Here is a 101,869-nt window from a genome sequence, read left to right on the forward strand (position 1 = left end):
TAAATCGAGAAAATAGTAAAATAACTTTCAAAAACAAATGCAGAAATGTATGTGTGGGTCATAACAATATTACAGAATAACTACTTTTGGCTTTGAAAATGAGTTAATAGTAATTAAGTGGTCAAAGGCTTGATCCGTCAGAGTGGGCTTGAGACTTTAAACATTGTGCATACATTCCGAGTCTAAAGATCACGTCATTAGAATGTTAACATTGACGTCATGCCACATGTTCTTCACATTCAGGGACGTCAACATAAGCGTAACAAGTAACCATGCTGACGATAATTATCTTGTTCAATAAAATGAACATTTTACATATTATTTTTCAGAATAATCATATTAGTTAAATTAATTTACTTACAAGTATCACAGAAATTTATAAATTTAATATAATATTTTAATATAATATAAGTATAAACTTAGTTACATTCTCTCTCTCTTTGGATTGGTTGTACGCAGTTCTCGCGAAACTATGGCTACGGTAGTTGTAGCGACAACACACTCAAAGTACTGTGGCAACGCCACCTTAAAGCCAGTTCTAAATGGATGTCTTCGACTTACCATCACGGGAGCATGGTTGAAAACAAATCGTCGCTGATTGGAGCAGTCAAATACTATTTTACTTTCTTTACAAAAGAAAGTCGTGTGATGGCAACGTACAGCCATGGCAACCAGATCTGACGTTGCCTAGGGATGGTTGTCTGCACTTCCACCCTGTGGCTGGGCTTCTCCAGATTATAAAAAGGAATCACTCACGCTAGTCGCAGCATATGGTGCCTCGTCCGAGTGGAGCTGGTCGTCTCTGAAACCACAAGCGGGATGCGGATGCAGAACGGCAAGGCTACTCGGACCGTCTGCGCCCGAAGTCCGAAGCCCAAGGCCGGGGTATCAACCAAGCTGACGGTGAAGACGATCACTTCAGTCCTTGCACGGCTGCGGGACCGCGGTGGATCACGCTACACGGACATCAAGAATGCCATCGCCCAAGAGACGGGCGTGGAGCCCAGCTTCTTCGAGCTGAAGGCGCTCATATTGCGGGGCATGAAGGAAGGAGTCATCCGGCAAAATAGCGACGGTCGCTTTCTTCTGCGCCTGACCAAGATGTTAAATCGCAAATCGCGCATGAGCAGCAGCGCCATCACCAACGGCGGCGGTCGACAGGGCTGCGGAAGACGGCGGCGGAGTCGACGGAGAAGCGGGAGACGGCGGCGTCGTCGTCGTCGTCGACGAAGCAGAAGACGACGACGGCGAAGCCGACGCAGACGACGTAGCAGAAGGAGGAGGAGAAGAAGGAGAAGGCGATAATAGATCAAAATTCTCACTCTTCTTAAAAACAGTTTTCTAAAATAGCCCAAAAATAATTTTTGTCACGGTCCTTTTCAGGACCAAAATTTTGCCAGAGAATTGGATCAGAATGTTTTACGGTATTAAGTGACTTATTAATAATATTAATATTAATTATTATTATAGTTAATATTATAATAATAAGGTAAATTATGACGAGATGGATACGTATAGATCGTCGACATAGGACAATTTTAGAGAATGAGATTTAAATTTTTTTTTTTAATTTAACATTTTATTTCCGTGACATAACAGCTGATATTGGCTGTTGATATGCTTAGCGTTCTTTAACTATGTCGGTTCAAAAAATAACAAAAGAAAAAAAAAATCATCGACATTTCTGTGTAAATTAGTGTACAGTTCATGTGTCCAACTTTATGCTCTGATGGATTTCTAAAGCAAATGAAAAGGCTGTATTGCATACGCTTTGGATGGGGCATTCCTCTGCTTCTATTAATTAATAAAAGTGGAAAAAATAAATGGGATGTCTGATGATAACGAATCGGGGGCGGGTGCCAGTAGGTAATCTCAAATTATGCTCAGACTCTCCCGGAGATTGCAAAAATAGATAGGTTAAAACTTAATCATCTTTACGAAAAACATATAAATACTCTTTTGGAAACGGGCAGTTGAAATTAGTAAGTGGATTCTGTGATTCAGAAGTTGCACACTTTTGGTAGATCAACCTTTGGCAAGTTCTAGGAGGTTCCTGACTGAACACATGCTGACGAGTTATATGCAGTTGTGATTTAATGAAATAATTATTTTTAATTTGTCATTATATGGTAGTGTGTGGGGGAGGGAACATTTACAACAGCTGCTGGACAGTGGGATTATTAGACCATCACATTCACCCTGGTCATCGAATGTTGTATGGGTTAAAAAGAATGACGGTAGCCTAAGGAAATGTGTGGACTATGGACAGCTCAATGCACGGACAATCAAAGACTCATACGCGCTGCCGAGGATAGAGGAATTGCTCGACGCCTTAGCGGGGTCAAAGTATTTCACTGTCCTCGACTTAAAGAGTGGTTACCATCAGGTAGAGATAACCGAGGAGCACAAAGAGCGTACAGTATTCTCAGTTGCGCCCCTTGGATTCTATGAATACAATCGCATGGCGATGGGGCTGGCGAATGCACCGGCCACATATTAACGCCTCATGGAAGAGTGTTTGGGGGACCTACATCTCTCTCAATGTATATGCCTGGTGTTTCTCGATGACATCATTGTGTTTTCCAGTACGTTTGATGAGCATCTGGAAAGAGTGGAGAGAGTGCTAGACAGACTGCGGGATTGTGGCTTGAAATTGAACCCCAAGAAGTGCACATTCGCACAGGATCGGGTTAAATATGTGGGACATATCTTGTCAGCGGCTGGTGTCGAGACAGATCCTGAAAAATGTGAGAAAGTGAAAAACTGGCCAGTGCCCAGGACACCTGAGGATGTACGACAGTTTCTGAGATTCGCAGAGATAGAAACCTCAGTCTTATCAGAGATCTCTTCTTTTGGCCTGGCATGACAGCCGACGTGGAGGACTGGATCAAGAAATGTCCCCGCTGTGTGCGCTGGAAAACACTGGGCACCGATCAGGCACCGCTGGTCTCCATAGTTACCACGGAACCATTGGAGCTGGTGTGTATGGATTATCTGTCCCTCGAAACATCAAAAGGAGGATACCATCATATTCTAGTCATCACAAACCATTTCACGCGCCTAGCTCAAGCCATCCCGACTCGGAACATGACGGCAAAAACAACAGCCGACGCCCTCGTTAATAATTTCATCGTTCATTACGGGGTGCCAAAGCGACTACATTCTGACCAGGGAGCCAACTTTGAGAGCCGCATCATAAGGGAGCTGTGCCAGATCATCGGGTGCAGTAAATCGCGCACCACCCCCTACCACCCCATGGGGAATGGAATGTGCGAAAGATTCAATCGCACGTTGCTGGACATGCTTGGGACGCTGGAGCCGCGTCAGAAAGAAGACTGGAAAAGTCACGTGGCCAGTCTTGTGCACGAATACAACTGCACTCGCCACGAGTCGACCGGCTTCTCCCCTTATTCCTTGATGTTTGGTCGTGACCCGCGTCTCCCTGTCCATCTTTTATTTGGCGTCGATAGCAACGATCAAGGGCGACAACCCCTTACTAAGTATGTCGACAGTCTGAAGAAACGACTGACAGAGTCTTTCCATCTGGCAGCTGCACCCTCCAACAAGGCAAGCGAGCGACAGAAAAGTGGCTACGATTCCAAGGCAAGGGCAGCCACTATAGAAGTGGGAGACCGTGTGCTGGTGAAAGCCGTTGCCTTTGACGGCAAACACAAACTGGCGGACCGCTGGGAGAAAGAGGTGTACAGTGTGCTGAGCCACCCTAACAGCGCCATACCCTTGTACGTTGTACGCAGAGAGGACGGCGCAGGAAGAAAACGGACTCTTCACCGCAACATGTTACTACCAGTGGGCGGATTAGTATAAGATGCGCATCAACAAGAAGGTGCGAGGGTTCACTCGGCTTATCGGGGGCAACGAAAGCTACGCCATCCGTTCAGAAAGGACGACACACCTAGTGCACTGTCGCTCTCATTTTCATCCGCCGGTGAAAATGAGAGCGACAGTGACACGTCTAGCTCTGTGGTCGTACATACACGGCCGCCAGCCACCAGATCAAGAGGGCAGCCGCCGTCGATTGATCTCTTATTATTAGTTTCAATTTTTTTTTCTATCTCTTACAGTTATTTTTTATGATTTTTTGAAATTGGTCAATTCCCATGCGAGGGGAACAAGCGTGACCTAGTTAAAGCCTGACAGCGCGAAAGAAATGTATTGAAACTGACATGTGTATGTCGTCTTGGTGAAATTAAGTTTGCAGTTTTGGAAACTGCGCGGTCTCAATTTCGAAGTATTGACTGCAGGGCTTCTGCTTACGCAAAAAATTGCGTACAATGCTCATTAAAAGTTCGGAGGACCCCTTCAAATTTGGGCGAAGAACAGATACAAAATTGGGTAAGTGTAGTGTCTGACATCGTAGCCCAATCTATTGTTGTCGTCTGCTACAATGTGAGAATAACTTCCCTTGAAGTGAGGTTTTTTTTCCCCTTTCCGAAAAGAGTTCATTAACATGTTTCCAAGATGTCGTTGACAGCGTGGTTAACTCAGAAACGGAAAGAAAGTGACAAACAGCAAGATAATGAAGATGGTTAACCCACATCATCAAGCGCTGTTCCTAGTACCTGTGATGACAACCCACCCAAAAAGGAAAAAGTGAGAGCCTACAATACTGTGTGGGAGAAAGAGTTTTCGTGGCTCGAGTTTGATGAATCGTCCTAAGTCATGAAATGTTCCGTGTGTGTAAAGACTCAGCAGAGAAATGCTTTCGTCACTGGATGCACTAATTTTCAACGAAACGCATTAACAAGACACGATCGAGTCGACTGCCGACCACAGAGCTGCCAATGCTACTGAAAGGAGGCAAGCTGACATGGTCCAATCAATGAAAAAATCCTATGAGAAGACATCGCACGTGTTGTTTGCTCAGATGGGAGCAGATCTGATCCTGGCGACAGATGACCTGCCAGATACCAAGTTCAGCTCTCTACTCCATGCTCAGGTATGAAACAGCTTGAATTAAATTGCATCTCTCTCTCTGAGTCTTTCTAGTTTCTTACTTTTTTCCCTGTCATCAAATTACCCATTATCTTCCTTTCCCTCTCCCATTGTTTAGCCTCTAGCTTGTCAGCTTGGGTATGCCCATATGCCTTGCACTGACCTGTGTGAACTGGCACACTAAACCCAACCTCATAAATACATAGTCTTGCATAGTTGTTTAGTGGTAATGAATCTTAAAAGTAAAAACCTAGTAGCTCTCCAACTGTACTAGAGCTTGGCAGTATATGGTCTTGATATTACAAGTCCTCTGCACGAGTTTACTTTTAACAGAATTTTTAGTGGTAAACTATTACTGACAGGAAATATCAGGACAGTAATAAAAACTTATCTATTCCAGGCCTTGCTGGTGAGGACACAAGAGCAGCCGGACGACCACCAGCCAACCTACACAGACCACAACAAAGCAGCAGAACTTCAAGCCTCTCTGGGCAATGTGTGCAGACAGCAGATCTTCGCGAGGATCAAAGAAAGCATAGGCATCATGTTGGACGAATCTCTGGATGTGGCAGTTCAGAAGAAGCTTGTGATCTTTTGTAGAGTCATTGATGAAGGGGTTGGGCAAACTGAATTCGCTGCAAACATTGAGGTGAAAGATGGAAAAGCCGACACAATCACGCAGGCCATCATGGACTTTCTGCATGATGTTGATGTTCCTCTAGAAAGGGTGTCAGGAATAGGCACAGATGGAGCTGCTGTCATGGTGGGCAGGTTGAATGGTGTGGTGGTCAAACTCCAGAAGCAGAACCCCAAGCTTGTTGGAACCTGGTGTGTGGCTCACAGGCTGGCCCTTGTGTGTCAGTGGGCTTCAAAGAGTGTCCCCTACCTGGAGACTGTGCAGACAACCCTGGCCAACATCTTTGACTTCTTCCATTACTCAGCCTGCAGGTACAACAAACTCAGAGAGCTCAAGGAGTTGATGAAAACACAGGTCAGAAAATTCAAGAAACCCACCAATGTCAGGTGGCTGTCACTGCATGAGAGTGTGAAAGCTGTCTACTCTGCTTGGGGGTGTCTGTGCTTGGCACTGGAACGTGAGGCTGCAAGCAAAAACACTGGAGGGGCAAAGGCTAGGGAGATACTGAAGGCTGTCAAAAGCTACAAATTCATCGGTGTCATCTGCCTCCTGTGTGACATTCTATCCACCTTGACCAGATGTAGCAAGGTGTTCCAGAAGGACAGCATTGACATTCGACAAGTTGAAGACATGCTGGCTGCAACATCTGCAACTCTGAAAGACCTGGCTGAGCACCCTGGGTCTGTTCTTCAGGACTTCTTCACCCAGGTGGCAGACAGTGGACATTTCCAGGGCATCACAGTGACTGGTAGTGAAGACATTGTGAGGAGAATAAGGACAGACTTTGTGAGAGAGATCCATCAAGAAATGGACAAGCGATTTCCAGCAAATGACATGGCTGTTCTGAAAGACCTGGCAACAGTCCTGGACCCCTCTCACCTGCCACACACCCAGGAAGAAATCAGGGAGCATGGAAAGGAGGCACTTGAGAGGCTGCTGACCAGATATGAGGAGATCGATGGGGAAGCTGCTAGGGACTCCTTCAGACTGTTCAAAGCATTGCTGGGCAAACACAGAGAAAAAGGTTTGCAGGCCATGTATCAGCATATGTTGCTGCAGTGTACAGAGACATTCCCCGAGTTTGTTACTCTGGCTGAGATCTCAACAACCATCCCAGTCACCTCAGTACCATGTGAAAGGGGCTTCTCCTCACAGAACCTCATCCACACATCCCTCAGGAGTTGCCTCAACATCAAGCCAGTGGAGAACAAAATGTTCATTAAGAATGCTGCCAAGCACCCCAAGTACAGTGAGCATAAGCTCATCACAGATGCCTATCACACTTCATGGAACAGAAATGTCACCGTTTCTGAGTGACTCAACCTTATAGTGCTTTGTGTGTTGAATAAAGTATGTTGATTGTTGATTTTTTTCCACATTGTAAATGGACCCCTTAGAGTTGGCCTGGGACCCCTTAGAAATCTGAGGAAGGGGTCCCTGGGACCCCAAAAAATTTAGTCTTAGCAGAAGCCCTGATTGACGTATTGTAGGTTTACGACTTATGTCTTATGATAAGAGATAACTTGTTGCTGTATGGTTTAAACGGATTTGTTTGGAATGCGCAAGTCCGACTGCCGGTCGTGACAATAGTACCTGACTTAATAAATAATAAAGATAAAAAAACAGACCAATTTTCAAGTTTTTTTCCCCCAACATTTACGCGAAAACACACAAGTATAAAAAGCAAAACAAAATCAGCTAACATATATGATTTTAATTCTGCTGAATTGACTATTTCACGATATTGACCGGTTGTGCAATGTCACTCAGCAATGTCACTGTCCGGGGCGTTGACGCTTTCATCTTGTTCATCAGCAACAGACATCGCCATCGCCTCACTGTGCGAGACGCGATCAGGCGTCGCGGGGCTTACTCTCTCTCTCAGACACACTCGCACACACACAGACAAACTTCCACGCGCCCGATGCGAGCAACGAAACCAATCACTTCTCAGTGGACATAAAACACACACACGAAGTTGCAATACAAAACTGAAATGTATTGGCGGTCACAGAGCGCGACCTCAAAAGATATGAGAAAAAAAACCAGATTGCAGAGAAAAGAGAAGAACACTTTTCACGCAGTACAGATGATCTCCCCTCCCAGGCCACTGCCTGAGACAACTCGCTGTTCACTGTCACGCACACACAGTTCGTCCTCAGGATGACTCGTCTGATGCCAGGCGATGTTGACGTCGCCGCACCCAGTGACCCGTCACACTCTCGCCTGTTGCTCGGCGGCTTGGTGATTGCACAGTCAGTCCATACGACGACTTGTCTGATGGCCGCTGGTCGATGGTCCAAGCGTATATCTTTCTGAGCCTGTTTAGAGCGAGTCTCTCGTAACGTTTAATCATTACACAAATAAAAATTCCCTAAGATATAAACTCAACACATAAAGTTTCCCCCGCCTCATATACAGCTATTCAGAGATCTCTCAGCCACAGTCACTCGCGCATCCAGCAATTCTGCGTACTGATCAGCCAGCTAACGGCGACATTTTTGAACATTTTTTGAACATATTTTTATTTAATGGCTATAAGCCCGGGGGCATTTTTAGCCATAACATCACAGTTATAAAAAGCACAATGACAATTTTATCTCAGTAACAAGCTCACAACAGGTGGTGACAATATAGCAAATATATGTAAATAGATACATGGCACTATGTATGTATATAAATATATATAGATTATTTAAACAATGAAAATACTGTTTGAATAAATTTGCTTAAGTTAATAAGTATACGCCTGGATTTAACATTCATTAGCTGCTGAAATTTAAATTCATTTAGATGATATACAAAATATACCGGAAGTAGCGCTTTCTGTGAAACAGTTAAAAAAATTAAGGGTGGATACACACAAACAAATAATGAAATTCATCGCCTACCTCATCTAGATTATACAATGGACATTTTCTTAAATATCTCGGTATACCGCTAGGAAAAGCTTTATTTACTCACCCAATTCGGCCCGTGACGCGTTGATTCTGTCACACACAGAAAACGCAGGAGAAAACTGATCCGTTGCTCGCACCCGTCCCACGTGCACCACAGCAAATCCCGAGCACAACAGCTTTTGATGATGATGATGGCGATTTGTAATGCGCAGGTATCCATTCCGAGGAATGCTCATTGCGCAGAAAAAAACAAAAGAAGAAAAAATAAAGTGAAAAATATATAAAACGCCAGGAAAAGTAAAAAAATATAGACAGAAGTGTTCCTTGGTAGTTTAAGACGGGTTTGAAAGAAACAGATGGGTTTTCAATTTTTTTGCGAAATGTGGTTGGTGAGGTGATGGTGGAGAGTGACTTTTCATTCTCTGCCGACCCGATCCCAAGCCTTCAATACCTCGTCCCTGTCTCTCTCTGGATTACCCTCTCTTCTTACGTAATAGCCATATTTTACGTCAGCACCAGTGACGACAAACCTTCCAAGGAGCAAGCGTTGCTAAACACGGGCCGTTGACACTTTCATCTTGTTCATCAGCACCAGACATCGCCATCGCCTCACTGTGCGGGCCGTTGACGCTTTCATCTTGTACATCAGCACCAGACATCGCCATCGCCTCACTGTGCGGTATGTTAGCTTCGTCTACATCGATGACGTTCTCGGCAGGCTGCTGATTGTCGCTGATTGTTGCCACCAGAAGGCTGGTTGGTAGGTAGCTCACTCGTCGGCAACAAGCGGGAACAAGAAGGACTGCTGGCACCAACACATCAGGTACCAACACTTTTCTCTATTATAGTTGCGTTCGTGTGTGTGTGTGTGTGGATTGGGGGCGGGGACTGCATGTGTGTGTGTGTTATACATCGCCTCACTGTGTGTCACGGACCAGTCTGTCAGGGGCGGGAGGTTGTTGCCCCTGTCTTTTGTTTTCTTAGAGATTGTTGCCCTTGCCTTGCATTTAAGAGAGTGTTGATTGCGTCGTGGTTTCGCGTCACAACCCGACGTCATTTTATGACGCAAATTGTAGAGAGACGCAAGATGAAAAATATTTGGAAGAGAGCAGACGGCTGTGAGCAGGGAAGAAAGGCGGACGTAAAGTGTGTGTGGTGTTCGCTTGGGATATTGTGTGTGTGACGATCCCTGCAAGTTTATCTGTGGTGCCAGCCTTGGATCATGTGTTGATCCCCCGGAGTATATTTGTAGTGCCGGGAGTATATGTGTGGTGCCGGGAGTTTATGTGTGGTGCCGGGAGTATATTTGTGGTGCCGGGAGTATATTTGTGGTGCCAGCTTTGGTTCATTTGTTGAACCCCTAAATTCGTGCAGTGGAGTGTCGAGAACACCATAAGACGGTACACGGACTGTGTGTATGTGTGTTTTGAACGTTAATGAGCACACGAACAGTGCAGATTGAAACGGACTTTGTATATATTTCGTTAATATGCGTTAAAGTTTTTGTTGTCCTCGACAAATCTTTGTGTTATATGGTTGAAAGAACACGCAAGGGGACGCGTGCGTGTTGTGAGAGAAAGAGATTTAAAACTAGCGTTCCTGACACTGTGCTGGCTGTTGACGCTTTCATCTTGTTCATCAGCACCAGACATCGCCATCGCCTCACTGTGCATATGTTGGCTTCGTCTACATCGATGACGTTCTCGGCAGGCTGCTGATTGTCGCTGATTGTTGCCACCAGAAGGCTGGTAACTCACTCGTCGGCAACAAGCGGGAACAAGAAGGACGGCTGGCACCAACACATCAGGTACCAACACTTTTCTCTATTATAGTTGCGTTCGTGTGTGTGTGTGGATTGGGGGCGGGGACTGCATGTGTGTGTGTGTTATACATCGCCTTACTGTGCGGGCCGTTGACGCTTTCATCTTGTTCATCAGCACCAGACATCGCCATCGCCTCACTGTGCGGGCCGTTGACGCTTTCATCTTGTTCATCAGCACCAGACATCGCCATCGCCTCACTGTGCTGGCCGTTGACGCTTTCATCTTGTTCATCAGCACCAGACATCGCCATCGCCTCACTCTGCGGGCCGTTGACGCTTTCATCTTGTTCATCAGCACCAGACATCGCCATCGCCTCACTGTGCATATGTTGGCTTCGTCTACATCGATGACGTTCTCGGCAGGCTGCTCCTCGCTTTTCCTCCGATTGCTGCCACCAGAAGGCTGGTTGGTAGGTAGCTCACTCGTCGGCAACAAGCGGGAACAAGAAGGACGGCTGTCATTCTCTCTACTCGATGATGCGAATAAATCTGGTAACTCCCAGGACTTGTACCAGAGGCCTCGTGCTCACTGGTCTGCAACGACCGGGAAGATGAAGGACGGCTGGTACTGTCGCTGCTGGATAATGCAATCATGGATTCGCTGTAAGAGGCCGCTTGATTTAAATGTGCCTTTAGGCGGTATCGCTTGTTTGCTTCTTCGACCGTTCCACGCTGGATGGCTCTAAACATTGTTTCCTGGATGGTCGGCAGAGAATATCGCTTCCCATCGAGGAGGAATCTCTTCCACTATAGCAAGATAGGACCTCTCCTCAAGAATCGAACTCCCATCAAGGTGTTGTAAGGACAGAACCGAGCTCTCAGCGAGAACCAATGGTCTGTGCATACTACAAAATTAAATTTAACAGATTTATTTAGCGCATACCTCCACTGTACTGTAGATTCAATGCGCTTTACAAGCATTTTCAGAACACAAAACACTGAAACCACACATTCAAACCGACACAAACTGTATACAACACACATAAACATGTAAACCAGAACATATCATCAAGCAGCCGGCTAAAGACAGAACACATAAAAGACGGGAAAATATGCGCATGAGACATGTCAGGGATTGGGCAAAAGAATGGACCAGTAGACCGCGAGTGGGAAAAGATGAATTTGAGAAGAGATCCGACGAGGCAGCTAAAAAAACCCGGCACATAGAATATACTTCCGTATACAATAACGTAAAAACGGAGAAAATTTGAATGCTCGTTCTGACCATAACATCTGGAAAAGTGAGTGGTCCTGTAAAGGACCTAGAGGAATAATTTTTTTTAAAGCTTTTTTTTATGGTTTTCTTTGGCGACGTTTCAATCACGGCTAGTCGATGGTGTTGGCATATCGCCGCCTTTGGTGCTGTCGTCGTTGGCTGCAGCTTTTTCGGTGGTGTCATCTGCAGGGGGCCGATTGTTGGCTGCATGTGGCTGGCCAGGCGGTTGGCTGGTATCTACCGACGGCCGATTGTTGGCTGTAAGCTGCTGCTTATCCCCTGCCAAATTCCGTAGTCTGAAGCGACTATTGTCCACTTCAGCTCGCCCCTGGTGTACTAGACTGTATGCTGTTGATATTATCGTCGCCGCGATGTGTCTTCTTCCTTCTTGACGTAGCTGCCTCTGAATTGCGGTTACTGAAAAGTAACTTTCCTTTTTCATCCTTTTCAGGCAGCCCTCAAGGTAAGCTGGCGTCAGCTTTCGCTTCATTCTGAATCTCAGCTGTCACCTCAGGACGAAGATGGTCCGGTATTCAACAGATCCCTTTATATAGCAAAGATCTATGCAACATTTGCGTAAGCGTTGCCGAGTGTCACTTGCACTCTACAGCGCCTTTCAGACGAGGAACATACGTAAAATCAAAACACAGACAACAATTTAAAATTAAAAAAATATAATATAATTTAAAAATCAAAATGAGAAACACAACACAAAACAATTCCTAATTTCCCAACCCCACAATTCAAACACACGTTTCTTCCAACAATTTCAAAAGTATTCACTCTTCTTGCACAGTTCCTCTCAAAGTCTCACTTGAACCAGCCCAATGTTTCCGCTTCTAAGATACACCATATATCCACATGAAAAGTACATGATGATGTAGTTTTATAGCGCGCCAGTATCCGCATCACAAAGATGCGCTCAATGCGCGGAGTACACAAAGTTTCCACTTCTTCTTGAAGTTATATCCACAAGAAAATCCACAAGAAAATCTAAAAGTAAAATCCAAAAACAAATCCACAAGAAAATCCAAAAGTAAAATCCAAAAGTAAATCCACAAGAAAACCTCACAAGAAAACCTGGAGAGCAAAAACAAAACCATTATTTAGATAAATGTAAATTCACTCTCAACTATTTCAAACCATATTCATGAAGTATACACAAATAGATCACACTCATCCAATACAGAAATACACATTCACCGAAAAAATCAACAAAGATTCACACTCACCTCAACAGGTTCAATGCTAACAAACATACAAACAAGTCTGGTACTTCAAGTCGGTTCAGGACTTGTACCACACAATACAAATCTGGTCAGGATTTGTACAACAACACATAGTCCGTCAAGACTGCTTACAAACAAAAACCGTCCGCTCCGGACGCACTGACAACACCAAAGAGACTGTCCCTTCTCCCCGCTCCCGTCAAGGAAAAACCCCAATCACACCACACACATCCAACACACTACCACACTCTTTCCTTTGTTCAAAGTAACCACCAAACAACCTATCAACAGAACTTAATTACACAAAGACCGGCCGGCCATCCCCGTATGGCGCGGCACGCCTCAGACTGTTGACACTAACAGCCCCAGTGATAGCTGTCTTTACCACTTCACCCGAACAATTACTTTTACTAATTAAAAAAAAACATTAAAAAAAATACATCTCAGCAGGTTTGTGACAGTAGAGACTATGGCAACACCGTAAGCAATACACGGGGTTGTCATGGTGTGTGACACAGCAGGAGAACGTGGTTGCTATGGTACACTAATTCTAGGTCTTTGTCTACGTAGATCAAATGACGTACACATCATGACGCCAAGTTCTTAATGTTGCTAAAGCTTACGTCAAGCTATTGAGGTTGGACTGAAGGGAGGAAAACTAATGGCTTTCAAATGGTCTAACTCTAACCAATTCATTTGCATCCTATTTAGAGGAGGTTATGATTTGCATGCGTACAAAATCTGTCGTAGTGTACTTCAGCACTATTGTTTTCTGAATCTCTTGAGTAAAGGGACGCCCAACGTTTCCGCTTTCGATCGCATTATTCAAATTTGACCTCTTATAAGGCGAGATAATTCACCTCTCCCTGCAATTCAAATATTTTTTTTTTTAAAAGGGAGAAAGCGGCAGTCTCTAAGAGCATTTTCCACTCTGAATTAAGTTACTGCTGAAGGGAAAAGTAAATCATTTAAATAAAAAGTCTAGATGTAATTTTGTTCACCATGTCAAGGAGCTCGACTCTCTCATTCTGATAAATCTTGTAGCCATATTCTGTAAAGCGATGATGATGATGATGATGATGATGATTGATCTCATTCTGCTCAAATTTCTGAAGAACGGGTTAGCCCTGAAAAAGGCTTAGAAAAATTTCCGGGTCTTTTTGCAGCACGAGAGGTGCTGAACCTGCTAAAAAAAATCTTTAGTTGCTTCCACCATGTAAAATACTACAATACAAATGCAAAATAAATTAATTCACTGGATTGGGTAAGTTTAAGATATAATGCTGAACCCTACTCCACTGATGAGGGATCAATGGTTGCATGATTTCCACTTCTTTCTTGAAGTTATATCCACAAGAAAATCCAAAAGTAAAATCCAAAAACAAATCCACAAGAAAATCCAAAAGTAAAATCCACAAGAAAATCCAAAAGTAAAATCCAAAAGTAAATCCACAAGAAAACCTCACAAGAAAACCTGGAGAGCAAAAACAAAACCATTATTTAGATAAATGTAAATTCACTCTCAACTATTTCAAACCATATTCATGAAGTATACACAAATAGATCACACTCATCCAATACAGAAATACACATTCACCGAAAAAATCAACAAAGATTCACACTCACCTCAACAGGTTCAATGCTAACAAACATACAAACAAGTCTGGTACTTCAAGTCGGTTCAGGACTTGTACCACACAATACAAATCTGGTCAGGATTTGTACAACAACACATAGTCCGTCAAGACTGCTTACAAACAAAAACCGTCCGCTCCGGACGCACTGACAACACCAAAGAGACTGTCCCTTCTCCCCGCTCCCGTCAAGGAAAAACCCAATCACACCACACACATCCAACACACTACCACACTCTTTCCTTTGTTCAAAGTAACCACCAAACAACCTATCAACAGAACTTAATTACACAAAGACCGGCCGGCCATCCCCGTATGGCGCGGCACGCCTCAGACTGTTGACACTAACAGCCCCAGTGATAGCTGTCTTTACCACCTCACCCGAACAATTACTTTTACTAATTAAAAAAAAACATAAAAAAAATACATCTCAGCAGGTTTGTGACAGTAGAGACTATGGCAACACCGTAAGCAATACACGGGGTGAATGAGGGGGGGGGGGGTTGTCATGGTGTGTGACACAGCAGGAGAACGTGGTTGCTATGGTACACTAATTCTAGGTCTTTGTCTACGTAGATCAAATGACGTACACATCATGACGCCAAGTTCTTAATGTTGCTAAAGCTTACGTCAAGCTATTGAGGTTGGACTGAAGGGAGGAAAACTAATGGCTTTCAAATGGTCTAACTCTAACCAATTCATTTGCATCCTATTTAGAGGAGGTTATGATTTGCATGCGTACAAAATCTGTCGTAGTGTACTTCAGCACTATTGTTTTCTGAATCTCTTGAGTAAAGGGACGCCCAACGTTTCCGCTTTCGATCGCATTATTCAAATTTGACCTCTTATAAGGCGAGATAATTCACCTCTCCCTGCAATTCAAATATTTTTTTTTTAAAAGGGAGAAAGCGGCAGTCTCTAAGAGCATTTTCCACTCTGAATTAAGTTACTGCTGAAGGGAAAAGTAAATCATTTAAATAAAAAGTCTAGATGTAATTTTGTTCACCATGTCAAGGAGCTCGACTCTCTCATTCTGATAAATCTTGTAGCCATATTCTGTAAAGCGATGATGATGATGATGATGATGATGATGATTGATCTCATTCTGCTCAAATTTCTGAAGAACGGGTTAGCCCTGAAAAGGGCTTAGAAAAATTTCCGGGTCTTTTTGCAGCACGAGAGGTGCTGAACCTGCTAAAAAAAATCTTTAGTTGCTTCCACCATGTAAAATACTACAATACAAATGCAAAATAAATTAATTCACTGGATTGGGTAAGTTTAAGATATAATGCTGAACCCTACTCCACTGATGAGGGATCAATGGTTGCATGATGAATATAGCTACAAACCAGACCCAGTCTCTTAAATAAACCCTAGTGGGACTTCAGAGAAAATAATGGCATTAAGTGACTCAAATCACCGTTAATCAAAGAGTTTAATCAAAGCTATTCTTTATGAAAGTAAAACAATTTTAGCGGTCATAGTTAATAGACACACACAGACTGCTCATTTTGACACCATGAAAAGCAAGTGACAGAATTATTTTATAAATAAAATCTATGCATATAAAATACATTATTTTGTACTTCATAAAATGTGTATTATTTGTTAATACAAATATTACACTGACCACACATTCTTGTCAGGAGAGTTAACCTGTAAGCCGATGCTATGCCTGCCTGTTTGTTAAATGGTTTATCAAGACTGTAAAGAATAACATACATATTAGCTGATATATTAGCTAAAGCTAAAGGTAACATTTAAAAAAGGTGTCTAGTACTTAAACATTATACTTAAATGACATACCACTTTTGTTCTAATTCCTTTCTTCATCAGCTCCTCTTTCCCCATATTTTGAAGAAGCAGGGTGACCTGATTCAGTTTGTGAATTACATTCTGTAGTGCTTTGCTCTGCTCATCAACTTTGCTGAGAACTCTGTTCAAAAATGTATTTGAAATCAAAATATTACTTTTAGTCTTTAAAGTAATGACAAAACAAAACTATGGATGTAAGTCTATTGACAATTTTTTTAATTAACAGAAAATGTTTAGATGGATATAATAAGGATGTGCATGTAGACCATTAAAAACACAAAACCTGTGCTTGTATAGTGATCCTCATGAAATCATAGAGGGAGACAAAATAAACTTACTGGTAAAATTCACTGAGCCAGACCTACAGTCAGTGTGATCTGCAATTAAAGATTGTTATAATTAGTTCTTTTTGTAAATCATGTAAAATAAAATGAAAAAAATGGCATGCAGCATTTTAAGAGAATAGAAAATATGTGATCAGATAAGTGATTGTTAGAAAAATGACAGACTTTGACAAAGTTCATTGCATAGCTTTGGATTTCATACATTTTGTTTTAATTTCAAAGTGTATAAGTATAAAAATAAAATTCTTTCTTTTGCTTTGCATTAATTTTCCAAAATTTTAGTTGTTCAGAAAGCAATGTGATTGTCTTGTTGCTTTCCCCTAGAATGCACCAAGACGGAGACAAACGTTTGGTAATCGCAGCACCGCTGTTATTGAGAAAGCAGACGACGAATTTCAAGCATGACTCAATGAGTTCATGTCATAGATTTCAACTTCGAAGTTAATCATCAATAATACGAGAGATTGTGTGTGCAGTGTGCTTTACCTCTTGACTAGTTGATTTGAACCCATCATGCACTGTCATCTTGCTTCCGCCAATCGTATTCGCGCTCAACATTTCATTTCTGTAATTAGTAAATACGTGCAATTAGTAGGCAAGAGATACGATTAAGGAATTTGATTATTTACAACAAGAAGGATATGGTTAAACCATTTAAATTATCTACAGCACATATAGAAGACAGCATCATGTAAAAGCGAGTTGCTATAAGCCAGTGGTTCTCAAAGTTTTTCTGACCGCGGACCACTTTACTTAAGTAAAAGCTATGGCGGACCACCAAGGCCTAAGTAAAAAAAATATGGCGGACCACCAAGGCCTTAAAATCAGTCTCTACTATGAATTTCAAATTTAAATTGCCGCATTTGTTTCATTTTAATTCAAAACTAAATGTCCTTTTGTAAAAGTAATATAGTAATAAGTTGACATAAAACTACGTATACCTCGTTCTTTGTAATTAAAATGTTAATGCGAGGAATACATCACCTTAAACATCACTTTGCTGACATATGACGACTGTCAGCCGCGGACCACCTGACATATGCCCGCGGACCACACTTTGAGAACCACTGCTATAAGCGATGTATATGTGTGAGACCTGCCGGGTACAACACGTGAGACATTTCACAAAAAGCACTACAATACTTATATATGATCATAAATTATTCATGACTGTCCACTGTTATAAAGTACAGTTGTTTTAATGGCATCTTTCACTTAACTTTATTAAGACTTACTTCAGAAATCGGCGGTGTTTCACTTGAAGATGGACGTACAGTTCAAAATGTCCGCGCGCAGGTCAAAGCGAGGCCGGCCGGTGTGACGTCGCACTACACGCGGCCGGGAAGGGGAACAGAGGGGGGATGGAAACAGCGGGTGGAGTGATGCGACACGATCACGTGGCTACCAAATCGAGCGCGGCTGAAGAAAAAAAGCGCGATGGACGCGTCAGTTTAGGATCGAATTACACGCTTCCCTCCCCAAAGTCTCACTTCCCTATAGGGGCCGTTCAAACACCCAACGCCCTTGCAGGCTGGGTATCTGGTAATATAGACAGCGTTGTTTTAATTAATGTATATGTTTAATACGATGAATTAGATTTTAATTAATTTTGACTGCGGGTAGTCAAAAAATTCGGACCAATTTCAAAAGCGGATAATACAGACAGCGTTGTTTTAATTAATATATCAAGGATCCAACGACAAAACATACGATTTTTAATTGTTTTTAAAAATGCAGCAGACGTTTTACAAAAGCAGAATTAATCAGCAAAAGATTAAACACATCGGCAAACACAAAATTGACAGAATTCCTATACATGCTTGCATGGTTTAACAAAGGATCAACAACACAGGCTATATATAGCCTATAGCACTGGGAAAAGTGTTTATATTTATAATAAAAAGAAAAATAATTGTCTAAAGAGCTTTGTGGAGTTTTTTAATATGTGAAACTCTGTGTTGTTATCGTTTTGATGAGGAGTAGGGGTGGGGGGACGTCAGTCAGTGTCATTTGTTTTCCCTTTCCAAAGAGTTCCACCCATCTTAGCCTGTCTGCCCTTTGGAGTGCTGCTGTTTCGTTGCTTGCGGTTGTCGTCCATGTTTTCTGCGCACCCGTCGCCGCTGCGCCGCTTCTGACCTCCCGACGACTTTCTACCTTTGCTTGTACTGCCCAGCAAACATTCGTGGATCAGCTTGAAGTAGGCTTCACACTTCTTATCTCGTGGCGACGAGTCAGACGCTTTGATGTATCCCGATTTGCACGCCTTGTCGATCACCTTGCGAAGCTGTGAGCGCATCTGCCTCGAGTCCTTGTCTTGGGACAGGAAGCGGTCGACGATCGAGGAGACGATGGAGCCATTTAGCTCGCCCAAAGATGCTATGGCCGACATCAAAAGGGCTAGCAGCAGCTGGCGTCGCTTCTTGGAGTTCATGGTGCCACGGGCTGACTGGCAGCTTTGCTCGGGTTGTTGGCTTTCTCGGGCAGGTAAGACCAGTTCCACAGCAGGCCGTCTGTTTTATACTGTCACAATTTACCAGCCAATCAATTCTACGACTTTTGTAAATACGCAATTTCCAGGGTAACGGGATCTGTCTAAAGATGCTGTAGTGTGTTGTCTGGGACACGAAACAACCATGGTGACAGAGAGAATTCTCGAACTTTCTTTAATTGTTATTGTATTATATCGCGAGTCAGCTTTTAACTTTGTCATATTGGGGGAAAAAAAAACTGTTTCTAGTGAAAAACTCATGTGGAATGACTTGGAAACAGTGACCGTGACTACGTTGCTAGGCGCCCAGACCAGGTCACGGGAATATGTGTGACGACAGTGTAACTAAGACGTGCGCACACGCCAGAACTACGTCACGTGTGACGACAGTGTAACTATGACGTTCACACGCCACAAGATTGGGGAGGGGAGGGAACTGCACATCAAGTACATGTATATGAGTCGTACGTTTATTTCCTCATAATTATGGGGGAGCATTTAAAGGGATATCCCAGCCATAGCCAGGCTCTCTGCGCATTACAGACACAAGCACAAGACAAACAAAATTCCTGTGGCTCTGTAAAGTTAATGGGAATGTCGGGTCGTTCTTCTACCAGATGACATTCAGAGATCAAGACGTCAATGAGACACATCGACAGTCAATGGGCTGGAGCAGAAAAGAGCAATAATAATAATAATAATAATCATCATAATCATCATAATAATCATCATCATGAATCTTGTTCCTTGATCTTCTGTCTTAGTAATTCTTGGTGTTGTCATTCTTGTTGTTAATGCTAATTCTCACGGGATCCAGCGTTGCTCAAACTTAGTGGTAGTCACAATAAAGTCGGTTGAAGGGAACAGAAAACAAAATAAGCTTTTATTTACAGTTCAGTGTTGCTGAACACACACACGCGCGTAACAAGGCAGCCATCACAATATCAGGCACACATTACGATAAAAGAACAAGAAAGCATATTATATATTATATGGGAGATACATTCAAAGCTTGATATTCTCTGCAGAAACTTGCAAAGACTGAAGTTCAAAGCTCAACTAGTCATCAAAGGTTTCGAATAAAGATGCGTCCTCCATTCTGGCACCATTGCTGTCAACAAAAAACGGCAATGACAGATCGGGTAATTAAATACTTTTTATCATTTGCCAACCTCCGGGTCCATGTCTATTTGTCAACACTTCGCTTTCAGATTATAGCGAGGGTTTGTTTATTATGGCATATCGGACGAACCTTAAACCTGTTGACCGAACTGTCACAGATTTCTTCCCGAAGGTGCTGCGGACTTTGTGTGGTGACTGATGCACCTTGGAAAGCGCGACTAGAGTGCTGCGGACTGCCATTGTCCGGATTGAGCTGCTGTGGATAACCGAGGAAGAACAAACACGTCGTGAATCGAAGCAGCGGCCCTCCATGGACCTCAAATATGAATGCGACGAAGGTTCTGAAGTTCTCTCGCTTGGTGAGGGTGTTCATCAGAGCTTGGTGCCTCGTTGCCTCAACTCCTTGGCAGACATGAACAGTTCCTCCACCTGTTCTAAACTCTTCTCTTTTGTCTCGGGCAGGCACACGATAAAAAACACCAGCCCCAGAACAGAGAAGCCAGTGAACATCCAGAAGGTTCCTTTAAAGGACAGAACAACATCACAACTTGAGGTTATTGACTTCGATCTCCCAGAATCTTATATGGCGATGATTAAAATAAAATTTGCACAAAATAATTCGTGAGAAAAAGAGAGAAATTACTCTGTTTCTACTCGTTATTTCCCTTGCAGCTATAATTTTGTTACTGCTATCATTTCCTGTTTACTGAATTGCAATCTCGGCTGTAAAGGTTCCTTGTCTAGAATGTCAACAAGATTTAACACAATAGTTCAACGTGCAACATAATTAATTGCACAATAGTTCAACATGTAACAAAACTTACAACTACTTACAGTATATGCAACAGCCAACGGCCTCCCCTCCCCCCACAAACATTATCTGGGTAATACAGAAGAACAGTAAGCTCACCGTAGGTAGTAATGGTCTCAGTGAGGCTGAGGAAGGCGGAGGAGATAATAAGGTTGCTGACCCAGGCGGTGGCGGCTGCCAAGGAGGAGCAGGTGCCACGGGCCCACAATGGGTAGATCTCGGCGTTGATGGTCCAGGGCATGGGGGCCATACCTAGGGGGTTTCATTACCATGGCAACAGAAAAAAGGAGATACTTGAACATGTCTTGTTAATGAAATTAGTGGTGTTGATGACGGCGTGAGAAGAAGGGTGCGGTCATTTATTCAAGAACACACACACACACTATTATCGTTAGTAATTTGTTTCTATCCCTACCCACACCCACATGCAAACTCACATACAACACACACACGAATGCACGCACCAGGTGAGAACAAGAAAACGAAGAGTGCCATGCCGACGACAGTGATCCAGTTATACTGGCTGGGACAGTAGCCATAGGCGAAGCTCAGGCCAGCCTCCCCCATGGTGGAGCTGTTACATCTCCCATATAGGGACAGCTCTTCCCGGCCGTGGGCAGGCAGTTGCCGGATGACGTCATGCTGCTGTAGCAAAAGCCGCAGCCGCTGTCTTTGATGCAGCTGTCGCACGTGCTGACATAAGAAAACAGTCTCATATAACAGAGCCTCTGTACGCCTGCTGTACGTTTTGACATTATTTGACATATGTCGACAGTATTTTACTGACCTGTTCAATTACTGATGAGGAAACCCGGGTGGACGGATATTTGCGGTGGGTAGTGTGGAGAGAGAGAGACATTAAGCAATGCCAAGGCGCTGAGATGATGTCTGTGGAGGTGAGAGCATTGTTTTTTTTTCCCTGAAACATCCACAACTTACCTGTATTCCAGCTGGCAACGATGTATTTCCGTTCCGTTGGCCATCGTCTCCACGAGTGTGGTGTTGACAGCGGGGCTGTTCAAGGCCGACAGCTGGAATCCAATAGCGATGATGACTATGCCGATGATCGTCCCTTAACACATGGCATGATAATGACGACGACGTTAGTCACTTTATCTGACAGTGATGGCAACATTCCCAATGACGACGTCCCTTAGAAAGACATTTTCCCAACATGGCGATAAATCTTCTTGCTCAAGAGATCAAAGCCACCTCCTCATTAACCCTGCTGCTGACGACATGCGACATCTCATTACTAGCCTTGCTGTTGCTGCTAAGCATCTGACATTACATCCTTACCAATCATGCTGCCGATGAGGAGCGGGCGGCGGCCCATCCTGTCCACGACGAAGACAGCGATGAAGCCGGCGATGAAGAGCAGGGCGTTGGGGAGAACAACGAGCCAGACGGCCGACTTGGCCGGAAATCCCGCCATCTTGAGCACCGTGCCGCTGTAGTATCTGTCGGTACCAAACAGAAAGGTAGGAGTCACGTGGTTTTTTTTCCTTATGACGTTAATGACCGACAAGGAATGCATTAAAAAAACAACAACATGGAATTCATCCCAAACCTACTCTAATTTGCACGGGAATAGTGTAGACATTTGTGTGCAGAACAGTTCGGGTTTTCCCCTGGCACTACAACAACAACTGTAACTTTAGAACGCCTTATATAGTGTCCTCTTCTCTGGTCTGGTCCAAACACATTCCATTCGTACAAGTGACCACTGTGACGTAACGAAATCGTACCCAAATCAAATATTAGGTGTGGAAAGAAAGCAACCAAATCCTGTCATACATGAATTAACTGTTGACCATGCAACTCTCCTTCGCCTAAACGTTTCACTGGGTATTAGTTTTGATTTAATCGTCACATATACAGTGTTGGTTAGGACTAAAGAACTAACAACTAAGTAGTCTCAATAAATAAATAAACCAAAGATGCTGACATGACTGTGTTGATGCCACACCACTGCTGGAAGAATAGCAGCCCCATTCCGACCAGAACAGCGCGCCGAACGTGTTTCGTTCTCCAGATGCGAACCAGCTGCTGACATCCTCCTGATCACGACAAAGGTCCATCAATCAATCAATCAATCAATCAATCAATCAATCAATCAATCAATCAATCAATCAATCAATCAATCAATCAATGCCTTTTTGACATTAGTCAAGGCAAAGAATAAAGTCACCAACCGAGGTCCAGTTTCCTGGCCTCCTCCACGCTCTTCTGGATGTCGCTGATCTCCTCTGTGACGTCATCGTAGCCCCGGATGCGCGCGAGGACCTCACGTGCCTGGTCGAGTCGTCCTTTGTCCACCAGCCACCGCGGACTTTCAGGCATGAAGAGGAAGCCGATAAATTGTACGACCCCTGGCACAGCTGACAGGCCCAGCATGTATCTGCAGGTTTCACAATAAATGAACAAATACACAGTAAATAAAAAGAATTATGTTATTACGATAGAGAACCCCACCTTTGGGTCAGGACAGAGGTTAACGTGCAGTGATGCCATTGCGAGGTAAATATCCCAGAATGAATAGTTTGTGATTCGTAGACAAGGAATAAAAACACAAATAAAGGAACCCTCCATGTTTTATTTAATCCTGCGGGCGCGGGAATTAATATCAATCTCTTAAGTGAGGTAATCGAACCATGTTATTTCACGATCCTTGCCCTGTAAGGTTACGTACCTCCATCCGTTTTCATGCACATAACTGAAGCTTCCGGCGATGATGCTGGACACCATGACACCGAAGTTGATGAGGATCTGCCACATGAGAGTCAGGCGACCCCGCTGGTGCGCCGGTGAGGCCTCCGCCACATAGATGGGCACCACGACCGAGGCAATGCCTGCAGTAGACATGGATAACCTATCATACAATTCGCGTCATTATATAAAATCTTTATTCATAGTTAAATACAAAATGGAGGAAGTCTGTTTCCTGTGACAGATAAAAAATGAAAGAGGATCCGAAAATGTGAGTAAACTGCGTTGGCATGCTGATATTTTGTCAAAGAAGACAGGACAACTAGTGCATGACAACAAAGATCACACAAGCACAAGTAAGGCGTTTACATTCTAATAGGTACAACAAATAACAAGTTGTTGTTGTCGTCATTGTTGTTGTTGTTTGAAGTCTGAGAGGAATCTGTTTGTAAGGGTAGCTGATTTTGTCGCCACCTCCTCATCATTTACCGATTCCCATCCCGCACACCATGCGTCCCACCAGCAACACTTCCTTCATGTCAGCAACCCCCATCACTATTCCTCCCACACTAAAGACGATGCTGCCTCCCAGGAGACAGTAGCGCCTCCCAATCACATCTGCCAGCCAGCCGCCGAGAAGGGCTGTAACCTGACGAAAAAAAAAAAGAAGCAGGTCTTCAGACAATAATGGGAATCACGCCCAGGAAAACAACTTGAACACAAAATACGAAAACTACATCACCATCTACATCGCCCACATATTTTCTGCCGCTTCGAGGTGAAGTGACATGGAAGGCTGTTCTACGATGTAAAATTGAGGTTAGTACCCTAAAATTTGTAAAAAAAATTATTACCAGAAAGCGCCAAAATATATGAAAAATGACCAATATCAAAATAGCTTAATGTTTGTATGTGCGCACCTGTGAGAGAGAGAGAGAAAGAGGGAGTGAGGAAAACGACTACAAAGACGAAAGGAATGGTGTTGACAGATTGTTTGGATGGCAGAAGATTTACCGCAGCTGCCCCCAGAGCCCCGCTGACAATGGCCTCAGTCCACGCCGTGTCGAGGTCAAAGTGCGGCTGCACGTACAGCATGGAGCCCGACACGATGCCGATGTCGTAGCCCAGCAGGAAGCCGCCCAGCGCTGCGAACAACGTCAGCACGAAGACAAACACCGGGGTCTTGGGGGGCGCGACTGGAACACAGACCCCACCGGAGGGCGATAACATCGAGTGATGAATAACTCTACAGCAAGGTAACAACGATCACGTGACTGTCAAGGTGCTAGTAAGGATGAGGCTTTATTGCGTCAGCATCATGGATGTAAAGGAAAATAGATATAACCGCCAGGTATAAACAGACCAGAATTCATGTCCAACTCACATGAAGACACATGCGTGTGCTCTCTCTCTCTCACGCACGCCCAAACATGATTCCTTGTGAAGTTTTTGTGATTGTGTGACGTTTTATAATGTCATTTTTAAAAGATATCTTATCTTTTCTGTGTTGGTTGAATCTGCGAAACATTCAAGATACGAAATATATTACCTGACAAAGAGAGATGTTACCTTTACAAAGCGAATGATTGAAGAGGAGGATGGGCTCTCACCTGCCTTCTTAGAGACCTTGAAACCAGTTCCCTTCTGCTGCATCTCGATGACTTCCGGGGTTGCGTCATCAGGACGTGTGACGACTTGAGCGTGCTCCTTGACCTTTGCCCTCTCATCGTTGTGACAGTCCTTGTCGGCTGCTGCAGCGTCCTGCACATCCAGGCTCGACGTTTCCATGGTTACTGAGGGGCCGGGAAGTCTCACGCATATAGTCGTCACTCCAGAAACCAAGGGAGCGAGAAGCAGACGATCGGGGAACTACTGGATGACACGATGCTGTCTCACGTTAGGTAGACCTCCATTACTGACCTTTTTCTTTGACGTAACTGACCTCCTCGATAACCTTTGACAGGCCTGAATACAAAATCTTCTACAGCTGACAAGAACTGCGCACAAACATGGCACCTGTTATCTATAAAAATAGTGTTCTCCTTCCTCCGTATCTTTGTTTCTAAGTGTTTCCTTGTGATAATAGTTACCCCTGGTGTTCAGGCCTTGAACGAGCGTTCATGAGGCACATCGTTGTTTTTGCTGTTTAAGGGCCGTGGCTACAGTCTTTTTTTTTTTGGAGGTAACGCTGTTCCCGGATATAAATGTAGGGTTTATTAATACAGATACATACTTCGGAAGTCAACAGAAAACTTAAACAGCCACTTCTTGTGTTTGTTCCCTGACTTTGCTCCTTAAGGATGTAAGTCATGGATCAGTGATAAAGAACCTCGAGAGGAGAGGAGGGGTAATATCATGCTTATTTTTGGTTCACTGGAGTTGAGGACGATCTGAGGTGATTAGGTTGTCCGACCGTTCGCGAATAAGCACTAAAAAAATAATGTAATTAATGAATATGAAGTGAGTATTGTAATTTGCAGTGGTGAAGAAAAGCAACGGTTGTCAGCGCACAAAGATGAGAGGAAAGAAGAAGACATTTATAAAGGAGATTTTAGGCTGGTCACGTGGTTGACAGTAAAGTATGTATGCTGGCAGAATAAAAACATATTCTCTATAAACTAGCGCTGGAGCACGCAGTCACCGCCCTCATCATACCTGTTTGTTGTGTGCGAGATGTTTTGGTGCTCGCTTACAGGTGGCAGTTCCGGTTCGGGCTTTGCAAGGTCAGGACGCGTCACTCAGGGTGTGTCTGATTTTGCATTTTCCATGCAAGATAAAATGGGGAAGGGGTGTCAAGACTGAAGGTCAGAGGCGATTCAGAAACCACACATAGAAAGTGGCATACATGAAAGTAATTACAACAGGTCAAATTACGAACAAAACACGCACAGACCCTCCCACACCCCACTAACACACTCTCTCTCTAGGGGTACGAACCCCAATACGAAACCTGAAGTCTGGTAAAGCATGTGACACGGATAATGTGCTAGCAGAAATCAGCTAAGGAACAGATAGTTGACTTTTGAACTAAATATTTTAATTCAATTTTTGCTAGCGGGCAATGTCCAGGAACGAAGGTAGACTTGCGCCCGTTTATACGGAAGGCGATCGCGACTGCCTCAATAACTACATAGGTATCTTCCTTCTAACGTGGTGGGGAAAATGCTACCCATCAATATTAAATACAAGATTATATCATAGGCTTGAAGAAAACAAACTTTTACCAGAAATCCTAGCAGGCTTTGGAAAGGACTGCTCAATAACAGACCTTATATATTTACTGTCTGCTGTTAATAGAAATATGTATTCGGACAAATAGCGAACTCGATGATTTTTTTTTTTCCAGTACCCTTGAAGCCCTCCGACAAGGGTGTCTAGCTAGTCCAACATTATTTTCACACTTATCACGAAGGAAATATCTGAGAAAATATCTGTCGATGGTAAACACGGTGTTCAGCTGTGTCTGAACCTGGTTTATCCTCATGTTTGCTGATGATCTAGTTCTATTTTCAAATACACCAACCGGCCTCCAAAACCAGATAAACTGCCTTGTGAAGTTAAGTCAACAGCTTGGACTACAAATTAGCTGTGATAAAACTAAAGTGATGGTGTTTAGAAAGGGTGTTTTTTTTAGGGCGAAGGGGAATATAGTCTCTTGTGGAGAAACTGCTGGAGGTGGTTAATAGTTATGTTCACTTGGGATTCACCTTCACTACAAGGACAAAGGTTATCATCACAAATACGAAAGCTAGTGAAGAAATTTAAGAAACAAGTAAGTCTTTGTTTAATTTTTGTATAGAAGCTGATTAAATGGGAATGGACTTCTTTGTTTTGTTGCAGCATAAAAAAGGCAAAGCATTTAGAACTTATTACAAGTTGACCTCCATCTTCTCTGGCCGGCTCCCTCTCTCTTGGCCATTTTGTTTGGCAGATTTCGTGATTCAAACATATATCCCGCGTACCTTCCTTCTAAGAGTTTTTTTAAAAGACATTATAGTTTTTCTTGGCACTAACGACCCTCTAATTGTCGAACTGTTTGTTATGTTTTCCAGGGTGTCCGCCAACAGTTTTTATTTTGGCATTACTATTCAAAACTACACCACCCGCTGAAATTTTATCATATTTATGAGTTGTGGGTGTGCATGCCAGAGTTTAAGTTTATACAAAGTCTTCAAGTACAGTGTTAAAAAGCTGTCTTTCACCTGGAATGCTTTCTACCGCGCCTTTCTCAAACACACGCTATTCATTTCCATATTTTAAAAATTTGTTTGCAATTTTCTTGGTTCCTTAATAACTTTTCTTATTTCTTAACAGAGCCTTCGATTTTCATTTTATAATCTCTCAATTATGTCAGCAGTTTGACCATTTTTCGCCATGCACGGTTTTTTCGTCTGACTGATCCAAAAATCACTGCTTCACTTTGCGATTTTAAGCTCAAGCCCTTCCCCTCTCCTTTTGTGAGTGCTATGAATGAGACTTTAGAGTGTGATATGCCCTGCCCGACATTTGTAGAATCCGTCCTGCAGCATCTGTGTGGCATCTGATGCGATTGCTGCAAGTGATTTCGCCTTTTTACACCGAATTCCACAGGAGTCCACGACCCTGAGTTCGTAATACCGGGGAATGCCTCTTTGCGTGCACTTTGTAATAACAGATTTTATCCTTAATATTCTGTGCAAAATATAACTGATCTGTCTTTGTGCAAAATACACCGGTTCTGTATTTTCTATACCAAAATCCGACAGTTATATATATATACAAGTATGTGCAAAATGTGGCTGTTCTGTACTTTCCTATGAGAAACGCGGCTGTTCTCTGTTTGTCAGTATTTAGTGTGAAAAACAGAAAGGAAAAATAGTGCCAGTACTCACCACAAGCTGATGTGCCTCAAGCCCGAATGTTTGTTATCATTGTTAAGTGCTGGGCTTGAGGTGGTCCCCTTCCGTCGTGTAACTGTTAACACACTTCCAAGAGGAGAAACAGCAGTGTGTATGGGTAGAGGGGTGGGGAGATAAGATGTTGGGGGGTGCTGAGACACACATTATCACAAAGCCGCATACTGTACCAAGCAGGGGGTAACACGCAGGTCAGAGAGAAGAACACTACTCTACAACGTGCTTAAGAATAAATTATACAAAATTCATTCCAGAACAGGCATGGCTGAAACTAGGTCAAAAGTTCTGAGAGGATTTTGGTGCGGTTTTTTTTTTTTAATTTCTTGTATGGCCCCGGTTGTGCTTGTTTCTGTGAGTGGAGGCTGTCGCTGTCGCTGCGAAGTCAGGGTTAGCACAAATGCTGTGGGACTCAGCGTACGATAGCAGAAACAAAAATTGGTTTGTAGGCTCCGACAGATGTTGAACAACGGTTGCATCACGTGGAACATGCGTCGCAGGGCGTCATGTTGCAGAACACTTGCACAGCATAATGTCATTATCAAACACTCACACGCAAGGCTTAGCACACGTCACTTGTACTTTATGTATCAAAACATACATGAAAAGTAGTAGTAGTAATCATAATAATAAAAACAGGATTTATAAAGCGCATTGCCCCCATACAAGGAGGCGAGCTTAATATGCTTTACAAGCTGTAAAGGGCAGTAGACAGTGATGCCATGTGACAGAAGAGCATCACAATCAGACAATCATACAAACACACATGCGCAGTGAGCATTGCCAGGAACATGAACAAAGAGAGAAGAAGGCGAAAAAAAGGAACAGACAGGGTAAACATAAACTTAAACCTGATGCGTCATCTACACATAACATAAACATAAACCTGATGAGTCATCTGCACATAACATAAACCCCATGAGTCATCTACACATAACAAGTGGAGTAAGCATACACACAAGTTGTGGCATGTTCTTGTTTTCCATTGAGCCTCAGCTCCACCGACTCAGACAGGAGACGGGGGCAAAACCGCTTGGTTCCTGTTCGGAAGAAAGCATTACTTATTAAAAGTACTGAAATAAAAATGTAATTGAAAGACACAAGGCGCAGAGAGAGAGAGAGACAAATGACAAATCTTTATTTAAGAGGGTAACAGATAAGCAAAAGTTATGCTTTATTTTTTACATCAAATACTTATTTTAAGTAAAAGAAACTGAAACACTGCTTTATTACAAAACAAAAGCATTAAAATCATAAAAGAGAAAAATAAGGATAAGTACAAAGATGGGGGTCGATGTCTGACTGAGAAGAATTTTTTTTACTAATACATAAATAACATGTGTTACATGTTCATTTGGTCAGTATTATGTGTTAACAATAGGTGTATAAGTTGGGTGGGAATTAAGCCTCTCTAAGCAATCAAAGGTGAGAGAGAGAATAAAGACCAGTCAGGCAGGAATACATGCAGATAGTTAATCATAAAGAGACACAGAAAGACTGAAGGACAAAGTTGGCAGGAAATGTTGAATCACATGCCAAACGTGGAGGGATTAGGGACGCAACATCCACTTTACCGATAGTCCGCTGTGTGACATTCGTCCTGATGTCCTGACGAAGGAGACCACCTTGAAGTTAGCGAAGATGAAGCTGACGGCGACGAAGACTGGCTTGACGAAATTCTCGATGAAGATGAGGTGACAGTCGCCACAATAACCACAAACAATCTGGGCCCAGCGCATGAATGGACGACAACACCACACGGTGCAGAAGGCAAGGAGGGCAAAGTGCACTCCCCATACACAGGCAGCGGGCACAGCCAGGATGAGTGAGAGAACTCGGTAACACCACAGCCTGGTGATATTGAATACCTGTCGAGGCCAATACAAGTGCTATACATTTCAGTTGAGGCTATTTACATGGATGTATGCATCTCTGGTAGGAACTTTGTATGTACACTTGGAGACAGACCCAGACAGTCCTCTAGACTCTCTAGAGACAAGCACGTCCTCTTAAACACAACTAAGATAAGAATAACAAGCCTCATACGGGTGCGCCACATATAAACATATAAACACACACACATGCACACAAATGCACGCACACATATGTAGAAAGAGGAACGTTCAAAGCATGCGCACGCGCGCGCACACACACACACACTCACACACACATAGAATACCTTGAAAGTCGTCTGCCAGATATCATCAAACGAAAATGCTGCTGGGTTGGGCTCCGCAAAAATGTCTTCGAACCTCACCTGCAACAAAGTATGAGACCGGAACCCAGTGTCGTGGCAAGTGTCATCAGGGTGTGTAGCGAGCAGACAATCTACCCTTACTGCTTTCCTTGCTCGCTACTGTTGTTTACTTTTTTCCGAATTGCATGCACACAACACGTACTCGCCTATTTCCACTGTTGATATGTTCAGTTTCTAGTCAAAGGTACACAACACAGGAATCTTCCATACTTTGTTGTTGGTGTTGCGGACCTACAGGTCTGAGATGCTGTCACGGATCAGTCCGTGCCTCCTTGTTTTAAAGTCAGTTTAAACTGCTTGTAAATATCATGTAAATAAACTGCTTGTAAATAGCATGTACTGATGAGTGAGTGTCAGGGAGGAAAGGGAGATCACTCTAGCGACATATAGAAAAGAAGCAGACGACATTGGCGGACATGAAAGAGGACGTTGTGTGTGCGTGTTTCAAGATAGAAAGGTTAGTAATAGTAAAGTAAAGACCAGTAATAATACCTTGCCTAGCTAAGGTTTTTTGTTCTGTGTGTACGGGCAATTGTGTTAGAGCCCTGCTGATCGAGGATTAGATCTAGACAAATCTTCGATCGCTTTATGTAAGTCACCCAGCTGTGTGTGGGCGGGTGTACCGTTGACTTCATCTCGCCAAGAAACTGTAAGTGTAGCACTCAACGTTTGCTGGTGCGATTATAATTGAGGTAATATAATTGGAACTTTGTGTTGAACAGAACTGCGAGAGCCGTGTGTTTCCTATACATAGACGACGAGAGTTGAGATTAAGATTAAGAGCTAAGTGTGATTGATCGGAGAAGTGCCCCAAAGATAAACATTGTATGTATCATTAGCTGTGTGTCGCCAATAGTCAATAGAGTATTGTGTAGAAGGGAGCTATTATTTTTGCATATGTGTTTTGTAATCTGTAAGTCCTGAGCCATTCAAGTATTTTAATAACATTACATGGACAGCCTCAAGCAATCGTTATTTTGTGTATTGAAAGAACATGTACGGACGTCGTGTATGTGTGTTGCCTGTGAGTGACAGCTGCTCTTAGAGAAAATCATTCAAATTTTTTCTTACGTTTTTGTGTTGAGTTTCTATCTATAGACGGCTTTGATTTGTTTAATATGAGTGCTTGGAATTACCGAGTGCAAGTAGAAATGATTGTTAACAGTTATATGTAGATAGAAAGTGAGGATGAAGTTGATTTTGTTCGTAGAAGATTTTCATCTAGAAATCAGTGTGTGACATGTAGCTTAGCAAGCATCGTACATGCGGATGTAAGAATAAATGATAACAGAAGAAAGTGACGGCATAAGAGAGGCAATGTGATGGATTAAATGTGATGTTTTCAGTGCAATTTCCAGCTGGTTGTTTCCAGATTAAATAAAGTAATCCTGAAAATATCAAACCCGACATTGCAGTATTTGACTGCGTCGGCCTTGACAAACTTCACAAAATGTAGTCTTTTCACTTTCAGACTGTAAAACATATCATGCGAGCAGTTAAAGGGGGGCCTTATTACTAGAAATATATTGCCTATTCTGCGATTAAACTTCAAAGATTTCCCAAGACAGTTATATTTAAAAAATAAATTGCCAAACATCGTCCCTAATGACATCATGCGTGCATCCAAGAAGTGACAAAGACCTCGAGGCTTTAGTTTCTGTATTTCGATTCAGACAGACAAGCGCTGTATCTGAACTCACTCTCGTTTCCAGATTTTGGCCAAAGACGACAGGCCCGGCGGTGTCTGGTAACACTGTGATGCCGGTTGATGAGATAAAGACTCAATGACAGCCGTTGTTTGCGCCTAATTAGCTCGGGATGTTGGCGAGGGACCGTGAGGAAAAAAATAACAGACTGATGTGAGCATGTTGCGCCCTCGTACAACCCAAGATGATTATCGACGGCATCGTCATGTCCACAAGCTATCATTAATTAGTGTTTGAATGCATGTGTAGGTGGTGTAGGTATGGTTCCGCGAGACAAAGGCCGAGCTGTGCTAAAAATTTCTGCAGGTCTCCTGACAGAAGATTCTATCCTGACATGAGTCCCTGAAATCGTCATTCGCCATTACCAGAATATTGTCCACACAAATTTCCACACAAGCGGGTCCGGGTTACAATCAGAAAGGGTACTCTAGGAATTTAACGATATTTTCGTTCAAACAGACTTCCATCCCTTTCAAAGGGAAGTAACTGTGTTCAGAAATGCCCAAGCTATCGTAACTAATCATGTTAATCTTTTTTTTACTAAAATAAGAGCTGTAAACGTCCAAAAAAAATTTTAAATGCAACGGTAATTAGGTACGCCCATTACAAGAAAGTTGCCTGTGCGCGGGAACGATCCACCGCGACCGCCACGTCCACCTAGAGTTATGAACATACAATAATCTTTATAAAAAAAATGGCAGACATGAACTACAGCGGATGGAGGTGGTGATGAGAATAAGGTTGTTACCTTAATGCTGTCATTCAAACGTTTGGGGTCCCTGTCTTTCAGGTCCAGGCCCATGGCGGTTGATGTTTCTTCCATTTTCTTCCCAAATGCTGCACCTGATGGCTGTGGCGACGAATCTCCGTTTCACTTCCAGTGAGCTCGAGATCTGTGATGCGTGAAAGTTTTCGACACAAATAGTTTGATCCAATCAAGGTTCGATTTCCCGGACAGCGATCAGCCAACTGTCTCCGCCAGTGCTACGGTTGATCTCTTGATGACTGTTACCCTGTGGTGCTTTTTCCCCCCCTGCTGGAGTTTGGACAGTTTGATGCAGGACAGACGGACGACCTTCTGCTCCTGCACGCGGCACCGCGTCTCCCCGCTTTGTGTGATAAGGATGTTGTTACAAGACCACGCATCACTCTCACACAACCACCCACACGCCAGGACCAATCCGTGTAGGGCGAGTTAGGACGTCATCATACCACACCATCCACTTTGTGGGAATGAGCGCTGTTTATGTCAACCCCTGTATATATGAGCCACCTGTGAAACGTCGTTGTCCATTCCATCCACACCAAGCGTGGTCAGTACAGCAGCCTCTACCTTTGTTTTCACCACCTGGAAAAATTATTTCTCTTTCCCATTACCAGACGACCTCAAAATGTTTATGCGTGAACCTTAACGATGTCACATGCTTCGGTGCTAGTTGAGCTCTGTGAAGTGACATCGGCGATGAATTAAATACAATGAAACAATCTGGAGATGATCAGAAAATGTCCTGTCCACGTCTTCGCTTAATGTGTGTGCTTGTGCTGCAGGTAATGACCATTCTTGGTTCGACACCGGACTAGGGTAAAAGTTTTACAGAACTCCATATTTGAACTCTCATATTTATACTTATTACAAAACTTTAAAAAAAAAACCCGAAAACAAGATAACATATCTGGAATGAAGTTTTACAGAGCTACAATAAACAGTTTTACATAACTCTAAATACAGTAGTACATAGCTAGAATAAGCATATTTGCAGAGCTCGAAAAAAAAAAGATTTTGTAGAGCTAACAGAGCCTTGTAGAACTTGAATAAGCAGATTTACGAAGAACTTTTTTTAAAAACAGGGTTAGGATAAGCAGTTTACGACCTCGTCCATTTGGATTGGTATGTCATACATTGAATCGTTTTATGCGTTATCGTCCAGTCTGTGTGATTTAAGGTCTGCAAACGATTAATGAAATAGTTTGAAAACATTTGTCAGTTCTCTGGCGAGAGAGATTCTTCCCCTTGTTACTCAAAGAAGATTAAGGTGAGAGCGGGAAGTTTTTGTTATCGTCTTTTGCACTTTTCCTCGTCTAAGTCGACACAGTTAAGCATTTGAGATGATCAGGTCATGTTATCAAACCTTCATTTCTTGACGAAGAATTAAGATTTTGAACATTTATTATGGCAAACGGTAAGGGTACGGAGGAATTTTGTTATCTTAATTTATAAGAAATTTATGTATCTAAGATAATTGTTTTGAAGGAATTGTTGGGATTTCTAGCTTTTATGTCTATGTACTATTGAATGTAATATTGTATGATTATTATTATTATTTGCTCCCCTTCTATGGGGCGATGACACTTTAATAATCAATCAATCTCTTAATTAAATGACTATTGTAATAAGTCATACAAACACTTGCTCCCTCATGCGTACGACGAATTGGCAAACACCTTCATGAGTCCTCTCAGACGAAGGGAATGGAAAGACAACCTTCAGTTGTAGTCAGACAGACAATGGAGACGATGTCACGGGGATGGAAAGTGAAGGTGGTTGATGTTCGACAGCGATCGGAAAGACAGAAGTCAGGAGAAAGTAAACCGTTTGAGAACCTGCAGGAAGATGACAGCGATAATGATAAACACGTGATTTATATATTACATATTCTCTGTCATAAGGAGCGAGCTCTTAGTGCTTGAGACACAACATACGAAGGAACGGAAGGATAAAGAACAGTACTGATGACTAATAAAAAGACAAATTTAGAAAACGCAAAGAGGAATCAGGTTACAAGAACTAAGCGTGTCATGATTCAGCAGAGGAAGACGAGTAGGAAAGAAGCAATAAGCGGAAAGGGGGAGGGTGTGACGAATGACTGGCATTGTGTGGACCGGTGTTGGGAGTGATGCTCAAGGAAGATCTTTTTTTAGCGCTCATTTGTCGGGTATGGAAGGGGAGAGAATTAATAATAATAGGATTTGTGTAGCACATTTCCACACACGGAGGCGAGCTAGATGCGCTTCACAAGAGACCTGGGCAGCGGGGAAAGAGGCCTTGTGATGTAGTCGTCACAATGGGGTACAAACACACACAACATATACAAACATGTTCTATTGTAATTTAAACTCCTGTGACCGTATGTTTTTGTTCTGGTGACAGGAATAGTAAGGAAAAAAACTTTAATTTCTTTTAAATGTCGTCCGAACGACGCAAACACTCAAAGCCGTGAGACAAAAGACACCATTCACACACGAAACATCAGACCTACAGCTCATCACAACTATTGTTTCGTTTATTTTGCTCCGGATAATCTCTTAATGTTGTTACCCATTGTAAAATGTTGCTCCAACAAAACAAATTTTGTCAAAGATCTCCCTGACAATATTATAGTCATTTCATAATGAACCTTAAGTGTGTGTGTGCGTGCGTATTTATAAGGGGGCAAAGAGCGAGGTACATTCACCCTGGTCTACACGTCGTCATCTGTTGAATACTGTGTTGTATAAAACAGTTATTTCATTTCCTTTGAGGATATAAAACGCTGTTTCTCCTCCCATTCGTTCCATGATGCAAAATTCTGAACTTGCCAATGTTTGGAAGTTAGCGCCAATGTGACAGGTAAGGGCGAATGCACACACACACAGAGAGACACGGAGACGCGCGCGTGCACACACACACACACACACGCACAGTGAGTTGTCTTTTAAGAAATGGAAAAGTTTAATGACTATTTTTTTTTAAAGAACACTATAAAGGTGAAAGTAAAACTTGTCTTCAGGCACAATTTCATTCAAATCCTTTAGGATAAATAGAGTAAGGAGCTAAAACTGGAGTTATGATTAAAGAATTATAAATATCAAATATTGACCTAAGAAGTGTAAACTCACCTGACTAGATGAGGTGAAAGCATTATACATTTAAGAAGGTCACATATGGTTTTGTAGCAATGTTTCCACAGCGCAATTTATTTTATTTTGTTGAATGTTCTCATGTTCTCTAGAGGTAAATGTAAATACCTCTTATTTCCACATAGTCTCTCACTCATTCTCTCTCGCACACTCTCTCTCACCACTAATTTCTTCAGTAATGGATTTTCAAGGATAACAGATGTGTTTTGCCAAAGAAAATTTCTTTCAACAAACTGATTTGTCCTTGCAGAAATGTGTGGCATGGCAGTTTTCTGCTGCATGACGATATCTTCCAACGTTGGCACATGAATCTAGAGTACTCTGCTACTGAGCGATGTTTCTCCTACACTCAGGCTGCCTTAAATAAAAAGAATTGCAAAGTCAAAACACATGTTCTTCTCTAGACAGACATGTTGGTGAGCTGCCCTGAAGTTGTTTATGCCATTTGCAAAATGAGGTGACGTTCAACAATCTGGAAAGGATGCAAATCAACCATTTGCTCCTGTGCACTTTCTGCTCAAAAAGACTTCTTGCACCAAACAACCACAAACCTCCTCTCCGAACAGTGGCTCACTTCTCTCTTGTGCCTACAATCTCCTTGCCTGAGATGAGCATAGATTTCTTTTGCAGACCATGCCTAGGCACTACCTAGCTTGTACAAACACAGTTTCCTGTGGGTGTAGTTTTGCATCTTTTATAGTCAGATCAGGGTTCAGAGAGGAGATTTGTCGACGAGGAAAATTGACAACCAGTTCAAATTTTTCTGGGTCGAATCCTTTGGCTGAGCAGAAGACAAACAAAGCCTATAATGCAGAGAAAAAGGTGGGATAAGTCTCAATAAACAATTATTTAAATCTTCTTTTATAGAGAAATGCCAATATCAAATTTCACACTTCTTCAATTCTTTAATCTTCAACTGAACAAAAAAAAACTTCTTTACAAAACCCATGCTCAGTCTACTTTAAAAAAAAAATCTGATCAACAAAAAGTAAAAAAAAAGTCATACTGATTGCAAATAGATGTAGTCATCTTATGCAATGCACACACGTAATTATCAGGGAGCAAGGTACAGGGTTATATATGTATCAGTTTATACAGGTTTGTACATGTAGTGGCTGTTATTCATCTTACCTTCAGCTTAGAAGAGCAAGGCAGTGTCAGGAGGTCTTTCTGGCCATCAGGAAATCGAACCACAAGGTTTGTTTCTGGATCTGAGTGCATCATGTAAGCAAAATTTAAGAATGTTTGGTTAGGCTTACAGCATAAAGGAATACCAAGATACAAACTTCAAGAAAGGTTATGCTGAGTTTTTCTAGCAGATGCACACAGGTTTACCCAAGGCCGTTTTACAAATATTTGCCTGCTGTCAAGTAAAATCTAGTTTTCTTGTAAGGGAACAGTTGAAATTAAAGAAGATATCTCAAACAAAAATATGTTCCTTCACACCAACAACCCCTCTCTCCCATCCACTCATCAGCTTCATAGTCAAGATGATAAAATCTGTGAGCTTTAGTGCATACTAAAAGAAGTATGTTCGAGGTGAATTTTTACCTTGTGCATCTCCAAAGTGCTGCTGCCACAGGGAAGGATTGAGTGCTCCTACAACATCAACATGGTCTGTCTCTTCCTCTTCAACACTTTCACTGTCCAATTCATCATCTACATTGACAATAGTGCTGCCAGCTAAGCTGCTGTTGGAAGAGGAGTCTACAGTGTGCACCTCTGAGGACCTGCCTCCCAGCATCTCCATAGAGTTTGGTGTGTTGGCATGAGATCCACGCCAGCCCTGTGAACTTTCATTTTCACTTTCGTCCATCAGCCGCAACCCTTGGCCCCTCCCTTGAGCACTGGAGGTGGAGGGCAGATCACCATTCTCCTCTCCAGTCCCTGTCTCTGCTCTCCCTGGAAGAACTTGTCTCACTAGAGGGATACCAGATGGTTCTCCAACTGACGGAGATGCACCACCAATGTGATTCCTGCTGCCATGGCTGCGCTGTCTTGTTGGGGAGTGAGATGACCCTGAAGGCACATTCCGATGGCAAGGAGACTGACCCCCCTGACTGCCTGTGATGCGTGCCCCACTCTGAGGCGTGGCATCACGGCTGCTGTTGTCGTCGGAATCTGAGAATGTCTCCAGCTCATCTGTGCCAGCTTCAGAACCTGAGTCTACTGTGATGAAACTGGAAGGGTGGGAGTTGGAAGCACCAGCTGAGGTGGAACCTGATGGCTTGGGTTCCAACTGCTGGTTGAGAGATGCTTTTATAGCTGCCTCCAACTGGGCTTCTTCACTAGCATCCACTATGCTGTTAGTCTAGTGAAGTAAAACAAAGATACAGTTAGAAAAGACAATTTTTCACTAGCATACACAATGCTGTCAGTCCAGTGAAGAAAGACTAGTTTATGCTGGTTCCCAGAACAACACAGTTAAAAAAAAGTACAAAGGTACAGAATATGGCATTAAATACATCAATACACAGCTTCTGAACCTTAGTACTCTTTTTTAAATCTTAATAGAATTTCTTTTCGTTTTTTTTTTCTTGCCAAGCAATCTCCACACCACTAGCTCCTGGAGTACAGTTTTACCTCTGAGGACCAAATACTTCCTACGTATAGATTTTTCTAAGCACTAGTGTCAAGTTACCAAAGCAAATAATTTTTGAAAATCAAGTGATCAAGGCAATGAAAGGCCATCTTAAAACGCTTACCCCCTTGTGTCGTTTTGTTGGTGGTATGCCGTTGGATGATTCTGGGTTAGGGTGATCTGATAGGAACATGTTCACTAAGGAGAAAAAAAAAAAAAAAATCATCAAGATTTCCTTTCTTTCATCATAAACAACTAATCAGTATGATGTGTGTACAGTCTTGGAAGGGAAGCACAGAGCAGGTTGGACAAATCCTGACCATGACCAGGGAGTAAAAGGCAGGGGAGATAGAAGACTCCAGATAGACACAACAGGATGTATTGTTTCTGCCTGCTGGTCCACAAATCAAATGCTGTCCATTTTATCTTTAAGTTATTGTAGATAATTTTGCAATGATTACTTATCAAAAAATAATAAATAATAGTACTTCTATAAAGCTTTTCAACTTTGTTCACCAGTACAACTGAGAGAGCATTATTGCTACTTACAGAGCTCAGTGAAAGATGACGGCTCAACCCTGTGCCACGTGACAAGATTTTCACCTATGAAGAAGACAATGTAGCCAGGATATTTGAGTATTAACTGTTACCTTTTGCTTGTTTCAGCACCAAAGAAGCTTTAACATAGTCAATCATGTCATTTATAAGTTACATCCTTAAAAACTGGTTTCCAAACAAGTATTCTTTGAGCTATAGACTATTCTTGGCACATCCTAACATCATAGTAAGATTCTTAAAAATACTCTTCTCAGCACTTGGATGATAACCAATGATCAACTGGTTGGACCGTAGACTAGATACAGAAACAGACAGACCAACACACATTACAGCCATGGCAGACCTGTTAAATAATAAACTTTATGCACAAGAATATATGCCAACAGCCTATTTTAATGGTGATTTGGTGAACACAGCCTAGGAAAATTTACCCTGAGCAGTGCATAAAAATGCTCATTCATGACACCAACACACGCAGAAGATGACACATGCTGGAAAATGCAGCAGAAAAAGCACAAAAACATAATCAGAATGTAAGAACAAGTTGGCAAAGCCATCCTGTTCTGTTAAGTCCGTTACAAAATGTTTAGATCTTTACAATTAAGAGTTTTTTCCCCACCTGTTATGGGGTCTAGTGCAGCTACATATGGCCATTGCTGGACTTGATAGAACTGCATGTATTTTTTCCCCTCTTCACTGTCATGGTACACCTGAACCAATGATATAAAATAACAACTTAAGAAAACTCTTCAAACTTTATTAATGCTAAAATAAGGCAATATTAAGTGTGAAAAATACAAAATGAACTTTTTTCTTCTCCTCTGCATGTATACATCTACATAGATATACTAGAGAGAGTGAGAGAGGAAGGAGGAAGAGAGAGAAAGGGTCTGAATAAAGGAAATGCAAATGCATATCAAATAATCCTGATTGTCTCCACACAGTTTATAGCTATAGACATAGAGGTATACAATAACAAATCACAAACATGGAGGATTTACATTCAAGTAATAAAGCAAAGATGAAAAAAACATGTGACAATTAATGAACCTTTCATCTAATCTCTCAACAAAACATCAAACAGTATTCAATGTGGCAGCAAAGAAATAAGAACATTTTCTCTAGTTATTTGCCAGCCAGGTGGCATCTAGAGTAAACAATGAAGTACCTGCCAGAAAACGAAATGTTCTCGAATCAAGGTCTTGACAGAACTGCTACTCCAGACATCACGATTAAGCACTTGACATGCAAATTCTTGGACATTCTGCACATTAATCAACAACCACTTGTTCTGCGAGGTCCCTGCATCTCGTGCCTGTACAGAATCCAGAACTGGTTTACAAAAAAATCAGATGCTTTATCAGGATTAACATGAAACAATAATCAAAAAAACTTTTTTTTAAAAAATCACAATTTAAATATTAAAATAACAAGATCAGACTATGAATTAACTTTTAAAGATGCATGAACAGACATATAACAAAAGCATCTATTTCTTACAAATCTAAAATCACTAACACTATGAAAGGTTCCTTTGAAAGTTATATCAATAGGAGGCCGAAACAAGTCCTCCAGTGTGTGTTTCTTTGCAAACTGGATGCCAGTCACGAGCATGTTTTCTTGCTGCCCTGGAAAGAAAGTGAAAACGACACAAGCATATTCATCAACTCTGAAAAAAAGTCAAGTTTAAAATTGGCATTATTGTCACAAAAACAGACAATAAGCTAATTAAAATATGATGTTTAACGAGAATAATATGACGTCGCTTTGCTTAACTGGCTTAAGGGCGACACATCTTCATTACCTTTCATCTTTGCTCATTTATCTGCATCAGGCTTTGTATGTACTAGTAATCTGTGACATCATTACCTATATTTCTGAATTGGTTTGTCTTCGCAACTTGTCTCAATTTTCTAGAGCATTTTTTATTCAACTATATCGTTTGCACCATCTTGCCATATTTTAGATCTGCACATCATTTGGATTACTTGTGCCTACTTTACTGAAACTTTTAACTTTTTGGGCCCTGCTGACCACAAAGTTTTCCATTTTCTTATCTGTGGGTCTGTGCTTTATGACTGCAATTTCTGCAGAATAGATCTTGGATCTCTACACCTCAATGATGTCGCTGACAATGTGATTTTATCATTGATTTGTGGCTTTGTGTTCTCCCATTCCATGCGCGTTTTGAGGCTACTATCACAGTTGCTTCATAAGTAAATGGATACTTAACTGTGTTGCCCTAAAATTTGAAATGAAGTATTCAGACAAATCTTTCTTCAACTTCCCTTTACTATGGGAGACCTGAAATGTTGCTCTGCATAACGCCATTGTTTTACTTGTTTAGTTTCTGTACAAGATATTGAGTTTGCCTATGGTGATATTGTGATGTGGAGTCTGTTCATCTACATTGATATTGCTGACGGATTGCTTATGTCAAAGCGTCAGCAGGGAAGTGTGCTGCAAAAGCACTACTACTATTATTATTATGTTTTGCTGTGGGTGCAAACTTACTTGCTTCTGCCTGAAAATCTCTGAAACCATCAAATACAGATCTAGCTGAGCGGCGACGACCTCGAAAGGCTGCAACACACAAAAAAAAACACAAAAAAACTTACAACAGTATTATACATGTGTTAAAAATTTAATTGAGAAAGTGGTTTGGGCCAATTACTGAATTAGTTATGGATATACTATGATGTCCATGAAACTAAGTAGGATCCATCCATTATTAAATATGAAGTGTTCTTTAAAAAATGAATCAATGAAAATGCTTTGTTATGACCCAAGTCATTGCAAGATCATGATATATAGTGTACTTCATGAGTGTGACCTGACAATATCTCATACCAAATTTTGAGGATGAATGCTTGCAATAGCTGATAAAAGTACTTACAAAATTTAGGTACCTCTTCCACAAGCACTTCATGCCGCTGAGGAATAGGGGCTCTCACACCACTGAAACAACCAAAGCAGCAAGCATGCAAGCTCAGATTACCAAAACCAATTTCATAAATATCAAGTGCAATTTTGTATGCAGCCAAACACCAAAAAAAAAAAACCACACACACAATTCTCGACATTTGCTTTAATGTATTATACTTCTAAAATATCACTGCATCCAGCATTCAAGCTAATATGCTACAAAAGGCAAGCAAATGTAGCATTAGTAAATCCACTGTCTCTGTTAGCTAAGTTAGCAGGTTTGCTGTGTTAACAACCACAGCACTGTACAGCAATTTCATAGTAATTTAGCATACTAATTTTATGCCCAAGGCTAAAGTGTTACATTTCATCTGCCAATAACTGATTTAATGATTTTGCTGCCAGATGGTAGCAGGAGCTCCTGTCCATCAGATAAGCTGGTATGCACACGCTGCTGACTTCAGATATCAGCAAATGCATAGAGTTGATAGGTGTCCCAGTTTTGGTGGTCTTCTGTCTATTTGAAGGTGGCACCACACATAGCAATGGCTTCTATTTTGCCATGTTTCTTGCATTTTCTTTGAACTAAATTGCTTTCACAAATTGGATGCTCCTGAAGTGCCACTGATATTTCATTATCAAAATATTCTTGCTTTCTAGGACTGATCAGTGAAAAAAATTCTATAATTCCATTCTGCCTTTTTAACACAGCTTGTTATATCCTTGACACTAGTAGATACACACACAATCTTACACTTACAGTTCATTTAGGTCTTCCTCTCCTGCAATAGCAGCTGCCCCAGCTTCAGGTTCCAGAGCCTCCCCTGCTCTTTCTGTCCTTTGAACCCGTCGTGATATTCTGGCCTGGGTTCTTGATCCTCCTGGCTGACTGATATCAACTGCGGGTGCCTCCTCTTGGTCCATATGCATGCCAATGGCCAGCTCCAAGTTACCATTGCAAGCTTCCAAAAGTCTTTCTGCCACATCCTGCCCAGCACCTGTCACAGATAAAACATGGTGGATATCATTAGCTATTTTTGAAAAAAACTTAGGCATGTAAATTATGTGTAATGATGGTGCATAATCATCATCATCTCATCATTTAGCATCAAATTCCTTGTGTCCTATCTGTTAAAATTTTAATGTAGAGAAAATGATAAACTGTATTATGTCTCTTCATCTTCATCTGCACTCCAACTTTCCAATGACCTGTTTGTGCATGACGAAAGACGATGTTATATGCAGTGCAGTTTATGATCTTGGTGCATTTACATTTTGAGGCAAAACTCAATAAAGCTGTGGAAATTAACTGCTTCCCTAATAAAAAAATGTGAACACCTCAATCTACATCTTTTTACAGCTAACACAAACACAATTTTAGTATAAGATTTGTTGAGTTTGTAGAGAACTAGTTTCCCAAAGACACAGCGTTCTTCGGACACTTTTACAGCAGCTGTGTAACTGCTGAAATCCTACATGAATCGGAGAGATAGGTTTTAAGTAAAACTTGAATGACTGGCGTAAACTTAATAAAGCTGGAATTTATTTCCAACAAACACAAAAAACACTTCACAAACTCTTAAAGCTCTTGTAAATTTGTTGTCAGATAAGATCATTATTTATTACATTATTACACATTCAAATGCGAAACAAGTAACTGTGACGCACAATCAAACCTACATTATCTGACATGAAGAGTTGGTTGTTTACAGTAAATTGTTCTGTGTAGTTTGGGCGTATGTAGCCACGATTGTTATTTTAGATCACTCTGACCGAGATGCACAATATCACTATCAAAGAATTTTTATTACGTTCGCTCAAACAGATGACAAACTTACCAGTTACAGCACAAAACTGTGCCACCATCTCCTCCATTCCTCCACCAGCCGCCATCTCTAATCGTTCGCTGAAAGCCGAACGGGAATAACGGTAATTCTAAGAGTGGTCTCCCTGAAAAAAGGTTGATTCATTTTTGTTACAATGTATTTTTTTAGCGTTTTATTACATGGAATGTATGTTATTTAAATTTATTCTTAAATATTTGTGAAAAAACATAAAGTGTATATTTTCTCCTCGAGTTACGTAAGCGTCGAAACAAGGGAAAACACTCTAATGTTTTTGTCGTTCCTGGGCTAGAGTGGAGCATGTGCATTGTGCGGTCTAAGTCCACAGCATATTCATCCAAAACACTTGCACCGAGAGGCCTGCATCTTTTCGAAATTTAAAAAAAGGAGTTCATATGCAGTTTATTAATCAGCTTAACTATTTTACTTGCAAGTTTGATACTGACCATGGCTCACGAAACGTCGAAATCTGGTGTTTTGTGCAGGTATGGTGGTGCAATTACAAACGTAGTTGATTTCTAATATGGTCATCTGAGATAGACATTTAGAGGCACAAGGAGAGAGATTGGGACAGATATATGTTTACTGTGTTGGTAGCGAAGGCTTGTTTTTTCAAAATTGCTGTGGGATGTTTTGTCGTGTTGATTTTCTCTGGGACGTCGATGAGGGGATGGATAATGAAAGAATTTGTAAGAAACCAGGACATATTAATCGACATATGTGACATTTTGAAGCAGATGCATTACTCGGGTAACTGCGAGGTCTCATTTTAACTGATGCTAAGAAACTTAAATAGCCGGTGCATTAAAGGCAGTTCACTAACGAACGGCACACAATCTCACGCCTTATACTCCATTTTACCCGATACCTTTGTTCGATCACCTTAACAGGGTGTTGCTATTGCCATCAGAGTAACGCATTTTTTTTTACCAATATTTTGTTTTCAGATTTTACGTGAATGGAGTTTGCCGTCAAGGTAGTAGCTGTCAATTCTCACATGATCGTTCAGCTGTCTCTGACAATGTTTGCCGTTATTATCTTCAGGGATCTTGTTCATATGGAGACAGATGCAGGTAGTGCTATGCATATGCAACAAATTATTTGTAATAGTCTGTAAACTGTAGAAAATCTTGTATTTTGCATATTATTGGGTTGTCGGAAGAGCATTTTTGCAATATATATTTTGGGAAGTACTAGAGTCATGTGCATCTATTTTATTTCTGTCATTTAACAGATCTAGATTCGTTCTTTAAAAAAATTGAGAGATTGGGTTGAGTTTTGGAGATTTTACAACAAACTGAAAATCGAGGACCAAACTGCATTTTTTGTCATTTGGGACATCACACTGCTTACGTTACCACTGGTTAAATTTCATCAATTTTGCATTCTGGTGGAAATTGGTGTTTGAGATTATCCTTTTACAGTGACTGATATATTTTGTATTGATCTGTTTTTTTGCTATAAGTATTAATTTAGTTAATATCTTCCTTTCAAAATGCATTTAACTTAACAGTATTTTCAAGGCCAAAGGGTTATTATAGATCGCTGGCTGAAATCAGAGACCTTCAAGCATAAATCCCGTGATGCTGGTGACTATGACTGTTGTTGGACATAGCTTATGGTCCTGTAGTTCTGGCGCTGTTTGCTGTTTCGGTTTTTTTTTTTTTTTGTTTTGTTTTTTTTTGGGGGAGGGGGATGACTACTGACTGCATCCATTTTTTGCATTTCCATACTCTTTGGTGCAGGATAGTAAAAGCCTATGTAGTTTCTTCCCCACACTGTTCGAGCAGCTCAGTGCTGGCAACTTTTCTCCCTTCTCACTGTGTATAGTTCTTTTAACGTCTTCCCATAGCTTAGGTCTGGAGGTTCACTATCTCTAGTCTGATTGTTTTGGAGGATGTTGGCATCAGTCTTCACCTGGAAGTTGTACAGGTCCTTGCAGTACTCAGTCCATCGGTGAAGTACAGTTTTTCTTTCTGTGAGAAGGTAGCCTTTGTTGTCTTCAGTGACTGAGCTGATCTGTCTTACTGAGGGTCCTTAGTAGTTAGTAGACCTTTTTGCTGTCACCTCGTTCCATTCCATCCTATGTGTCCTGGCATTGGGTCTTGATCCAGTTATCCCTAGCCACTTCATCCCTTTTTTGATGGCATAGCTTACTTCTTTGTATTTGGAAGTTGTTTCGTGCTTGCTTTTCTTTTCTCTCTTCAGAGCCCTCTTTTGGTCACAGAGATCTGGGATGTTATTTGTGACCTGTGTTTGTTTTTTTATTCCTTTGTTGCTCTAGAACTTGTGACTTTCGATAGTAGCACCTGTTTGATGTTTCTAGTGAGGGTGTCTGCATCACAGTCCACCAGGTTCAGTGTGGCAGATTTTCATCTATAGCCTTGAAGATTTCTACAGTGTTGCCAAGCAGCCATTTTTGCTTTGTAAAATGATTGATTAACTTATTGGCCTGGCTCTGAGCTTTCTTGTCTATATTGTTTGAACATTTGGCTCTTTTCTAATATTTGATGTTAATAGCTGCTTGTGTCATCAGTGATCGATTGGTCTTTTGGGTCTGGGATGATTTGACTTTTCATTGTTGGGATGATTTGAGTCAGGCTGTGGGGTGAAATGACCTGGGAACAGTTTTACTGATAAATGTCTCTAGTGTGGAGTGGAAGTATTAGTCTTGAGTGAAATAGAGAAATTTATCAATATAGTAATGGTATTTTCATTACTGTTTTAGGACTTACTAATATTATAAGCTATAATTATTTTGTGCATAAGTGACATTTATTAGTGGAATTTTTTTTTATTCCCTTGCAGGTACGACCATGTGCGAAGAAATTCATCCAAAAAAGTGTTGTCTAAACAAGACCAAGTGCAGTCTGGGAGATCAGCTTGGGGGGCAGACACCAAAAAGACTTCACCAGCAAAATTATGTAGTAAAGAAAAAAGAAGTGGAATAGGGCCATTAGTGGCTGCCCCTATGCAAAGCAGAATGGTTTCACTAGGAAAAGACCGAGAACTGAAGCAAGATGCAGTGAAGCTTCCCACGGGGAAATCTCCAGAAGACTGGGTCAAAGCCAAAGAGTTTGTACCAGGCCAGGTGTATGGTGGTACAGGTAATGCCCATTCGTGCATTTTATTGAGTGCTGTTGGAGCTAAAATGTTGCAAGAAATATTCCTGAAGTTCATACTGTAACACATTGCAAAAGTGATTTTGTATGAGGTTCATACTGTAACACATTGCAAATGGGATATGTTTTTCTCTCCTCAGTATCTGTTGTGGAACATTTGCTGTAAAATGTATTTAATGCTGACCATACTCCTGTAGGCCCAGTCAGCTATGCCATGGCAGCAAAACCACAAAGCAGCAACGCAGAAGAGTTCTGTCTGGATGCAGAGGTGATGGGGGCCTGTGCTGAACTACCATATGATGCAGTTTCTGCCTCTGAAGCAAATGAAACTTCTAAGCTTCTTTGTCCATTTTTCGCTAATGGAATGTGTCGGTTCGGGGACCAGTGCGATTATGTGCATGGAGAAATCTGTGATATGTGTGGTATGGCTGTTCTTCACCCAACTGATAGTGCTCAGCGAGACCTTCACCAGAAAGTGAGTAAAAAAATATGTTCCAGCAGTTTTTCTTAAGATATGCCATGCTTCTTTTTGCCATTTTGGTACATTTATGGAAAGTATTCATTTTTTGCCTTTTAAATTTAAGGAAAATCATGTTCAGTGTAGTTTTGCCATTCTTTGTTCTCTCTGATAGTCAGCGTTTCAGATCAGCGAAGGACATTTTTTTTTTTTTTGTTTGTTATTCAGCTTTGTTCAGATTGTCCCAGATAAGTGGCTTCAGGTTTCTACTTTATTTCAAATACAGTACTGTTAGGCACCTTTGTTTTGTTGGTTGCTGTGTTATAAAGATGCTTATCACAGTGTTACACATGCAGGAGTGTGTACAAGAACATGAGCGGGACATGGAACTTTCATTTGCCATTGCACGAAGTCAAGATAAAAGCTGTGGTATATGCATGGAAACAGTTATGGAGAAAAACCCAGCAGCAGAACGTCGCTTTGGCATCCTTGAAAACTGCAACCATTGCTTCTGTTTGTCCTGCATTCGTACTTGGCGATGTGCCAAGCAGTTTGAGAAAGTTATTGTCAGGTAAGCATAGGCTGCCAAGTAGTAACGTAGGGCATCACTTTCAGTTGCATTTTCTGTAATTCTTTATCAGTCTTTCACCAACCAACCTTAAGGACATAAAGGGTATTATTTTATTTAGTACCATAGACAAGATGACTTAACTATAGAAGATAAAGGAGAACACTAGCTCTTAACTATGTGTGGTGCACCAGCAGCTCACCATGAGGCAATGAAGTCGTGCTTGTGTTTTTTCAGGGCATGTCCAGAGTGTCGAGTGAAATCCAATTTTGTGATACCCAGCCAGTTCTGGGTTGACACCAAGGAAGAAAAAACTCAGCTTATTGAGAGTTACAAGAAAGCACTTGAGTATGTTTTCTTTTTCTTCAGTAGTACAGTCCACACATTCAGTCATAGCTACATGATTTTTTTCCCTTGCTTCTGTAACCATCTGTCACCTATCAAACCTATAGTCACTTTATCGTCATTAGGTATGGACATGTGCTTACAAATACACTTTTTATTTTGTAGGGGCAAACCATGCCGTTACTTCGACCAGGGCAAGGGAGAGTGCCCTTTTAATGACAAGTGTTTCTATCGCCATGCTTTGCCTGATGGGACATTGGTGGAGAGGAAACCGCAAGTTCCACGAAGACGAGTTAATGCTGATGGAGAAGTGGAGATCACAGTGTTTCATCTGTGGGACTTTCTTGAGAGGGAGAGTTACCGGCGCACCATACTGCTGCAAAGTTCTGAAGATGAACTATACATGTTAATGAATATCTTTGCCGATTCAGATAGTGAAGAAACAAGTGACCAGGATTTAAGTGATGATGATTGGTAAGTCATAGTTTCCGGTTGTGTTTAGGTTAGTGCTTGTTCTATCTGTTGCTGATATTGACTGGCTCATTTAAGATTATTTGCTTGGACTGCCATTACAGTGGAATCGTGTCTTCTGCAGCTCCTGACTTTTTCTTTTGGTAAGTGAAGAGTACCAATAATCTGTGCCATAAGTACTGATAGAAATGCATGTCTGTAAATTCTGTGAAAGAATAGTGAACATTTGTAATGTCTGAATGAGTTGATTTGAATAAATAAATGTGATAAGTCTTCAGGTTATGAGTACACACTTTACCTGCTGTTTTAGCTTCAGTGATTAGTTCCAAGGCTGTTAGCTCCCTTGTTAAATCATGAAGTGTGTAATATGTTACCTCGCCAAGACTATTAAATTCTTTTGTTATAACATTTTGTGTTTGTTTTGATAACTGAGAATGCTGCCCAAAGCTGAAATAACCATGCATATAATGGAAACAAGCATGTGGAAGGATCTTTAATGTTGAGCAAATAAAGTTTCCAGTCTATATTGCCCTTATTGGGATCCCTTATGAAATGGCAAATTGTTGAATTAAAAATATATCCTGGAGAATCAGACCAAAATTTAAAAGGTCCATGTGTGTGCATGTGTACAAGTTTTCAAATCACAATATGCAAAAATTCATCTGAGAACTGTTTCTAATACATTTATTAGTTTCACATATTAAAATTTATAAGCATACATACTCAATCATCATGGACTCGCACGATTACATGTTTTTATGCTACATGTATTAAGTTCTTGCACTAAGTACTTCACCAACATTCATGATCAACATCTACACATGGGTTGTGTCCATGAACAGCTCTAGAAACCCTTTCATTCACACATACAAAAAAAAGTACCAATTCCGAGTCTATTGTGTTTGATGTTTCACAATATAGTGAAAATAAAATGATCACTGCAGTACTGTCCTAAAGATTGTCTCCACTGCATATGCTTTTAATTTTGATGTGCATGCAGAGCGCTAATGATAAGTGAGTCTTTAAGAGGCTGCAATACTTGCAAGTTTTGCAATAAATGTCAGGTCCAAGGCACATCTTTATTTCTTGCATTGTTACATGCTTCAAAAAAATGTTAATCTGGCAGCATTTTTTATTTCCAACTGAAAAAAAAGCATACACTACTTCATTCACGGTCATACAACAAAAAAGTATCTGCATTAGCATACTGAGATCAACATTAGGTGATGCAAAAGTCAGGTCTTCCTGAATGTTTCATCTGCAGCTGCAGGGTAAATTCTAATTACTATGACATAAATATATATGGAGTGAAGAGTCAAATCCTATTTATCTTAATTAACCAAGAGTTCCAGTAGAGTTTCTTCTAGGTTAAACTCATTACTGCATTCACTGGCCTGATTTCAGGTTTCAAGATCTTTTTGGTACACTCCCTGCACAAAGACACCAAGCAAATACATCCCATGACAAATATAACGAGGCTTTCTGTTTGGTTGGAAATGGTGCTTTCACATGGAAAGATTTTTATGATCATTTTGAGCTGTAGCTTTTAAAACATTTTATATATTGCATGGAGGATATTCAGCACAACAATTTGTCCACCTTTCATGCTTGTATTCCACGATGTACTATGTTATCTGCCCTAGATTAGTCCATTTGTGCTTTATTTTCATAAAAAATAAAATGTCCATTACTCTGCCTACACTTTTTTCTTCCTGTTAAAAACGAAGTCCTATTTCCTTTCAGACATTTTCTTTCTTTGAAGTTTAAATGTCAGTGTTCCAAGTCAGAGTTGACACTCTAATGATGTAATAGATGATGTTGGTAAACAGCAAACACATTGCAGGTCAAGGTTGCAAACAGAAGACAGATGTACTCCTTGATAAGCAATAACGGGTTTTGATTGTTTGAAGAAGCATCACATAGTATAACTGGTAAACTCTTTCTTTTTCAACAGTGAGTCATCTGTAAATTGCTGTTCTAGTCAAGTTGCACCATTCTATTAATTGCTCCTTACACAGAAGGGATAGAAGATCATTTAATTTCAACCAGCAAAATATTTTACTGAATCCTTCGACCATCTAGAGTTGTGAAGATTATGGGGTCACACACTTCCTGTTGGCTGTTGGGTTTACAGGTCATAATTACAATACAGTGCATTTCAGCCTGCTTCATATCAACACCATTATGCTGAAGTACACCCTGGCTTTGAAAGCCTTGCAGAGTTAGAAAAATTATATGCATTTGGAATAAACATCCACACCAGAACAAGTACTGCTGCAAATGTACAAAAACATGGTTTAGGTGCTCATCATCACAGCACTAATCACTAGCAACCTGATCTGCTCCAAGCTTATCAGATAAATATGCAGTTTAAAGACCAACCCAAATGGATCGGTTTTTTTTTGTGCAGATATCGATTGTTATAAGCAATATAAAACTAACACGTAAATTTCAGCCTACAAAACTCATCCATTAATTATCCGGTAACAAAGTACGTAGTTCACACCTGTGATCTATGAGCACAGTGAACAGTGAGCTATGTCAGAGTAGCACATCAATCACAACATTGCCAGCAATCAGCACCAGAGAGAATGAGCAGCATTTCGGATTATTTGGACACTGAAAGTCTGCATTTATTGTATTATAGTAGTGTTCAGAACCAGAGGAAACTGCACAAATAAAACCCTACATTAGAGTCCGAGGGATCTCTAGTCTCAAACACATCAGAGGCACATGGCAATGAAGAACCACTTCACACGACCTTATTGTAGGTAGAGTTTGTTTGTCTAAGCTGCAAGCAGATTGTTATCTGCCGGTAGATATTGGGTCCAAGTGTAAAAAAAAAAAGACTAACACCAAGACCGTTCACAGTACTCATTCACATCCTTTGTTACCAGATAATTAATCAAAGGATAGGCTTTGGAGGCTGAAATTTACAGGTTAGTTTTATATCTATCAATATCTGCAAAAAACGCAAACCATTTGTTTGGACTTAAAGGACTTCTTATGCTAAATCTGCTTATTGTTCAAAACAATAGAATTATTTTGATGATTGGACACGCTATTTCAAATAATGAATATTGATGGAACAAAATGCTACAATATTTTAAATGTAAATCTGAAAGGAAAACGGGATACTTCCTTCTGTTTTGTCTAATAGCAACAGAAAAAGGTTATCTTTCAGTTCTGGGTTTTCTACAATATTTATTTCGACTCCTTCTTTCAATCCAAACAGCCACAAAAAGAGTCCCGCATAAGTTTGGAGGATGCTGTGAAGTGCTAAGCAGGAAAACTAAATATTAAAAGGCCAGTTTTGTGCAGGGAGATGCTGTTAGTGGGATATTTTCAAGTTTCTGGACAAAGACCCACTGCTCTGCATCTGATGAGCATCTTCCTCCAGTCTGCAAGTAGAAAGAAACTGACTGTAAGCATCTGAGCACAAACATGGTCTTTCATAGAAAAATATTTAAGTTCATATGAGCTAGGACAATATATTTTAGACTTAAATAATAAATTTATTCATGCAAAAGTTCTGATGATAAGAATAATCTTTTAAACCTGCATTTATAAATTTATTCATTAAAAAGAACACCAAACTCTAATGCATTCTTATCACATTCTCATAATTTTACCAGATGCTAATAAAAAAAAAGTGCGATTCTTACCGCTTCACAATTTGAAGATTTCCTTCTAGTAACTCCCAGAGCTCTTGACTTTCTGCTTTTAGTGACTGGAACCTAGCATTGAAAAAAAGGAAAATAAAAACTATACTGCATTGTCTCCGCAACTGAAACTTCAGCATGCTGGACCAATCTGAGATGGGATGGTATAAGCCAGTAGTTTATTTTGTAAGTAGTAAGTAGGCTTACCTTGAAATTTATTCTATTTTAATCCACAAAAGAGATCTTTCATCTCTGATTAAAAATGGTCAAATGAATTATACAGAGGCTTACTCAGCTCTTAATGAGATGCTCTCTGGACCCAACTCATCGCCTGGTGATGAGACATCTACCACCTGCGATGAGGTCGACCCTGGTATATGATGGGAAGTACCAAGTCCTTCATCTTTTGACTCAGGCAAGCCCTCTGAGGTTTTCCCAGTGGGGATTTGCTTTTGCAGTTGATATACTTCTTCTTTGCATCTTGCTTGGATCTAACCAGCAAAACAAGCAACGTGTTCCCCTTTTTATGTGGCACAAATGAAATAAATCTTAAATGTAAATTTTACCTCTTGAAAAAAGATCTTTTTATGGCAATATTTTTTTCAGTTGACAAGAAATGTGTCAAAGATGCTTTCAAGATTTATCTCCATTAAGATTTCATGTCAGCTTTCTGTCTGTCTTTCCCTCCAATACCTTGTCAAGGCGAGAACTCAAAAGCTGCTGACAGTTGATAACACTCTCGATGTTCTTCTCTACTTTGATGACTCGACTCAGTGCCTTGAGAAGCATTCTGGGACATACAACATGATTCATGATTTTTTTAATCTGGCACCACTTTTAATAATAAATATTAGTAATTAGTAATGTAAAATATCATTAAAAAGTAGACTGAACAATTTTTTACAATTTCTTTCCATTTATGTTTACTGCTTTTATTCAAAACTGCTTCCTGCACATGCATTCCAAGGTAACTTTTAAGACTCATCCACACTATCATTGTGAATAAAAAGCTTTCTTTCTGACCACTCTTGGACAGTGGCAGATTTTTCTTTGATTAAAAAAATCACTCAAAATCACTGTACCCCACAAAACCAAAAGCTTGACCATGCAGACGGTCTCTGGTTGGTATACAGTGACCAGTCAAAATGGACAGCATTTGCATGCAGTGTTCTTGTAGTTTCTGCCTTTAAAATGAAAATCCAAGAATGGCATCAGGTAAGCAAAATGTTACAGTATGAAGTAGGTTTATGTACCAGCCATCTAGTTTAAAAGTTTGGTTTTGAAACTTTTGAAATGGAAGTAATGATGCCTTAATAACGCATGGCTCTTACGAAAGGTTTTCATTAGGAAATACCAAACTCTTAAAGTTTCTTTTTGAACTAGTTACCATGATTCTAGTTACAATGCTGAAAGTATCAAAATCAGTGTCACTAGAAGACAATCTTTTTCAAATAGTAACAAAGAGATAAGAGATAGGAGGCACCTTTCAAATCTGTGAATGTTTTCATCATGTGATGTCATCTGATTCTTAACACTTTTGTCCCGACGGAAACGGTTCTGGATGTTGCTTATGACTGACAAATGATGTTCAACCTTAGAAGTGCTGCAATGACACACATGCACATATATATGAATGAATGCACACACACACCACACTCCACACATAAACAAAACTAATTGTCAATTTCAGAAAATTATTGGATAAAATACACTGGTAAGAACAAAATGTTAAGAGAATAGAATTTGAAATAAAACTTAGTCCATAAAAAAAAGGTTTGTTGCTATTAGCAAGTCTCCTGAATCTTTTCCTTTTAACCAAAATAAGTATGTAGCATTATTCTTACAAACATTTGTGCACACTCTCTCTTTTGTTCATTTTCATATGTGTTTACCATGCGTGTTTGTTACACAGATCTCCCCAGCTGGAGGCATGGTGTCGGGCCTCATCAACCTTTCCTGCAGTCCACGACGGTAACGATGAATCTCATCGCTTCTCTCTTCGGCCTTCACATGCACCTAAACAAATAATGACACTGCTGATGACAGTCAACATTAAGAGACTGTAAAAGAGTAAAACAGTTATCAAAGGGTTCACCCAGGTCTTACCACACTGAAAATAAGGACCTTCTAAAGACATTTTAAACTGCACCTTGAACCCCCGGGGAACCTGCTGGTCCCAAGTCCAGATGGAGGAGGAGGGTTGGGCGGGGGCTAGCAACCCCACCATGTAAAACAACCATGCTACAGAAACTGCAAATACAACATAAATCTGTGGTGTAGTTGTGGCCCTATGCTCCACTGGTGAATAGGAACAAGAAGAAGAAGAATGACATTTTAAGGACCTAGAAACCTATTATAAGGACCAATCAAGGACATTTTCAAAGCGTGCAGAAAAAAAACCAACTACAGCTCATCTGTCATTCATATTTCACTGTATGACAGGTTATAGATTAAAGAAGGAAGGTATAACCTGGGGCACAGTTTTATTAGCCATTTTCTTATCGGGTTTAAAGAAGTAAGTTTCAGCTCTATAAGGCTTCTCATTATTCCTGTGGCTTTGTGTAGTCATGTGAACTTTAAACTAGCTTTGGCCATGGAAACAATATTCAAAGATTCATTGCAAAATTCAATGTGCTTTTGTCTTTTTTTCCCATGTTTTTTTTCCAATGTCCACCCTTTGTAATCTTTTTTCTTTTAATCATATGTTGGAAACTGTACGTTTCAACTTTACAGGATATATGACTTCCTTGGCACTTACATTAAAAAACTGCCCAAGTTTGTTCCCTTGAAAAGTCTTCTGTCCTATCACTACTGTCCATGCATGCAAATCAGACTTATTCCTTATGCACAGGTGGGTGCCAAAATGTTTTTGCGACTGAAGTATGGTCTAATCTACATCACACTGCTTTTTATTTTATAATATCTAAAGTTCCCAGCCCACTGGTTCAAAACTTGGACCAATGCAATTGTTTGAACTGTCTTCCTGTAGTTCTTCCTCCTTACCAGATTCAATTCATCTTTTACTTTTTTCACTGTTCGTCCCCTCCCATTCATTCAGAATTATATGTTCCCTCCCGGGTCCATCTTTTTGCTCATGATGGATTAATCGCATCTATGTTTATAGCAAAAAAGAAAGGTTTTACCTGGAGAAGGGAGATGGAGTGCATGCGGTGACGGTTACTCTATTCATTATGGTTTGCTAATCACTATAGTCTGGCCTGTCAAGTACCCTCTCCCTAAGTCTGACCCATTCTTTTATGTGAGACAGTAGTTTGGCCTTCAAAAACAATAACAAGTTATGTCCCCTAGATTCTCACAGGACTATGAGTTTTTTTGGAACCATGGAGCACAAGAAGAATAATGTAAACACTTTACACAAAGAACACTTAAAAAGAAAAGCCACTTATTTTGGCACTTATAAGGCCATCCCACAACCCCCAAAATGTACAAAATTCTAAGAACTTATAAGGAGTCTACCCAGTTTGTACCACCATAGGCATATTACATCATACATGCTTTAGAAATGTAGGATATTATTTATCTTTTCAATAATCTATCCTTAGGCATAGATATTTTGAAAACTAAAGGAAATCAAACTGACTTTGCGTAGTGTTTCGTCATTTAAGATGTCTCGAAAGTAGGAATCTGAGCGACTGAGGACGGTGCTTAATGTTTGCAGGGAGAAGACACAAGAGTAGAACATGTCAAAGCGTTTTTTGGATTCAGCAACCAATTGCTGCATCTGCTGCTGGGCATCAGCTGTTGCTCTAAGACGAGAGTCTATGTACATCCTGCACACAGAGAAAGTAATGGTGAACCATCCACTTAATCCAATAGTGAATCAGTCACTTAATCATGCAAATACAAAAAATTATTTGAGAGAAGACTAACAGCAGGAGAGCCTTTTCTTTAATTCTTTCAGTATTTTTTTTTGTTTTTTTTTTTGAGGAGAGGAGATGCAAGAATGTGACTCATACTTTCTTCCTAGAAATTTCATGAAAAAATGTAATAGGTGTTTTTAACATAACTTTTTTACACCTCCCTTGAACATGCTACAGAAGTAAATGCAAGCCTGTCAAATAAAATACATCAGAACTACTTACCTGAGGTTCAGCTGACCCTCTATCAAACAGTTTTGCTGCTGTGTAGTAGTCTGCGTGTGCAACTTAATCAAGTGACCTCGGGCCAGGCAGTTGAGGGCAAGTCGAGAATCCTTGTCTATGTCAATAATGTTGAGAAATTCAGGGAATGGAGCTGAAAGGCATAATAAAACACTTTTGTTATGCAAAGCCTGTAAACTAGCAGTACTGTGGCATACAAAGAAATGGAAAACTAACCACGTTGGAACTCATTTCCAAGCCAGGCTGTAACTTGCTTACTTTTTCACTGAACACATCTTATAAGGCAAGACACAGCAGAAATTATCACCAACAGCAGCAGTATCAGTAACAGTAGCAGCAAAAAGGCATGTTTTATGTGTTGTGTGCTGTGCGGTGTATATGTTGTGTTGTGTTTATGTTGTCTGCATCTCTGCAAAAATGCTTCATCTCCCCCCAGCCAACTTTCAGAATCAGTACACACCAGCCCTTCACCTGTTCCCACCCTACATGTATTTAAGCACAGCTACTTACGTATCTCTGGCTGTTGCAGGTGGGGAACTTCTGAAGTTACCATTTCACAAGGATAGAGGTAGATTATAGAGCTCTGGACATGCATCGGAAACTGAGCAATCTCAGTGGTAGCAAGAACAACTTCTTCCAGTGTATGACCTCCTACCAGAAGCAGCTGCTGAGCTGCATGCAAGTCCGTCATGGAAGCCAGAGAATCCTGCAGCCCTGATAAACTGGCAAACAGACAAAAGCATCAGAAAGATGACCCAATAACCAGAAGAATAATTTTTTTAACTTGCAGGCATTTATTACATTAAGGGTATATGCCCATAAATGGTATTATACTTGCTAAAAATATGCTACCTATTCATTAAAGTTCATGGAAGTTTAAAAAACCCATCCATAGCACTTTCCTGTATATGCAATTCTTCACATGATGTATTTCACAACATCATTGCTTAAACTTCATGTGTATGCAGAGAACTATATATATCTATGAAAATAGTCTGTTCAAGTAATTGATACAATTAATGTGAATGCAGGCTTAATGAGCTAGTCATTTGCGAAGAATGCAAAGTCAGGCCTACTAAGACTCACGTCCATTTGGGATCAACATAGAGGGTGAGAAGTGTAGCTGATGTGTAATGAAAGATGGTAAGCTTGGTGTGGGACCGCACTTTGTCAACGATGCCAAAGAACTGTTCATATGAAAGCATCCGAGAAGTGTCTGGTTCCATCAAGCCCGCAAGAAGAGGTGTAATTATGTGCCGCAAGCCACTGCAAAACAAATAATGATATCACATTTTGGGAGCAAGAATGATTAAGGAGGGTGGGTTAACAGCCAGGAACTGATGTGAGCATATTAAATATGATCTATATAAGCCTCATTAAGAATATTTAAAGGAACAAAGGTTATGGTTTATATTGTTTTTAAATTTATGGTTGAAACTTTTATAATTGTTCTGATGAGATTTGATTTTATCTCTGATTTTGTTTATAGTATGCATCAGTATATTTGAAACAAAGCTGAATGACAATAAACATTTGGAGGTCTTGTGTGACACAGTCAAAAACTCTTGACATATATAGGTGTACATCCCAATTACAGTCTCCTCAAAAAAAATCTATCGGAATTAAGAAGAGTAACTAGTCTTCTAACCTAGAGAGCTGACAGGTATTAGGCAATTCCCTGCTCCAGTGAATAGGACCCTCCTCAAAATGCTGCTGACCTGAGATAACACCGCTCTCTTTCTGTGTGATGATACGATACCTAAAACACAAGCACATGAGAACAATTTCTTTTCTTAAAATGCAAAGTCAGCAACATTATTGTAATATGGTCTGAGGCACTTGGATCCATTAGAGGAAGGTAAAGTCATTTAAAACTATTAACTACTTGTCCCACAGCAATCACATATGCATTTTTGGTGAGGTGACACATTTTTGGGTTGAAATCACTTTCTGAGCTTTCATGAGATGGCAAAATTTAGGACATAGGTTGTATGCTGAAAACTAATGGTCTGCAATCCTGAGTAGATGAGCATGTACTAATTACGATCAGCTTAAAAGTTCCAAATATCTGGAGTTATCCTTGAATAGAAAACAAAAGGAAGTGAAGATGAGAGAGAATCTCAGAAAAACACTTACATGGTCTCTCTGTTACTACGGCCACCGTATGGTTGGAATGGAGCTGTCCTGTTGCACATGATAGAAAGTGACGCCAAGGCTCCACAGATCCACCCGGGCATCAAACTGCTGACTTGTTGGCAGCCGCAGCACTGCCCTCTGATACATGCCTGGGTGCTGCACAAAGGATATCCCTACAAATTAACTTCAAATGTTGTGCAGGTGGGAAAATATCTCCTTGAAGATACCTGCCACAATTACATCAACAATCAAATGCAACTAAGAAACAACGAATTTTTACCAGATATTCCTCTGTGCCATACAGAGATGTGAAGTTTTCCTCATCACTAAGGTCACGGGCTGCTCCGAAGTCTGTGAGCTTGAAGATGGAACTGTAAAGACAATGAACAGTGAAAGTGTGAGACAATAGGAATCAGGAGTGAAAGAGTTGTAACAGGCTTCACAAAATTAACATTATCAGAACTCTAAGTCACTCAATGCGCTCTCTCTCTCTCTCTCTCACACACATACATTATTTTTATATTTAGTGGAAACAAATCTCCCATACATAAACCAATCTTCATTTATAAGTACAGTTTTGAGAGAGAAGTAAAAACACAATGACCAAGTGTTATATATCTACCACCGATAATATAGCCACATTTTAAAAAGTGATTATAAAAGCCCAGTGGTAAAGAATTCACAAATCTATACACTACACACTCAATTTACACACTAAAATCTTGATATAGTTTATCTTGCTTTAAATTTTACACTGAGAGGTGCCGGTGGTACAACGTACTTTCCATCATCTGTGAGGTAGCGCATGATATTACCCGGTTTAATGTCTCGATGGATGACACCAGATTTTCGCAAATATAGCATTCCCGCAGCTGCAAATTTATAAAGAAAATTAATTATGTCTCTGATATGTTCACAAATTAAGTTGTAAATACAAGAATAAAAATTATATAAGATATAATTATGAATGAAAATACACGCAGCATGATCTTGGACTATTAACTGTTGAGCTATGTGTGTAAGACGTGGAAGGGGGGGAATTGGAGTTTTATGCCAAGCCAGCAACTAAGGTTATATCATAGCAAGACAAACAGATGCCACACGTAGAAAAGAACAGCACGCCAAGACAAGAAATGAACCCAGGGCAGCCAACCTTTGCTGTATAGGTGCTAATGTGCCACCAGGGTGCCCGTAACAGGTGGAAGGTGATGACAATGTTTAGAAGGCACTTTATTACATCTGACTCTAGAGTCCTCTAAAAAATGCTAATGGTAAATGACAATATAAACCTGATATTAGGGAACAGTAAATGACATTATCAAAGACAGTGCTACATGGTAGAAGACCAAAGGTGGTGGTGGGGGGGTCAGTGGTTGAGAATCAAAGCCCTCTCCAAACAACTTCTTTGTTAACCTACCAACATGGAAAAGTACAAGGAGGAAGAGATCTTCAGGCAGCCCAAACTGGTATTGGGGCTGGTCAAGCATGTGGTAGAGTGATCCCCCTTCGCAGTACTCCATGACCAGCACGATACGCTTTGCCTGGAACTGCCAATGTATTACCATTTCAACACAACACATCCAAGCAAATGCAGTCAAAGTAAGATATAAACAAATCTTTTTCTGTATATATATTTTTAAATATTTTCTTAAAACATCATATTTTTCTTTCATTCTTCTCATTATATAGCAAAAATACATCAATTGCATGGCAATGCCTCACTTAGACAAAGGTCAGCTTCCAAACTGACTTTTTCAGCTGACACTATTGTCCCATATGAACTTTATATAAACCTGGCATTAGTTGAATTAACTTGTTTTCTACCATGTGAATACAATTTTAGTTTAACTTAACTGCTGTTGTAAAAGGTTTATTACATTCTTCCATGATGCGCAAATGCAAATACCCAGCAACCAACTGGTTTGCAAGCATGAGAAACCTCAAAATGGAACTCATACTAATTACAAAATAAAAGCATAAAATGACCTGATCTGAAATTAAACTGACTTGTGGCTTTCTTAAATGACATGACAAAGTAAGCTGTCTGTGATAAGGACTAAATGTAGAGTGTGGAACTTCTGCTGACCTCATGTTCGATGGCATGGAGGGTGATGATGTTTTCATGATTGAGGCGCCGCAGCAGTTCCAGTTCTCTCAGGTCTTCTCCACTCTGGCCTATACGTAAGTGCTCATGGAATACTTTGACTGCCACAACTTTTCCATTGCTCTGGTTTTAAAATTAAAAAAATAAAACAATATGAGTGATTTATCAATAAAAAATTCAGATAAATAATTTTCTCCCTCCTCATTCCAACAGCCAAGGACCACCTCACTACTAGCCAAGCTCTCTTTCCACACCCCTCCCTTAGTAAATGCCAGAAGTTAATTTTTGAAAATAAAAGAATATATCCACAGACTTGCATATCATAACTGTAACAGTCCCACAAAAGACAAACTATAGATAAAGTGTAGATTACTGAGACAGTCGTACTTAAAGCCAACAGCAGATAAAGTGTAAATTATCTGTGTATTGAGGAGGAAGGACAGGAGAAAATGGCCAAACACAAACACATGCTAAAACAAAATAATTTGACAGCATACTGGTGTGATTAACCAAACTTTCATGTCTTTTAGGTAGCATTTTGCTTTCATACATGTAAAAAGTTTAAAGCTAACCCTCGTTTACCACACATCACTAAAGGTAAACTGATTTTTTTTTTTCAAAACTGTCCCCATTGCTCATCTGGTCTCAGCTTAAAACTAGGGTCTCAGATTGTATGCCTGGCTTTTAGCTCAGTTTCAGATACTTCCTTCTAGTGTATAATTCTTGAACTGATTGAAGGAAGGAATTTTATCAATTCATCCTCTCTAGATCCCTTTGCTCAAACAAACCAAAATAAGACGTTTATTTATTAATTTGCTTTCTCTTCAACAAGTTTCAGGACAAATTGTCGCTGGCCCACATTATCCTGGACTTTCCTTCCATGTACCTAAAATGGTAGGAACTCTTGAAGCCATCAATTTTCTGAAATGCTGAATACAGGAAAAAGGCTAAAAAAAAAAAGGAGCTACTTTAAAAAGTGAGTTTGGGTTTTCCGCTCTCTTGTGCAATGCTGATAAAATATTCATCACTAAGCACACAAAAGTAAGAGCACTGAGCCATGTCCTTGCTTTCAGCTCTAATCACAACCAAGTGGGAATTGCGACACACATCTTGATGTGTAAGCTATGGATTAAAATAAATCATTGTGACACACTTTTCATACCAGGAGCGACTGCACCTTAATACTGACTTATAACGGGTCAGTTAGCAGGATAGGAATGCAATGCTTGTTGTTTCGGGAAAACCCAATGAATTCAACTGAATGAATGTGGCCTAGCCCACATCTGTCACAGCACAAAAAAATAAAATCCAAGCTGCCTGCACTTTGACCATGCAGTTATCTGTAAAGTATGCATCCTTGGGAAAATATTTCAAAGAAAAAAAACTGAAGGCAATTGTAGTCAATTTTTAAATATGGGTTTATAAAGAGAAATATCTTTCAAAATAAAAACAGGGAAGGTATGACTTCTATTAAGCTGGTTTACTAAAAAAAAAATGGTTTGTAAAATAAAATGAGTCCACCCACACCCCTTAAAGGAAAAGAAAATAAGCTCATTCTAGTTTTCTTACAATGTGTCATTGCAAATACTCATGATCTGTAATTTTCACATTTGAATACTATTTTGATTTTTACATCCCAATTTGGGTTGTGCTATCATCTGGTCAGATCCAGGTGACCTGTTGCTTCCTTCCTTCTTTGTGACCCATTCTTTCAACGTCTAAAAGAAAAACTTCAATAAGGACAATATCATGTGACTGGGATTCAGAACTAACACTGTAAAGCAGCCACTATATTATGATAATAGGATTACTTGTTTACACAACCTATTAACTGGAGGAAAACTACAGACTAACAAGGAATTACTCCCTTATTCTAAGGATTACTTATGGTCTGGAAGAGACTAATAAATTTATCACACTGAGGATGAAGAGGTTAGTTAAAGGGATGGGGGAGCAGGGCGCTGCCCAACTGAAATCTTTGCAATACAAATATTTCCTCAAGGAAACAAGCCTGCTGCATTCCACAACACTTTACACCTTAGACAGATGGTCCTTGTATTATTTGTAGGCAGCAGACACATAAAACCAGTAACATAAACAATATCATCTAATTTCCCCATCCTTCTCTAATTACCTCAACATTACAGGATGTAGCAGGGAGTAAAAGGCTGTGAAAGATGGGTGGATTCCCAGGGCCAGCTTTCTGTATTTTTACTCTAATCACATAACTGTTACACCACTGTCGAAAGCACTAAAAATGCTCTTTACAAGTACAGTAAGGCCCCAGCACACACAAACTTATAATACATATGTGACTGCCAAATGTTTAAAAAAACTGAAAAATAATTAAAAAAACAAATATTGAACTTGTGCATTAAATCCATGCTATTTTTGATTCAGCATATTTTTCCCTGCCTCTTGACTCATCGTGTTGTTTCTTGCTCTGAGTACTATGAATCCTTCTTTTGCTTATACCTAGCTCCTTTGTCCGTTTCAACCATTGTCATTTATAAGAAGTTGCTCACCTAAAACTTGTTTCTTTGTTTTATGTTAATTAGGGAAAAAAGAATTTGTGCTCTTGCTATGTCTGCTCTTTTAGTTTCTAGAGTCTTTGTTTACCTAATTTATAAAAAAAACTGCGCAATATAAAAGTATGTATAGGAAATATATAGGTATATAAGAATGAGGTTTGCTATTTTGCACAAATTTCAGCTTAAGTAAAGGTTCTTGATGTGGACGGATCATGTATAGCAGGTTCTTGATATTTACCACTTTTGTTGTAAAATTGTAAAATACAAAATCTATTCTTGATACATACTGTTTCTTGCAAACTGTACTAATTATTATTAGTGTATATACATTATTTTAAAATTATACATTTACATATATATATACACTAAAAGTAAACAACTTACCTTCTCTCTTCCTAAGTAAACAACTGCTGTGGCACCTCGACCCAAACAGTCAGCTGTATTCCACGTGTAGTTTTGGCTGGATTGCAAAATTCCCTTTAGTACTGGGAAGGCAGACATAAAGTTTCTAGGACTAACGTCTTCGTGGTTGAACAATTTGTTAGTATGCGATATGCTTAATAATGATGATCTTTTCTCTTCTTAAGAAAGCAACTGTTGTGGTGCTTCAACCCAAACAGTCAGCTGTATTCCACATGTAGTTCTGGCTGGATTGTAAAATTCCTTTTAGCACTGGTAAGGCAGACATAAAGTCTCTGGGATGAAAGTCTTTGAAGTTGAAGAATTTGTTAGAACCTGGAGACTGCAGAACAATGATGACAGTTCTCACAAACCTCTTGTCTCAAATGCTCTAGTGCTTATTAAGCAAGTCACTGTTCTGAGTTTTGCACACAAATTCTTGTCACTGAAAGCAGCAGTCATCTGGTTCCTTCACAACCACTTATTACCTAATACAAGCTACAGCTTTGGCAGCCTGCACCTGACAATTTCTCACAATAATTATAGTAAGAACAATCGACACAACTCACTGCCATAATGGATCTGATCTTACACTGGCTTTTGACATCAAAGCCAAGCACAACTAGGAGAAAACTTTCGTTGTTCTTACTTTAGATCTGGTGTTAGCTGCAATGTTAATATTTACATCCACTACACCAAGTCAGAACTGCTCAGCTGAAGTCTATCTAGACTACAAAATATAAAATTAAAAAAAAACTGGTCTGTTAACAGCAAGCATGTAATATTTACATTAAATTTCTACAGCATAACTCAAGTTTCTTTAAGGCGATATAAAGTTTCCTGATGTCACAGACAACTTTAACAGTTTTAAAGTGTTTTGTTGAAAAAGTCTCACCTTAAACAATGACAAACTTTTTTTGTGCAAAGGAAAGCAAAAGTTTGATTAAAATTACAGAATCCTTATCAAGAGCAAATTCAAAGAATAAATATGAATGTCTGAACAGCTGCATCAGGATTTTCTTGTAATCAGAAAAAATCTAATAATAGCAAAAGGAAAAAAGAACATGTGTGCACGTGATGCCAAAGACAGGTTTGCTGATCATCGATGAAATAAAACGACAATGAAAATTAATTTTATGGTCTGAAGATTTCGCTGATAGATTCCACCACAACCAATGTACAGTGAATATAACTAGTGGTGAATCTAGTTATCTCAGCAAATAATATCAATAGAAAGGTTTATCCGTGGTCTGCTATAAAATGACGCTCTTCAAGGTATGGCAGAGAAAAACCCAGTATCAAGACTTGGCAATAAAGCACCTTGGAATATGGCATTTAGACCTGAAACCAAAAGAAAGAAACAAGGTAATTAAAGACAATATTGCCCACAAGAATTTCTGACAATTAACAATTTTAACAGCAGTGCTAGCTTTCTTTCCAATGTAAAGCTCAGAACATAGCCATACACTTTATGAGGCAGAAAAAGTGGAGGTCGAAGAAATAAATAAACAGATAAATAAACACTTTGATAATAATTTTATATTAGAACATCACGTAGGTACTTAGAAATAATGAGGTATTGACGCATCTTTTATAGATGAATGACAACAATTTCAAACGTTTCAAATTATACCCAGAAATTTCGCTGCAACTAGATCAAATTGATGAGAAAACGAGACCCTAGGCAATAATAATGCAAATAGATACAGAATACAATATGGAGCAATATTTTCAACACAGCCACTTCAACAGTCCACAGTTGTGAATTGTGCTCAGAATATTCACAATAGAAAACTGCTATAAAGACGTTTGTTTTTAAAGTGTCAGATAAATTAAACACACACCCTATCCCCTCTACCTCCCCCGAGTACACACACACACTGTACCAGCGGGGAGCGTGTTGACAAGGAGCAAAGGGGAAAGCCAGGTGGGAAGTCACAGCGACTCGATCCACATCAGTCATCAAAATACCAAGGAAAGTGTTCAGAAAAAACTAACAACCACAACAATACCTTCTGCGTAAAAGCGAATGTCTAACACGCGGTGTATCTCTGGTGTCTGGGGTCATCATACATTGATCTCACAAAGAACAAACCGTGGCCGCCATTTTGGTTTTTACCTCCCGCCAGTTACTTCCCCTGAGCCATGCGTTTCCATGGCGTAGACACGGACGTAGACGTAAATACGACGTGAGAAAGCTCCACATCACGGAAAGACAACTTCAGACCACAAAACGTAAACGATTTGGCATCTGAGACGTGACAATGTAAGCTATTTTAGGTGAGAGTTCTCATTGCATTAGATATTGTGTGAAAACCAAACGTCGTTTGACATTCATAAACAACGTGTCACTCATCACAGACTAAAGCTGTTTCATTTGTGATCATATGACCAGCATATTTATTTTTCTATAAGTGCTCTTAAAAAAACCTTCAACTTTTTGCCTGGAGTGTATGAAAAACCCAGGTTCTGAAACTCGATCTTAAATAAAAGCTGCATCATTGTTGTTGTCAAATTTTAATGTTTTGTCAATAGAAACACAACTAGAATTTCATCTGCCATAGAATGAATGTTTTGACTGATAGAAGACATGTTTTAAAAGTTTTATTTAAATGCCTTCATCTGACATTTTAAAATGATTCTAAAAACAGTGGCGCAGGAATCAGTGAGGCAAAAGTTGGCGGGGTGGATCAGCAACCCCTACAAAAAATGATCGTATACTGAGGCAAAAATGTGAGCGTCGTTGACTGGTAGTATGGAGTTTGTCTACCCCAAAGCCTAGCACTACGCCACTAACATTGAGGATCTGTGGCAGGGACTGCTATGCTTGTATGACATTCCATGGTTTTCCCTTTATCTTTAAATCGACCTGAACTGATTCTGTAATATGCAGGAAGTTTGCCAAACAGTGTCCAGACAAACATCCACATCCCAGCAACTTTACTTTGTATGATCGATACTTGGACGATAGCCAGTTGTTCGCATCCCATAAAATCACAAAGAAAAAATATGAGGAAATTAATTCACAAATTTGTATTACTTGCCCTACGGTCAGTGAGAATAAATGCATGGGCACCGCATAAATCAGTAGTTATAACTAAATAATTCGTCCTTTTTTTCTTCTTTTGCTCCGTAGGTTTAAAAGTAATGAGTTCTTGGTTTGGTTGGTTTATTTAGTAGGAAAGTGATTCTACCTTGAGGTGCTTTCGTACTACGGGGGAGGTGGTAGGGGGAGGAAACCAGAGAAGCCGAAAGAAACCCCCGACGCCAAGATCTGCAGACAGATATCACGTACAGAGGGTGTCCCGAGACGAGAACATATGTTGATAGGTGTCTATGGACAAACGTGACGTCATGAGGTTGACATATTTCGGATTATTCGGAAAGGTATCTTGTACTGAGCTGTATTCATTCATTAGAAAAAGCAATTTGCACGGCCTTAAATTTTCAAACTGAAAAGCGACTGGAGTACGTTGTCTTAGTAGGCCTTGGCCGTTACACAAGCTATGGAGAGGTTACAAGGCTGAAGATGGTCAATGACGTCATAACGTCCCCAGTCCCAGACGCTTCGAGAGCGGTCTTCAGAGAGAGAGAGAGAGCGGGAAAGGGGTTCAGCGAAAGAATGAACTCTCATTCTCCTCTCGCTTTCTTAATGGTTCAAACTTTGCCACAGCGGCACACGTCGACATATTTTCCATATTTACACGACAGACATAAACATTCGCCAAACATATTCGATGTCTGTCACATTAACGGCTCGTTTTAACGTCTGATTAGGTTTGTTTGACCAAAATCTTTACATGACCGTTAAATGAAAAATGCTGGAAAACATGGTCAAATGATCTTCCTTATTTTTGCCCGGATACGAAGGTTAAGGCCAGCAAGTAAAGTTCGAGCCCTACCGTGTCCTCGCATCATCCACCCCGCACCAGGTGAAGCGATGAGTTGTCGGACTCTGAACCGTAAACCGTTTAGCTACTATCTTACCCTGGGTGTGCTTGCCTGCCCCTAATGGGGTTGAAGAGCAACAGAATATCTATCATCAAAGCAATGGGCTTTCATTTCTGAGAAACCCTGAAGGGCGGTCCATGGTGGTGTTATTTCCGAAAAAAAAAAGCGAGGGAGAGACTTGCAGAAGTGCATCGCGAGAGTTGACACAAGTAGTCAATAAAAACATTATTTCAAACAACAACTGAATGGTGATAAAGGAAACAACCAGATTACTGTGAAATATTAGATGTACGTTTTCTAATGATGTTTAAGGCAGGACGGTGATGATTTCCGTGCTCGAACTTTTAACAGCAAAGTTCACGCTGTCTGAGTGACGGTGGCAAAGCGGTTAAAGCTCGGGACAACACACTGGGCTCGAACTGCAGTTACGACACGTATGTCACCTGTTTACACGGCTAATCATCGGCAGTTTTCTCCGGATACTCTTGTGTCTTCCACAATGTCTGCTCTTGTGTACGTCAGAGAGAGAAAGAAATAAATGTTGAAAAAACATTTGACGATCTGTGGGCCTTGCCGTAAGTTCGTGTATGTCATCATCATACTGATACACAACTTTTTGATGGCGGGAACCGCGCTGTATAAATAAACATCATTATTTTTAATTATTTGTTTTAATTATTCCATCGCCTTAACGTGAGTTCTCACGGCAATAGTCCAACTACTTTCCAGAAGACCTCGCAAGACCTGCAACGGTCCTCACAATGGCTTTTTAGTCTGAACAGCATCGAAAGGTGTAGATGCCTCTGGCAGACAAGAACGGCACCTGGTAAACAGTATAAAGATGTTTGTGGTCTACTTGCGAAGTTGGGAAACTGGCTCTTCATCTCCATCGAAAGCTGTACAGAAATCATAAAGAATTATGACTTCGCGATTTTCCATTTTTATTTACAGCTTTTAATAACACTTTGTGTTGTGATAGAATTACATTTGGAAGACGAACCCACGGTATTAGCTCTAGCGAATCAACTGATTAAAACACCAGTAGACATGAATGCCAATCGAAGAATGAATATTTTTTTATTCCTTCATTTTTCACGTTCGTGACAGGTAGATGCAACTCACCAATGATCTGCAGCAATAATATATCAACTTTATTCTGGATTCAAAGCAAAAGGTCGAGACTGAAGTCCCATATGTTGACACCCCTTCATCTTGGTGTTAACATTTAGACTGCGAAGTCAAATACAATTGAATTAAGGAAATAAATACAAGAAAATTGAAATTCTACTTCATACTGATAGGTCGGCCATTGCTGACCGCACGAGACACGGACAAGAACCATGTCCCCGGACTGACAGCAATCCACATCTCCAAGCAAACAGCACGAATATTCGATGTCGAATGATAAGACTAAGTGGCTTACCGTGAGTACAGGGCTGAGAACAGGCGCCATTAAGAAGCTTGCACGTCCACCCTTTGACCTGCAGAAGCAGCCCTGAGTTGAACAACCTTCATTATGGTATATATACAAGAGGGGATTGAGTTCAGCGGGGAAAAATACGGTTTCTCGGAAAGAGTTTCACGAAAAGGTCATCAAGCAAGAGACGGGATATCAGGAGCTGGAAAATTTATGTCGATTGCCTTCGACGCCGTGGACTTTAATTTCTTGAGGGCGAGTTGTGGGTTTTTTCCTTTCATTAAGGCGTTTATTAACTGTCATCAAAGGTTTGGCTTAGTGCAAAGTTGAAGGTTACAGGAAACCAACGGTTTTGAGGCGAATATTGTGAACAACGAAAAGTTCGTCAACATGATAAATAAAATTTGTTGGTCAATACACTGCAAATATAGATTTGTCAAAACAACTGGACGTCGAGGTATTTTGACGGTTCGGCTCTTTGCCCGACCTTTAGCTTTGAACACAAGCGAGTTTGACCCCTTGACCGCGGCCAACTACGGGGACGTATAAGGACGTATTGAAATTCTGTTTGTCACAATCAGTTAAGACGGTCCAAAGGTTGCTAGCGCGACACGGTCCAAAGACCAACAACCCGACACGGTCCTACCAGGTGGTATTTCTCGCTCTCACTTACTTATATCTTCTTTCATACAGGAACTCATACAACGGTCCTTCGACATGTACCTACCAACCTCAACCCCTGCTCCTCCTCCTCCTCCTACCCTTCTCCATACATCATGTATGCGGGGGGGAAAGAATTTACATTCTTTCACCAAAACTGTAACAAGAAAAGCGAAATTTTTGAACCACTGCTAATACTTCTTAACTGCCGAATATTTTCCTTAATTTTTGGGGGGAGGGGGATCGCTGATATCTAACAAGGCATTCAAATGATATTTTCAGGAACTGTTTCGTTAAAACAAATAAACCAACAACAGGTGCACAGTCAGTTGCCATTCAACTCAACGTTCTCTTTGCAAAAGGTAAAAGTTTAGTAGGTCAATTTAGCAGAAATGATATTAAAATGAGAATGCCATGCACTTTTCCTTTCCGGAAAGGGTGGAGAAAACGCATTCACAGTTTTCTCGTGAAAGTTTATTGCCTTAGCCTGTGAACCGTTTGCTCTGCACTCACTCGGCACACTTTGGCATCAGAGTTAAGTTCGCAGAATGAAGAGCTCGACAGTTGCTATTTTAGTGGTGGTGTAGACATAGAGAACGGTTTTGATGTCATAAGCAGATGTGTTGAAAACAAGATGTTACCACTAAGCTTGCTATCTCTCTTGTCCTCTTTCACATCGACTACAACTTTCTTCTTGCTTGTCTTCCTGACTCTACTACCCATTTTCTCCAGCGTGCTCAAAACAACTTTGCTCGAATTAAAGTGATCACACAACTACTTACACTCCATTGTTATTCAGTTTCTAAACATATATAAAGTCAACATCCTCTGCTACAAGTGTCCCTCCACTTACCTGTCCAACTCATTTCATACCTACACACCACCTCGTTTTCTCCGCTCTTTTTCTGCTCCCCATCAGGATTTGCATTCCTAAGACCAGACTTTTTACATTTGGTCCGCGTTCCTTGCTGTCTCTGGTTCTTTACCCGGATCTTTCTCTGCATGTGGCATCTGTCTACAGGGTTAGCTGCCTTGCCGTGATATACCCTTAGCTCTCCCCTCTCTCTTACCCAGAATGAACTCCACTTCATATTCACCGGAAACCGACTCTTTCTTCCTTCAAAACGTTTCTTAAAACTTTCCATGTTCTCCTCCAATAGTGTGTGGGTGAATTGGTATGCTTGCGTATGTATTCATGAGTTCTGGCATGGGTCACGTGACGTCTACGCTCGTTTGTCAAGATCGGGGTTAAATCACAGTGACCTCCCCTAACCTACACGCCCGATATAATAATAATAAGAACTTATAACGTGCAGCATCCAAGATAGATCGCACTCGTCACAGACCATTAATGATAAATGAAAGATAACAGCCAGTGGACAGTGAACAGCATAAAGATGAAGTGCAGGAGTACAGCAATGGAGGAAGGTACATGGTTATGATAGAAATAATATGAAGCCATCTTCCAAATATGTCGTTCAAACAGCTCGGTGTGCTTGCACATATATATATATGACCTAAAAAGACGAGTGAAAGCTCTCTCGAACTATGGAGACTGAAAAAAAACATAGTCCATGTGAACTCTTGGCACCGAGAAGCCTCAGGCCCCCAACATACAAAGCGCCAATTCCTCTTTTAGTTCTCCTGTTTCACTTTCAGGCTAATTGTTAATTTACTAATTTAAATCATTAATTTTTTTTTTCATTACAGCCGGATCGTGCCTCCTTATCAATCAAGCCTCTGCACATCGACTGCTTGTGTCAATGCCCTCTCACTCTTCCCCCCATCACAGTCTCCTCCCTTCGCGTTTTTTTTATAATATTGGCAATAATATAGTTGCTCGTTAGAGCTATTAATATCTTAATTCACACGGATGCACAAAGCGACCTGTCTGCACGCCATCGCTGCTGTACAGTAAGTGTTCGTTCACAAGATGAACGTATGTCAGTGAGAAACACGTAGGTGTTGCCACGTGACAGCCTTTGAGAGACAAAGAATTAAAGGCATACATGAGCGCTAACTTTTTATTCATATTGTTCAAACGATTGCGTTCAACTTCGCACAAGATGGTCTTCCCAAACTCTGGGACGATAATACTGTATTTGATATTTTTCTGAGTTTAGTTCTGTTATATGAGTTTTTAAAAACTTTTTGTAGGTGGTAATAGTTATAACTATATAAATAATATATAACAACCATATACTCACATGTTCTTTTAAGAATGTTTAAAAGATGTTTAAATTTCATTGATAAAATAATTATATTTCCACTTATGACTATGGACCAATTTATTGATGAAGATTATTCAGTCTCTCTGATGCCAATGACCTTGCTGTTTGAAGAAATGTTGGAGAAACTGCCTTGACACTTAAAGACCAACCTGAACATGACTTAGTACACTGTTACGGTGCTCGTTGATCGCAGGTGCGAATCGTAGCAGGATAATTAATTAACGAGTGGGTTTTGGAGGCTGACATTTACAGGTTAGGTTTACAGATACATTTTATATATATCTACCCATATCTGCAAAAAACCGCAATCCATTCAGGTTGGTCTTTAATAAGCTCTGCAGTTCTCACATGACTCGCCCTGATTTGCACCTTTTTTCATATTTGTGGTGTATTTCAAATCCGGCCTTCTACTGGAGTGATTTCTAACACACGATTGGTCAGTCGTTCACTGCGAGAAGGATCTGGGGCCAGGTGCCGAGGCGGTAGTAGGATGGTTAGCGCGAAGCAGTCATCTGAGATATTCATAAAATACTGTCCTTTAGCTGACAGCTGACACCTTAAAGGTCCAACAGGGAGCAATCTATTTTCTCGAATGACTGGTTACTAGCACAGTGCATGATATTGTTCCCCAAATACCTTCCCCCCCCCCTCCTGTGTTCTTGAGTTACTAAACATATTACAAAGCACAGAACGAGATCAACAACTCAGACCTAAAGGTACATGATTACATTGTGAATGTTAGTCAGTGGGAGATGGGAACATCTGCCAATAGACAGGACGACACACGTTGGACCTTTGCTGGTCTTGCACTGAGCTGCACTCACTCCACCCGACACCCATTTCGTCAAAGCGGATTGTTTCGGTATACCACCCTACTATAGGGAGTTTTCATAATGAATGAGCATAAACAAGACCACATGATAGTGGTACAGCAATTAGGAAAGGTCTGTGAGACCGGATATTCCTCTTGTGGTTAAAAAAAAAAAAAAAATTTGTGGCAACATTGTTTTAGTTACAGTCACCAGAGTAAACACAGAAGTTGGGGGTCATGTGGAAAGTGCAGTCGTGGATTTTTACTGTTGGCAGTAAGAGTAGGAACTCTCATGATGGTCATACAGCAGACACCGTTACAACCATCATCCACCGCCAACCTTCATAACCGTTACTTCAGACAATTCCACTGTAAATGAAAAAAAAGTATATTGCAACTTTGGTTGGTTTGCCGAGCACTTGATAAGACGAGTGCTTCATATCAAACTGCAATCTCACACGAACGATAAACAGCGATCACAACAATTTCTCGTTGTTTTTGCTTCTGAACAACAGCAGCTTGTGACACAGGTGAACACGATCTTAAACCAAACCGGATTTGGGTTATTGCTGTGGGAACACGTTGCCAAATAGTCTGCACGTTTTATTTCAGTTTAATGCGAAAATAAGAAAAGGTGAGAAGCGAGAGGGGTGTTGAAGGATGGAAGAGAGAGAGAAAGAAAGTACCGACTGCCACCTTCAATTGAAAAGTGTTTGTTTTGTTTTTTTTTAAGCTGAAGCAATGAAAAGAAAAACAAGGGATATGAAACAGCCCAACATACATCAGGTATAAACAAACACCCAGCTTCTGAGTGACATAATCAGTGTTCTCGGGTAGAAAAGCTATAAGATTAAAGGAATTATCGCAAATGCTCAATAATAAGATCGCTAGTGTTTGCACCTCACACAAGCTTCAAAATATACATTTCCTTAAGCAGTAAACATTCACAGACCTCGATGACCAATCAATGACTTCTAAGTGTGCTTTGTACATTTTAAAAAAACCAGCGAAATGTATGTACTCGCAATTTAATGGCGTGTTCTTGCTTGTGAAATTTCTATTCACTCATGCTTAATTATTCCGCCGTCATTGCGCTGATAAACAAACAAGTGCTATATATATTTTTAAACGTGATAAGCTGGTGTAGACCACAAACAGTTAGTCACAAGAATATTATTTAATAAACACGTGACTTCAGTGGCAGGTCGTGTAGTGAATCACACTCGGCTGATGCGCGCTGGCAAAGAGAGGACAACGAACTACATCATGTCATTTATATCCTAATTTATATCCTAAACAACATAAACCGAGCCATATCGACCTCCCGCCCCAGTCGAGTCGACCCTGCCATGATTATTTCCTCCTCCCGTGTCGCATTGTCCCAACACCCAAAGTCGACTCGACCCAGGCTCAGGCTAGATGAATGCCCAGCAGCGACACATGTGTCGTCTCAACCGAACACCTAGATACATATTCAATATCAACAAGGTATAGTTCTGCTGGTAATATTTGACCTCAATAACCACTTGTATCACTGGCTCGCGATTCGTGCTTTGAACCTGGGTCGACGCGATCGTCTACTTTGGGACAATGCCTTAGGTGAGAGGATTAAAGACATTTTTTCAAAATGTCCTTATTATTTCTACAGAAAGTTGCGCAATACAGGGCAAACGGTCGGCCAGAAGAAGTCGGTCAGAGTTTAAAAGGAACTTAATTTCTTTTTAACACGGGACATCTACCCAAAACATTGGTAAAGCACAAACTGTCGGTCTTAAGACCTGAAAAAGGTCACAGCCGACCTTTACCTTTATTGTATGATTTGGCATGCACATTAAATGACATTTAAAGGCAGTAAGCAGAACATCGCTCTGCAAACTTTCTTTTTTTTTTTTTTTTTTTTTTTTTTTTTGCAAGTTGTTCCTGTTAAAATAAAATGTATTGTGCGACACCTATAAGGCTCTCCCCGCCAATTGTTATTTCGGAATCCATGTCTGATGCTGTGACACTCATCTTATATAGTGCGGTACTTTTCTTTAAGCTTGACAAAAATATTGAAGCTTACACTAAAATTGTTTTGCTCGTCAGTAACCTTTGTATCCTTTCTTTAACATTTATACCTACAGGTGTAATATTAGCATACAGCTGACAGGACAGGCGGCATTTAAAAAAATATTTATCCCGTGTTGTTGTACGAACTTCTTTCTTCGTTTCTTCGTATTATTTAGAACCACACTTTTCATCTATTCTCAAATTTTTAGGCATTTACCATACGGAAAGCAGACAACCTCATTTATTTTTTTTTTATTATTATTTACCGTTGCGACAGTTTTTAACGCAGCAATGAACATCTCTACCATTATCTTTATTTCCGTATGTTTCAGTAAAGGTGAGTGACAGACTGACTAACAGACTGTACCCTCGTTCCTGCTTTAACCACTAACAGTACATGCACTGGATATCGGACAAAATACCTTCACTGTGTAGGTTAATACAAAGCAACTCACCTGGGTGGCTTCAGTGTTTTAGTGGCTCATACGGGTGCACTGAATGCAGGAAAGTCAGGTAAAATAATTCTCGGATTTCAGGCAATATGTCCGCCGACACGATCGCTGAGTCGGGTGACCCGGGTGTTCTGCAAGGTTCGCTGGTCTTCAGGATGGCGTTGGCCTGTAAGAAAGGAAAGAATTCCAATTATTTGCAGGTGACAGGTAAGAGAAATGCAGGTAGTAGGTAGCTAGTAATGGTCTGTGCACGCTAAGCAATTTATTCTTGCTGTTACAAGAAAACCCGTAGTGCGTTCTGATTATTTATTTTATCCTTTATTTTCTTTATTGTCATCCTCTTATCTCTTATCTGCGATCCTTACTTTTTTAACTGATTTGTTTATTAGATCTTTAGTACTTTTGTTTGATCTCTCACACAAACTTTTCCAGCATGTTTTTAAAAAAAAACGAAGTGCGACCGCTCTGATGTGCAGACTGAGTGCGCATGCGCATAACGGTCGCCTCTTAACTGGATAATGGTTTATTTAATCTCTTATCTCTTTCTTGCAACTTATATCTTGAAATTGCAGAAGAGAGGAGTTCCAGTAGTAGATGTTCTAGCAGAAATAACTATAATAAAGAAACGAATCAATGATACTTGATGATCAAATGTCAGTAGCCATGCTGTAATGGAATGTATTTCAAACATCAGTGATAATATACTACAATAAATTCAATCTACTAAAACAATCAGACATTCACGCTAACAAAGATGCTAACAAAAACGAACAACGTTAAAAAATATCAAACCTATTTTTTTTAAAAAAAACGATAGTCGACAGAGGGCAGTGCCAGGCTGGAGGATATTCTGGTCATCGGGAATAAAGAGTTGACAAACCGTGCATCGCTGCCTACTTAATGTACACACCTCTCAAAAACACCAAGAGAAATAAGGTATGCTATCTTTCACACATTTAAGAAGCTTTTTTTTAAACCTAGAAATAGTAAATGATTACAGGAAGTCACTGAAAACGAAGAAATGGCCGAACGCGCGTGGTTCGAGTCAGATGTGCTTCGTCCTTCATTCATATCCCTCCCTGCATAATTCATGATTGATATCAATTCTAAACCTTCCCGCTGTGCCAGTCGGGCTTGGCTCTATCACATGACAGTTTTTCAAAAGCACTTGCCATGTGACTCTTTCTGGCGCGTGATCTGCCACGTGATCTTGCCTGGCAAGAGATCGAAGGACGCATATACGCTCTTCCCATTTGAAATCGACCGATCCAGACGACCAAAGGTTCCCCGGCGTGTACCTCTCATAAAAGCATTCAAAACAAACAAACAAGTAAAAGGCTGGAATAGTAATGAGAGAAAACACATTCACACTGGCGGCAAAGAGTTGACCTGTCAGACGACCTAACCCCACAGTTCACCAACCTCACTCGACCTATCGTCATATCCGTTGTAACCCTCGACACACTGACTTGCCAGATCAGCATCTACAGAAAGGAGGTTCTCTCTCGTCCACACACACACACGAGGAAGCTTATACAAACAGAAAGAATCAACTAGGAAGTTATGGAGATAGAGATAAAAGAAGAATCCAGTGACATTTCTACAGTAATGCTAGCATAGTAAAAAGCACCGTTACATACAAGATTACAAATTACATACAAGCAATAAGTTGAATTACAACTTCACTTTGACTAAGAAGTCTGCCAAACAGCAACCAAATCGAAACAACAAGTTTTGTATTTGCTTAAGTTACCTGCCAAGTCGCCCGAAGCTCAATAATGTTCATAGTTTGGATCAGCAAAGAGGACACTAACCGTTGCCATAGAACCCGTTGTCTAGAGACATGCCACAGGTATGTCGGCTGTATCCAGTAGTCACTAGCTACACTAGCTGTCGTCAGGTATCCCATCAGTCATACTAGCTATCCTGTATCCATGTATCCTGCTGTTACAAGCAACCTGCCTTCACTGTGTTTCTGTTCTAGTTGTGTTCACGCCTCTTGCTGTACAAGGTGTACAGGTGTCGCTTTCTGCACCAGTGTCATCCAGGTGTAGCGAGTGAGCTCTGCCGACACCGGGTGGGTGTGACGTGAGTGTTCGGTGTCAGTACCCACTCATCAGGAAACGTGCAGCTATCGCAGAATCAATGAACGTTACAGGGTTACTCGACACGGAAGTGACGTCATCGAGCCAGTGGTGACAACAGCAGCACTTAGTAGTGGAAGAACGAGAAATTGTAGCTGCTTCTTTTAAAAATAAACCAGTTGATAAGTAATTTTCTCTGTGCCCTGTACGTTGCCAGTAAACCGTTGAAGTTCTTCCGGTTGCTTCGCCTCGAGTACGAGAAATAATCTGCGAGCACAACCCGACGAGTGTGACGAACCACGGTGATGGGACGCTTCGAGCATGGGTTAGGACAGGTGACTATGACAGGAAAAACTTTGTTTAATATGTCCTTTTTTTCAGCTCTACACAACCTACAACTGAGCTCATTTTTTTAAGACATCCTTCTGCGATAAGAGCAGAGTGACATCTAGTCAAAAGAAAACAAGTTTTTTCCTGTAATTAACCGTTGGTTTAAGAGTCTTTTTAATCTTCATGCGGCTTTATGCTCCTCGAGGAGTAACAAGGACTAACTTAAACTAATCTTCATGTCTAGTAGTACATGGGAGGAAAAAATTTCCCCCCACAAACAATCAGTGAGGCAATAAGCATCCTCGTGTTGCTATGGTTTCTCTTGTCCAGATGCAGTCTCATGAACATCGCCCAGCTACAGTGGCGCCTCTAAATACATCTGAGCTGACACACAATAGCCATAAAAATATGTTCAAACTTAAATTTGTAATCAGTTGTGAAAGTGAGCTAAAAGCATATCAAGGAAGTGTAACTAGAGATGTTGGACACAAGAGGAATGAAGAAATGATAGCCATGGCATGGGAAAAGGTCATGACATCTTCTCCCTTTAGCTTTCCAAGCTCTCGGTTGACGGACAAGCTGTCTTAAATCTCTCCCATTGTTTGGGGATTTATTTATTTATTTCAATTTTTAAAATTTATTTATTAAGTTTTGATGATGAAGGCTTTATACACTTGAGGAATTATCAGTAAGAAACTAAATGAGATCAAAGAGACCATTCTTACAATGTCATGTACCGAATACACAGGGAAGAGAAAAGAGATATATCTAAATACATACATATATTAGAAGCTAGTACAAGTGTGATTACTGAAAAAAATGTGATACTCATTAATTTTAATAAATACGAACGCTGTTAATATTAAACGATAAAATATTTAGTTATACTAATAAATGATGCTACCTGTTTCTCATAACTAATACTGATTAAGCTAAGTAAAAACAGGACATAGATATCAGAAGCTAGCACAAGAGTGAGTTTTGATTAAAAAAAAATGATACTCGTTAATTTTAATAATAACTCCAAGAATATCAAACGATGCTCTAAAAAATAATAGTTTAATAATACTTTTACGAAAGTGTAAAGTGTATTATGGCCCAGATGGATAATCTAGCACACTGAAATCTGAGTTGGGGTGGAGCTCAATCACCTTTCACAAACTATAGTGAAGCTGATCAGGAAGCAAGGCATCACTCTCACGGTTATCGGGGTTTTCCCCGAGACAATCTCCAACTGACTAATAAAATTAAACATCAGGCCAAAAATAAATGTCCTGATAACAGATTAGGCGACATCTGGGATAATTTCAGAAACAACAGATGTTCTCTTAAAAAGTGTAATTTATCAAACCTGATTAGGCTGATCACTAAGGATTAGGGGAGGAAAGAGAGAGAGACCAGACGAAAACAGATTCGTGGGCAGTTTATTAAGCAAGCGCCCACTCGAAACTGTTTTGGAAGACAAACATGAAAATTTGTATTATTTTATATAAATGTCTATATTTTATTATGTTAGAATTAAGTTTGATTGCATTCTGATAATGCCAAAGGTCAACAATTTTGGCATGCGCGATAACAGAATGAATTCTTAATATTAGATAAACTTAATCAATGGCTGGGAAAAAAATTCCATTTCTATCCAGAACAGGACAGTTACACGTAGAAATTAGAGATTATAACAGAGTTTATCTTAATGTTATAGTATAGTTAAGCATGCGTCTTTCTGTCCCCTCATTCTATGAAATTATTGAATTATAGTAAAATTGGTACATAGCAATTTTGTTCCTTCTTGCTCCGAAAATGTTAAAGCACAGCAAGGTTGATTAATAAATTGATGATGTATCGTTTTCTTCATGCAGTGAAATAATTAAAAAAATATCAGGTTGCGTATGTCAAATTGTTTCTCTTGAGATAAAAAAAAATATAGCAAAAGAACATCAGGGTTTGTTTCCAAAAACTAATTTTTTTCTCTCATTACAACTTTTCTCCTTAAAACGCACAACATGATACTAAAGTGTGGAAGGACGGATATACATATATTTTATATATATATATTACAATTTGTCACCTTCAGATTTGACCACATACCCACATATCTGCGCTGAAAACAGACGACAAGGGACCAAAGCCCTGTGCAATCGCCAGGGGAGTGTGGACCTTATCTGCCCCTGTGTGGTCCTACTCCAGTGAACAGATGTGGTGTTCGGGAAGTTGTGTTTCGCTCGACTGTAAACAGTGAACTGCTCGCTGACTGGTCGTCAAACAGGAAGCAGGTTGTGACCCACAATATAGACATAAACATAAAATATCCTCTGGTGACCAGCAACGACTCTGCTTGAGTGTTCAGGTGTGAAAGTAGAGCACGGTAAATCCAAAATCAAGTTGGGTTCGAAGGTCAGCAGCAGGTAAAGTTGTGATGACACGATGACATGAGAACGCCTGGTCACGATCCTAACACTTGCGGTAAAACAGAAGATAGTTCTGGAACCGTCTCACTTTTTTGTCAAACATTTTTTCACCAAACTCCGAAACACAAACATGTCAGCCCTACACCTTTAAAAAAAATCAGTCGTTTCCAGTCCGAAGCCTTCAAACTTTTAGACAACTTATTTGTATATCTACAGCACTGTGACATGCAAGCAGACCTATCCTCCAGAATCCTGAACCTTCGTACCAGGTGGAGCTGTGTTCTTAGTCCGTAATTACGCAGGTAAACAGGAACAAACAAACATACATACACACAAACAAACTCACACTCCTTTACAGACCGACTAGAACCGTCAAGACAGCAGAAGTAAACGATTGTCCACGAGTCCCCATATCTCTGACCGAGATGTTTATGGGTCTAACATTGCGCCTCGACAACCCAAACTGTTGACAAACATGCTGTTTAATTCCTCCAGAACATCCGTGTGAATGCCCAAACCCTGCGTAGCGATCCCGAGATAAACATCCCATTGGCGCGACCTCTAGCGGCGATTACCAGTTAATGGCATCCTGAAGCTTGAAGTAGAAACGTTTGCAACGCTCGGCTAAACGCCTTCAACTGTAACCGAGTGTTAAAAGGAAACTATCAAACCGTGCAGTGACGTAACCAGTGACGTCAGGACAGGGTTTTCCCAGCCTACTTTGCACGCCGCTGACGTCGCGCGGCAAAGCGTGGCGTTACATGACGTCATGACCCTTAAAAAGGTCGTTGATCCAGGAACGAGTCCATCGCACCGCGTCGTGGATGTAAAGTGCAGCTGACATGAGTGAACTACGCAGCTGTCCTGTCCTTGCGCGCGCTGGATGAAGAGGAAATAGATAATTGAAAATTCTGTGATCGCTTCCCGGGCGCGCGATCGACTTCTCAGAGATGAACAACGCCTACGCTGAGAACTACTTTTCTGACAGCATCTATCTTCTACTAAAACAGCAATACCGTGATTCCCTTTGATGTCAATGATCTCATCTAATTAAACCTTAAAGTTTTGCACCATCGGGTGAAAAAGAAGTTTAGACAGTGACGTCACGTGTATATAAACTTATATTCAGCTTCATGCATCGGTACTCTCATCAGTTATCTGAATGCGAATGACAGAAATGGATCTTGTTACTGTTCCTCCCCGTCAACATTTGGATGGCATGGTTTCTGGTCATGTGATCACATTTAAGAAAATGAGCGAATGCTACACCTCCTTGTAGGGAATCCGCCAACAATTATTTTTTTTCACAGCATAGCTCGAGCGCCTGAGTCAGTTTAATTAAAGTTAGATATACATTGTAACAGTGTAGTAAGCAAAAAAAAAAAAAAAAGGATGAGGACCGCAAGTCGAAAATAAACCGCATTTCCGCTGCACTCTCCCTGTTTTATCCCTGTACATACTTCAGTAAGCATCTGTACTATGGAGGGTAAGAAAGTAAAGCATCTGTGAAAGTAGTAATAGTACCTGATGATAATGATGATGATGATGATGATGATGATGAGCGAGTCATGAATCAATGATGATGAAAGAGATAGCATGCATTATCTGTTTTAAAAAAAAAGTCCAGGTGATAATATTCAGAAGTACGGTCATGCTACATGTTATCATCTGTATCTCCTCTTCCTCGTCCGCTAACCACGTGACCCAGCATGCACTTTTAACCCAGTCTTTACCGACAACCATCAGCAGACAAGAAACTATTCATGATGTTTTCTTCCTGGTACTAAACGACTGAATTCTTTCCCCTTACTCTAACATTTTAATTCTAATACCAACGATGGCAGTTCCTTTTCGATATATTTACATACATTGTTGCCTTATTTGGTCGTTTACAAATGTCGTCGGTAGAGTAAAGCTGATCAGGTGCATCACTGAGTCCCTGACAGATGTTACTCATGTGCAATCGCAGTGTCCATCACCAAAATAATCTTGTTTAACGACTAAACACAGGATAAGACATTGTAGGTGTTAAATGATTGTTTTTCATAAGCTTGTATACGAAGAATCAAGCTCACCCAATCTTTTTGACTACTAATTTTCGGATGATTGCAGAGTTCAGTGCGTTCTCACACGTTCTCACCCAATATGGCGACTAGGAAGTAAGCACAAAGTAGCAAAAAGTAGTTTGCAAACATCCCCAAGCGTTCATTTTTGTTTCACTGGTTAAACCGAGCAAAGAAATGAAAAACATAAACGAGAGAAAACACATTACCAATAGGTTTGCTTTCCGCGAAATGCTTCTTGTTGGACGATCTGTTAGTCTAGTGTGTCATTGCTCTCTTCTTTTCAATGTTGCTAAATTTTTTTTTTTCATACTTTTTTTTTTATTCGTTGGTTACAGCAACGTTGCGCTCCGTGTGTTTCTACATTCCTCGGTGTTTATTAACGATGATCTGAGTGGGTATGAAAATTAAAATTTACAGGAATAGGTGTTAATTTAATCCGTTCTGCAGCTGCCTTCATAAAATGATATAAAGACTCATATAAAAGTTGATTAGCAACAATAATCTTTAGTACTATTTTCACTGTCTGACAAGTACGTGGAAAATAAAAATATTAATAATAATAGAATTTGTAAAGAGCATTCACACCCCGGGTGGATGGGATTTCAATGCACGGGATAACAAAGACTACAAACAAAAAGATACGGTGAGAAAACAGATAACAGATGTACCCTGACAGAAACATAAAATGGATGAAAAAAATTGAGGAGCAAGCGGAACAGTATTCTTGTTCATGCAAAATATCTCTTAAAGAGTTGGGTTTCGAGGTAAGATTTGAAACCGTCACAAGGGTCGCAATTCTTATCAATGCAGTTTCACAGGTGTAATAAAAGTTTTCAATAGTTATTTACCACCTTGTCACCCTCCTTTTGATTTTGTGTGTGTGTGAGAGAGAGAGAGCGTTGAGTGCATTTATTCGCGGATGTTACAGCGAAAAAAAAAAGGTATATAATTGTCCCACTCTCTACCCTAATATTTGACGAAACATCATACTCACGAAGAGTAGATCAACATTCATTTTATTGTTCAGCTTTCCTGCCATTCGGATGTCTTGCTCTCGGTCTGTGTGTGTGTGAACTTCCTTCAAGCCCCTCTCCCCTGTCAACACCTTCACAGCCTGTAACATCAAATCCCCATTCGTCGTTCTTTCCTTCAATACCATCGCATCCTGTTCGAAAAACAGGACATCTCTGAGTGGGGAGAGCAAGAAACCTTCCCCTGACCTCCGACCCCTTTTGTACTATGTCCAGGAAGTACTTGCTGGAAACCTCACGATCTCAAAAGCTATTTTTATCTGGGCCCCACCGCCTCTTTGTGGAGCACAGTGGAGAACAGTGGAGAACGGTGGAGCACTGGGAACATCCGAAACATCCTTCAAGTTGCGGTGACCGAAACAACATCAATCAGCGGCATCCCTCTACTCTAGATAAGAGTTGCAATAACACACACTCACAGGCCTCCTTTAATTAATTGGTTAATTTGATAGTTGTATATGGCTTCCACCAACTGCACTTTAAAATACTGACGCTGTAATAGTTTCATAAAAGACTGATGATGTCTCATCAAGGACCATCCAAACCTGGAGTTAAAGAGCTGTGTGTGTGGATCGCAATATCCTCAGCTATTTTCTATGGTAATTTTTCTGGGCGAGAATAAGTTCTTCCACCTAAAGACGATTTAACATTTGGGGAAATGGGGATCTGGGGGAATATGGGGAGTGGAGGATGGCAGGGGAAGGGGTGTGGGAGGATGGTTGCTGCTCTCCGACGTTTACTGATTTTTGGTGGCCTCTTCCTGTTGTGATCTTTTTCTAGTTGTCCACGAGGTCTGCCAAATCTTAGTGGTGATGTACTAAACTGGTCGCCATATCTCTTACTTTGCCCTATTGTAGCCCTCTATTCAGTTTTTATGTACTGTGTTAGTTTCTACTGTTAAAGGACCTTAAATTTTCTATAGTTTTTTTTAATATTGTTTTTGTCTTTCTATTTGTATGGTTTGCAACATTCTTTGCAGTCTGTGTAATTTTAAGGGTTTAGACTTTAACTTTATTTATTAAAGTTACCATAGTTATGTTTGGTTATAGCTCTGATTATGATTGAGTGAAGTGACCCATAGTTCATATGGTTTAGTTTTTTTTCAAAAAAATTTAAATTAATCAAGTCACTCACGTAAAGGTTTCTGGATTTTTTTTGGTTTTTGTTTTTCTGCTTTTCGGGGGGATGTTATCCAGGTTGTACTATTTGCATGTTTATATGAATCTAGAATTTAGATATGGCTTACTACTACTGACAGTATACCATTCCATAACTTTTATGTTGGGTTAAAGCACTTATCAATGTTTAATGTCTGTCTATATTTATCTAAAACCTGTTTGAGTTCTGCTCTTTCTTGTTTGTTTTCATTACACTCCAACTTTATTCTTTCTTTCTGTGAGGTATTCTCCGTTGGGCCTCTCATTCTAGCTATTTTGGTTTCTTTGGGGCATGTTTGATTGGAAGAAAAGCAGAGTATGACTAGGTTGGTCATCTAACAGTTTTCTAATTTCCTGTGTGGTGCAGTACAAGTGTTTTAAATCCAGTGTCGTTCGAACAGGGAAAAAAAATTGACAAACCGGTAATTCTCGCTCAAAACTCCTCTAAGTAGGAAAGAAACAGATGAACATAACATAAATCTCATCAAAGAATCATTCTAGGATGACAAAAACAGACGGTCCTGGGTCCAGAGTACAAGAGTGGGATTAGGCCATCGAAAGGAATTAAAGTACAGAGTTCATTTCAGTAGTATTTATGTGCAGCAGAATGAAGTGCAAAATATTTTGACACTTTCAAAAATATTGGAGATGTAGATGAAACTAACGATATCTGAAATGCACAAAGTTTGGGGACAGTTAAGTGACAAAAACTAATTTTTTCATCAGTAACACGCTCGCAACACGGCTTATGAACTATGTACAATGAGCTCTAGCCTGTCCTTACTCGGTCTACTGTCAGGTGTGTTCGAAATATTCTCCATGCCTGAGTAATTACAGCTTCAATTTACAGCAACTGCCCTGCAGAGTCCCTTTATATATATTTTTTTTTTCGACATTGCAAGATCAAAGAGATTGTTGTCCCCTTTGTATATTTTACCAAGACATGATCAAACTACATTACACGAATTTTTATATCATTTTATATCATTTCTTTTTCATATAGTTTAACTTTTGTACAGCTGACATGTCAAGCTTTCGCTGATGGCTTATCCCATGAAAACCACCTTCTACCCATCAACTTTTTTCTCTCTTTTTAACACTACCTTTCGATCTTGCCTTAAGAACCTCCGAAAAAAAAATTTTTTTCTCAGTCGCTATAGGACTTCAAAATGTTTAGAGACTAACCACAACCTCGTGACATCCTCTTGACTCTTGAGGATGGTGATACCAACTTCCTGGAAAGAAGGTTAAAACTAGGATATGGATAAAAGCTGGTTGGTTCTAGAGGTCTAGGATGTGGATACAAGCTGGTTGGTTCTAGAGGTCTAGGATATGGATGAAAGCTGGTTGGTTCTAGAGGTCTAGGATGTGGATAAAAGATGGTTGGTTCTAGAGGTCAGGTTTCGTCAGCCCAGAAAATACCAACATGTAGGACTCTTGAAGTACCACATACGAAGTTCAAATAAGCTCCAGCTATTGCAGTTTTCGTGGGAGCAGGACCGTGGAGGTGTTTCAAAATTTGCACTGAGAAATTTTGCGAGAATCTCACGAAGCCATATTCTAATCTTTGTAATCTGTTCTTAAAAATACTTACTTCCTTTTTTAAAAACAAAAGACATCTGCCTACATATCCACGCAACAAAGTGACAAAACAGACATGTGCTTAGGCATAAATAAATATAAATAAATATAGTAAAACATAGTGATATTATAAAAAAAAGACATGTGCCCACATATAGGCACAATAGAGGGACATATCTTTTAAAAAAAATTCTAAAATATCGCTTTGGATAGTTATTGATTGATTAAATCATAATATACGACTAGAATTCGAGGAAGAATAATTTTAAGTGGAAAATGTAACAATAATGACCGCGCTGACTTGGAAGTCCTTACCTTGCGATCTGATCATCGAAAAAGCACCGACTACACTGTGACCTCTCTGTTAAGTAAGCTCTCGTCCCAAAATAACCTCATGAAGGCTCTGTGTTGAGGTCACGAGGTGTCCCTACTCCCATTTCCCACCACCACCACCACAACTACCCCTCAGCCCACACAACTTCCCGTAGCGACAGCGATCAGCACGTGCCCCGATGGTATCAAACACATTCCTCTGTCGCCACGTCATCAAGACAAAGGAGACGAGGCCATCATGAACACAGAGTGTGATGACATGGTGCAACACACAGTTCATCCCCCTCACAGTGGTGTTCTTTAATGTTAAAATACAAGAAGTCCACACCAAGTTCAGATTGCATTCACCCTCCACATCCATACTGAGTGTGACCACATTTATGACAGGAAACGAGAAATGCTATTGTTGCTTGCTAAGATGTTGGGAAGAAGAAATGTAGAGATGTAAGGGAGCGAGTGGTGGTGGTGGGGGGCCAGTTGAGAAGTTACAGTAAATTCCTCCCAAGTTCAATGTTCACTAGTCACCTAGACTCCTCTTCACTATTTTCAGACCTTTGTGAGATTAACTTAGCGATAGAGACCGCAGGAGACCCCAGCTGGTGAAAGGTTAAAATGTCATCTCGGGGATTCCCACATCCCACACAGGTAATGGGAAGAGAACCTTTGCGTCTGCTCCCAATTCAACTGAGAACAGACATTTTCTAAAGGTCATGTACTTAAAAAAAAATACAAATTAATATGTTGAAATCGTCCGTTTGAAGGTGACTGTTATTATTTTGATGTTCTCACTCAGCCTCGCGTATCACACGATAAAGTATGATAAACTATTTCCTAACATAGATAGCAAAGTAAGACAAACTTACTGTGAATTTAAGTGTATGTGCTTGTTGAGGGAACACTTCCGATGTGCGAGTGTCTGGAAAGTATTTATTCGGTACGCCGGAAGTCGGATACATTATCCTATCAAACACAACTCCGTGCCTCATCATGATGAAGTCGTTTCCGGTACAGAATGCATCCGCCTTTACAGTCTGGGTGTATAATCAATACATAGGAAGCAACAGCAACAAATATATATATATCATGTGGACAAAATGGGGAATGGGAGATTAATCCTTTGGACCAATCAGAAAATATGGAAGAGGATCTGAGGTGCACGTGTGGGTGGCTAATCAACGCCTTGTCTGAGATGCAGCACGTGATGCACACCACAGAAAACCAAAAACTGTTTAGAAGAAGAAGAAGAAGCCAAAGAAACATAATAAAACTCTTTACGTCAACGTTTGTCTATTAAAAATTTAGTTATTCACCCCCTTTCTTGTCGAATTCTCTCCCTTTTTCCTGAGGTATTCTCGCCGGAGCCATTTTGAATTTGCCTCCCTCTTTCCATACAGGCTGTACGAGCAAAAATCATTCAAACTTTACTATGAAGATGTCAGTTTTAAAAATATGTTAATACATTAATATTACAGTAATTTAGAACATAGCAATGTAAATAATGGTTACAACTACAACGGTTTATGCACACCTGCTGTAATTTAAAATGTTCATTTGCTTGAAAGAAAGAAATACAGACAAAACGAATGAAAGAATTAATCAAATAACTCGAACTCTTATTCATTAGGTCTAGGACTACTTCAATCAAAGAAAAGAAAGGGGAAAAAAAAAGAAAGAAAGGCAGAACTAGAAGACTAAAACCTCTTACAATAAACCTACATATGCTGGTTTCATGAATGAGAGATGTAAAAGGATACCAGAAGTCAATGTACCCTGTCGTCCATTATCCCATTCTCCATGCTTCATTTCCTCTATCCACTCCTACCTGCCAGTCCCCTACTCCCACTGCCCTTCTCTCTACTCGCATTCAGGATATTAGATCATTTCTCACGAGAAGCGAGACACCGTGTGTTTCTGTTTCAACTCCTGTTCGCACGACCTTTGTGCACCTGTAGCTGGAGGCTGAGTGAGCATCTCAAAGCACGCACGCGCACTGTGAGACAGTGACCACCATACACACACTCACACCCCACTCTCCTCCACCCCGAGACCGTCACCAGACGTCAGAACCATGATTTTTCCCCCCCCGAGCAGACTTCTATCTTTCAGGACCCGACACGCCCAGCGAAACGGATGTGCTCATTAAATCCTAACCCTCTACTGATCTGAAGCTCTTGGTTCAAACCTTACCGGATGTTTTTAATCTTTTTACGACATGAGTGTTTTTACATCCTGAAAATGCACTTCCGAGTTCGATTGTCTAGCCAAGATTAACACGAGCCAGCAGAAATCGGAAAGACTGCCACCCAAATAAATCAGCTCATCAATAAAATCGTCAGCACAACACTTTCAGGAACGAGTACATCCGCTTTTGTATACGGGTACATACAAAGAAAAAATCATGTGATAAAACAAGGATTTTTGTTGATTGGATAGCGATGATGCCGGGGAACGAATGTATAGGAAAAATTTGCTCTTTATTTCATTCCTGCTGTCGTAATAGTACATTTTGTGTATGTCGGGTGGGTGGGATGCTATGTACCCTATCTCTCAAAGGTAAAACAATTCCGCATACCGGGGCCTGTGTGTGCAAGGTGTGGCAGGCAGTAAGAGTTTAACTCTGAAAGCGTGACGGTCCTTATCGCGTGCGTCCCTGGTAGCAGCGACTTATTTACTGTTGGCCTTTGTTTAGACAGTGTTACGAGGCTCCACCCAGGGCTTCCGCATGTACGTCACGAATGTGTCGCTCCGCCCTTCCCGTGACGTCATCAGGATCATCAGAAAGTCCGGTGCACCTACAGAGTCGGTTATTTTCCCTCCAATGCCGTTCTCACAAACGATTGGTCAATTTTAAATTGATTATTTAGAAGCTTTTTTTTAAAAAAAAAATGGTTTCTGAGCTCATCTAATTTATCTTCTGGACTGATCGGAGTCAGTATATATAAGTGCTGGTGATGGCAATGGCCTAACCTTTCACCTTAACGCGTGCCTGGGCTGTACAGGCTCTAACACAATATAGAGAAGCCGAGGACTATCACGTTCATTATCAAAGATCTGCAGCAATGATATCTGAGGAGGCAACCCTTAAACAGGCATCCTCCACTCGTCCCTCATCATCCAAATAGTCACATGGAAGCCATCGAAAAATGTCAAAGGTTATTCGTTGTCCTGAAGCAGTGACAAGACTAAAGTCATAGTCACTGGCAAAATGAACTGCTCGACGAAGTAGACAGTTTTAAGTACTCGAGATTCACCCTTCCCCTGACGGCAGCTCTGCAATAGATATCCACACCAGCGACAGCAACAGCAACAATAGTCATGCTGGACATAACATCAGGTTTACTACGATGTACGATCTGTACAACTCCCTCGCAGTACTGGTCCTGCTTTGTACAAGTACCCGAGGAGGCTGTTGTGGATTCGTACAGAGAGCACAAACCCAGTGACTTTGTACGAAGCTGGTCATCACACTCGTACGACACCAGGAATCCCTAATTGCAACAGCGAAGAGGGGTCAGCTGGTCTGGTTTGCCCACGTGACCTGTCCTTCAAGACACCTTAGAGCAGGGGTGGGCAATTAATTTTCCCAAGGGGCCGCATGAGAAATTGGGATGGTTTCAGAGGGCCGGACTAATATAGTTAACTCAGTTTTACCCAATACTGTATATATAGTATATATACTGGCGGGCGGACCGGTCAGGGACAGGAGGCGGGCCAGATGCGGCCCGCGGGCCGCCCCTTGCCCAGGTCTGCCTTAGAGGGTGGTCAACGCCGAGGTGGACATAACTGGCTTACAAGGGTGAAGGGGTGGACTGGTCGTCGTGTTTAGGACATGCTATCACCCAACACAAACCTAACCATTCACTATGTTGATATCTGTCAGTGATAAGCTTAGTGATAAACTTACAGGTTTAAGTACATGGGTTCTCTGTAAGCAAGTGTCTTTTGCACAAAGCAAAATTCAATACACAACGACACGCCCAGCTTTACATTTCCGTCAACAGAACCAACCGCTTTGTTCCTTTCCAGTAATTACTGTTCAACAAAGACAATTAAAATTTAATCTTTAATCATCTATTGATCTACTGTGGTCAGGTGCTCGGTGCACCTAAACCCGAGACTACCTGGGCAGAAAACAAACACGAACTAATGGCAAAAAGCATGAACAACAAAAGCCAGTTGACAGGGTGAGCGGTTTGGTGAACATCTTGTAACAACTGTCTGTACAAACACCGAGCTGCTGTCGAGTCCCGCTGAAAGTAAAGTCAAGAAAGGAGCGAGAAGTGAATGCAAACACAGGGTGCCACGGAAACGGAATCGTCGTCTGCTCTTAGCAAGACAGTTCAGGTGAATGAACGTCCGCTCGAGAGGCGTCACTGCCCGAACCAAGCGTGCGTGCGACTTGCATACTTAACTAAATAAATGTTTATGTTACGCACCTATGCGCATGTACGTGCGTGCGCGCGCGACATGGAAGAGGCGTTGTAAACTTCTGCGATGTTTCTGCTGCTATCCCCTGCTTGTAGTTTTCCGTCCATCTTCAAGGATAACCGATTTTTTTTTTAATTTTAAACCCAAAGAGTTGAAGGTCGGGCTAAAAATACATCCACGTCATAACCGCTCTCTCGATGTAGGTAGAAGGGAGACCACCGCTTTCTGCTTTCAACACCCACTCACTCACTTCATGCGTGCGCTGCGAGTGTCGCAAGCAGAGCAGCTGAGGGTTCGATTATCGGTGGATATGTTTGTAGATAATAATTGTATATGCATAAGCCTGGTGCAGGATTCGAACCAATCCTTGGTGCTAGAGTTTTGTTTGTTTGTGTTTTATGCCGCGACAGCAACTAGGGTTATATCACGGCAAAAGGTAGCTTTAACTTTAAAGGTTTAGGGATAAGTCTTCCCAAGTCATATAAATATGATATTTTGTAAAAAGCCAACATAGTAAGTAAAAGATGTAAAGAGGTGGATAAAGTATAAAATGGGGTTAGAGGTTAGAGGTTGTTAGAGGTTGGGGCAGAGAAAAAGCAGTCTAGCATGAATTGATGAATTGTCAGTGTGTGCATGGGTGTGTGATGATGTAGATAAAGTAGAAACCTGAACTGAATACACTAACAGAACAGACTCCGCTCCATAGCTAGCAATACTGTTACTGTTATGCACACCGACTGACATAAAGACTGATGGACTGACACAGCAGATGACAGGAAGACAGAATTCAATGCACAGGGTAGGTGATATGGAGAAAGCAACAGAATACGAATGTCAATCACCGAATTATTCCCCGCACTGTAAACCATATATACATACATCAAGCTTTTGACTCCCGTTGTTGATTTACTTACATACGTTTGAAATATACCAGCGTGTTGAAAATTCACAAACTGGATATAGGGGTTTCTTTCAGAAAGGTTAACAACTCAGTCTCCCTACACATATATGTCTTACCTGAGATACACCAGTGGATGTGGAAGAGTCTCAGACACTGAACATATCCCACATGTGACAAAATGTTCAACAACATCATGTGTTTTCCATGTCGCACGGATGGGACATTGACTGTCAAGCACGTAGAGAGGCTTTTCCGGGTATCTCCATTGTTCACTCCGCCGGGGTTGCCATCGGGTTCAAATGTACATACTCTTCTTCCACTCAGTGTTTTTTTTACAATATTACGGATTAAAGGATGAGTCGACTGTCTCTCGTATCTGATTCACTGTCAGCACTGCAGGCACTACAATATCAAACTTCTGGCAGAATAGACACAGTGTATGAAATATTATTCCTAATAAATGAGACAAACAAAGCCTGATGTGAAATAAAGTTTATGTGGGTTTCTCCCCATAAAGGAATAAAAGGAAATGAAGACAGATAAGCTAGCTAGCTTTGCAATAAAAGAAACAGCAAATGTAAGTCTGCAGGCCAGACAGTGAAGGGAGAGAGAAGTAATAATAAAACAGAGAAATTAAGACCCAAACAGAAGATAAAAGCCAGACAAAGTGTCACCTGTACGTACCTCAATGAGTTTGCTCGCTTATAATGCGACTTAGAAAATAGATGGCCCGAACTTTAGCAAAGATTGTTCTTTGAAAAACTAAGGATTTCATGGGTTTCAACTTGCAGGAAAAGTTTTATGTGACTATTCTCAGTGACAGTAAAATAGCATGCAAGAAATGTTAATAGACCAGCTTACAAACACGCGCGAGGTAAGTCATTGTAAGTCATAGTAAGTCATTGCTGAGTTCTAGTCGTCACAAGATGTGTGGCCTGCTGACTACCCACAGCAACATGTGTGATGAGGTTTACATCCAGAGGGGATGGTAAATGTAACAACAGTCACAGCACTAGAGGCAATCACTCACCCACATTTCTTTACCGCCATTTTGGGCCTGGAATGGGTCAGTCCCTGGCGTCAGTCACTACGACTACTTAAATAAAAATGGTGACCAATGTTCTCTTTTCAAACAAGGCAGATGTATGATTTTCGGTTTGTGAAACCATTATTTCGTGCGACTCCTCCGTCGTGAGACGTCAACATGACCACCAATGGCGCACCCTCATTCACGACCAACATTTGTTTGCCATCTTGCAACACTATAAATGCTAGGCTACTACTGTTCAACTCTCCCCAAAAGAACCAAACAAAAATTATCACCGAAGTTGCCTTAAAAAAATTAGTACGATAACTCTTTCAGAAGGCAGAAAAAAGCGGTTCATGTACTAATTAGAAAAGTCAAAGTTCACACACATGGGCACAAAGGCCCTTGAAAAATATATTTTTTTAAATACTCACGAAATGAAAATGGTAAACTCACCAGTTATCTCCCCAGGGAATGTCACAACGGCTTTTCATGCAATTTTCTGTTAGTTTTCGTGAGTTTCTGCTACTTTCTGTAATGTGTCAGAGGTAAGACAACTAAGTGCAGCTAATTACGAAGAATTGTCTCCCTAGTAAACTCAGTTACCAATTCCAGTTAGACGACCGACATCGTACAAGAAGATCCACGAACTGGTTTAAGTGTCAGACAAGTGTAGTAAGTCTGTAGATGTCTTGGGTCTTGATCGTGGGAAACAGCTGGAGATTTTTGAACACGCATGCGCACTGAATACTTCCTGCCTGTCCTCGGTTTGGGAGAAAGGACAGTATATATAATATTTCAATACAGGTCTGTGCTTGAGAATATTAAAACAAAGTCACATTCGTTGGAATCATCATTGACATGTTCGCGAGAGATGGGAGAAAAAGTGCGTAAACAAAAGAACTAGCAATTTATTTATTTCTTATTAGTCCCTACATTTCACCCGGGACTCAAAGCTCTGAAAGGACAGGAAGATCCCGCTCCTGTGACCATCCCCCCCCCCTCTACCCCTGAGGTCCCATCCCTAGTAAACTTCCTTCGTATTACCCACGGTCAAACCTGAGGAGGCGGAAAAAAAATTGTCTGTGGCCAATCGACTGCAGGTTGTTGCACCAATCCCTGTCTGGTCCTATTGCCTTGTCGCCATCGCACAATTTAGGATCGTTTGGATCGGGACGGGCTCACCCCGGATGAGTTCCACATTATCCTCTTGCTGACATTCTTTTACGGGTACAACAATTAGTGTTTGTTTCCGCATATTTTCAATGCTTCGACAAGTTTAGCAGTTCTTTTAACATATTCTTTAATTCTGTATAACAATCAACAATTTGTTTACAAAGTACTTTGCTGAGTACTGCTGGGTGACTGGGATGGGAGCGGCGGGGATCTTTCCATCTGACATCACGACTGTGCGGACGAATGAAGTCCCCGGGCGCTTTCTCCCTCCTCCACTCTCCCCTCCCCTTCCTACCCAGTCCTCCCTTCTCAGGGTTGATGTGTAGTCAGGGTTAGGAAGACAGGGACTGTCGGAACCCCCTCCGAGTCATGAATAATTCAGAGTTTGTCCATTCACTGAACAGAAAGTTTTACCTCAGCCCTTTCCACAGGGTGCAGGTACCCCCATCATACAGACCGTTTGATGACATGAGTTACTTTAACCTCTTAGAGTTTCAGGTCTTGAACCATAAGGTTTATTACCTGGAGAATGATGTAATTCACACAGTTTTAAAACCAAACGACAGCTTCTTGATGATGATGATGATGAGGAGGAGGAGGAGGATGATGAAGAAGCCTGTAAAGTGCATTACAATAAATATAAGTATGACATAGAAGAATTGCGCAGAATAAATATCAGGAAATCTAAGTATAACACAGTATTGTTATTTCAGGTTTGCTATGTACCCATCAATACATGATCTAAAAAAACTATATTAAGGGGAAATGGATGTAGATAAATACAGTAATTATTAGGATCGACTGAAGGACACAGAAAGCTGTGGGGGTGTGGGTGACTAAAATTCGAAGACAGCGGGAGCGATTGAAGGACAATAAATAGCAGAATGGAAGACAAAAACAAAACATAAAAACTGGGAGTGACTGAAGATTTAAACTAAGAACTGAAGAGCTACTAAAGGACGTTCAGCATGACTGACAGCTCGGAAGCACACGAGCTGACTAAAATGAAAGGAGTAAACTATTTAACAAGCAAACACTAATTTTACAAAATATGTCAACATATAATCGACAAAACGAATTCATTTTGGAGAAATTTTGTAAGCCGTTGACCTGTCCTGAATATCATTATATATATTATGACCACATACTCATTTATTTAAAAAGAGCTACTTTTTTTTAACAAGCCTGTTCCTTTTAAACAATTTCCAATGTATCTCGAAAACGACTTTTTTCAGCGCCACTGTTCCCAAACCTAATTCTTCTGATCAACTGTAAAACAAAAGTCGCCATATTACTACCCTTTTTACGACTCTTAATGCATTTTATAGCTGTATATCAATAAAACACAATACTGGATATAATAAATATATAAGTAGTATATAAACATTACAAATACCATATTCACTCATCCGAAATGTCTTGTAAATGTATAACACAATAAATATATAACAATGTAAAAATTCTTACCAATTTTAGAATTTCGAACTAAAACCCGTGTATGAGCAAAATGAACTTCAGACCAAAGGCGGCTAGAATTTAATAGTAGGCTAACTCGAATCAGACACATTATGACAAATACAGACAGGCAAGAAAAAAAAAAGATACACGCAGACATCATGTGACACGTACATTACAGCCAGCCATTGTTAATTAATGTTGCAATAACGGTTATAACCATCACTTCTCAAGTTTGCAAAAAAAGCGTAAGCACCATAAACAGACCCTAGCGGTGCAGGTGCCCAGACATCAAGTCAGCAGTTAATGATTCATTCGTCATCCTACAAACACTCCCCCCTCCTTCTCCCTCTCCCCCACCTCCTTTTCACGGCTGGACTTTCCTACCCTTGGATTGACTTCACTCCTTGGAACCAGCATTAGACAGTTATTTTTTTTAAACTCGATTGCACGCTTCATCCCAACCCCCCTTCCTTTAGCGGGTAAAATGTGGTGGGTGGTGGGTGCGCCTGTCACGGGTATCGGTTTCACACGCGGCCGCACTCAAGTCTACTGCGCAGTCAGATGAACCACACCACACCCTCTGACTCGTGATGACGTGGGGTTTTTTCCCCTCGTCTGTCGACATAAGCATGACCACTCGAACCGACAAGTGCGCATTAGCTATCGTCACCTGATTATTGCATCGTCGTCTGAGACTAATTACTTTTCCGCTGTAGTTTGATGGAAGGGCGGGGAGAAGAACGAGGGAAATAACTCTTATCAATCTTAAAAGTCCACGGTGTTACTTTTGATTACGTCCCTTGCCAGAGAATTTAAAAAAAAAAAAAAAAATGTAAGTAGCCGGGGCCCAAAAGTTTAAAAAAAGAGAGAAATAAAACCAGGAAAGAACAAAATGGTGTGATCTAGATAATTATCTTTATTTTTTTCGTTTTGTCCATGTGTTTCATGCCCGTTCATTAGAAAAAATATAAAATTAGGCGCTCAAAACATCTGAAAATAAGAAATGAAAACATTTCTATTTCTCGAATCTACTAACATCTTTATATATATAGATTTGTTAGTGTAATCGTTAACAATGAGTACATTTTTATGCAGAAAAAATATAGGAAAATATAATCTTTTCTGTCTATATGATTGGTTTGTGTACGTTGCTCCAGATTTATTTTATCCGCTATGTTGCAGGTAGCTCCAAATTGGGGGAAAGGGGTGAAGGGGGAGCGAACTACACAGGAGACATTTCGATTTATATCTTCTATGCAGACTAAATGTTGATAACTTCAAAGTATTTGAGAGTAAAGGAGAGAGAGAGTCACAGAAAGAGTGATGGTTGAGTGAGAGTCGCTGGCAACACTGCAATATTTATTTTATTTATTTCGCTTGAACCATCAGACTTCTTTGCCGAATATGAGCTGTCAAGAGTGCAAATGTTTCACTGTTTTGCTACAGTGACTTCGCGCATAAATAACAGTGACAAATAAAGTTACAAATCGAAAATAAAAATTAAAAAAAAAACACAGGTGGAGGAATCAGCGGCAGACGTCAGTCCGGGCTAACACGTGTGATACGCACGGCTGGAGATGCCGTCAACCTTGTCAAACAGAATTTTATTTTACATTTTGTTTACTGTCAGTTTTTCATTTCTAGTCTGAAACGGTCTTCCTCATTCTTATCTGAGACTGTCCTTTGATTATAACATATAGCCAATTTTTTTCAGTCATATGTCATCTAACACTATCCAACAGCACTTCCATCTGACGCTGTCATTAGTTCACTCAGCAGTCAATTAATATCGTGTTCCTCCCAAAATAAGACCTAGGATGATCTGTCAGGAGGCTGGTGATATAAGCCCTAGTTAAGATGGTCAGCCAGACCGACGCATTTCGTTCGTCCGCTGACACACACGACGGACTATTAAATTATAAAATAATGATATTAATATATAAACAACATTATGAGTTATGACCATGTTCCAGAAAAAGCCATGACTGTGTTAGAATAAATGTAGATTTTTGTAATTGAATAAATGTAGATGGAAAAAAATAAAAACGTCCTCTGAAAATAAGCTTTAGTACCTCTTTTGGAGCAAAACTTAATATAAGATCCGAACTTTTTCTGGAAAATACTTTGCTATCTACCTTTAGTGTATCGGGACATATATAGCTTATGGCTCTTTTAGAGAAATACCAAGAATAATAATAATAAAAGCCTACAGTGACTCGTCGGGGTATTAAATAATAGTTTTTAAAATAAATTACTCATGACAACATCGTCCATTTAAAAAAAAATTCTGTCTCTGCGTATATAGCACTATAAGAGTGACTATCACCCCCTTGTTATATGGGCCGATGGTGGAAACAATAAACATTGTTCATTTACTCATGTGTATGTATATATAAAAATATATAATTACATAAACCCATCTGTTCATAGTTTCCCGTTTATTAGTGAGCTTGTTGGTAAATTACAGTTTAAAATTACATTCATAATAATAACACTAAAGTAAAACAAAACGCATGAACTTCTAACCTAATATTTAAAAAATCTCTAACCTAATATTACAATAACCTCCAACCTAATATTACAATAGCTTCTAATACATGTATTTTAGTAACTTCTAACATGAAGCCTGAGGGGGTCGTCTGTTTTTGTAAAGACTAGATGTCAACCCAATTATACGCCTATCTAAAATATATTATTATTACTTGTTAAAATTATCTAATTCTAAAATCAGTCTTGAGAAAAAGTTCCTTGAAGATCAAACTAATGTAATGAAATGTAAATAAAGTTCGACACAACACTGCTTTCACTATATTAACAGTCACTGGGGACTAATGTTCCATAATCCAAATATATGTATATATCCTCCACACACACGTTATCTTGACACGTAGAGACAAACAAAATAAAATACAACTGATGTCTCCCCTTGGGGACAGACGTTGTACTTTAAATGTCTCTGGGGACGAGCGAACACAGTTCTCAATGTGTCACTGTCTCTGGGGTCGAGCGACCTAACCTTCTGACATGTCAAACGCTGCCTCTTGGGGTCAGACGGTGTCTTCCTGGTCCATATACTTCAGGATACCAGTAACAACTGAACAACTCACCAAACAACACAAAAACTCTCATGGCATCTGACAGGCCCATTTGTTCTTGGTATTAACCAGATCCAAACTCTCATGGCCCATCTCCTGACCCCGCAGACTGCAGCCTCCACTCCCCCCACAGACACACATTATCTCGTGTCTCCTTGGGAAATGAACTACTGGCTCGCAACAGTTAATTTAAATCGTTTTCCCACCTTTCTTGTTCCACTATCTAATAAAATGCACACCGATTAGTCATTCAGCAGGTGGGCTCAGCCACAATCGCTGTGCAGGCTGTTAGCCTCATGTCACCCTCTGTGACAAGGTCATAGCCAATCGGAGAACCAGACTATACATTAATTCACGTATCTGTGTACAAACGTGACGTCACAAAGTCGACCTCTTTCTGTGCACGGAGCAGTTTGTAGGCATGTATCTCCAGAACAAAACGGAGATATTCACTCAGATTTCAGAAACAGTATACTGCACTGAGCTTTCCCAGTAATTAAAAAATTGGACTATGTGTTATTAAGATTTAGGTAATATTATTTAGCTTATTTCTAAATGTTTTTAAGCTGAAATATTGTCTCAAGCGCGGGTGCGTGCAGTTTAACTATCCGCTTGGCCCTATCAGCTGCCTACTTGGTCTTAAGCCCCACGATTACTTACACTTAAATCTCGAAGTCGAAGGTTCGATGCTCATTTCGGAAAGCTCCCTCTGTCTGCTTAGCATTGAATGATTATATCTTTCGTCCAGCACTTCAACAGGTGGTAGAAAGAGAGGGTTGCACTCTCCTCTTTTATACGCCAAGCCCTAGACACAATGGACCCCTTCAACCCTTTAGTCACTAAAGGCCAAGGAATTCTTACCTTCTAACTTTAAACCGGGATCACATGACACGTACTATAAAACAGCGATCCATCAAAGAGCCATTGTCCATTCCATCTTTTGCTGTCTTATGTCGGTCGCAGTCTCTTCTTCTTTTTAGTTTACAAAAGGAGCGTGATATCCGGGGTGGGGTCCAGAAATAAAATTATGTAAATAAGATATCGTGCAGAGCCAAAGGAGGAAGCGGCTGTTCACGGAGTTCATACACTTTAGAGTCTCTTCCTAATTGTTGCTTGCTTATCGTAAACACGGCCTGCGGAAAAATTTAACTCCTTTTCTGTCCTACTTTTTTGGATTCGTGACAAGGGGGATCAAGAAGAGATAAGGGGCGACTGTTGATCCTGAAAGGTGTTGGAGGGGTGGAGACATTATCGATATGTATTTTTAGAAAGTAGTACTTGTACTTGCTCACAAAAAGCTCTTTCTATATATATATATTATATCGCCCGAATGGCACAGAAGTGCACTGGCAAGACCGAGAACAAAAAGCAAAATGAATATTTAAAGCAAATTTAATTAGGGCAAAAACAATTTCCGCAGACACAGGTTGAAAAGCTGAAGCTGTGCCACGAGGTTTAGGATATTATGGATGCAAGAATTTGTAAACATAGGAGTATTATCCATGGATCTGAATGTGTTCATATGTTTGTATTATTGTGAGATGAAATTATATCTACCTGTCATATATCTACCCTATCCCAGCCAGCATGAACATAAATGCATGATAATTAGATGATACATCATCGGTGGGTGCCTGATGACGAATTCGAACGGAATGAAAATATCTATTCTTGTATGTTGGTTTTTATATGCTGCTTTATTTTGTTAATACTATGATTTATCTTTCAAGTTTAAAAAAAAAATTGTCTCTCACTTCTGAACTCCAGAACGTTCTCGTTCATCCACACACACAAACACACATAAGCACAGATAAATACATACACACTCACGCACAGACTGACACACACACACTGCGTCATGTTCATCCCAGGGACAACAAATAGTAAACATTCTCTATTTATAATGCATCTTGACATTTGCCTTTCTGGCTGTCGGGTGTGTTTGAATACTGTTCATCGTTGGGTTTTTCTTTCTTTTTATGGATACTGCCTCAAGGTTCGAGCCATACCCTTCCTGGGAACAGTAGAATTGCAGGATATCTGCAGCTACCTGCTTCATGATACTTATTCTGTCACTCTTGGCTTTTCCCATCAGGACATTGAGGGTAGAATGAAATTTGTCGACACAACATGTGATCAGCCATTACTGTGTCTCTTGTCTGTCTTTTTATTGCTTTCCTTCTTTCTTCTTCTTGTCGCACAAACCATTCTGTTGCCTCTAGTGTTAATAGAATGCTTTAGTCTGAGAGTAAACTTTCACATGCTGACCCGAAAAGAAACCTGTTCTACAAGATAATTGCCCGACATACAGCAATAGAGCCACAATTTGTTTTTAATTGTCCATGTCACCATCACTAGCTAGAGCTATGTGCAAATATGGGGAGAAAAGCTACGAAATCATGCCCATGTGACAGAATTCCGGAAGTAGGAAATAAAAGCCAGAAAAGTGCAAGCAAAATCAGGTTTCAGGTCAATGCACAATAAACCTGAATATTTCGTATCAAGCATCCATGTTTGAGGAAAAGTAATTACGAGCATCTTGAGAAATTCACAAGTCAGGAGTTAGTCACAAAATGGTGTCGTGGACAAAAGTCTCTATAGTGTGGCAAAAAAAAACCAAACCAAACAAAAACAAGACGGAAGTCAGGAGTAGAAATCAAACGACACACACCATAGGAAACTAAACAATATAGCACATGAAACTACACAACACCAGTGTATATATATATATCTCAAATTCTCGGGTTAAGTCGGAAGCAACAAATCCTCAGAGAAAGGGACTGATGAAGAGTGAACAAGAGAGAGAGAAGCTATGGCAGATGACCTCAGAACCAAGTGAGCGAATGGGAGAAACAGCGTTTGTTTCAGGTACACCCCCTTCACTTCTGATTTTTGATTGAATTTTCTCTTGATGCCTGTCCCATAATGATGCTTCGATGCCTTTTCATCATTCACTTCTTTGCAGCA

General features: G+C 40.5%; 7 protein-coding genes and 1 long non-coding RNA gene across 8 annotated transcripts; 4 read left to right on the forward strand and 4 right to left on the reverse strand.

The window, feature by feature from the left end:
- Nucleotides 1–819: 819 nt before the first annotated feature.
- On the forward strand, nucleotides 820–1,305 carry LOC112572190 (protamine-like). The gene has a single exon (XM_025251760.1). The coding sequence runs from the start codon at nucleotides 820–822 to the stop codon at nucleotides 1,303–1,305; it is 486 nt and encodes a 161-aa protein (XP_025107545.1).
- Nucleotides 1,306–3,962: 2,657 nt separating this feature from the next.
- Nucleotides 3,963–6,954, forward strand: LOC112572793 (zinc finger protein 862-like). The gene is made up of 2 exons (XM_025252681.1): nucleotides 3,963–4,957; nucleotides 5,354–6,954. The coding sequence occupies exons 1-2, from the start codon at nucleotides 4,829–4,831 to the stop codon at nucleotides 6,905–6,907; spliced, it is 1,683 nt and encodes a 560-aa protein (XP_025108466.1). The 5' UTR covers nucleotides 3,963–4,828; the 3' UTR covers nucleotides 6,908–6,954.
- A 12,950-nt stretch (nucleotides 6,955–19,904) lies between these two features.
- On the reverse strand, nucleotides 19,905–28,779 carry LOC112572642 (proton myo-inositol cotransporter-like). Its single transcript, XM_025252409.1, is given in 13 exon segments — nucleotides 19,905–20,681; nucleotides 21,071–21,223; nucleotides 21,436–21,570; nucleotides 21,573–21,664; nucleotides 21,911–22,043; nucleotides 22,271–22,431; nucleotides 22,920–23,031; nucleotides 23,167–23,372; nucleotides 23,664–23,823; nucleotides 24,170–24,329; nucleotides 24,695–24,876; nucleotides 25,291–25,677; nucleotides 28,552–28,779. Coding segments are annotated over 12 exon segments (1,821 nt in total). The 5' UTR covers nucleotides 25,469–25,677; nucleotides 28,552–28,779; the 3' UTR covers nucleotides 19,905–20,532.
- Nucleotides 28,780–29,134: 355 nt separating this feature from the next.
- Nucleotides 29,135–33,420, reverse strand: LOC112572646 (caveolin-3-like). Its single transcript, XM_025252412.1, has 4 exons — nucleotides 33,284–33,420; nucleotides 30,752–30,829; nucleotides 30,147–30,440; nucleotides 29,135–29,612 (listed from the first exon to the last, which is right to left on the reverse strand). Exons 1-4 carry the CDS (start codon nucleotides 33,356–33,358, stop codon nucleotides 29,565–29,567), a joined length of 495 nt encoding a protein of 164 aa, XP_025108197.1. The 5' UTR covers nucleotides 33,359–33,420; the 3' UTR covers nucleotides 29,135–29,564.
- Nucleotides 33,421–33,566: 146 nt separating this feature from the next.
- Nucleotides 33,567–44,483, reverse strand: LOC112572641 (UBX domain-containing protein 7-like). The gene is made up of 12 exons (XM_025252408.1): nucleotides 44,335–44,483; nucleotides 43,257–43,494; nucleotides 42,468–42,529; nucleotides 42,086–42,154; nucleotides 41,090–41,199; nucleotides 40,740–40,886; nucleotides 40,191–40,281; nucleotides 39,563–39,616; nucleotides 39,138–39,211; nucleotides 37,984–38,743; nucleotides 37,564–37,643; nucleotides 33,567–37,235 (listed from the first exon to the last, which is right to left on the reverse strand). The coding sequence occupies exons 1-12, from the start codon at nucleotides 44,387–44,389 to the stop codon at nucleotides 37,077–37,079; spliced, it is 1,899 nt and encodes a 632-aa protein (XP_025108193.1). The 5' UTR covers nucleotides 44,390–44,483; the 3' UTR covers nucleotides 33,567–37,076.
- Nucleotides 44,484–44,603: 120 nt separating this feature from the next.
- Nucleotides 44,604–50,456, forward strand: LOC112572645 (probable E3 ubiquitin-protein ligase makorin-1). The gene is made up of 7 exons (XM_025252411.1): nucleotides 44,604–44,825; nucleotides 45,288–45,413; nucleotides 47,149–47,447; nucleotides 47,660–47,937; nucleotides 48,276–48,490; nucleotides 48,725–48,835; nucleotides 48,998–50,456. Exons 1-7 carry the CDS (start codon nucleotides 44,788–44,790, stop codon nucleotides 49,308–49,310), a joined length of 1,380 nt encoding a protein of 459 aa, XP_025108196.1. The 5' UTR covers nucleotides 44,604–44,787; the 3' UTR covers nucleotides 49,311–50,456.
- A 3,591-nt stretch (nucleotides 50,457–54,047) lies between these two features.
- Nucleotides 54,048–75,969, reverse strand: LOC112572643 (inhibitor of nuclear factor kappa-B kinase subunit epsilon-like). The gene is given in 16 exon segments (XM_025252410.1): nucleotides 54,048–54,149; nucleotides 54,449–54,568; nucleotides 54,858–54,981; nucleotides 56,567–56,756; nucleotides 57,069–57,219; nucleotides 57,597–57,808; nucleotides 58,173–58,352; nucleotides 58,735–58,845; nucleotides 59,223–59,264; nucleotides 59,266–59,378; nucleotides 59,503–59,593; nucleotides 60,004–60,094; nucleotides 60,640–60,769; nucleotides 61,309–61,449; nucleotides 64,242–65,597; nucleotides 75,831–75,969. Coding segments are annotated over 14 exon segments (1,728 nt in total). The 5' UTR covers nucleotides 64,359–65,597; nucleotides 75,831–75,969; the 3' UTR covers nucleotides 54,048–54,149; nucleotides 54,449–54,533.
- LOC112572647 lies at nucleotides 75,910–80,567 on the forward strand. Its single transcript, XR_003101042.1, has 2 exons — nucleotides 75,910–76,034; nucleotides 80,316–80,567. It is a non-coding gene; the product is annotated as an uncharacterized LOC112572647 (long non-coding RNA).
- Nucleotides 80,568–101,869: the final 21,302 nt, after the last annotated feature.

The sequence above is a fragment of the Pomacea canaliculata genome, linkage group LG9, assembly GCF_003073045.1.
Source record: "Pomacea canaliculata isolate SZHN2017 linkage group LG9, ASM307304v1, whole genome shotgun sequence".
Taxonomy (NCBI): domain Eukaryota; kingdom Metazoa; phylum Mollusca; class Gastropoda; order Architaenioglossa; family Ampullariidae; genus Pomacea; species Pomacea canaliculata.

What these genes read in the sequence shown, in the direction of transcription:
- LOC112572190 (XM_025251760.1), top strand. Translation starts at nt 820, where the DNA reads ATGCGGATGCAGAACGGCAAGGCTACTCGGACCGTCTGCGCCCGAAGT.
- LOC112572793 (XM_025252681.1), top strand. Translation starts at nt 4,829, where the DNA reads ATGGTCCAATCAATGAAAAAATCCTATGAGAAGACATCGCACGTGTTG. An exon ending in GCTCTCTACTCCATGCTCAG is followed by an intron (nt 4,958 to 5,353) that starts GTATGAAACAGC and finishes TATCTATTCCAG; the next exon opens with GCCTTGCTGGTGAGGACACA.
- LOC112572646 (XM_025252412.1), bottom strand. Translation starts at nt 33,358, where the DNA reads ATGGAAGAAACATCAACCGCCATGGGCCTGGACCTGAAAGACAGGGAC. An exon ending in TCTGGCAGACGACTTTCAAG is followed by an intron (nt 30,441 to 30,751) that starts GTATTCTATGTG and finishes TGGCCTCGACAG; the next exon opens with GTATTCAATATCACCAGGCT. An exon ending in TGTCACACAGCGGACTATCG is followed by an intron (nt 29,613 to 30,146) that starts GTAAAGTGGATG and finishes TCTTCCGAACAG; the next exon opens with GAACCAAGCGGTTTTGCCCC.
- LOC112572641 (XM_025252408.1), bottom strand. Translation starts at nt 44,389, where the DNA reads ATGGCGGCTGGTGGAGGAATGGAGGAGATGGTGGCACAGTTTTGTGCT. An exon ending in TGCACTAGACCCCATAACAG is followed by an intron (nt 39,617 to 40,190) that starts GTGGGGAAAAAA and finishes TCTTCTTCATAG; the next exon opens with GTGAAAATCTTGTCACGTGG. An exon ending in CTTGCTCTTCTAAGCTGAAG is followed by an intron (nt 37,236 to 37,563) that starts GTAAGATGAATA and finishes TCTGCATTATAG; the next exon opens with GCTTTGTTTGTCTTCTGCTC.
- LOC112572645 (XM_025252411.1), top strand. Translation starts at nt 44,788, where the DNA reads ATGGCTCACGAAACGTCGAAATCTGGTGTTTTGTGCAG. An exon ending in TCATATGGAGACAGATGCAG is followed by an intron (nt 45,414 to 47,148) that starts GTAGTGCTATGC and finishes ATTCCCTTGCAG; the next exon opens with GTACGACCATGTGCGAAGAA. An exon ending in AGTTACAAGAAAGCACTTGA is followed by an intron (nt 48,836 to 48,997) that starts GTATGTTTTCTT and finishes TTTATTTTGTAG; the next exon opens with GGGCAAACCATGCCGTTACT.